This window comes from Pongo abelii, chromosome 1 (assembly GCF_028885655.2).
Source record: "Pongo abelii isolate AG06213 chromosome 1, NHGRI_mPonAbe1-v2.0_pri, whole genome shotgun sequence".
Lineage (NCBI taxonomy): Eukaryota > Metazoa > Chordata > Mammalia > Primates > Hominidae > Pongo > Pongo abelii.
Genome location: NC_071985.2, coordinates 27362522 through 27506700, shown reverse-complemented (window position 1 = coordinate 27506700; position 144179 = coordinate 27362522). Strand labels below are relative to the sequence as shown.

Genomic DNA, 144179 nt, shown 5'->3' with positions numbered 1-144179 from the left:
TACATAAAGTGTACACTATAAAACATACAGAGATTGAACTGTGTCAAAATCAAAATCTTTTGCTTTTTAAAAGACACGAAATGAAAAGGCAAGGTACAGATTGACAAAATATTTGCAAAACATGTATCTAATTAAAAGCCTATACCCAGAATGTAAAAGGATTCCTACAATTCAATAATAATATGGCAAACAACCCAAATAATATGGCAAACAACCCAATTTAAAAATTGGCAAAAGATTTGAAGACATACTACACCAAGGAAGATATACAAATGGCAAGCATGTGAAAAGAATCCTCATCACCATTATTTATTAAAGAAAGGCAAATTAAATCCACAAGGAGATACCATTTTATTCCCACTGGAAAGGCAAATATTAAGTATTGTTGAGGATGTAGAAGAACTGGAACATTCTTTGTTTGCCAGTGGTAACATAAAATGGTACAGCTACTTTAGAAAATAATTTGTTTTTTTTGTGACGTTAATAATACACATATGATCCACAGCTCTACTTCTAGACATTTACCCAAGAGTAATGAAAACATATGTCCACAAAAAGATTCTAATGTGAATGTACATAGTAGCTTTATTTTTAATTCCAAGAACTATAAAGATTCCAAATATGCATCAACTGGTGAATGTTTACATAAACTGGTATCTCCATAGAATGGAATACTTCTTAGCAATAAAAATGAAAATAAACTACTGATAGATACAACAACATGGATGATTCTCGAAAAAATTATGCTAAGTGAAAGAAGACAGCCACAAAATGTTACATACTATATGATTCCATTTATATGGGATTCTGTGCAAAAGTCAAACCTTAGTGATAGAAGGAAGATGTTTCAATGGTTGCCAGGGTATGGGGAATTGTATGATTCCAAAGGTCATAACAGATCTCTTTGGGGTGATGGAAATGTTTTGCACCATGATACTCATGGCACTGACATAACTGTATGTAGTTGTCAAATCTCATTGAATTGTACACTGAAAATTGGTGAATTTTATATAAATTATGCTCAGAGGTGATTTTACACACACATACATACATACACATACACATGCATAGATACACACATTATTTAAAAGGAAAGCATTTAATGTGGAAAAGATTACAGATTACACACAACTTTGTCCTTTCCATCACTGACAGAAGATAAAAAACTTTTGGCAAGAAATTTTGAATTTCAGTTTTTTCCTGTGTCCCTGATGTTATTCCTACTGCCTCTCTGGAATAAGAGAGCAAAAGACATAGTCTGTCTAAGGACCAAAATAGATCCTGTGTAAACACACACTGTGGTCATGATTGCACACATCTGCAGATGGATCTAAACCCCATAGCCTTAAGCAACGACTCTGGAATCACTGGTGTCAACACAAATCATTTATCAAAATATATTTCCCTTGCAAAATCAAGCAGCAAATCTTCAGGACTCTTGGCCGAGGAGGGAATCGTTTTGGCTAAAGCACTCTAATGCTTCTGCTAACGCAAAAGCCCATGGGAATACTAATAAATATGATGCAACAACACTTGTACTGCAGGGCAGAAGGGCAAGGAGAGGGAGCACCTCTGTCATGGATCTGTTTACTGTGTGTTTATCAATTCATATAATTATTGAGAATGTACGTGTGCCTGTTACCATGACAGGCACTGCAGAAGATGCTAAGGAGAAAAGGGTCAGGGGACAGAAGTTTGGTGTAACATGCTATGCCTTCAAAGTGAGTACATTTTTTATCCTTAAATCGTATAAAATGTAATGTATACCCTTAAATTATAAAATGTTACCTTTAAATATATAAGAAAGCAAGAAAGAATGAAAATAAATGTCACCTTCAATGTAAGAAGTTAGAAAAAGAACAAACAAAATACCCTGAAGGGAAACAGAAGGGAGGAATTAATAAAGATAAAAGTAGAAATTAATGAGATAGAAAGCAGAAAAACAGCAGGACCAATAAATAAATCCAAAAGCTGGATCTTAGAAAAAAATAAACATACCAAAAAAGCAAAAATCAAAAACTAGTTATCAATAGATTGCTTAATCAAGAAAAAAAATAAAAACAGAATACAAAATTAGTATGTGGGAAATAATTGCAGAAACTGATGAAAATGAAGGAATCACAAAAGAGTTATCTGTTCAATTCTATGTAAATAAATTTGACATAAATTTTAAACTTTCCAAATTTATTAAAAGAATTGAGCATAACATTGACAACAAAAACCAACAGTACACAAAAAATGATAACTATTAATTTGATACAAAAATCATAAATATTAACAATATCAACAACTGAAATAAGTGCCACATTAAAGGATCATATACTATGACCCAGTGGAATTTGTTCTAAGATAGTTTAAAATTAGGAAATATTTTAATAAAAGTTACCATAAGCATAGATTTAAAGAGAATAGCCAAATGATCATCTCAAATGTAGAAAAGATATTTAACACTACACAAAAAATTGAACTGATAAAAGTCATCAAGATAGGAACATAAAAAGACATATACATATACACATGTATCAGAAAAATGTGTGTGTGTGTATACATGTATGTACATGAATGTGTGTGTGTGTATTTATATAGAGCAGGAGGCGGAGCGAGAGCCCAATGGCCAGCATCATGCTTAGTGGAAAATACTAGAATATTTCCTCTAAGACAGGAATAAAAATAAATTACTAGTCAATGAAAGTACACAAGACAAGGGTAAAATATAGAAAGATGAAAGTAAAATTATCACTATTTTCAGGCATAACTCTGTATCTAAAAATTCTAAGAGATTCAACTGAAAAAGCATACACATGAGAGAAGTCAGTGAGGTTACAGAGGACAAAATTAATATGTAGAAATCAATGGCTTTCGTATATGCAAACACCAACAAATTAGAGAAAATAATGGAAGATTCCATTTACATTAGCAACAAAAAGTCACAAAGTTTCTAGGAATAAATATAAGGAACATGTAAGCACTTTGTATATGTAAAGCATATGTAAAGTATATGTAAGGCATTTAAAACATTCCCTAGTGACAGAAAAACAGATGAAAATGAGTATTCAACCATGTTTTTAAGAAAACTCACCATTCAAGATATGTTTTCCTAATTTAATTTAAAATTTTAATATACATAATTGTCCCTGTGTTGATGAAGCTATGGGGGACAGTCACTCTTGTACTTCTATTCATTGTGGGCAGGAGTATAAATTAATATAATCTTATGGAAGGCAATTTGGTTAATGGTTTCTATCAAAATTAGAAGCAAACATAGCCATTGAATAAAATGACACTTAATTTGTCTTACAGATATACTCATGCAACATGACACATGTGCAAATTCATTAATTACATCACAGTATGTTATAGTAAAAGATTTGGCATAGTGTACCTGTCCATTAGGAAGGCGCTGGTTAAATTATACTCCATTCATACAATGGAACACAATGTAGTTGTAAAATTAAACTTAAAAGAATGAGAAAGTTCTATATATATGGCTATGTAAACAACTTCAAGATTAGTATTAATAAAGAAAATAAAGACAAAAAACAACATGTAGAGTATGCTACAGTTCATGTAAAAGTTTGTGTCCGGAGAATAAGAATTCTTATTTCCCTGTGTATATACAAAGAAAATACCTGGGTGGACACACAAAAAGAAATTAGTAACAGTTGCTGCTGCTTTGAGGCTAGGAGGGGAAAAAACAGGAGTAAAAGAGGAAATTTGCAGAGTATACATTTTGATCATTTGGATTTTCAATCCATATGAATCCATTACAATTTAGAAAATCAAAATCAAAACTTTAATAGATATAAATGAAATAAAATAAAAAATTTAATTTAAAAGTAAAGACATTTAAATGGGAGAAAAGATTGAGAAAACATTGAAATACTAATAATTGCTACATGCTTTAAATGTGTTCTATCCTGTTTTAGGCATTTTACATGTTGTATCCTGTTTTAGACTATTATTATTCTCACTTACAGGTGAGGAAACTGAGGCCGAGAGCTTGATTACATGCGCTAAGTCACAACTAGGCCATCTCCAGATTCCTGCAGTTTTAACTTCTTAGCTGTGCCGCCTCCTGATATCATGTGGTGCGGTCAAAATACACACTGCAAGGGCCACAATGACTACCAAATCATAACACCTGGAGTTCAGTGCCCCACTTTGCTTACAAGCTGTGTAACTTGGAAAAGTTCATTCAACACTTAGAGACTCAATTCCCTCATGTGTCCAGTGGTTATGACTATACCTGTCCTGTCTCTAAAACTTGCCAAGAGATCATACATGTTTGTGTGTGACAGGAAAGCAGAGGGAGAGATTTAGATTTTAAATATGTGCCACAGGACAGAGATTAGAAAAGAAGCAAGAATCCATCTTCAGGGGGATTTGGACAGTACTGAAACAAATCTTGTTTATCCACTGATTTCCTTTGTGACTCTCAGGGAGAGGTTACCCTGGGGAAAGTTCTGGACCCTGAGTGTAATTAAATGGCACTTATTTAAGGAAAGAAATTATGCCGCCAAACTCTTTCACCTGAAACATTCAGATAATTGCATTATTAGCATTATTACTTGGTAGTGGAGTGAGGAAGGGGGAGGTGGTTTTGTGGACAGTATGTACCCCTAGTGTGAGTACTGTATTTCCTTATTTACGGAAAGAAAAAAAAATGGTAACTTTTCTAAGAAAATATCAACAGTCTTATCCAAAATAGTAACAACTTTAAAAATAGTGTGACACAGGAGGAGTGGGGAACTCCAGCTTATAGCCACAGTAGAACAGCTGGGAGCAGAGACATGCCCAACCTCTTGTGTGAGGAGGGCAAGTTGATGATCATTCATAAATTGATCACTGTGGGCCTCTATTAAGTGGATTTCTATTAAGCAGGAGCTCCATAGCCCCTTGGGAGTCTCGCTGCACAGTAAGGAGAAAAGCTCTCTCTGGGGAATCTACCAGAGTAACTTCAGGGTGTAAGTTTTGCTTTAAAAAATAAAGTGTTGGGCCAGGCACGGTGGTTCACACCTGTAATCCCAGCACTTTGGGAGGCCAAGGCAGGTGGATCACCTGAGGTCAGGAGTTTGAGACTAGCCTGACCAACATGGAGAAACCCCGTCTCTACTAAAAATACAAAATTAGCTGGGTATGGTGGTGCACGCCTGTAATCCCAGCTACTCGGGAGGCTGAGGCAGGAGAATCGCTTGAACCGAGGAGATGGAGGTTGCGGTGAGCCTAGATCGCGCCACTGCACTCTAGCCTGGGCAACAAGAGCGAAACTCCATCTCAAATAAATAAATAAATAATAAAGTGCTGGGCTAGGCACAGTGGCTCATACCCAATCCCAGCACTTTGGGAGGCTGAGGCAGGAGGATGAGTTGAGACCAGAAGTTTAAGACCCACCTGGGCAACACAGTGAGACCTCATCTCCACAAAAAAGTTAAAAACTAGCCAGGTATGGTGGCACTCATTGGTAGGCCAAGGCAGGCCAGGAGGCCAAGAGAGGAGGATGGCTTGAATCTGGGAGGCTGAGGCTGCAGTGAGCCATGATTGTACCACTGTACTCCAGCCTGGCTGACACAGCAAGACCCTGTCTCAAAACTAAAAAGAAAGTCATAAAGTGCCTTTAATAGTAAATAGAAATAACAATTACTGATATTGTGAAGGTGACAGTCACTGTTATTCTTACTTTAAGAGATGGCCAGGAACAATTCCCCGATCTCCCTCAGGAATCCATGACACTGCCTCAGAATACAGTACTCACACTGGGGCTACATACGGTCCAGGAAACCGCCTCCCCCTTCCTCACCCAACTACCAAGTAATAATGCCAATAATGCAATTATCTGAATGTTTCAGGTGAAAGAGTTTGGGGGTTTACTTCATCTACATCACATGCATACACAGTCCCAACACTAAAGCCAGAAAAATATTGATTTAAATACATTTGCTGCTGATTAATTCAACTTGGGATGTATAAGTATTGATAATCCTTCACAATCCCATAAGAATTCCACAGGAGTTGTCCCCTCTGATCCTCACAACAAACTGTAAGAGAAACTAGTTATCCCCACTCTAAAGACAACAAAATGGAGGACTGGCAAGTTTAGCTGATCTCTCCCAGGGTAGATTAGGAATAAGAGTCAGGACAGGGTCTAGGTCCAGGGTTCCTGCAACCACCCTCCTCTTAAGTGTCTGCTAAGGTCTTTTTGAGTCTTAAGATTTTGGAAGCTAGAAAGTTAATTAACTTAGCCCCAAAGCTGTCCCTATGAGTACCCTTCACCCACTCTTAAAGAGGAGACAGACAAAATGGAACTGGGTACGTCACATTCATCTCCTGGTCTACTTAGATTATCCAGAGTGGGAATGTACCAGGCTATAGTTACATCTCTCTCTTCTCTCTCCTGGTTATTGACATTAAGCTACCATGTTACTCACTGATCAAAACTGGAAGCAAACTAAAATGAAAACTTTTTGGCCCTAAATTACTCCTTTGACCTCTAACCTGAATTTTGGCTGCTTTTGCTTAGCAGTTACTGATTCAAAGGCCTGTATGTAAGCCACAGTGACCATGCATCAACCCTCCATCTGGTCAATGATACTGATTTAATGAAGGGTAATGCCATGGCTGAAAATGTTGTGTGAATGACCCCGACATGGCGTGCCAGCCACTGAAGGACCCTGCACCACAGAGGCCCATTGTTCTTCATGAAAACACTCAGACGTCCCCCTACCACATACCACATACCCATGCCCAGCTCCCAGAAAAATCTGGATTCAGCTATTCAACAAATATTTATAGAGGACCTCCTAGGTGCCAGACACATTCCATGTATTGGTATTATGGGATCTTTGAGGTGTTGCTTTTCTGGCCAGAAACCTGTGGTCAATGGTACCTTTGCCCAAGTTTTGCTCGGGCCCACTGGGCTCATTCCACCTACTTGGCCTGGCAGGCTGCGCTCAGCTCATGCTACCAGCCTGGATCCCACGCCTCCAAGGAAGACTGTAAGTCAGGCGTGGAGCAGCGAGGGGTGTGTGAGCAACTGTGGAGTCTGGCCACTGCACAGCCAGACATGCTGGCTGCTGCTGGGGGCAGGCAGCTTCAGGTGCTGGCATGGGCACCGGCTCTCTGTGAGGCTGTGGCTAGACCAGGTGCACTGCAAGCAGCTTCCTTGGCTGACACTGGGGAATGCAGTGACACCTGGAAGCTTGGAGATGCCAGGAACCACAGGGCCCCAATGAGGGAGTCACAGCCCTGGCTCGGGGAGCTCCCAGGTCTGGGCTCCCTGAAGGGCCACAGCTCATCTCCCCTTCTCTTCACCTTCAATGTGGTGAGCAAGGAGCATGTTTCAGCCCTGTTTGGGTTACAGCTCTTTTAGCCTCACCATTCTGCAGGTCCCAAATTCTTGTCTTACGACCAGGAAGAATGAGGTATGCAGACAGTGGAGGGTGATTAAGATGAAAAGGAGCTTTATTGAGTGATAGAACAGCTCAGAGAAGACCCACAGGGGGCAGCTCCTTTCTTCAGCCAGGGTGTCCCATCAGGTGTTCAGCTCCTAGCAAAGAAGGTAGCTCCTCTCTGCAGCTGGTCTTCCTGTCCTCTGTCTAGCTCTGGCTCAACCTGGTGCTTTTATGGGCCTCAGTGGGGAGGAAGTGAGTGCCGATTGGTCAATAGGCAGCATGGGTGGGCCCAGAAAAAGTACCACAAGTTCCCACTCTGGTCTGTGGGACTGGCAGCCTGGTCCCCAACCTTCAGACCCTCCCTGGCCTGAAGGTGGGGACTCACTGAGGACCCTCCCCCTTCTGCCCAGGAGCCTCTCTGCCTCCTGCCACCACCCATGGTGCCCAGGCTGTTTGAACCAAGGGGCACCTGCAGGCCAGTGCTGAGCTGCCCTCAGCACCCCCTCAGCTTCCCCACTGAGCTCGTCGGCACCCAAAGTCTGGAGGGGACCAAGGCGACAGGGGGCTGGTGTGTCAGTGCTGCCCCATGTGCGTGCACATCTGGCCAGGCTGTGACAACACCCAGGCTCAACTCCAACCCTGCTCCAAGATCAGAGCAGGTGCTGGGAGCTGGGAGAGGCCAAGAAGAGGAAGCAGACACCCCTGAGACTGTTGGGCAAGTGAGGGGGCCTTCCTCAGTCCCTGAGGGTGCAGAGTGCAGTGAACGCCTGGGTCCCACACCTGAGAGGGGAGGGGTCCCACCTGCTCTGTGTAGTGTGCACTCCAGCCACACCTCCTCACAGCCTGGAGTTGGGGCTCTCGGTCCTTGCTGGGCCCTTTTCTGCCCACCCTTTCATGCCCAATCACATTGCTCCCCTGCTAGCGGGTGGCACAGTTGGCTGCCTCAGGGATGCAGGGCACAGGGGACCCACTGCTGCCATTGCTGCTCCTGCAGTCACTCCTGCCACCACCGCCCACACCTCCCTGCTGCAGCTGATGCAATGGCAGTGGCCGCTCCAAGCGGCCCACCACTGCTGTCATTGGGAATATAGCAATTAACAACACAAACAAAACCCCTACCTTTGTGGCACTTATATTCTAGTGGGGAGATTTAGATGATAAACACAATAATAATAATACTAAAATATTTAAATAAACTCACCTACTATATTTCTCCAAATCACACCTTCAAGCCTCTCTGGGGCTCTAGTTTCTAGACTACATTTCTGCCCAGGTCTTGGTTTCTAATATTCACCACTCACCTTCAAACACTGAGCCTGCCTTGGTGTTTTGGCCACCATCACCCTCAGCCACTTCTGACAGCTGGAGCCCTACCCTGAATCTCGTTATGTGAAATCCCTCACCCATGCACTCAATGAGACATGTTGGGAATTGTGCTGGGATGTCCATCATCCTCTCCCATTAGCTGTTCCCTGCACTGTGAGTGGAGACGGCTACTATCAAGTCCAGGGGGTCTGACTAGCTCTAATCACAGCTCCCTGCTCCACTCCCTCTTTGGTCTGGTTCTGGAGCCTATCAGCCTTTAGGGATCTGAGATGGGAGCATCTCCAATACAATAGTCATTCAGAAGGAGATTGATAACCCAAGGGAAGGATGTACAATTCCATGGTAGGACCAACAATTCCATTTTGAAATCTACTACACATATTGGGCAGTGTTCTTTCATCACTCAGCATTGCTTAGCTTCAGTTTCCACCCTTGTCAGGGTCCACCCTCATTCTTCTTTTCTCCTGTGTCTCCCCTAGCCCCACTCTGTGCTTGCCGATGTGCTCCCTCTCACCTCCCAAGCTTCCACTTCCCTGCTAAGCACACTTCTGAAGGTATTCTTTCTCCCTAAGCCAGCTTTTCCCTGTTACTACCCAGCACATCCATATATAACAACAAAAATCCTCTCTTTATTCCCATGGACAGGTAAAAAAGAGGTAAAGGAAAATCCTGACAGTTATATGCAATGGAAACAGAAAAGAACTAAAATTCAAATCTCCAGGCTCTGAGGTCTTTCTAGTAGTCTACATGGCTTATGGCTTGTAAGAATTTACTAGTGACCTAACTTCCTTGTTTTGGAGCTCTCAGGCAAAAACGTCATTCACTCTTTTTGTCTTTATGATCTCTCTCTCAATACACACCCACACAGAGTGAGAGAGAGAGAGACAGAGAGAGAGAGATACACAGTCTCTTGACTTGGTTTAGGATGGGGAGGGCGGGCGTATGGAAGTTGATGCATCAAAGGCCTCCATATCTTGGTGAGGCTACTGGAGGGAAGAGCAAGCACACTTTTGCTTAACAGAAAGATATTTGGCTTTTTTGCCCCTCTCCAGTATCTAGGTGAGCATTAATCTACATAACATCTACAAAGACTGCTGAGCTATTCAAAGACCAGCATTACACTGCACAGTGTTACTTAACAAGGAGACTAGCAACAGCTTACACCCTTACAGCCAAGGAATTTCTAGTCTTGGCCTTTAGTCAGGAAAGGAAGAGAGTGGAAATTGAAAATCATTCTGATATCTGCCTCACTCTAAGGATCCATATTAATGTCAAATGAATAAGATTGGTTTCAATAGCAGTGTTGTGAGGCTGAGGCAGGAGGCTGAGGCAGGAGGGTCCCCAGAGCCCAGGAGTTTGAGTCTAGTGTGGGCAATATAGTGAGACCCTGTCTCCTAAAAAAATACATAATTTAATGGACAGCTACTTTGTGCTGTGTTCTGTGCAAGGCACTAGTATTGGAGAGTCCATTGACAATCAGAAAGAGATCTTGTTCACAGAGGAGTGTAATAAATTAACAAAGGAAATGAATGTGTGTGGATTGTTCTAATACCAGATACAGGGCGGCAGCGATGATGGCAGAGGTTGACCTAGAATGCTATGGTTTCAAGAGAGGGAGAGTTTCCTTTGGCTTGATGATCCAAGGAAGACTTGTTGAAGAAAATGTTATTTTATCTGGGTCTTGAAGCATTAGTAGAATTGCACACAGGGAACGTGCTAAGAGGAAGAAAAGAAATTTTCAGGCAGAAGGAATAGCAAGCATACACAAAGGCCAAGTTAGAGAGCGTGGGGACTGTGTTAGGAACCCAGTGTATAGTTTCAGGGAAGGAAAGGAGCCTGAAATAAAGTAGCAGATGAACTGGATGTCAAGGAGTTCCCAAGTACCTGACAATTTCATCAATTCTCTTTGATGGTAAACAAAACAAGACAAAACCCTAGAGGCAGTTCTTTGCACGGAAGTCCTTCAGTTTTGTGTCATGTGGCCCTGTTACCCTGCCTGAAGGCGGCCTCTTTGTTTGTGCACCATCTCTTGTCTGCATAACCTGCTCTTCTGCTTACCTGTGCTTTCTGTTCAGCTTGCATATGGCATTGTCTGGCCCTGGTGTGACTGCAGCCTTGAAAGAGTTAACACACTTTTCACCTTGCGTCTCCTTACCTCAGTGTCTTTGTACCTCAAATCTGAATTCTCAAAAAAAAAAAAAAATTTGTTGGATTGGACTGATTCAGGTACACATTTCTAGTTCCACCAGTTGTGACTGGAGAGGATGGTACCCCAGGGCAAATATGGCAGTCCATGTCCACCCCTGAAGCAGCTGCTATACGTAAAAGTGATATCAATAGGCATTTACCCCAAACAAGAATCATAAGTTTCTAAAATGTCACTAATGTCTGCAAACACTGAAAAAGATAAGGAGGTCTGCAATGCATACCTTTAGAAATTATTTCAGAAAGGTAAGAAATTTGAAAGTTTTGGCATTTACGGAAACGACCTTCAGTTACGTGAACAATCGCGATATCGAGATGTTTGTAACTCTGCACTGCTGAATAAATGAGATGATTCACTCCCTTGAGTCCCCATGACCTCTCTGAGATTCGTGGGTGTAATAATTTGCTTCATTTCTCTCCACTCCAAGATTCCCAATAGTATGTTAAGTAGGAAAACGAAGCCTTTCTTTGCCTCATCCCGTATGCATTCAAATCACTTGTAGTGTGCAGAACATAGTTTATGTATCCACTTATGTAAACTTACCAGGATTATGAACAGAATATATTCTCACCAGGCAAAGGCAGTGTTTTACTTTTATAGGATACATAATCTGATAAACAGTGTCAGCAGAAAAGGGATTTTACCAGGTAATGGCTAAGAAAGTGGAGGGGGACTGCAAATAGATACTTTAAAAACCTTTTTAGTGCTGGTTGCCTTTCCTTTATAAGGTTACCACAAAGCCACCTACTGTTACAGTGTCTGATGATTTTAATGCATCAATATTGGCTGTGAATTCCTTTCCTTGGGCGAGGGTGCACAGGTCAAAATGCAGCTGCCACTATGCTGCTTCCAGCATACCACTAAATTTGACTAGCTTGCCCCAATAGTTAATTGATTAAGTGATAACTGATTATGTGGGTGTGAGCATGTTGTGCATCTATAACACACACACACACACACACACTACCAACAGCAGAAAATTAAGCTCATCATTCCTATGAACATATGTGACTGCTGAAGCCATAGATCTACCACTGCAGTTGACTCCTCTGACAGCCCCAAACTTAAATATGATCCATGTTTTCCCATCAATAAGGTGGTGTACTATTAACTTGGTTTTTGTGATTCTTGAGGTAATCTAGAAATGTTCTGTCTCCTTCTATGTTTATAATCTTAGCATACCAATTTCACTAAAAATGTCCTAGTTACATCCTGCAGGCATCCAGGGCTCAGCTAAGATTTTCTGCTTCCAATTAAAGAGAAGAATTGTAACATTTAGGGAAAATATTAGGCTGTCCAATGAGTGTCAGTAGCTGAAATTTTCTACTAGTACAGATGATAAGAATTCTTTTGCTATGTGAGCCTGATCTGCTTCCACAGTACTTGAAACATCCGCAATGTATGTAAGTCCAAGGAGTTAGTTGTAAGTTAGAGCTGAAACCAAAAGGAAACAGAAGCAAAGAAAGCCCCTGTAACTGAGAGAGGCTAATTTCCACAAATGGTCACTGAATTTGATTCTGAGTTTCTCAGTGGTCAAAGCCAAAGGAGCTCATGCTTTGTTACTGAAACAGTGTTTTAAGGCTGCAAACCAATGATTTTTAAAACATATTGGTCCAAAAGTCAATTGCTTGGGGCTAAGAACCAAGAGAATATGTCCACTATTTAGAATATATGGACTTCACAGTGAATATCCTGATAGCCTTGAAATTTGTAATAAGAGAAGCGAACTGTTACATATTTTTTCCTTTGGTATAAGTGCTATGGATTCCGGAATGTGAGCAATTCCACCTTCAGTTGGCCACAAAAGCATGTACCTCACCCTAAAATAAATGAATAAACCTGGAAAGGGATGCAATGTGCATATGTACCAACTTGCCGAGTGTTATCAACCCATGACGGAAAATAAGGGCACTTTTCCAGGGCTACACAAGTTATTCCCAGAGGCCCCCAGGGGCCTCAGGATTCTTCTGCATTGGCCCCTTCATCAAGGTCAAGCACCACATTACCCCTCCATCACCAAGGTCCCTGTGGGACTGCCACTGCTCTGGTCTCCATCTCTGCTCATTTGGAGGCTGTTGTCTCCCTGCAAGTGCTTTCCTTAATGCTCTCCACAGCAAACCTGGGATAAGGTCCACTTTGTTAAAAAGATTTTGTTTTGAATGTCAAAGATAAAGAAATGAAAATAGCCCGGCAAACTGAGACTTACAAATATTCGCCTACTTTACTTTTCCTAAAGCCCACAGACACGGGTCCTAAGGAGTCTTAACCTTCCTCCTGATCCATCCACACATAGAATTCCTCGAGGTTCTGAGTCGTGTGCTCTTTTAGGTCTCTGGCTTGCTCCTGCAGAAACCTAGAAGGCTCTTGCTTCTTCCCCTTCCCCTGGTTCACACGACACCAACCTTGGCCTTGTCTCAAGTGTCATTTCCTCCAGGAATGCACCCCAATAAGCCTCTCACTGCCTAATCAGGTCAAGGCACCCTGTGTTACTGTCACTGCTCAGTGATCTTTCATTTTACATTTCATAGCTGTGTTTTTATTTTTCATGTTTAAAAAGCGATTTGTCACCCAAAAGAAGTAGAATCAGGGACTCAAATACCTTTGAACACCTGTATGTTCATAGCAGCATGATTCACAATAGCCAGAAGGTGGAAGCAACCCAAGTGTCCATCAACAAATAAATGAATAAATAACATGTGGTGGATTCATACAACAGAATATTACTCAGCCTTAAAAAGGAAGGGAATTTTGACACATGCACAGCCTGGATTAACTTTGAAGACATTATGCTAAGTGAAATAAGCTCATGACAAAAGGACAAATATAAGATTCTACTTGTATGAGATATGTAGAGTAGTCAAATTCATACAGATAGGAAGTAGAATGGTGGCTGTCAGGTGCTGTGAAGAGGGGAAGACGGGGGTTCTTGTTTGACAGGTATGGAGTTTCAGTTCTGCAAGATGAAAAGAGCTCTGAAGACGGATGGTGGTGATGATTGCACCACCAGGGAATGTACTTAATGCCACTATGGATGTGTAAAAATGGTTAAGATGGTAAATACTTATGTGTATTTGACCACAATTAGAAATAATAAATAGACAAATAAAATTGATTTTTAAAAAGCCATTTAATACTTGTCTCCCCCTCCTAGATGATAAGCTTTCCAAGGATAGAAGCTGTGTCTACTTTTTCAGTGTTATTTTCCTGTACCTGGCATGTAGTAATCACTCCATATGTACCTCTTGAAAATAAGATAAATGAGTGCATGGCAGGACTAGATCATCCTCTTTTTACAGGGCCACTGAATATATCTGTGTCTCAGCTTCACATTACCTCTTGAGACCCCCCCCCCGTACACCAGGCAGGAAAAATGTCCACTTCACTGTGTAGTTTTCATCATTCAAGTTCTTATTTCCTTGATATCTTCCTCCACCCAGGATGAGTGATGATGAGTCTCCCACCCCCACACACCCTTCTAGGGAATCCTCCAAGAAGCATGGCCTCATTCTTTGGCCTCAGAAGAACAATCTTATCAGAATATGATATCACAACATCAGTACACTTTCCAAAAGCTTGGTCATTCTATCTGATATAACCCTACCATTAGGACAAAAGCCGTTCCATTGCGAATAGCTATGATGAACTCAGGACAGTTCTCTACACCAGTGAATGGAGAACAGCATGTTGGTGAATCCTTTCTAAAGTCTTCTGTGTCAATACTCAGTTCCTGTAAGTAACTACTCGAGCCAAAATACCTGTAAGAACTGACTCTGTAAGAGCACACCATAGTTTTCAGCACAGGGTACTCTAAACTCACATAGAGTTCCCCAAAACTGTATGCTCCCCATTTCCTTTCCTCTTAAAAATTCTAGAACATGAAAGAAAATCAGTACAGTTTTGACCCAGCCATGCACAACAATTTACACTACCTGTGTTACCAAGCAGGACATTTATTTTTCAATCTTAAATATTTTGATTTAGATTAATGACACTTGAACTTTGCCTCAAAACTTGTGGAACAATTGGTAACCAACTGGTGTATTTCAACTGGTCCTAGAACAAAGGGACCATCTTCCCTAAATAAATATTAACATTTTTAATTTTAATTATATATCAAATAAATTTTAAGTTTAAATGGTAGGTTTTACAGTTCTTACCCATTATGGTTACAGAAATCTCTGGCTTTGATTTTTAACCAAGACACACATTATTTCTACACATGCCCAGTACTTAGGTGCTCACCTTCTTGTTAAATCTGTACTTTTAAAAAATATCCCTTCAATTCTTGCAGAAAGTATCAACTGTGTATCAGTTACTTTATTAAAGATATTATATCTTTATTAAAGATATTATATCTTTATTAAAGATATCTTTAATAAAGATATTTCTTTAATATCACTCTCCAATATTTAGTAAAACCTTTTCCAATCCTGAACTTTAATGACAGAAGAAGCCAACAACAGAGAACAGGAAATTGTCAACCTCATGTCAGAGCTTACAGTGAATTTTTGAAAACTCACAGCTTAAATCTACAAATCCAGAAGTTTTCTTGTTTTATTTCTCTCCCCAACAAAATATACTTATTGCCTCATTGTAGCCATAAAACCTGGGGAGACAAATCCATCTCCTACTCTAAGATCCTTCCCAGATTCCAATCATCTCTGAATCATACTGAAACCACTTTCTACAAGGGTGACCTAAGCAAACCTTGCCACGTATACCATCGTCCCATATCACACACTAAGATAAGACGACGACTGCAGACATTTAGTCTTGTGCAAACAATGATCTCTGTTAGAAGCCACTGAAATAGAAAACTAAATATTCTGCTGCTTTTGAAAAAATTCAGGCAGATGGTATTACCTATCTTGTGACCTGAAGATGCTTCTTGCTGTGTGTTTCCCACATGATGGTTTGTACCAGGAAAGGACGTAGTCAGCATGCCTGTGTGATTCAGGGACTGCAACGAAAATTGAGCCATCAGGAACTGTTCTTTTTTGGCAGGCATCCCAAAAACATAGCAAATCATTCAGCAAAGAGGTACTACACAGAGGTGAGGTACAGGAGCCACGGAACCAGCTAGGTTCCTCCCCAGCTGCTCTGCTTGCTAAGCACATGACTGTGTGCAAGTTATTTAATCTCTTGCTGTCTCCATTTCTTCATCTATAAACTGGGGGTAACAGTTGTCTTTGCTTCAGAGAATTGTGACAAGGGCAAATTGAACAGTGCACGCAAAATGTTCACAGTATCCTGTGAATGGTTCACGGTTTACATTCACTATTTTGTATTTAAAATGTAGTATCCTTACTGCATACCCAGCATGCAGTAAGGACCCAACGAATATTAGCTAATGTCACTATTTGCTTCTTTCTCTAATTGATTTCTAGCTCCCACTGTTTTCAAGGACCTTAGCTTAAACCCGATCCTTTACATTACACAACACCTCTTCTCCTCTCCTCTCCTCAGTTGCAACAGGAAAATGAAATGTCCCCTCCCTCCTCAGCTGAACAATCATTTATATTCACCTGCTCTATCGGAGCCTAAGAGGAAACCAGCTATGGAGAGAATTCAAAAGTAGAAAGCCTGGTGAAAGGTCTCTCAGGAGTACGAAGGCCATTTTCTCACTGGTTTGCTCTGCAGAGGAAAATAAAATGGACCTGAAACAATTGCTCTGAAAAATGAGTTGGGGGTGGGCAAAAGAATCTCATTCAATATTTGTGTGTGTGTGTATGGTTTTTTTTTTTACCTATGGGAGACCAAGATGCCTTAAGTCTGTGGCTTCTCTTCAATGCAGGTAAATTGTGTGTCCCAAGCCCACTAGTGGCTAAACTAATAAATTGATCAAGTACTAGTTTAGTCAAAGAGTTGTTAAAATGAATGAAAGACTCTGGGCTGTTTCTTTCTACCTAACATGGCCCTATCTTGCTCAGTTTTATTTGGGGTTCTTAGTGTGGGGGCACACAGAGGAAGCAGATGGGGAACCTGTCAAAGCTTAACTCTCTGCCATTGAACTACTGAGGAATTAAAAGGTAACTATATCTAGTAGCCTCACCAAATGAAATGCTATGCTAAGATCACCATGAACATTATGAATGGCAGTGAAGCTCCATATAGGTTAATGAGAAGGAGTAGTGAAAAGTCAATGATAAAAAGTTCCATTCACTTTACCATCCTTCTCTGAAAAACTCCTTAGGGGTGGGACATGGTCTGAAAGGTAAGTATGAGGACACATGAGTCACTTAGTGATTTTCCTGAAGTAGACAGCACCCCGAGTAGGTGGGCTTAGCTGAGAAGGGTTGAGGGGACAGACAGCCCACTATACCCATTTGCCCCATGAAGCACGTTGCAAATCTTCTCTGCGGTCTTCTGTGTCAATATTTATCTCCTATAAACAACTGCTCAAATGTTCTTCATGGTGGGGAAGGGAGAATGTTTACAAGAAGGGGTTGTTCTGTGTGAAGCCACCTCCTTCCCCTGGTCCCAGCAGGCTGTGATGTGAGTTTGGGCTACTCCTGGTTACCAGTCATTCTCCTTTCTGTGCAAGACAAGGAACAAAGAAAGAGCAGGTGTGCAGTGGAGTTGGGGATGTTGAAGAGTGTTGAGCATAACCGATGGACTTTTCTGTCATTCTGAGAGCTTTCCTGAGAAAAAGAATGTCCATGTATATCATAAGCTTGAAATAATAGACTGACAGGGGAGAGATGTGTGGCATGAGTAGCAGGGCATATGGTTGGGAACTCTATACGACTAGTGGGGTAGATTTCCAAGTAGTGCTCATTTCCTTCAGGTCTCTGCTCAAAGGTCACCTTATCTGTTTTACATGAAATAGCCTCCATCCACTTCTCCACTGACACTCCCCACCCACTTTACCTTGGGTATAGTACTCTGACATTCTCATCACCACCTGACATAACCATGCATTCACTTGTCCATCTGCTTTCTCCAGCCAGGGCATAAGCCTCAAGAGAATCAAGACTGCTGTGTTCATTGCTTTATAAAGAGCACCCAAGACAATGCCTGGAACATAGTGGTGCTCAGTAAATATTGCTGACAGATGAGTAAATCTGTTCTATCTGTTTAGTTTTTACACAAGACTCCTGGGAAGAGAAAAGGATGCTGAGCATCAACTTTAGAATAGTCTAATCTTCTCGTTTTACAGACGAGAAAACTGAGGCTGAAACAGGTCATGGCTTATGCCAAGTCTGGCTGATGCAGAGAATGAGGCTGAGGCTCCATGGTCCACTGAGCAGCCTGTCCTCAAGAGCATAGACAATTTTGCTGAGCACATCTGACATATGACAGGGTGATGGAGAGGAGCTGGAAGGAAATTTCCTGGGCACGCCTAAGACATTCCCCAAATGAAAAGGAGAAAATTGAATCCAGAGACACTAAACAAATGGAAAAAGAAGGAACGACCATGCCCCTGTCTGACAGGCTGCCTGCCTGGGGATGGCAACGGGAGAAAGCAGATGGCTGTGCTGGCACACAGCAGCTGGCTGGAGCAGTACAAATTGAGCACCCTTGGTGAATATCATTAGGGTAAGTGGTGCGCTAAAACACCTAGAGGAAGAACAAGCAAGCAGAACACACACACACAACACACATGCATTTTTAAATTTTTAGTTTATTCTTTCAATTTCCCTTCACTACAAGGTAGGGTCCATGAAGACAGGGCCTTTGTCTGTCTTAATAATTATTAGTTGGATACATGAAAAGATGAATGAATTAATTATTAAGCATCTCCCATAATAGACATAGTGCTAAGCATAGAGGATGGTTTCTGCATCAGGAGGAATCACACGGGGAAATAAATAAGACCTTCAACTACCAAGTGCTGTGTTTAGTGTTATGAAGGAGCTGAAAGGGTCCCAGAAGAAGGTAGGCTTTGGGGGTCAGGAGGTCTCAAGAAACGCACCAGGTGGTGGTTGAAGATTAGCTCAGGTATTACAAGAAAAGCCTAAATGGATCAGAAGTAGAAGATGGAGAACTGAGAGAATATCATGTGCTAAAGCCAGAAACAAGAGGGGGCTAGAGGAACTCCAAGCAGCACCACATCATGTGGAAGGGACATAGCCTTTTGAATTAAACAGACCCAAGTTCAAATCCTAACGCTGCTCCTTACTACCTGAGTATTTTTGAACAATTTACTCTGCTAGACTGATCTTTGGTTTTAAAAATCGGTAACATAGGAAAAATATTGCCAGCATTTCAGGTTCTTCCAAGGATTACATGAGATCATGTTTTCTATAGAGGATGACATGGTTGAGATCAGGAATTGCTGGCTGCTACTCTAGTGTGGAATTGGGGAAAGGTGGCCTGAACCAGCAGGCAGGGGTCAATTCATCTGTGGCTTGAGGGTCCCAGGAGAATTTTGTACTTTGACCAGGAGGCATGAGGACGAGTTGCAGGGTTTTAAATAAAGGGATTATGAGAGTGCAGGCAATGAGACTTTTTAGCAGTCACTCACAATAATCCTGGAAGGAAATAAAGGTCTCTCTAAGGAAGATGCAGTGGGAATGAAGAGGAGAGGATGCACATAGGATACACAGGAGGAAGAATTGATAGGACTTTATTACTTATGGGTCCTATGAAAGGAAGAGACATCTAGAACTATTTCTACTCATACTTCTTAGTAAGCTCTTCAGATGAGAGCCAGAACCAAACTCTTTTTTAACAGCGGGAAATCAAATAAGTACAGGATCCAGAGTAAAGGTTTACGATATTTTATAGAAAGATATTTTAATTTGAATTTTATGAAAGTATCAATCTGCAATAGATTCCTCATTGTAGTTAAAGAACCATTGGTTTACAACAGTGCTGTCCAATGCAAGCCACGTATGTAATAGGTGACATTTATGTTAATATTATTTTTTATTTAACCTTATATATCCAAAGTATTTTCATTTTGTGATGGTTAATATTGAGTGTCAACTTGATTGGATTGAAGGATGCAAAGTATTGTTCCTGGGTGTGTCTGTGAGGGTGTTGCCAAAGGAGATGAACATTTGAGTCAGTGGGCTGGGAGAGGCAGACCCACCTTAAACTCGGTGGGCACAATATAATCAGCTGCCAGTGCAGTAGGATAAAAGCAGGCAGAAGAACGTGGAAAGACCAGACTAACTGAGTCTTCCAGCCTTCATCTATCTCACATGCTGGATGCTTCCTGCCCTTGAACATCAGACTCCAAGTTCTCCAGTTTTTGGACTCTTGGACTTACACAAGTGGTTTGCCAGAGGCTCTCAGGCCTTCGGCTGCAGACTGAAGGCTGCACTGTTGGCTTCCCTACTTTCGAGGTTTTGGGACTCAGACTGGCTTCCTTGCTCCTCAGCTTGCAGACAGCCTATTGTGGGACTTCACCCTGTGACCATGTGAGTCAATAACCCTTAATAAACTCCCTTTCATATGTACATGTATCCTATCTGTTCTGTTCCTCTAGAGAACCCTGGCTAATACACATTTCAACATGCAATCAATATAAAAATATTAATGAGGCCAGGCACGGTGACTCACGCCTGTAATCCCAACACTTTGGGAGGCCAAGGCAGCCAGATCATGAGGTCAGGAGTTCGAGACCAGCCTAGCCAACAGAGTGAAACCCAGTCTCTACTAAAAATACAAAAAATTAGCCGAGCGTGGTGGTGGGTACCTGTAATTCCAGCAAATCAGGAGGCTGAAGCAGGAGAATCACTTGAACCCGAGAGGCAGAGGTTGCAGTGAGTCGGATTGCACCACTGCATTCTAGCCCGGGCAATAGTGCGAGACTCCATCTAAAAAATATATATATATAAAAATATATAATATATAATATATAATATATTAATATAATATATTATATATAAATATGTATATATGAGATATATTGCATTTTTGTAATAAAAATCCAGGGTATGTTTTACAATTATAACATAGCTAAATTTGTAGTAGCCACATTTTAAGACCTCAGTAGCCACATGTACCTAATGGCTATAGTGCTTAATGACACAGCTTATGGCTTATAGTGCTTAATGGCACAGCTATAGTGCTGAGGTGGATGGTCATAGGTGATTGAGTGGATGGTCATACTTTAACCACGTCTTAGAAGAAGCACAGTGTTAGAGGGAAATGCTTGTTCCCCACTCTCCTAATTTTGCTTCAGAGAGATTTATTCTAAACATACCAAGTCTCTTGCTTTACCCCTTACTCCTCGCCTAGAAAAGTAGAGTGAATTTCCTATGGATAGTTTTGGGAAAAAAAGCCAGGCATGTCCATCTCAGCAACTCCATCCTTCTCCTTTAAAAAGCCAGCCTGACGTGGTAAACAAGGGACCTGTGCTTCTCCTCTTGGGTACCCCCTCCATGTGGGAAGGCCTGCCGTGGCCTGGCACTGTCTTGATCCACAAGGTAAGTTCTCCTAGTTCTGAGGTTGTGCCTGCAAGCTCCTTTGACACAACAAGTCATATTATCCAAATTATTCTTTATCATTCATAAAGACAATTCTCAGCCTCCAGCTCTGTCTGCATTAGCAAACACTGCTCCTAGGGACAGGTGTAGAAGAACAGGGTCTCTGCAAAGGCATGGGCATCTCAGGAGAGGATTTTTGAGGTGCTGGTGGCTATAGCTTGACATTAAATTAGCAAATGGCCTAAGTACACATGTGTGACCCATGCAGAGACTGAGCAGATGCTGGCAGGCCACAGAGTCCTTAGTAAGCACAGCTGTGGTAAGGATTCTATTATAGAAAAAACAAAATTTTCTTTCTGCCATTGTTTTAGACTTCAGGGAAGGTACAATATTTGCCATTTTTAAACTTCAAAAGAGTTGAGTTCCACGTGTATCTCAGAAAACTAGGGAAGTAAATTGTTAATGTCAAAATTGTCAACAGTGTATTAGCTGCCCCAAACTCCATTGTATATCCTTAAGAAGAGAATGATGGCATAACTAATCTTGGGGTTTAGTTGTTTTGCTCTCAAACTCAAGAATGAGCCACCACCAAATGTTCTCAAGCTGGTTCATGATTACTTAAGAACATATGGTAGAGACAGCTTCTTAACCTTCAGCAACTCCACAGTCATATTGGTGTAGGATTGTATAACACCTGTAAAAAAGAGAATGTGGTTTATTTGTAACTAAATATATTCCATGCTGTACTTATTCTGTTCAGAACTGAAGAAGTAGGTCTGTATAATTCTGGGGCTCATCTGTCACTCACACAAAATAGTGCCCTCCGATTTAGCATTTCTAAGCAATTATGGTGATATTTTGGCTTCCAACTAATTATTTTTCATTTCACATTTTCTACATAAAGCTCTGAAAAAATAAAAGTTTCATTTTGGAGATACACACACACACATATATATATATATATATATATTTTTTTTTTTTTTGAGTCGGAGTTTTGCTCTTGTTGCCCAGGCTGGAGTACAATGGCATGATCTCGGCTCACCACAACCTCTGCCTCCCGGGTTCAAGCGATTCTCCTGCCTCAGCCTCCTGAGCAGCTGGGACTACAGGCATGCACCACCATGCCCAGCTAATTTTGTATTTTTAGTAGAGATGGGGTTTCTCCATGTTGGTCAGGCTGGTCTCGAACTCCCGACCTCAGGTGGTCTACCTGCTTTGGCTTCCCAAAGTGCTGGGATTACAGGCGTGAGCCACCGCTCCCGGCCCTGGATATATATTTTTAAATGCCAGAGAAATATCAAATCATTCTACAGGTAATTGACTACATTGTCTAAAGATATTAAAATTAATTCGAGTAGAGATGAAGATGTGGAAGTAATCAGAATACACACACACACACACACACACACACACACACACACACATATATATATGATGTTTGAAGACATAGATATATAAGAAGTCCCCCAAGAAGCTTTTAAGAGAAGAGAGGGGGGCAAGAGCTGAACTCTGAAGAATACTAACATTTGAGGGATATACAAAGAAAGGAAGGAAACTAAGGAATTTCCAGAAGAAAGTAAGAATATGGTGTTTCTATGGATAAAGACAGAAAGAATGTTTTAAGAATGGAATGGCTGACCGAGTGTAAATAATATTTATAATTTTATTCATTCAACAAATATTTATTGAGTATCTATTATAGGCAGAGACTATTCTAAGCACTGGCAATTCAACAGTGAATAAGACAATATCTTTTCCTTCATGGAGTTTGTGATCTAGTGTAAATTCACACAGACAAAGTAAGATAAGAAAGGACTGAAAGTGATCCATTGGGTTTGACCATTTATTGATTATTAGGGACTTCAGTAAAAGGAAATTCAATGGTGTAGAGGGATAACAGCAGACAGGAGTGGGTTTATGAGTCCACGGAGCTGGGCAGTAATGAGACAGGGTGGTAGCTGGACAATGTGCAGTCTATAGTGGGTGATGGCAATGGAGAATATTCAAGGGAGGAAGGTAGGAAGAGCCAGCAGAGACAGAAACTAAAGATCAAAGGAAGAAGATACAAAGTGATCTGTCACTGATAAACAATGCATGGGTAAATACAATAAGTCCTCAACTAATGTCATAGATAGGCTCCTGGAAACTGCTACTTTAAATAGAACAACATAAAATAAAACCAATTTTACCATAGGAGAATTAATATAAACAAGAGTTCAGTTCTTAAGGCATATTTCTTGTCACAAAAAATCACCAGACTTCTAAATAAAGGCCAAAACACTTCTAATATTAAACATTGAAATAAATGTGAGCCATACACGCATTAAAGAGAGATTAATGAAAACAAGAGAATGATTTACGCACTTATTTCAGCTCAGGGTTGCAGATGGTTGGAGCCGATCCCAGCACTCAGGATGCAAGGCAAAAACCCACCCTGGCCAGGCCACCATTCCATCACAGAACACAAGCACACATGCAACCACGCTCACTCACACTGGGACCATTGAGACACCCCAGGGAACTTAGCGGGCACAGCGCTGAGATGTGGGAGGAAATCGGAGTACCCAAAGAAACTCACAAAGCCACAGGAAAACGTGCATACTCCACACAAACAGTGGCCCTGGCTAGGAACCAATTTTGTTTTCTCACCAACCAAATTGGCATTGATGAGACGCAGGAGAATACTCCTTGATCATAAGGATCTCCCAGGCTAGCATAACAACTGAATGAGTGACTCAAATGATGATCATCGTGTATGGAATGAGACATGGTTCTAAGCATATACAGGGAATATCCCGTGTAATCTTCCCAGCACACCATGCAGGAAGAACGATTATTGTCCCCGTTTGACAAGTGAAGCCACTGAGGGATAGAAAGGTAAAGCACCTGGCCCAGGACAAGCTGGTAAATGACAGAGCCAGAAATCACAACAAGACAGGCCACAAGTCCAGAGCCTGACCTCTTACCCACAGAGCTTAACCTCATTTGCTTTTGTTTATCCCCATGCCGTATTTTCACTGAAATGTCTCTTTTCTGGTGAGGTGTCAACATCATTTATGTCCCCCAGAGTCAAGCCTTTGGTGCATCTGAAAAGTGAATTCATTTTCTTTTTTTTTTTTTTTTTTTTTTTTTTTGACAGTCTTGCTCTAGAGCCCAGGCTGGAGTGCAGTGGCACGATCTCAGCTCACTGCAACCTCCATCTCCCAGGTTCAAGAGATTCTCCTGCCTCAGCCTCCTGAGTAGCTTTGATTATAGGTGCATACCACCAGGTCCAGCTAATTTTTGCTTTTTATTTTTTGTATTTTTAGTAGAGAAATGTTGGCCAGGCTGCTCTTGAATTCCTGACCTCAAGTGATCTACCTGCCTCTGCCTCCCAAAGTGCTGGGATTACGGGCATGAGCCACCGCACCCTGGCCTGAAAGGTGAGTTCAAAATGAATGTTTTTCTTATGTTAGCAAACTCAAGAGTGACAAAGAAATCACCTGCTTCAAGAAAACTAACATAAGCTTGTAATCCCAATGCTTTGGGAGGCCAAGGTGGATCACTTGATGCCAGGAGTTTAAGATCAGCCTAGGCAACATAGCAAGACCCTGTCTCTATAAAAAAAAAAAAATTAAAAATAAAAAAGAGAGGGGATGATAAACACTTGACCTTCTGTGGATTATTGTTGACCTGAGGGCTGGATCACGGCAAGCTCATCTTTGCTTTCCACAACCTTGACAATCATGGAAGACTCGTAATTTTTTTCAAACAGGAAGTCTCTCAACACCTTCAGAACATTTTCTGTGACTCTCACTTCACCTGACTCCAAAAGAAAATGGGTAGGTTAGAAAGAGAGACACACTTTAAAGCAAACCACGGAAAACATATGGAACTAGGACTGAGTGGAAAATTTTAAATGTGTTTTATTCTCCAGAGATCATCAAATATAAGAAGAAAATAAAAACAAAGTAATGAACACACAAAAGATTTGAAAAAAAATTAAGAAACATGCCAAATTCTTAGATGAGCAAGTCTAAAAATAATAATATATAATAATACATTCCATTAAGGCAATCCCAATAAGTCTCACTAACACTTTGTTTTAAATGGACAAAATAATTCTAAAGTTAATCTCAGGAAACATATATAAAAAGACAATAATGGTGGAGATTAGAAGAAGAGACACTTATTCTATCACGTAAGAAGCTGGGCTATAATGAAGCCACAATAATTGAAATCTGGTTCTGGGGCAGAACGAGAATGGCAGATCCATGAGACAGACACAGATAGAAGAATTTAGCATATGGTTAAGTTGTGGTTTTAAAACAGTAGGAAAATGCTAAATTATACGATAAATCATGTTGGGTCAACTGGCTAGCAGTTTGAATAAAATGTAATTTAGATTCTTACCATGTATCTTATTCTAAAATAAATTCAGATGGATTAAATATTTAAATATAAATCAAGCACAGGAAAACACTAGAAGAAAATTTAAGTGGATATTTTTATAATTCTGAAATGGAAATATTTTCTCATCATGCCACCAAAACAGGAAACCATGAAGGATAAATTTGAATACATAAGAATTCAAAATGTTTATGTGGCAAACTCACTATAACCCAAATTAAAAGAGAAATAAATTAATAAAGCATATAACATGGCCTCTTTTGACAGAGTGCTGAGAAGAATAAGATGTCCATGCTTCTGAGGAATAAAGTGTGGTTTCAATAATTCACGCAAGAAACATTTATTGAGCTGCTCTGGGTCAGGAGCTCTTCTACGTGGCAAGGATACAACTAAGCAGGGAGATGAGGTCCCTGATGTCACTGAGCTTAAAAACCATTTTTAATGTCATGGAGGAGTACTATGATGAAAATAAAGAGAGTGTTAGGGGCTGGTGAGGAGCTGGAGGTCAAAGAAGTTCGTTTTGAAGAGGCGATTGTTAACCTAAGGCCAGAAGGATAAGAAAGAGCAGCCTGGCAGAGATCTGGGGCGAGTGCTTTCCAAGTGGGTGAAACAGACAGTGTAAGGTCATGAGGTAGGAAGAACCTGGCCTGTTGGAGAGATGGGAAAAAGCCAGGCAGCCAGAGAATGCAAGGCAGAAGGGAGTGTCATACAGGAAGAGACCAAGGAATTGGTGCAGGCCGTGGATCATGCACACCTTCATAAGCCAGCGTTACCTTTTACTCTGAATATGAGAGTAGCCACTGTACCCTTTAAGCGGGTGACTGGCTTCTGGCTCCCTGAAGGAAGAAGCTGCTACTTCCACTTGCTTAGCAATTTCCAACCTTAGCCTACCTTAGCCATTTGCACACAGTGAGGCTCTAGGCATGTACCCCTCAAATCTAAATTACAGCAGAAGGTAAATCCATTCAAAACCTCAGAATGCAAATGCAAGTATTCAGAGGTATTAATGTCATATATAAAGAATCTCAGGGCTTGTCTACCAAATCCAATGTACACTCACCATTCTCAGTCCAGTTAGCTCTTTGCTACCACTTCTTTTTTATTCATGTTTTTGCCAGCCTGGCCAAGTTGAAGGTCAGTCTTATTTATGTTTTGTTTTAATTTTAACATCTGAGCCATTTTTGAATGGTCCGTGTTTTATAAGCAGATATATGGGCTTTCTTTTTTTAAAAAAATTTAAGTTGTCACACAAAAATTAACCAGAAGCTAAGATTGTTTGATTTCCAGGATTCACAAAGAAAATCATGTGCTTTTTGGAAGAGACTTACATGTGAATAGAGAAGGGACTGATATACATGGACATGAGTATATGTGTTTGTGTGTGCACACATGGGTATGGTGGGGGTGGGCAGAGAACCACAACACATACCATGGGCAACAGTCACCTACATGTGGCCCAAACCAAACACAACTCCCCACAAATTCTCTGTGACTTCATTCTTTCCTCTCCCATTCAAAAAAGCAGTTATGTGAATTAAGGGAAATTTAAAAGGGCAGTTAGGTATGTTGAAAATGCAACAGAAGAAATAAACCCACTCTACCATCTGTAAAACACCTAATCATATATCTCATGATAGAGTCCAGCTCAAAATTCAAAAGGCACAGGAAATTGTTATTCTCAGCAGGCATAGTCCCAAAGAACAGGAAAACCTAAAATATACTGTATGATGATAAAACAAAAAAACTACTGTGAACTATAAAGTAGTTAATAGAAACAACATAATCAGTAAGTCAATGAATAATAATCTTTATCTCTCATTTCCTCTCAAAGACCTAATTCAACAAATTAATCGCTCAATGAATTGAGTTGGGGTGAATAGATCTGCCCCACTCAAGAGTGCTTGTTATTGGCTGGGCAAGCGACTCACTCCTGTAATCCCAGCATTTTGAGAGGCTGAAGCAGAAGGATTGCTTGAGTTCAGGAGTCCAAGACCAACCTAAGCAACATAGCGAGACCTCATCTCTACAAAAAGTTTAAAAAATTACCCAGGCATGGTGGCACATGTCTATAGTCTAGCTACTCAGGAGGCTGAGGTGGGAGAATCGCTTGAGCCCAGAAGTTGGCGGTAGCAGTGAGCTCTGATTGCGCCATTGTATTCCATCCTGGGTGACAAGATGTCACCTTGTCTCAAAAAAAAAAAGAGTGCTTGTTGCTACTATTTCAAATCTCATTGACTGTCCTTTCTCTAGCACCGAGAGTTGATGGTTAGGCAAGCTGGTATAAGATCCAGTCCCAGTACCTGAAGGAGCACAGAGCACATCTCTTCCTGTTTCCAGAGCCCAGGAAGGAAGCTTTGTCAACAGTGTGAACCCTGAGCACCTCCCCCTCCTTCAGAGCCCAGGCCATTTGTTTTGCATAAAACATAAAAAAAAAAAGAAAAAAATGTCATTTAACCCAATCATGTTTTTATTTTTATGAGATGATGATATCATGACAAAGCTATTTTATAACTTCTTTGTTAAAGAAGTTTGGAATATATAAAGAAAATGGAGTTTTAGAAAAAATAATAATGACCATATTTTAGTTTTAATGTCTTCATTTTTGCTGAATGAAACAATGGTTCTTGAGCTTATTTTTTACATTATATATAAAACTGTTTCAAAGGAGCCCTCTCTCTTCCACTCCACTCCATTCAGCCAACATTTACTGAGTATTCACCGTGTATCAGCTAAACTTGGCCCAGTCAATGGTACAGAGTTCTTGTTTCCTTGGGGCTCATCAGCATTTAGACAAATAAGTACAACAGCATGCATTATTACTGCCAAGATGGATGCTCTCCATGATACAGGGAGGTACAGATGAAGATTAGTAAATCCGACCCTCACTCTCAAGGGATCTTTATCTCTCTTTTCCTCTCAAAGTACAAGGGGAAATGAATTTGCAGTTAAACTTGACTACCGTGATTATATCTCTGCTCATTCCAGTAAAGTGAGCTAAAAATGCAGGAATGGTGCAAATGACTAGAACGAAGAAAGAACTCTGAACCCATGGGGGCTGAAACATAATTGAATACATTTATAAGAATCAAAGTAAAATCATTTAATCTATTAAATAACCCATCATGCCTGAAGCAAGTAAGTGGAAGGTGAAGGAAGAGACACTTTGTTACGAGGCATGAATGTTTAACTAAATCCACAAACACATACACACACAGGACATAGACACACACACCCAATCATGCACATGGTCACATCACACACACTCACACACCAATTCATATATACACACCAATACACACAGCCTCACACACTCCCTACCTGACAAAAAAATATCGAAGACATCTAAATGAGGGGAAAGAGTTTCAGTGCTGGAACGGCAAATCCTGAAAGCCTTTTTCTTTCTACTGCAAATCTTCTCAACCATCCTAAAGATTCATAGAAGCAAAAATGGAAAAGATCCCCAAGGAGGCTGCAGCAGTGGGTGGGTGGGCAGCAGGTTTGCATTCACTTGCTCCAGGATGATCACTTTCTTTGCCTGCACAACTAAATCTTGTTCCGACAGAGATATTAACGTCATCTTTGATTTCTATAACCCATGTCTTAGGAAAAATCAGGGATTTCACACTGGTTGGTTTTTTAATACAATATAGCATGATTGTTTGACTTTTATAGGTACAGATGCTATGACAGTGAACACTAAAATGGTCCCCGCCAAGTGCCACATGCAGATGATAGAGAAGAGCAGTGGCCTCTGGTCTCCCAGGCGCTGGGGCTCTTTTTGCCAAATGGTACTGTGAATATAGCCAAGGGCCACTCAATAAAAAAAGAGAATGCGATAGAGGAGGTGGAGCAAGATGGGCAAATAGAATCCTCCAGTGATTGATCATCCCCCACTGCAGGAACACCAAATTGAACAACTATCCACACAAGGAAGCACCTTCATAAGAACCAAAAATCAGGTGAGTGATCACAGTACATGGTTTTAACTTTATATGCCTGAAAGAGGCACTGAAGGATATAGGAAAGAAAGTCTTGAATTGCTGACACCCCTTCTTTCCCATCCCCCAGCAGCTGCTGCACAGTGCAGCGAGAGAATCTGTGCACTTAGGGGAGACAGAATGCAGTGATTATGGAATTTTGCTTTGGAACTTCGTGCTTCGCTGTCACAGCAGAAAGCAACACGGAAAAATTTAGCCAGTGCTCAGAGAGGGAGCATTTAGACCAGCCCTAGCCAGAGAGGAATCATCCATCCCAGGGATAAGAACCTGTGTTCTGGCTAGCCACACCGCTATGTGTTAAAGCACTCTGGGGTCCTAAATAAACTTAAAAAGCAGTCTAGGCCACAAGGACTGCAATTTCTGGGCAAGTCCTGGTGCTGTGCTGGACTGGAAGCAGTGGACTTGGGGTGCACATGACCTAGTGAAACACAAGCTGGAGTAGCCAAGCGAGTGCTTTTGTCACCCCTTCCCCAAGCCCAGGCAGCAGAGCTTGCTGCCCCAGAGAGACTCCTTCCTTCTGCTGAGGAGAGGAGAGGGTAAAGAAGACTTTGTCTTGCTACTTGAATGCCAGCTCAGCCACAGCAGAATAGGGTACCAGGGAGAGTCCTGAGGTCCTTATTCCAGGCACGAGACAACACCTGTAGACACACCCTGGGCCAGAAAGGAACCCACTGCATTGAAGGGAAGAACCCAGTTTTGGCAGGATTTATCACCTGCTAACTAAAGAATAAGTGGGTACCTTGAATAAGTGGTACCCAGGCAGTACTTGCGTCAGGCCTTGGGTGAGACCCAGGGGCGTGCTGGCTTCAGGTGTGATCCAGTGCATTTTACACTGTGGTGGCCATAGGGAGAGACTCCTTCTGCTTGAGAAAAGGAGAGGGAAGAGTAAAGGGGACTTTGCCTTGCAGCTTGGGCGCCAGTGCAGCCACAGTGGGGTAGTGCACCAAGCGGGCTCCTGGAGTCTGTGATTCCAAGCCTTGCATTTTAGATGGCATTTATGGACCTTCTCTGGGACAGAAGGGAGCCCATTGCCCTGACAGAAAAGACCCAAGACTGACAGCATTCACCACAAGCTCAGTGAAGAGCCCACGGGTGTTGAGTGAATATTGGCAGTGCCAAACAGTCCTTGCCATGGGCCTGAGGTGGTGGTGGCCTGGAGGAAAGACTCCTTCTGCATGAGGAGAGGTGAGGAAATAGTGGGAACAACTTTGTCTTGTGTCTTGGGTGCCAGCTAAGTCACAGTAAAATAGAACACCAGATAGACTCCCATGTTTCCTGACTCCAGGACCAGGGTCCTGGACAGCATTTCTGGACCTGCCCTGGGCCACAGGGGAGCATACTGCCCTGAAGTGAAGGACACAACATTGGATGCATTTGCCACCTGCTGACTGAAGAGCACTTGGACCTTGCATGAACACTGGCAGTAGCCAGGCAGTGGTTGCCACAGGCCTTGGGTGAGACTCAGTGTTGTGCTGACTTGAGGTTTGACACAGCACAATCCCAGTGGTGGTGCCCATACAAGTGGTTGGTTATCCTCCCTGCCAGCTCCAGGCAGCTCAGTATGGAGACAGAGACTCTGTTGATTTGGGGGAAAGTAAAAGAGGAGAACAAGAGTCTTTGCCTAGTAATCCAGAGAATTATCCCAGATCTTACTCAAGACCACCAAAGTGGTACCTCTACAAGTGTGCAAGAGTCACAGCATTGCCAGGCTTGGGGTGCCTCATAATGCAGATAGGGCAGCAATGACCAAAGATTTAGATCACAACACTCAATTCCCTTTGAATACCTAGGAAGCTTTACCAAAAAGGACAGGTACAAACAAGTCTGAAGTGTAAAGACTACAATAAATACCCAACTCTTCAATGCCTAGACATGGAAAAACATCCACAGGCATCAAGACCATCCAGGAAAACATGACCTTACAAAATGTAGTAAATAAGGCACTAGCAACCAATCCCAGAATGACAGAAATATGTGACCTTTCAGACAGGGAATTCAAAAGAGCTGTTTTGACGAAGCTCAAAGAAATTCAAGATACAACAGAGAAGGATTTCAGAATCCTATGAGGTAAATTTAACAAAGAGGTTGAAGCAATTTTTAAAAATTAATCAGAAATTGTGGAGCTGAAAAATTCAATTGACATGTGGAAGAATGCATCAGAGTCTCTCAACAGCAGAATTAATGAAAGAAAAGAAATAATGAGCATGAAGACACACTATTAAAAAATACAGTCAGAGAAGACAAAAGCAAAACAAATAAAAAGAATGAAGCATGCTTACATGATCTAGAAAACAGTCTCAGAAAGGCAAATCTAAGAGTTATTGGCAATAAAGAGGAAGTAAAGTGAGAAGTAAGGGTAGAAATTTTATTTGAAGGGATAATAACAGATAACTTCCCAAACCCAGAGCAAGATATCAATATCCAGCTACACGAAGGCTATGGAAAACCAAGCAGACTTAATCCAAGTAGGACTACCTCAAGACATCCAATAATCAAACTCTCAAAGGTCAAGAATAAAAAAAGGATCCGAAAAAGCAGCAAGAGACAAAAAGCAACACAAAATGGAGCTCCAATACATCTCACAGCAGACTTCTCAGTGGAAATTTTACAGGCCAGAAGAGAGTGGCATGACACATTTAAAGTGCTGAAAGAATAAAACTTTTATCCTAGAATAGTATATCAAGCAAAAATATTCTTCAAACATGAAGGAGAAATACTTTCCCAGACAAACAAAAACTGAGGAATTTCATCAATACCAGACCTGTCCTACAGGGAATGCTAAAGGGAGTTCTTCAATCTGAAAGGAAAGGACATTAATGATCAATAAGAAATTACCTGAAGGTACAAAACTCATTGGTAATAGTAAGTACAGAGACAAATACAGACTATTATGACACCAGAATTGTGGTGTATAAACTACTTACATCTTGAGTAGAAAAACTAAAAGATGAACCTATTGAAAATAATAACTACAACAAATTTTCAAGGAATAGATAGTATAGCAAGATATAAATGGAAACAACAAAAAAAGTTGAAAAGCAGGGAGAAAAAATTCAAGTGTAGAGTTTGTATTAGTTTTCCCTTTGCTTGTTTATTATTTCACTTTTGCAATCAGAGTTAACTTGTCATCAATTTGAAATAATGTTGTTATTTGTGAGATAAGATGTTATTTGCCATCCTCATGGAAAACTCAAATTTAAAAAAACCTGTTACAAATATATAAAAAATAAAAAGCAAAAAATTAAAACTTAGCACCAGATAAAATTACCTTCACTAAAAAAAGACAAGAAGAAAGAAAAGAAGGAAGAGAAAGACAAGGAGAAAACAAATAACAAAGCGCAGGAGTAAATCCCTACTTATCAATAATAACATTGAATGTAAAGGGACTAAACTCTCCAATAAAAAGACAGAATGGATTGATGATCTGTTAATTACAAGAAACACGCTTCAACTATAAAGGCACACATAGAGTGAAAATAAAAAGATAGAAAAAGATATTCCATGGAAAACCAAAAAAGAGCAAGACTAGCTCTGCTTATGTCAGACAAAATAGATTTCAAGACAAAAACCATAAAAAGAGACAAAGGTCATTTTATAATGGTGAAAGGGTCAATTCAGCAATAGAATATGATAATTGTAAATATATATGCACTCAACACTGGAGCACTCAGATATATAAAACAAATATTATTAGAGCTAAAGAGAGAGATAGACCCCAATACAATAATAGCTGGAGACTTCAACACTCTACTTCCAATATTGGACAGATCATTCTGAAAGAAAATCAACAAAGAAACACCAGACTTAATCTGTACTATAGACCAAATGGACCTATCAGATATTTACAGGACATTTCATTCAAGAGCTGCAGAATACACATTCTTCTCCTCAGCACATGAATCACTGCGAAGGATAAACCATATGTTAGGCCACAAAACTAGCCTTAAAACAAACAAAAAAATTATATTAAATACTTTATGTGACTACAATGAAGTAAAACCAGAAATCAATAACAAGAGAAACTTTGGAAACTATAGCAATACATGGAAATTACACAATATGCTCCTGAATGACCAGCGGGTCAAGAAGTCATTAAGAAAGAAATTGAAAATTTTATTGAAACAATGCCCATCAATGATAGACTGGATAAAGAAAATGTGGTAGATATACACCATGGAATACTATGCAGACATAAAAAGGAATGAGGTCATGTCCTTTGAGGGACATGGATGAAGCTGGAAGCCATCATCCTCAGCAAACTTACTCAGGAACATAAAACCCAACACTGCATGTTCTCATCCATAACTGGGAGTTGAACAATAAGAACACATAGACACAGGGAGGGGAACAACACACACCAAGGCCTGTTTGGGGGTGGAGTCGAGGGGATGGAACTTAGAGGACAGGTCAATAGGTACAGCAAACCACCACGGCGCATGTGTACCTACGTAACAAACCTGCACATTTGGCTTATGTATCCTGGAACTTAAAATAAAATATATTTTTTTAAATCCCCAATTGTACCTTACCTTCTAGTCACAATTTTCAAAAACAGATTTTCATAATTAAAAAAAAGAAAATTTTATTGAATCAAATGGAAATGGAAACACAATATATAATATATATAATACCAAAATCTATAGGATGCAGGAAAAACAGTACTAAGAGGAAAGTTTATAACAATAAGTGCCTACAATAAAAAAAGTAAAAACAATATTTTACAATAAAAAAGTAAACAACCTAATGATGCATCTTAAAAAACTAGAAAAGCAACAGCAAGCCAAATCCAAAATTAATAGATGAAAGGGAATAATAAAAATCAGAGCAGAAATGAGACTGAAACAAAAAATACAAAAGATCAATAAAATGAAAAGTTGGTTTTTGAGAAGATAAGCAAAATTGGCAAATCTTTAGCAAGACTAAGGAAAAAAGAGAGAAGACCCAAATAAATCAGAGATGAAAAAGAAGACATGACAACTGATACTGCAGAAATTCAAAGGCTCATTAGAGGCTACTGTGAACAACTATATGCCATGACTCTGGAAAACCTATAGAAGAAATGAATAAATTCCTAGACACATAAAACTACCAAGATTGAACCATGAAGAAATCTAAAACTTGAATAGGCCAATTATAAGTAAAAGAAAAGCCGGGGACCTGATGAATTTTACCAAATATTTAAAGAAAAACTAATACCAATCCTACTTCAACTATTCTGAAAATAAGAGAAGGAGGGAATACTTCCAAACTCATTCTACAAATTCAGTATTACCCTGACACAAAAACCAGATAAAGACATAAAAAATAAAAAAAGAAAACTATAGGTCAATATCTCTGATAAATATTGATGCAAAAATTCTCAACAAAATACTATCAAACTGAATACAGCAATACATGAAAAAGATTATTCCATCATGACCAAGTAAGGTTTATCCTAGGAATGCAAGGATGATTCAATATATGCAAGTGAATCAAGGTGAGGCATTATACCAACAGAATGAAAGACAAAAACCATATGATCATTTCAATTGATGCTGAAAAAGTATTTGATAAAATTCTACATCCCTTCATGATAAAAACCCTAAAACAAAAACTGAGTATAGAAGAAACATGCCTTAACGCAATAAAAGTCATATACCACAGACCCACAGCTAGTAGCACACGGAATAGGTAAAACTAAAATCCTTTCTTCTAAGATCTGGAACACAACAAGGATGCCCACTTTCACACTGTTATTCAACATAGTACTGGAAGTCCTAGCTGGAGCTATCAGACAAGAGAAAGAAATAGAGGGCATCCAAATGTAAAAGGAAGAAGTCAAATTATCTTTGTTTGCAGATGATATGCTCATTTATTTGGACTCCACCCAAAAAATATTAGAACTGTTAAAGAAATTTAGTAGTATTGCAGGATACAAAATCAACATACAAAAATCAGGTATATTTCTATGTGGCAACAGCAAGCAGTCTGAAAAAGAAATCAACAAAGTAATCCCATTTATAGTAGCTACAAATGAAATAAAATGAAATACCTAGAAATAAACTTAACCAAAGAAGTGAAAGATCTCTACATAAAACCTATGAAACATTGAGGCAAGAAATTGAGAGGACACACAAAAAAAGGAAAGGTATTCCATAGTTATGGATGGAAAGAATCAATATTGTTAAAATATCTATACCACCCAAAGCAACCTACAGAATCAATGCAATTCCTGTCAAAATACCAATGACATTCTCCACAGAAACAGAAAATAATCCTAAAATTTATATAAAACCATAACAGACCCAAAATAGCCAAAGCCATTCTGAGCATAAATAAATAAATAAATAAATACTGGAGAAATCACATTACCTGGCTTTAAATTATACTACAGAGCTATACTAACCAAAACAGCATGGTACTGGCATAAAAACAGATACATAGAACACTGGAACAGAATAGAGAACCGAGAAACAAATCCACATACCCACAGTGAACTCATTTTTGACAAAGGTGTCAAGAACATACACTGGGGAAAAAGCCTCTTTAATAAATGGTGTTGGGAAAACTGGATATCCATATGCAGAAAAATGAAACTAGATTCCTATCTCTTGTCATATACAAAAATCAAATCAAAATGAATCAAATACTTAGATCTAAGATCTAGAACTATAAAATTACTAAAAGAAAACTTAGGGAAATTCTCCAGGACATTAGTCTGGGCAAAGATTTCTTGAGTAATACCCCACAAGCACAGGCAGACAAAGCAAAAATGGACAAATGGATTCACCACAAGTTAAAAAGTTTCTGCACAGCAAAGGAAAACAATTAATAAAGTGAAGAGACAACCCACAAAATAGGAGAAAATATTTGCAAGCTATCTGTCTGACAAGAGACTAATAACCAGTGTATATGAGGAGCTTAAACAACTCAATAGGAAAAAATTTTTGAAATGGGCAAAATATCTGAATGGATATCTCTTAAAAGAAGACATAAATGGCAAACAGGTATATAAAGGTGTGCTCAACATTATTGACCACTGGAAAAATGCAAAGCAGAACTACAATAAGATATCACCTCACCCCAGTTAAAATGGCTTTTAACCAAAAGGCAATAAAGAATGCTGGCAAGGATGTATAGAAAAGAGAACTCTTGTACACTGCTGGTGGGAATGTAAACTAGTACAGCCACTATGGAGAATAGCATGGAGGTTCCGCAAAAAACTAAAACTAAAACTGCCATACGATCCACTGCTAGGTATATACCCAAAAGAAAGGAAAACAGTATTCCAAAGAGATATCTGCAGTCCCATGTTTATTGCAGCACTATTCACAATAGCCAAGATTTGGAAGCAACCCAAGTGTCCATCAACTGATGAATGGATTAAAAAATGTGGTACATATACAGAACAGAGTACTTACTATTTAGCCACGAAAAAGAATGAGATCCTGTCGTTTGCAACAACATAATTGGAATTGGAGGTCATTTTGTTAAGTGAAATATGCCAGGCACAGAAAGACAAACTTCACAAGTTCTCATTCATTTGTAGGAGTTAAAAATTAAAATGGTTGAACTCATGGAGCTGGAGAGTGGAATGATGGCTACCAGAGGCTAGGAAGGGTGAAAGGGTGGTAAAGTGGGGATGGTTAATGGGTACAAAAATATAGTTAGGTAGTATAAATATAATACAGTATATAGTTAGATAGTATAAATAGTATAGTATAAATAAATAGTATAGTATATAGTTAGATAGTATAAACATTGTCTATATTTGATAGCACAACAGGGTGACTACACCCAGCAATAATTTGTTGTACATTTTAAAATAACTAAAAGAGTATAACTGGTATGTTTGTAACATAAGGAAAGGATAAATGCTTAAGGTGATGGATACCCCATTTTCCTGATGAAATTCTTATGCATTGTATGCCTGTATCAAAATATTTCATGTACCCCATATATGCACCTACCAAAAAAGTAAAAAGCAAAACAGGTGAACAATGATCTAAACAAGAGTCCCAACCATGATCAGATGATGCTGAATTTTTTCCTTTAAAAAAGAATGGTGGAATATCTGTCATCCCAATGACATATTTCTGGCTGTCACCAGTTCTCCAAGTATGAAAATCTTTATGGTGCCAAACCTAAGTGTCATTCGCCCTAAATATTTAAGAGCAACAACTGGGGCACAGTGAGATATGATCATACCATAGCACTCCAGCCTAGTTTAGAGAGCAAGACCTCATCTCAAGAGAGAGAGAGAGAAAGAGAGAGAGAGAGACTGCAACAACTGAACACATACCTCAGTTGCAGGAGAGCTGAGGATGGAGACCCTGTTGGGCTAGGAAAAAGCCCAAGTGATGGTACCTGGGAAGGCCTATGGCAAAGTGGAACTCAGCAATAGTCTGTAATGTGTCCACAAATATTACTGTTCTTCCCAACCACACTTCCCTTTTCCAATCCCATAAGCCTACTTTACCTGCCCACCATGGCTAAATGTTGAGAAGACTCCCCACCATATGCTTATATATAAATTAATTTGCAAATATTTAGTGAGCGCCTACTATGTATTCGTCACTATTCCAGCCATCAAAGGAGGATATCAGAGAAAAATGAGACAGTCCCTTATCCCAAGGAAGGCCTAAGCTTGCTGTAAAGACAACATCACATAATTACCCAATATTATAAAACATATGAATCAGACCTAATTTGTAGATTCAAGATGAGAAGGCAGAAATCTAAGTTTCAGAGCAGTAATGGTATGCTTCATGGAGGAATGGGACTAAGCTGATCCTAATACCCCATTTCTATTCCTGAAACTGTGAAGTGAAGCCTGGGTCCCTGACCTGGAGGGTTAGCACACTATGACACAGTGGGTGATTATGGTCATACCCTTTTATTCCTGACAGGCCTGGTTCCAATCCCAATTCTTCCTATGTTTGTAGATTCAGAAAAGTCATTTAATCTCCTTGAGTCCCAGTTAACTCATCTATGAATTGGTACTAAGGGCCTAATGTGTTCAAAGTCTTACATTAAAGCCTGGCATACAACAGGTGCTCAATCCATGGTAATTATCATTATTTAAAGTCACTTCAATATATGGAAGGATGAAGCTTTTCCCATGATATTTTAGTCAAAGTTCAATTATATATCTGAAATCATTAAAAGTTGCCTCAGACCTTCAAATTTTATTTCAAGGCAGTGGTGCCCAAGCTTTGTTGAACATTTGAATCACCTGGGAATCTCTAAACTATACTGATGCCTGGGCCCCACCCCAGACATTCTGACTGCTTTGATCTGGGGTGTAATCTTGGCATTGAGATTTTTTAAACTCCCCAGGTGATGCTTATGTGCAACAAAGTTTAGGAACCACCGTTTATGGCAAAATTCCATCTCCTGTTCCACAGAAGATTCTGCGAGCAGCAGACCAAGAAGCAAGTAGGGGACACACTTCTTGACATGTTGCCTTATTTATTGTATTAATTAGGGTTCTCCAGAGGAATAGAACCAATAAAATACACATGTGCACATATAGACACATACACACACACACACGTACATGTGTGTATCTATATACACATAGAAAGAGAGAGGTGATTTACTATAACGAGTTGGCTCACATGATTTTGGAGGCTGAAAAGTCCCCAAATCTGCAGTTGGCAAGCTGGAGAAAAGCCATTGGTATAGTTTCAGTCTGAGTTTGAAGGTCTGAGAATTAGAATGTTCAATGGTGCAGTGCCAGTACGAATGCTGAAAAAAAAATAATGTCCCAGCCAGAAGGCAGTCAAGTAGGAGTTCCCTTTTACTCAAAAAGGGGTCAACTTTTATGTTCTCATCAGGCCTTTAAGTGATTGGATGTGGCCCACCCACACAGAGAGCCCATCTACTTCACTCAATCTACTGATTCCAGTGCTAATCTCATCCAGAAACACCCTCACAGACACACTTAGAATAATGTTTGACCAAGTATCTGCGCACTTGTCACCCAACCAAATTGGCACATAACATTAACTATCACATGTATATTGTATCTCAGGCATCCAGCACATTCTACACACAAAATTGTGCAAGGGACGTTCTATGAGCCAAGGAGGGACAGAGAGTCAATGATTCTTAGTTTTGATCCCTCAGAGAGAACACACATGCAAACACACAGACACACACACACACCCCAAAAGTATGCATCTACCAAAACAAGCCATAGAAAGAACATTTTTAGTTTATTCCTTTCATTTTAAAGGCAAGGAAACAGGCCCAGAGAGGTAAAGTGACTTTCTCAAAGTTACCCGTCAAATTAATGACTTCTCTAGAACTAACACTCAGGACTCTAGAATTTAAGTTCAATGCCAGTATGATGTTGTTTGTCATTTGCATGACCCTGCCTGTGATCCTGTAGGCCTCAGACATTCTAAAACCCCTTCTTCCTTTTGCCAAACCCTGTGTGATGAGGAGCTAACAGCCATGTGGCATGACTCTTCATGTGTTTCCAAATAGCAGAACCAGCCTTCCAGGGGGCAATGGTTCATTGTGGATCTAAAAGTACATATTTTGAGAAGGAAGGCAAAGTAGTTGGAAGGCAGATTCATAAGCGAATTGCTTTGGGCTTATTACAATCAATATCAGTTGCCCCAGGCCAAGGCTGCCTTTGCCTTGTCAGGCTGCTGACATTTTGTGCTTGGTCACCCAGCTCCTTGCTCCAAAGTGATACGTTATTGATTTTCCTCCTGTCCCATTAAGGCCACCCTTTCCTCTCCCCAGGGATAGATGATGCTTTTGCACACAGTTTGTATGTGCCCAGACTCCTTAGTGGGAAAGGCTATATAGGATGAGAAGGTTACCTTTGCAATTTCACACCCTCAGATGCTGTCTGCAGCTGAAGAAAATCCACTGTCACACAAATCATACTGCCTGAATTTCCTAAATGCCCTTTTTCATCTTCCCCCGTATGTCAACATTTTTTAAACTCAGAAAAAACATTTCTGCCTCTTCCCTGGGTTCCAATCGATGCTGGCCTTGAAGCATGTAAGGTGAGTTTTTTACCCAGCTCTCTCTCTCCTGAACAGTGGGGGATGTTGGGAAAATCCTGGAATTTGAGGGATGAAATACCTGGGCTCAAGACATGGCTTCCCCATTTACCCAAATGCTGACCTTGGAATCCTTCTTTGAGCCTTCATCACTTCATCCTTGAGAGAGGAAATAATAATACCTGCCCAATCACTTTATAAAATATTTAAATGAGATCACATGTGTGAAGCACCGAGTCTGGAACACAGTACGTGTCAATGCCTCATCCTTTTCTATTTCTCCTGCTCTCTCTTGGGAGACTGGAAGACTGTGGCCTCCCCAAGGTAGGGGCCGCTCATTTCTCATCTTTGTCTGTCCCTAGCATCACATTTGGCACAGATTAATGTTTGGGGAATTGAGGACAACAAGGCAGATACACTTTTATAGATAATGACACTGCCTCTTAGAGAGATTCAGTGCCTTTGTCCATGCCAAGACTGCTGATAGAAATGAGTCTGTTAAGTTCCAGCATTTTGACTCTTTGTTTCATCTTTCATTCACTAAATCTTGGTGCCTTATGTTCCCTCCAAAACAATCTGAACACAGCAACTATGCAGACTGAGTGTGGCGATTACTTCGACTTTTCATCAGAGTTAACTAGTTCCAGCCTCTGTTTAATGGTAAACATAGATTTCCACCATAATCCGTACTGGCCCCCTCTTGTCACCTGCAGCTGTCCTCTTCAACCTTTCCATAGCACAGCCTTCCTAGTTACCAGCAAATGGGAATTTGAAGCAGAAGGTGTTGAAACCATCTCAGCCCACCTCCACATTACAGAGACTTGAGACCCAGGGCGTTTGGGCTTCCATACCAAGTTTCCAGCTGCAGTTTAGCCTCTTTTCAAACAGCACTTCTTTTGCCAAATGCTTCCACATGCTTCAGTTTTAGGTGTTAATTCTGCCTTTTAAATTCTTGTTCTGAATATCAGCCCAGTGGCCAGGCTTCACTACCCAAGAGCTGCCAGCCTGTGGTCTGAATTTGCAAGTGTCTCCTGCATGCTTTCTCATTATTGGCTTCACCCACCTGCTGGGGTCCCTGGTATTGCACCAGCTGGCAGCCCCTGCTGGTGGTGACTGTTGTCATAAACAACTACGAGAGCTAGTTGCTTCCCCCCAGACTCTTCTCTGTTGTCAACCAGGATTGCCACTTAGCCTCGGTCCAGTTCCCAGCCCCCTCCCCATCTGTACAGTCTGCCTGCCAGCACACTGCTATGACTTTCTTTTCATAAAATACTGCTTTTATTTATGAATAGATCTCCTTTACCACATCGCCATCTATAAAATACACACTTGCCCTTTCATCTCAACAATGACATTTCCTCATAGTCTCTTCCTACAGTCTTTAACAAATAAGGACTGCATAATACAAGGGAAAATACAGGATTAAAGAAGATAACATGAAAAAATTATCCTTCAATCCTCACAAAATCCTACATGCCTTATTACAGATAACTGATGTCAATAAGTCATGTTAATATAATGGTTGAACAATATTTTTTTTCTCCAGGCTTCTGGAGTTGCTCCCCACTGTCCGTTGATAGACTAGGTGTATAAACACGTATTTAATTCCTTAATAAGGGCAAGGCCAAGGAAAGAGTGAAGTATGTCAAGCTTTCTACTTGGGCTACTTGTGGTTTATTTGGTTTGCTCCTCACAAGTCCTCAGTATCATGACATTTAGCCAGAAATCAAAATATGTTCTCAGTATTTCTGAAGTTGGCATTCCTACAGTTAGAAGCATGATGCTGGAAGATGTGGGGTTCTCCAGAGCAGGACCCACCCTAAATTAAAACATATTTTGAGCACAGGCCGGCCCTAAGCCCAGCCCAAAATGAATTTCAGCATGTGGTTCAATTCTGAGCAACATTCCCGGTGAAAATGCTATCCCTCTTTACTAAATAGGAATGGTAGCCAGGTGCAGTGGCTCATACTCATAGTCCCAATGCTTTGAGAGGCCGAGGCAGGAGAATTGCTTGAGTTCAGGAGTTCGAGACCAGCCTGGTCAACATGGCAATACCCCATCTCTGTGAAAAATGCAAAAATTAGCCAGGCATAGCACAGCTGCACACCCGTGGCCCCAGCTACTCAGGAGGCTGAGGTCAGGAGGTCAAGGCTGCAGTGAGCTGTGATTGTACCACTGCACTCCTAGGTGACAGAGCAAGACCATGTCTCAAAATTAATTAATTAATTTAATTTAATATAATATGAATGGCTTGATTAGAGAGGGAGTGGGACCCTCAGTCTTGTCAACCATGAGAGAAAACACCACCCAAGAGCAAATCAGGACCTCAGTAGCAGAGCACGGGCAAACTTACCCCTTGAGCTCTTAGTCATCTGCCTGGAGCCAAGGTACCACATACTACCAAGCAAGCTCGTGTGAGAACCCACAACCTCCATCCCTGTTTCACCTGCGACACTAACCTCAGGAGGCAATTCACTCCCTGTTTTACCTGCAACACTAATTTCAGGAAGCAAATCACTCCTGAGGCAAGTCACTCCTGTCTGATAGGTCCCAAACATCCCTATCTGCCACGTTTTCTTGAAACCCAGAGACTGTTCCAGTGGATGGAGGCAGCCAGCTAGTCTACAGCTGCATAGTGTCAAAAATTTCCCCCTTCTGGACAAGCTTTCACCTATGTGACGGTGTGAACAAAACTAAAGACATTACCACTACTCTCAGTTACTATCATTCAAGGTTTCTGGTCTCAACACATCATTCATAGGTTATGATGTACTCATGATCTTGTATTTCCTTGAGTTTTTGTCATTCCAATAGAAGAGAGGCCATTTGATGTTTGACTGATGGGCTGTGCAAACATTTAAAAATTTTTTAGAGGACACAATGCACCAGGGAGACTAGTATTACAACTATCTGGAGAATACTATCAAGATTTTGAGATATGCTTCTTAGCTAGGGCACCAGTAAACCAAACCAACTAAAATTGAATAGATCAAAGAATGAGCCAGATGAAGGGTGGACCCATTTTAACCAAATAACCTGTTTATTAATTTTTGTAACTGGGTCTCAAAATTACCCCATATATTTTTTTCCTGTACAACAAGAAATGTTAGCAACTGCACAGATTTCTCCCTATCTAGCCAGTAGGCATCAATTCTTTTATCTAGCATTGCATGACTTGGTTAAAGTAGGGATGGGCAATTTGCAGGTTACCTGTAGAAGCTAATGATTGTCAAAGTTTAACTACAGCATTACCCTGCCAACTGAAAGAGATAGGCATAAACAAGGGAAAATTAAGAGGGTTAAAAGTCTCATATCATGGAGTCCTGTTCTGACAGTCTTGGGAAAAGCTCTCTACTGCATGAAGTCAGCAACTTCTTGTCCTGGTTTGCAGTTTGTATGTTTCTGATTATTGCATCAGGCATTTTGGTGAATTCTCTGTGTGGCCCACACATCAGGCATGAGCTTTGCCTCTTGAAATTTATTAAGTTGGCTTTATGGACTTTATGAACAGAGTAGTTTTTGTTCTTAGTTGGAGAATCATAGTCAGATATTAGAGGAAATAGAAGAATTCAGAATCAAATTCTGAATTTGTCTACAGGTAGAAAATAAAAACTTGAAAGCAATGAACTGGGCTACAATTGAATAACAGATGTAATATAGTTTTCTTCTAAAATGATAGTCACTACCATTTCTATAAAAGATAATCAGAGTAAGACTAATTTGTTTGCAAATTAAGTTTAGTTTCATTAAACTTGGCATATTTATTCACCTAAGTGCAGCATGCATAATCACATAGTTTCCTTTTAAATTTTCTTTGCTGGAAATTTTGACAAGGAATCTCAAATTAGACTTTTAAAAATCTCCTGACACTAGGAAGCCAAACCAAAGCAGATCAGACCTTGCCTGAAGTATCTAATATCTTGAGGTTCCTGGGCCTGCCAGAAAGTGACAACTTTTTGTTCACTCACTGTAATGGTGTGAACACTTAAAGCTAGGCATTTTACGTACATTTTCAAATATGATATTCCAGTCAAAGCCTCTATGATGTAACCAATGTTTCCAATAGCATCCTTTTATGAAGAGAGGAAATTTTTGTGAACTTATATAAAGAGCCATATTGCCATCATAATAAGAACATTCACAAACAAAAAAATTTTGAGGGGGCCAGGCATGGTGGCTCATGCCTGTAATCCCAGCACTTTGGGATGCTGAAGTGGGCAGATCACGAGGTCAGAAGTTTGAGACCAGCCTGGCCAACATGGTGAAACCCCATCTTTACTAAAGATAACAAAAAATTAGTTGGGCGTGGTGGTGCATGCCTGTAATCCCAGCTACTTGGGAGGCTGAGTCAGGAGAATTGCTTTAACCCGGGAGGCAGAGGTCGAAATGAGCCAAGATCATGCCATTGCATATTGGAGGGATTGGGTAAGAAACAAAAGCAAATGTCTCATTTTTATTTGGAAAAGTATTATTTACCAAACTGCTGTAAGCCATTGATAGTTTAAAAGAAAAAAAACAATAGTTTCCTTAAGTCTGGAAAGCAAAACATTAACAGAGCTAGCAATGTTTTAAATTAAAAAGTTGTAAAAACCCATAATTCTTCCTCATCAGTTCATTCAGTCTCATGTAATTAATTCTTGCTGTGTTTGATCTTCGTTAACAGTTTCATGAATTCATTGGTTTCTTCATTAAAGTTCTCAAAACTGTTACTCAGTCCAGTGGTATCTCAAAGCAATCAGACACCTGTACTTGTTAGTGTTCTTTCCATTCTTTCTATAAACCTCCTTAAAGGCACACATCTGAGGATTAGAATTACTTGCAAAAAGCTTTCAGAAAGCCACTGGAATAAAGCAATTAATTAAGGACAACATAACTTTAACTGGCCATGGTTAACAGCCTGATGAGAGTTTGTTATAATAATAATGCAATTGACAAAGAAATTTGTTTAGTTCTGTGGCATACAACATGTTAACATAATAACCAAACAAGATTGATAACATAATTGATATCTACAAATATTATGCAAGTTAGGAAAACATATTAATAACAGCCATACAAATATAACTCAAATAAGCATAAATGTTATTTCTTCTTTGATAATGTTTTCTATATAATTTGACATAATTGAAGGAGCCTAATTGGCTTAAAGTCTCTCTTTTGGACATTTAGGGGTTTTTCTAGAATGTCTAATAGTTAATTTGAGGTCAAAAATTCTTAATTTTAGAATTTGATTTTGGGAAGTTTGTTAAAAATATCAAAGGTTAAAAATGCTTGATTGAAATAGAATCACTGGTCACTTTGCATCAGTGTATTTTGTCAAGACCTAATCAGTACAACAAGATATAAATAGAAACAATAAAAAGTTAAAAAGCAGGGGGACAAAAGTAAGGTGTAGAGTTTTTATTCGTTTTCTTTTTGCTTGTTTGCTTGTTTATGCAAATAATGTAAAGTTGTTATCATATAAAAATGATGGATTATAAGAGTATTTGTAAGCCTCGTGGCAACCTCAAACCAAAAACCATACAATGGACACACACAAAAAATAATAAGCAAGAAGTTAAATCATATCACCAGAGAACATCACCTTCTCTAGAGGAAGACAGGAAAGAAAGAAAGAAGGAAGAGAAGACCACAAAATAACCAGAAAACAAATAACAAAATCACAGGAATGAGTTCTTACTTATCAATAATAACATTGAATGTAAATGGACTAAACTCTCTAATCAAGACATAGACAGGCTGAATGGATGAAAAAACAAAATCCATTGATTTGTTGCCTGCAAGAAACATACTTCACCTGTAAAGACACACACAGACTGAAAATAAAGGGATGGAAAAAGATATTCCATGCCAGTGGAAACCAAAAAAGAGCAGAAGTCACTATATTTATATCAGAGAAAAATAGAACAGGTCTGGTGTTGATGAAATCCTTCAGCTTTTGTTTGTCTGGGAAAATATTTATCCTTCATGTTTGAAGGACATTTTCACTGGATATACTATTATTCTAGGGTAAACGTTTTTTTCTTTAGCACTTTAAATATGTCAGGCTACTCTCTCCTGGCCTGTATGGTTTCCACTGAAAAATCTGCTGTCAGACTTTTGGCAGCCAGACTATTGGAGCTCCGTTGTATATTATTTGGTTTTTTTCTCTTGCTGCTTTTAGGATCCTTTTCTTCTCCTTGATCAATTCTCCTACAAAAGGACTCTGATGTATTCTTCGGTATGCCAATTGCATTTTTCAGCTCCAGAATTTTGGCCTGATTCTAATTATTTCAATCTCTTTGTTAAATGTATCTGATAGAATTCTGAACTCCTTTGTGTGATCTTGAATTTCTTTGCATTACCTTGACACAGCTATTTTGAAATCTCTACCTGAAAGGTCACATATCTGTTTGTCCAGGATTGGTCCCTGGTGTCTTATTTAGTTCATTTGGTGAGGTCATGTTTTCATGGATGATGTTGATGCTAACAGAAGTTCTTTAGTGTCTGGTCATTCAGGAATTAGGTATTTATTGTAGTCTTACTATCTAGGCTTGTTTGTAGCCATCCTTCTTACAAAAGTTTTCCAGATATTTGAAAGGACTTTGGTATTGTGATCTAAGCTGTGTCTGCTTTATGGGGCACCCCAAGTCCAGTATCACTGTGGTTCTTCCAGGCTTGTAGAGGTACCATCTTGATGGTCTTAGACCAGATCTGGAAGAATTCTCTGGATTACCAGGTAGAGACTCTTGTTCTCTTCTCCTGCTTTCTCCCAAACAAATGGAGTCTTCTCTCTATTCTGAGCCACATAAAGCTGGGAGTGAAGTGTCACAAGCACCCCTGTGGCCACCACCACTGTGACTGCAATAGGTCAGACCTGAAACCCAAGGCCTGCTATAACCATTCCCTGGCTACTGCCTATGTTTGCTCAAAGCCCTGAGGCCCTACAATCAGCAGGTGACAATATCAGCCATGACTGTATCCTCCCCTTCAGGGCAGCAAGTTCCCCCAGGTCCAAGGTGGTTTCAGAGGTGCTGTCTGTGAGTCAGAGACAAGAGTCAAATACCTTAGAAATCTACCTGGTGCTCTATTTTATTATGGCTGACCCAGCACTCAAACCACAAGATGCAGTCCTTCCCATTCTTCCTGCTTCTTTCTGAAGGCAGAGGAGCTGCACCCTGTAACCAGTGCAAGATTTTTTTTAATAAGATTCATTCTTTACAAACCTTCTACAATTTGCTTAGACCTTCAGTTTTGTCCTCTATTTCTTTTTCCTATCCTATTGGGACAACAAATCATTCTACCTTAGGCCAAAAACTTACTTCTCTTTTTTTCTTATTATTTTGACCACACAAACTTCTCTCATACAAAAAAAATTACTCTCTTTCACTTTTCATTTTTTTCCTAAAATACAACCTCATACATAACTTTTTGCATCTGTTTCTTCTACTTACTGGTTTATTTGTGCCTTTTTATTTCCTTCTTATATTTATATTTTGAAATAACCTTTAAATAACCTCAAAATTAAGCAAAATTACTTTTTCCAACAAAAATATATCTCTAAGTTTTTTTTAATTTATCACCAAAACATATCTTACTTTTCGTGTACTTTGCATACAGAATTACATATATTAATTAAAATTTGTAACTCTTAGTAGCCTTTTTAGTGAAAATCTAAAAAGATTTTGAACTGTCATCTACAACATTTTGCAAAATACATTTTGTAGGTTTTAGTAATATATGCTTCCTCATAGAAAAATTAATTAACGTAAAACAGCAATATTTACTGTCAGGCCTCTAAGCCGGAGTTAAGCTATTGTAACCCCTGTGACCTGCACATATACATCCAGATGGCCTGCAGGAGCCAACAAGTCTGGAGCAGCCAAAAAACCACAAAAGAAGTGAAACAGCCAGTTTCTGCCTTAACTGATTAACCAAACCTACAACATTCCACCATTATGACTTGTTCCTGCTCTACCCTAACTGATCAATCAACGTTATGACATTCTTCTCCTGGACAATGGGTCTCATGATCTCCCCACCATGCCCCTTATGACCCCCTCCCCTGCTGACAATGAATAACCACCTTCAACTGTAACTTTCCACTGCCTACCCAAGTCCTGTAAAGCTGTCCCTCTCCTATCTCCCTTCACTGACTCTCTTTTCGGGCTCAGCCCATTTGTACCCAAGTGAATAAACAGCCTTGTTGCTCACAAAAAGCCTGTTTAGGTGGTCTTGTATATGGATATGCATGACACTTGGTGCCAAAACCCAGGACACAGGGACTCCTTCAGGAGACCGGTCCCATGTCCTTGCCCTCTCTCCATGAGGAGATCCACCTGCAACCCCGGGTCCTCAGACCAGCCCAGGGAACATCTCACCAACTTCAAATCAGGTAACTGGTCTTTTTTACTCTGTTCTCCAGCCTCTCTCACTACCCTTCCATTTCTCTCTCCTTTCAATTTCAGCTCCTTTTCCTCTCTAGTAGAGACAAGGGAGACACATTTTGTCTGTGGATTCAAAAACTCCAACGTCAGTCACGGACCCAGGAAGACAGTCTTCCCTTGGTGTCCGATCATTGCAGGGACAACTGCTTTGATCATTGACCCAGATTCCATTGTTGTCTGATCACTGCAGGGATGCCTGCCTTGATCATTCACCCACACTCCCCTGGTGGCAAGCCAATTGCAGGGACACCTGCTTTGGCTGCTCACCCACATTGCAACCCAGGACTCAGTCAGGGATGCCTACTGAAAGCCTGGTAGCTGCCCACCTCCCCTTCTCTGTCTTTACCTTTCTCTTCAAATTTACCTCCTTCACTATGGGCAACCTTCCACCCACCATTCCTCCCTCTTCCCCCTTAGCCTGTGTTCTTAAAGATTTAAAACCTCTTCAACTAACACCTAACCTAAAACCTAGACATCTTTTTTTCTTCTGCAATACTGCTTGGCCCCAATACAAACTCAACAATGGTTTCAAATGGCCAGAAAATGGCACTTTTGATTTCTCCATCCTGTAAGACCTGGATAATTTTTGTCGAAAATTGGGTAAATGGTCTGAGATGTCTTACGTCCAAGCATTTTTTACACTTTGTTCCCTCCTTAGCCTCTGCTCCCAATGCGACTCACCCCAAATCTTTCTTCTTTCTCTCCTGTCCATTTCTTCAGTCTCTACCTCAACCTCAGAGTCTTCTGAATCCTTCTTTTTTCAGACCACTCTGACCTTTCTCCCACTCCCCAGACTACTCCTCAGCATGCTAAATCAAGTCCCAATTCTTCCTTAGCCTCTGCTCCCCCACCTTATAATTCTTCTATCATCTCTCCTCCTCACACTCGGTTAAGCTTACAGTTTCATTCCATGACTAGCTCTCCCCCACCTGCCCAACAATTTCCTCTTAGAGAGGTGGCTGGAGCTGAGGGCATACTAAGGGTTCATGTACCTTTTTCTCTATCAGACCTTTCCCAAATCAGTCAGCATTTGGGCTCTTTCTCATCAGACCCCACTAAATATATACAGGAATTCTAATACTTAACTCAGTCCTACAATTTAATCTGGAGTGACTTAAACATCATTCTGACCTCTACCCTCTTCCCAGATGAGTGAGAAAGAGTTTATAACCTAGCCCAATCTCATGCTGACAACTGCCGGAGTCATGAGCCAGGCCTCCAAGAAGGCACCAGGGCAGTTCCCTGAGAGGATCCCCAATGGGAATACCAAACAGGCTCCAGAGGTACAGCTAGGTGAGATTACATGGTCTCTTGCCTAGTTGAAGGGCTCAAAAAGGCAGCATACAAAGCTGTTAATTATGACAAGCTTAAAGAAGCCACCCAAGGTAAGGATGAAAACCCAGCCCAGTTCATGGCCCACTTGGCAGCTACCCTTAGACATTTTACAGCCCTGGACCCAGAAGGGCCAGAAGGCTGTCTCATTCTCAATATGCATTTTATTACCCAGTCTGCTCCCGACATTAGGAAAAAACTCCAAAAACTAGATTCCAGCCCTCAAACCCCACAACAAGACTTAACTAACCTCGCCTTCTAGGTGTTCAACAATAGAGAAGAGTCAGCCAAGCAGCAATGTATTTCAGAGCTGCAACTGCTTGCCTCCACTGTAAGACAAACCCCAGCCACGCCTTCAGCACACAAAAACTTCAGAACAACCAAACCACAGCCTCCAGGCACTTCTTTAAAATCTCCTCGTGGACCTTGCTTCAAATGCCAAAAACTCAGCCACTGGGCCTCGGAATGCCTGCAGCACAGGATTCCTCCTAAGCCTTGTCCTGTCTGTGTGGGACCCCACTAGAAATCAGACTGTCCAACTAGGATTATAGCCACTCCTAGACATGCTGGAACAAAAACCTCAGGTTCTCTGGCTGACTGCTTCCCAGATCTCCTCAGCTTAGCGGCTGAAGACTGACACTGCCTGATCACCTCGGAAGCCCCCTGGACTATCACAGATGCTGAGCTTCAGGTAGCTCTTACAGTGGAGACTAACCCTTTTTAATTGATACAGGGGCTACCCACTTCACATTACCTTCTTTTCAAGGGCCTGTTTCCCTTGCCCCCATACTGTTGTGGATATTGACGGCCAGGCTTCTAAACCTCTTAAAGCTCCCCCACTCTGGTGTCAACTTGGACAACATTCTTTTATACACTCTTTTTTAATTATCCCCACCTGCCTACTTCCCTTATTAGGCTGAGACATTTTAACCAAATTATCTGCTTCCCTGACTATTCCTGGGCTACAGCCACACCTCATTGCTGCCCTTTTGCCCAATTTAAGGCCTCTTTTGCATCCTCCCCTTGTGTCTCCCCACCTTAATCCACAAGTATGGGATACCTCTACTCCTTCTTTGGCAACCGACTATGCACCCCTTACCATTCCATTAAAACCTAATCACCTTTACCCTGCTCAATACCAGTATCCCATCCCACAGCAGGCTCTAAGAGGACTGAAGCCTATTATCACTCACCTGTTACAACATGGCCTTTTAAAGCCTACAAATTCTCCTTACAACTCCTCTATCCTACCTGTACAAAAACCAGACAAGTCTTACAGGTTGTTTCAGGATCTTTGCCTTATTAGTCAAATCGTCATTCCCATCCATCCTATAGTGCCAAACCCTTACACTGTCCTGTCTTCAATACCCGCTGCCACAACTCATTATTCAGTTATTGACCTCTAAGACGCCTTCTTTACTATCCCTTTACATCTCTCCTCCCAACATTTTTTCATCTTTACTTGGACTGACCCTGACACCCACCAGTCCCAGCAACTCACCTGGACTGTCCTACCCCGAGGTTTTAGGGACAGCCCATACTACTTCGGTCAGGCTCTCTCTCATGACTTACTTTCTTTTTGCCCATCTACCTCCCACCTTATTCAATATGTTGATGACCTTCTTCTTTGCAGCCCCTCTTACCAATCTTCCCAGCAGGACACTATCTTACTTCTTCAGCATCTCTACTTGAAGGGGTACTGAGTATCCATCTCTAAGGCTCAAATTTCTTCCCCTAGTGTTACACATCTTGGCATAGTCCTCCATCAACATACATGTGCTCTTCCTGCAGACCACGTTCAGTTAATCTCCCAGACCCCAATCCCTACCACCAAGCAACAACTCCTTTCCTTCTTAGGCATTGTTGGATACTTCCAACTCTGGATACCAGGCTTTGCCATCCTAACCAAACCACTTTACAAGCTCACTAAAGACAATTTAGCTCATCCCAAAGACCCTAAGTCCTTTCCTCATTCTTTCATTCATTCTCTCAAAAAGGCCCTAGAAACAGCTCCCACACTAGCACTCCCTGACTCATCCCAAACTTTTTCCTTACACACAGCTGAAATACAAGGTTGTGCGGCTGGAGTTCTCACACAGGAGCCAGGCCCAAAACCTATAGCCTTTCTATCCAAACAACTTGACCTCACAGTTCTAGCTGGCCCTCATGTCTACAAGTGGTGGCAGCCACCACTTTAATACTTCTAGAGGCCTTCAAAATCACAAGCTATGCTCCACTTACCCTCTATAGTTCTCAAAACCTTCAAGTGTTAATATCCTCCTTGCACCTTTCACACTTATTGTCTGCCCATCGACTCCTCCAGCTCTATTCACTCTTTATTGAAACCCCAACAGTAACTATTGCCCATGGTGTCCTCAAGCCTACTCTTTTAGAAATAGACAACAGTATGGGTATACAGGGCCAGTTCCACATATTCAGCCACCAGACCGGCATCCAGGACAACAAAGAGTATGCCGTTGGTTGTTATAAGGCTTAGGACATTTCTCTCTTTGCCAGCTGCAGCTTAATCCAGGAGACAAAGAATATTTTACTTATTATCTCTCCTGCATAGGATCTGCAATCAGAGCTATTGAACTTCTCCATTCAGACCGCCACTCACACCTATGGGAAAAGGGTGATATAATAGATCATTGGCTTGACAACAGGAAATCCTATTCATATGATGGGAAATGGGGACAAAAAGCTTTGGTACATAAAACATTATTCCTAAGATGGCCAAACAGGAACAGCTCCAGTCTGCAGCTCCCAGCATAATCAACGCAGAACACAATGATGTCTGCATTTCCAACTGAGCCTCCACTGGTGATACCCAGGCAAACAGGGTCTGGAGTGGACCTCCAGCAAACTCCAACAGACCTGCAGCTGAGGGACCTGACTCTTAGAAGGAAAACTAACAAACAGAAAGGAACAGCACCAACATCAACAAAAAGGACATCTACACCAAAACCCCTTCTGTAGGTCACCAACATCAAAGACCAAAGATAGATAAAACCACAAAGATGGGTAGAAACCAGAGCAGAAATGCTGAAAATTCTAAAAATCAGAGTGCCTCTTCTCCTCCAAAGGATCGCAGCTCCTTGCCAGCAATGGAACAAAGCTGGATGGAGAATGACTTTGACAAGCTGACAGAAGTAGGCTTCAGAAGGTCGGTAATAACAAACTTCCTGTTTTTTTCGAACCCATCATAAGGAAGCTAAAAACCTTGAAAAAAGATTAGATGAATGGCTAACTAGAATAAACAGCATAGAGAAGACCTTAAATGACCTGATGGAGCTGAAAACCATGGCATGAGAACTATGTCATACATGCATAAGCTTCAATAGCTGATTCGATCAAGTGGAAGAAAGTGTATCGGTGATTGAAGATCAAATTAATGAAATAAAGCCAGAGGAGAAGTTTAGAGAAAAAAGAGTAAAAAGAAATGAACAAAGCCTCCAAGAAACTTGGGACTATGTGAAAAGACCAAATCTGCATTTGATTGGTGTACCTGAAAGTGACAGGGAGAATGGAACCAAGTTGGAAAACACTCTTTAGGATATTATCCAGGAGGACTTCCCCAGCCTAGCAAGGCAGGCCAACATTCAAATTCGGGAAATACAGAGAACACTACAAAGATACTCCTCGAGAAGAACAACTCCAAGACACATAATTGTCAGATTCACCAAAGTTGAAATGAAGGAAAAAATGTTAACAGCAGCCAGAGAGAAAGTTCGGGTTACCCACAAAGGGAAGCCCACCAGACTAACAGCTGATCTCTCGGCAGAAACTCTACAAGCCAGAAGAGAGAGGGGGCCAATATTCGACATTCTTAAAGAAAAGAATTTTCAACCCAGAATTTCATATCCAGTCAAACTGAGCTTTATAAGTGAAGGAAAAATAAAATCCTTTACAGACAAGCACCTGCTAAGAGATTTTGTCACCACCAGGCCTGCCTTACAGGAGCTCCTGAAGGAAACACTAAACATGGAAAGGAACAACCAGTACCAGCCACTGCAAACACATGCCAAATTGTAAAGACCATCAAGGCTAGGAAGAAACTGCATCAGCTAATGAGCAAAATAACCAGCTAACATCATAATGACAGGATAAAATTCACACATAACAATATTAAACTTAAATGTAAATGGGCTAAATGCTCCAATTAAAAGACACAAACTGGCAGATTGGATAAAGAGTCAAGACCCATCAGTGTGCTGCATTCAGGAGATCGATTTCACATGCAGAGACACACATAGGCTCAAAATAAAGGGATGGAGGAAGATCTACAAAGCAAATGGAAAGCATAAAAAAGTAGGAATTGCAATCCCAGTCTCTGATAAAACAGACTTTAAACCAACAAAGATCAAAAGAGACAAGGACATTACATAATGGTAAAAGGATCAATTCAACAAGACGAGCTAACTATCCTAAATATATATGCATCCAATACAGGAGCACCCAGATTCATAAAGCAAGTCCTCAGAGACCTACAAAGAGACTTAGACTCCCACACCATAATAATGGGAGACTTTAACACCCCACAGTCAATATTAGACAGATCAACAAGACAGAAGGTTAACAAGGTTATCCAGAATTTGAACTCAGCTCTGCACCAAGCAGACCTAATAGATATCTACAGAACTCTCCATCCCAAATCAACAGAATATACATTCTTCTCAGCACCACATCACACTTATTCCAAAATCAACCACACAGTTGGAAGTAAAGCACTCCTCGGCAAATGTAAAAGAACAGAAATCACAACAAACTGTGTCTCAGACCACAGTGCAATCAAACTGGAACTCAGGATTAAGAAACTCACTCAAAACCACACAACTGCATGGAAACTGAACAACCTGCTCCTGAATGACTACTGGGTAAATAATGAAGTGAAGGCAGTAATAAATAAGTTATTTGAAACCAATGAGAACAAAGACACAATGTACCAGAATCTCTGGGACACATTTAAAGCAATGTGTGGAAGGAAATTTATAGCACTAAATGCCCACAAGAGAAAGCAGGAAATATCTAAAACTGACACTTTAACATCACAACTAAAACAACTAGAGAAGCAAGAGCAAACAAATTCAAAAACTAGCAGAAGGCAAGAAATAACTAAGATCAGAGCAGAACTGAAGGAGATAGAGACACAAAAAAACCTTCAAAAAATCAATGAATCCAGGAGCTGTTTTTTTAAAAGATCAACAAAATTGATAGACCGCTACCCAGACTAATAAAGAAGAAAAGAGAGAAGAATCAAACAGATGCAATAAAAAATGATAAAGGGGATATCACCACCAATCCCACGGAAATACAAACTACCATCAGAGAATACTTTAAACACCTCTATGCAAATAAACCAGAAAACCTAGAAGAAATGAATAAATTCCTGGACACATACAACCTCCTAAGACTAAACCAGGAAGAAATTGAATCTCTGAATAGATCAATAACATGTTCTGAAATTGAGGCAATAATTAACAGCCTACCAACCAAAAAAAGTCCAAGGCCAGACGGATTCAGAGCCTAATTCTACCAGAAGTGAAAAGAGGAGCTGGTACCATTCCTTCTGAAACTATTCCAATCAACAGAATAAGAGGGAATCCTCCCTAACTCATTTTATGAGGCCAACATCATCCTGATACCAAAGCCTGGCAGAGACACAACAAAAAAAGAGGATTTTAAACCAATAGCCCTGACGAACATCGATGCAAAAATCCTCAATAAAATACTGGCAAACCGAATCCAGCAGCATATCAAAAAGCTTATCTACCATGATCAAGTCGGCTTCATCCCTGGGATGCAAGGCTGGTTCAACATATGCACATCAATAAACCTAATCCATCACATAAACAGAACCAACGACAAAAAACACATGATTATCTCAATAGATGCAGAAAAGGCCTTTGACAAAATTCAATAGCTCTTCATGCTAAACACTCTCAATAAACTAGGTATTGATGGAACATATCTCAAAATAATAAGAGCTATTTATGACAAACACACAGCCAATATCATACTGAATGGGCAAAAACTGGAAGCATTCCCTTTGAAAAGTGGCACAAGAGAGGGATGCCCTCTCTCACCACTTCTACAGTGTTGGAAGTTCTGGCCAGGGTGATCAGGCAAGAGAAAGAAATAAAGGGTATTCAGTTAGGAAAAGAGGAAGTCAAATTGTCCCTGCTTGCAGGTGACGTGATTGTATATTTAGAAAACCCCATTGTCTCAACTGGAAATCTCCTTAAGCTGATAAGCAACTTCAGCAAAGTCTCAGGATACAAAATCAATGTGCAAAAATCACAAGCATTCTTATACACCAATAACAGACAAACAGAGAGCCAAATCATGAGAGAACTCCCATTCCCAGTTGCTACAAAGAGAATAAAATACCTAGGAATCCAACTTACAAGGGATGTGAAGGACCTCTTCAAGGAGAACTACAAACCACTGCTCAACGAAATAAAAGAGAACAAAACTAAATGGAAAAACATTCCATGCTCATGGATAGGAAGAATCAATAGCATGAAAATGGCCATACTGCCCAAGGTAATTTATAGATTTAATGCCATCCCCATCAAGCTACCAATGACTTTCTTCACAGAATTGGAAAAAAACTACTTTAAAGTTCATATGGAACCAAAAAAGAGCCTGCCTTGCCAAGATAATCCTAAGCAAAAAGAACAAAGCTGGAGGCATCACCCTACCTGACTTCAAACTATACTACATAGCTACAGCAACCAAAACAGCATGGTACTTGTACCAAAACAAAGAGACAGACCAATGGAACAGAAGAGAGGCCTCAGAAATAACACTACACATCTACCACCATCTGATCTTTGACAAACCTGACAAAAACAAGAAATGAGGAAAGGATTCCCTATTTAATAAATGGTGCTGGGAAAACTGGCTAGCCATATGCAGGAAGCTGAAACTGGATCTCTTCCCCACACCTTATACAAAAATTAATTCAAGATGGATTAAAGACTTCAATGTTAGACCTAAAACCATAAAAACCCTAGAAGAAAACATAGGCAATACCATTCAGGACACAGACATGACAAGGACTTTGTGACTAAAACACCAAAAGCAATGGCAACAAAAGCCAAAATAGACAAATGAAATCTAATTAAACTAAAGAGCTTCTGCACAGCAAAAGAAACTACTATCAGAGGGAACAGGCAACCTACAGAATGGGAGAAAAAATTTGCAATCTACCTGACAAAGCCCTGACAAAGGGCTAATATCCACAATCTACAAATAACTTAAACAAATTTACCAGAAAAAAAACAACCCCATCAAAAAGTGGGCAAAGGGTATGAGCAGACACTTCTCAAAGTAGACATTTATGCAGCCAACAGACACGTGAAAAAATGCTCATCATCACTGGTCATCAGAGAAATGCAAATCAAAACCACAATGAGATATCATCTCACACTAGTTAGAATGGCGATCATTAAAAAATCAGGAAACTACAGTTGGTGGAGAGGATGTGAAGAAATAGGAACGGTTTTACACTGTTGGTGGGAGTGTAAACTAGTTCAACCATTTGGAAGACGATGTGGAAGACGATGTGGTGATTCCTCAAGGATCTAAAACTAGAAATACCATTTGACCCAGCAATCCCATTACTGGGGATATGCCCAGAGTATTATAAATCACGCTACTGTAAAGACACATACACACATATGTTTATTGTGGAACTATTCACAATAGCAAAAACTTGGAACCAACCCAAATGTCCGTCAGTGATAGACTGGATTAAGAAAATGTGGCACATATACACACCATGGAATACTATGCAGCCATAAAGAAGGATGAGTTTATGTCCTTTGCAGGGACATGGATGAAGCTGGAAACCATCATTCTCAGCAAACTATCACAAGGACAGAAAACCAAACACCACATGTTCTCACTCATAGGTGGGAATTGAACAATGAGAACACTTGGACCCGGGGTGCAGCAAACCAACATGGCACATGTATACCTATGTAACAAACATGTACATTGTGCACATGTACCCTAGAACTTAAAGTATAATATATTAAAAAAAAACAACAAAAAAACAAAACTTGTTCCTTCCCTGGCCTAAAAACTTATCACCACCTACATTAAAGCTAATATGCCTGATTACTGTTTTTAGTGAACTTATTTTATTAGGGCAGTTCCAATCTCAAAAATATGCTAACTGGCACCTTCGTGGCCACATAAAAATGTGCTCTAGACCCAAAACTTACTGGATTAACTCATTACAAAATTAAATTTTCTTTAAGGTGTCCACAAGCAGTCCTTGGTCATGCTTGAAGCAACCCTGAGAAACATTGCCTCTATCAGCCTCCAGAAAAACCCAGAAGGAACTTACATTATTTATCTTTCCTTATGAATTTTTGTTTTATAAATACAAGACAAAAATGTCAACCCTTTGAGCCAGAACTAAGCCACTGTAACCCCTGTGACCTGCACATATACATCCAGATGGCCTGCAGGAGCCAAGAAGTCTGGAGCAGCCAAAAAACCACAAAAGAAGTGAAACAGCCAGTTTCTGCCTTTACTGATTAACCAACCCTACAACATTCCACCATTATGACTTGTTCCTGCCCTACCCTAACTGATCAATTGATGTTATGACATTCTTCTCCTGGACAATGGGTCTCATGATCTCCCCACCATGCACCTTGTGACCCCCTCCCCTGCTGACTACAGATAACCACCTTCAACTGTAACTTTCCACTGCCTACCCAAGTCCTATAAAGCTATCCCTCTCCTATCTCCCTTCGCTGACTCTCTTTTCAGACTCAGCCCATTTGCACTCAAGTGGATAAACAGCCTTGTCGCTCACACAAAACCTGTTTTAGGTGGTCTTCTATACAGACATGCGTGACATTTACTATCAGGCTCAAATATAATTTGTCATTTTATAAATTTAAGCAACCAAAAATAAACTTATGTTAACAATTAATGTTTCAGTATTTAACCTTATTTTGGAAATGACTCAGACATTTAATAAATATTTACTACTTAATTCAATATAACATACATTTAAGATTTCATTTATCCAAAAAAGGGATTCTTAAGACGATTTTTAAAGAGAGAAGTTTTATAAAACATGACCTTTTTTTAATCTGAGATGGGGTCTTGCTATGTCACCCAGGCTGGAGCTCAGCGGGGTGATCACAGCTCACTGCAGCCTCAAACTCCCAGGCCTAAGTGATCCTCCCATCTCAGCCTCTCAAGTAACTAGGACCACAGATGTTCACCACCATGCCCAAATAATTTTTAATTTTTTTGTAGAGAAGGGTCTCACTATGTTGCCCAGGCTGGTCTCAAACTCCTGGGCTCAAGCAATCTTCCTTCCTTGGTCTCCCAAAATGCAACCACACCCAGTCCATAATCATTGAAAAAGCTTACATATGAACTTTTATCTCATTCACATTCATCTAATTTACTCATCTTTAAAACTTATGTTTGAACTGTTTATAAAAATTGTAGGAGGCATTGAAGAAAACTAGCCATCATCTCAAGTTATTTCCCTGTTAACTATTTTTACAGTGAGCAAATGTTAGGTAGTAGCCACCTAAGCAAGTACCCTAAAGTTAAATACATGGCTATTTTGTTGATCAGAAGACACAGCTGTTTTTGTTAAAGCAAAAATATTAAACTAGTCAGATTTACCCAAGTCACATGCACTAAAAGCCATCTGAGTTAATTTCTACTTTTCTGATAAAATATTTTAAAGTGTTTACTTTTTTCTTTAAGCTATTAATTACAGCTCGTTAATATATTTTCGGAGAGAAATATCACATACACGTAACGCATATGAACAAATGGACACACAGACAGAAGCAGGTCTTATAGCTTTTATAAGATTATTTATTTGTCAGTGTTAAAATACTTTCTCTCTCCATTTTATACTATAAATCTCCCAATCATCTGTTTCGTTGCCCTAAATAATAATTAGGCAACCCTAAATTTGCACTTTCGAAGACACGACTCTTAGGTAAAACAAAGTAGAAAATTTACATCTCAAAGGCACAGAACAGATCTCAACACCATTACTTGCCCAGACAAAGAACAGCATAGATAATAGGTCCAGTTGAGACAAAATGGCCAGGAAAAGCACCTTAAAGGTAGGGTTTATTATGTAAACTTTATACCCATGTCTTCACCATTGTAAAGTTTTTAGGGGTTTAGGTGAATAGAGGGAGAGGCCCTTACAAATGGAGGTTTTCATTATAGATATAAATCTCTTTTACACAAAGTTTCAAAATAGCCAGCCAAATGTCAAAAGTTGAATTTTTTGGACCATATAGTTGATAGGTAGTCTTTTCAATTTATCTTACTTGTTGGTTAGATTACTGACTTCAGGATGAAGCCTTTTAACTAACAATGGCAAAAAGGCATTTTCTATGCCTGGATTCAAGCATAGAACTTGATTTCATATTCCCTACAATATATATTTTCTTCTTTATCCAAAGGAGTGGTTGTCCCATAATAGTGGGGTTGAAAATGGAAATAGTGGCTCTGGTGTCTACCTAGATTGGATAACAACTGGTAGAAGGTTAGAGCAGCTCCCTCTAAGGCCCATCAATCCTGATAGTTAACATGGAAATTATCAGGGAGTGAAAAGCCTGTTTTTAGGGACTTTCCTTGAAATTTTGGGAGTAGCCTCTTTCCCAATGTCCTGGTTGTTTGCACCGATAGCAACTGCTGTTTTAGGGGTTGCTTATTGAAGAAGTGCTCTGGTGTAGACCCAAAGGCCATTCTAGGTTGTTGGTTGGCATGGAGCTGAAACACATTGGAAATGGCTTTCAAATGCTCAATTGTGATTTTTCAGGCTTTGCTAGGCCTATACATGGACCAGGTAGGAGCTTGTCCGGTAATACCATTCTGCCTCTTTTATCCATTTCTGGGCTTCCCCAGTTTTCACCAGTATGTGAATTAATTGGTAAAGATCAAATATCTTGAGGTCATAAATTTCAGTTAAGACCCTGAATTCTTCAGAAACCTTTTGAAGGCCTTCCCTAGATTTAGCAAAATTTTTAACTATGTCGCTGAGTTCTATTATCACCTAGGGAGTGTAAGTCACTCTGGGATTATTTCCTGAATTTTTGAGTGGCTTTAAGCAAACTGTTTAATTGTGGTTTTATTTTGTTTTGTTTTGTTTTGTTTTCAGAGAAGAAAGCCAAGTCAGACTGAGAGTTAGTAGACTAAATACTCAGGCAAAGTGGGATAGAGAGGAGCAGTAGGAATTCTGTCAGTATTACTGTCCTTGATGTGGATGATAACTTGCATTTTTAGCTTTTTTGTATGTGTGTGATGGAGTCTCGCTCTGTCGCCCAGGCAGGAGTGAAGTGGTGTGAACTTGGCTCACTGCAACCTCTGCCTCCCGGGTTTCAAGCAATTCACCTGCCTCAGCCTCCTGAGTAGCAGGGACTACAGGCGCAAGTCACTATGCCCAGCTAATTTTTGTATTTTTAGTAGAGACAGGGTTTCACCATATTGGCCAGGCTTGTCTCAAACTCCTGACCTCGTGATCTGCCCACCTCAGCCTCCCAAAGTGCTGGGATTACAGGCGTGAGCCACTGCACCCAGACTTTTTAGCTTTTTATTAGTTCTTCACAATTAATTTTTAAAAATGTTAGAATTCTGTCTCTTTGAGGCTTCTGAATGCTATTAATAATTAGAATGACATTCTCTCTGCTAAATTTGAGAGACTTGAGATTCAAGTATGCTTGTTAAATGAACCGCCTTATTCATCTGGAATGTTCCATATAATGGCCCTTTAATTCTGAATTATCTTTAGTAAGATTTTGCCACTTTTGTAAATATTTGCAGCTTCCAAGGTCATAGCTCCTAGACATGAAAAAGGCAAGTACACCAGAAGGCAAAGTACTCAGATATTTATAAATTAATGATCCCATTTTTATGTATGATCTTGGGTCTCTTAGAGCTGACATGGATTTGGCTATAAGACCTCAGCATATAAGAAGAGAAAAAAATAAAGAGCCCCCCTTCAGTAATAACTACTTATTGTAACTGCCATCAGTTACCTTAAAAACTGCAGCTTTTTTGCCAGTGACTCATCAGTCACCACAAACCAAAAGGTCATGTGCCCTGCCACAGCACAAAGCAACCCTTGGTAACACACAGTCAAGTGCTCTTTCACTATATAAACTAACCCTTTGTACCCCAAAGGCCAAAGATATCAGGGAGCTCAAATGCAAAAGACAACAGAGCTCCAACCTGAGAGGAACTTACTTATGACTCTTGAAGCTCCATGAGAAAGACAGAGGAACCCCTTCACCCCCACCCCTCCAAAAGGGATTACAGCATTTTTCCTATGTTTCTCAGAAGGTCTCAGGGTTTTCAGCAGTCTCCTTCAGTTCCCTTTGTGGTCACCAGATTTGCCAAAGGACAAAATTACATGTTTAGTTTGAAGATCTCGACTAGCTTTATTGCAATTCTAGGACTGGGCAATGTCTCATTCCATAAAATAGAATAAGGGTCCCAAGGAGTTGAGCAGAGGGGATTCATTTTACAGACAGAGGGGGTTGAAGAAACCAGAAGCAAAGAACAAAATGTGGACTGGTCCTTTGAAAGTTACCTCCCTTACAAGGTGAGAACAAGGAAACAGAACAATAGAGAAATAACAGATTTGTTAGCATCTGGTTACGTCAGGTTACTTTAGTTGTAAGGATTAAAACAGAGAAAACTTTGTTATCCTGCTCATTAAAGACTGAAACTGGTTGGCTTGGAACATTGGCTGTTATTGCTCTGTCCTGATTTTGGGGAAGATGAAATAACAACTTATTTTCAGTTTGGTGATATGGAACTTTGGCATGGGTGACTCCATTTTGATTTTTAGTCTGGTCTGTTGGGGCCTAATACAAAACAATAGCCTTTCATAATTTTTACTTAACATTAGGAAATAAGACACAAAGCTCATATCTTTATCAAATCTAAGGGTCTTTGGTCCATTGACCGTTCATGTGCACTCCTTTTGACATTTTTCCCAGGCTGACTGTGAATTTAGCATTGTTCTGATTCTTTACTTGCAATAACAGCAGTTACTCTGCGACAGGCACTGTTCTCAGCACTTTTCACCCAGTAACTCATTTAATCCATACAAGGTCCTGTAACAAAGGGACTATGGTCTACATCTTAAATGGGCAGTACCTGTGCAAGGTTGGTGAGATCATTCTCCCAAGCTTGCACAGCAAGAAGGATCAGGATTTGAACTCAGACCCAGCACCCAGATGCTTGACCAATTAAGCCAGAGCAGCCTCAGAGCCCAAGTTCCAGAAAGTGTAGGGGAGAAAACAATAAATTTTATCTTTCACCTTGATGAGTTTTTTCTGAACTTCTCTGTAAAAAAGACAAATTAACAAGAAAAAAACAAACAGAATTCTGATAAAATGTGTACCTATGGGAGACAACCCAGAGAAATGAGTAAATCTCTGCAGCGGATCTCAAAGAATTATCCTAGACCTCACCCTTAAGTACTATCCTTCTCTGAAACAAAGAGAGAAGGCTGAGGGGAATGATGCAATTAAGAAAAGTTGGCCATGGCCGGGCATGGTGGCTAACACCTGTAGTCCTGGCACTTTGAGAGGCCGAGGCAGGCAGATCACAAGGTCAGGAGTTTGAGACCAGTCTGGCCAACATGGTGAAACTCCATCTCTACTAAAAATACAAAAATTAGCCAGGCGTGGTGGTGGTTGCCTGTAATCCCAGCTATTCGGGAGGCTGAGGCAGGAGAATTGCTTGAACCTGGGAGGCAGAGGTTGCAGTGGGCCAAGATCACGCCACTGCATTCCGGCCTGGGTGAGAGAGTAAGACTCCATCTCAAAAAAAGAGAAAAAGAAAAAGAAAAGTCGGCCAGGAAAAGCACCGTTAAAGAAGCGTAATATTTAATAACTAGATTTAAGTTGATGCCTTCTCTAGGGAATTAGTTCTTCTTTTCTTTCTGATGCAGAAAGGAGACACCCTTACAATGGAGGTTTTCTTTACAGATGTAAATTTATCTTATGAAATGATAACTCTGTTTTCAAAGCTAATTTGTTTTCAAAGCTTCTCTGTGTTTGCTATTTCCCAAAATAACTCAAAATAATCCTTAGGCCAAAAAGGCATATTTTGGGGTAGTATGTCCTGAGCCCCATCATTAGTCATCTTTATTCCCCTGGCCAAAGGTCTCCTTGCTCGCGACAGTCAAAGACTAAAGGACAGAGGGAACTTTTTAATAATGAGAGTTTGCTGACATGCAAACACGTGTCATCCACTTTCTGATAAAAAAAAAAAAAAAACAGAGAATACATTCCTGTGGCCGAAACCTGACATTTTAAGCCATTTGAGATACCCAATAGTCTAGAAAGAATGCTCCTGAGAATTAAAATGAAAGAAATGTCTCCAACCAAATTAGAGACTACTAAATGAATCTTATTAAGAAACCAAGTGGAAACCCCATCTCAGAGAACAAATTAGGACATAGAAATCAAATTGCCATCATTAAACCAAAAATAAAATTCTAAGTCCCTCAACCACTGAATGGACCCCCTCCTCTCAGCCAAGGGCCTTCTAAAACACTAAAACTGAAACACTAGTTCAGGCCATGATGGGAATAGGTGGTCAGGCATGTCTCATTACACTCTCCTCCCTATGGAATTCAGGCACATCTGACCAGCATTTACATTCAAACAGCAACCTTAAGATTGACAAAACAGACTCTTTGTAGCAGTAAGATATCAACATGATAGATAGCAGGCCTTGAAATAAATAGAAGTATTTTACCCCAAAATATATTTCTTTGACATATTTTGAAATGGCCCTGCAAAGTTGTCTCTTGTGGGAAAAATCTACATTCTATAGAGAATCCCCTTCCCTTTCCAGGTCTTTTTCCTGATCCAGGAGAGAATTAAGAGTCTTGCACCTTTTTAAGCCTTATAAGAAACATTTACTATCTATTATCTCTGAAGCCTGCTACCTAGAGGTTTCATCTGCATAATAAAAACCTTGGTCTCCTCAACCCCTTAACTCAGTCATTCCCCTCTATTGATTCCAGGTCTTTTGATAAACTCAACCAATTGCCAATCAGAAAATCTTTGAATCCACCTAAAACCTGGAAGTCCCCCCACACCTTCGATTTGTCCACCTTTCCAGACCAAACCCATGTCATCTTAAAAGTACTGATCAACATCTTGTGTCTCCCTAAAATGTATAAAACCAAGCCGTAGCCTGACTACCTTTGGCACGTGTTCTCAAGATCTCTTACGGCTGTTTCATGGGCCATGGAAACTCATATTTGGCTCAGAATAAAACCCTTCAAATATTTTACAGAGTTTGACTCATTTTGTCAATACCATGATTTAAGCAGGCAGCTCAAAGGGTAAATCCAATGAGGAAATAAGGATAAAATAATGTGTTCTGAGCACCTATTCTTTGTCAGGCTCTTTGCCTATGTTATCTTTTAAAATCTGCACAACACTGAGAAATAGGCAATATTCCTATTGGGGCACAGAAAACAAAACCCCAACAGTCCAGGAACGCAGAGGAAACATCTTCATATTTTACACAAGTCAAGGAGATATCACAAGCATGAATGCCATGCAAATGTTTCCCCAGTTTTCTGTTTAGTTCTGTTAGTTTCAGAGTAACAATATTATTAATCATATCTACCACTAATTGAGTATTAGCCACATGCACCTGGCCGGCACTGTGCTAAGTGCTTTATATGCACCATTTCATTGAATGCTTGTAATTACAATGTGAATAATTATTATTATTTATTATTAACCTTATTTTACAATGAGACAACTTATAAAGAAGGAAATTTATAAATAAAAACTTGTAATTTATAAATGAAACTTGTAAATGAGGTCATTTGTAAATGAGAAAAGGCTTACAATGGTAGTATCAGGGCTCTGTGCCTCCATTAAACATCTGAATCTAAAGTAAAATTTATCTTCTTAAGCGAAAAATAAATTAATAACACAAATTAACATGGATGACGGGGTAGAAATGTTTATGATCAGGCAAGAAAAGAGCTAAAATGTTCAGGGTGCTGTGGAAGAATTAAGTAAATGTTTCTGGAAAATCACATGGGTAACTGGAAATCACTGATCTAAACCAGGATGGTGAGAGTAAGGTAAGTGGTCTCTAGCCCTTGAGGACTAAACTCTGATTTTTTTTTTATCTTGCCCAAATTCCTATCTAAGGGGTCTGGGGAGTCATGCCCTACAAATCATAAATTCTCATTAGATGAGTTTTATTTAACCCTATATATAATGATTTACTTTCCAATCTGACTCTGGCATAACATTAGGAGACAAAGATAAAATCAAAATATTTTACCCCAAAACATGTTTCTTTGCCATATTTTGAAATGGCCCTGCAAAGCTTTTCTTGGTAGGGGAAAATTTGCATGTGTAAAGAATCTCTATTAACATAGCTAGATCTTTTTCTTCCAGACTCTCCCAATCCTAAAGAGATTAACTAAAATCTGAATAGGAAACATTTGTCACCTATTGTCTCTAAGGGCAGCCACTATAACACTTCAAAAAGACTTTGGTCTCCACAGTCTTTATCTTAACCGGAACATTCCCTTTCTGTCTATCCCAGGTCTTTAGACAAACTCAATCAATTGTCAACCAGAAAATATTTAAATTCACCTATAGCCTGGAGGCCCCCCACCTTTGAGATGTTCTGCCTTTATGGACCAAACCAATACATTTCTTAAATGTATTTGATTGATGTCTCATGCCTCTCTAAAATGTATATAACTAAGCTGCGCCCAGACTACCTTGGGCACATGTTCTCAGGACCTCCTGAGGGCTGTGTCACGGTCCATGGTCACTCATATTTGGCTCAGAATAAACCTCTTCAAATACTTTTACAGAGTTCTACTCTTTTCGTCAACACCCTGTAGATCCTCTCCCACCTAGAGCTGGCCTCTCCCACTCTTTGTGGAGGGCCAGGAAGCATTGGTTGGAGAGGAGAGGAGAGCAGAGTGGGGGTGGTTTGTGGCATAGAGCAAAACTGGAGCTCCTCTCTTCCATGTGCGTCCGTGTGAAGATACCACCAAACAGGCTTTGTGTGAGCAACGTGGCTATTTATTTCACCTGGGTGCAGGCGGGCTGAGTCCGAAAAGAGAGTCAGCGAAGGGAGATAGGGGTGGGGCCGTTTTATAGGATTTGGGAAGGTAATGGAAAATTACAGTCAAAGGGGGTTGTTCTCTGGTGGGCAGGGGCGGGGGGTCACAAGGTGCTCAGTGGGGGAGCTTCTGAGCCAGGAGAAGGAAATTCACAGGGTTAATCACTCAGTTAAGGTGGGGCAGGAACAAATCACAATGGTGGAATGTCATCAGTTAAGGTGGGGCAGGGCCTTTTTACTTCTTTTGTGATTCTTCAGTTACTCCAGGCCATCTGGCCATATACGGGCAAGTCACAGGGGATGCGATGGCTTGGCTTGGGCTCAGAGGCCTGACATTCCTGCCTTCTTATATTAATAAGAAAAATAAAACAAAATAGTGTTGAAGTCTTGGGGTGGCGAAAATTTTTGGGGGGTGGTATGGAGAGAGAATGGGCGATGTTTCTCAGGGCTGCTTCAGGTGGGATTAGGGGCGGTGTGGGAACCTGAAGTGGGAGAAATTAAGCTGAAGGAAGATTTTGTGGTAAGGGGAGATATTGTGGGGTTGTTAGAAAAAACATTTGTCGTGTAGAATTATTGGTGATGGCCTGGATACGGTTTTGTATGAATTGAAAAACTAAATGGAAAAGGTCCAAGAATTGGGAGGACCTAGGACATCTGATTAGAGTGCCTAAGGAGATTCAGCATAGTCCTGCCAGCAAAGATTATTTATTTACTTCAAGAGTTAAGAGTGGCAGTTTGGGGATAGCACGAGGAGATATCAGCTGTGATGGCTTGGAGAAACGGTGTAAACTGGCAGTGTAAACAAGAGCAGGGCATGTATGAGTAGTTGAGAATGGAGAATAGGGGTATGACTAGACAGAAAATAGTAGGGATGACAAGTTTTTTGGGGGGGCATAGTCTAAGTTGGTCCGGTGTCTGGAATGAGACTGGGGCCTAATAAAAAGGAGCATCTATACAGGAGCTTAAATGGGCTGTACCCTGTAGCATTCTGAGGACAGGTCTGACTTCTGAGAAGGGAAAGTGGTAAAAGTATTGTCCAGTTCTTTTTAAGTTGGTGGCTGAGCTTGGTGAGGTGTGTTTTTAAAAGACCTTTAGTCCGTTCTACTTTTCTTGAAAACAGAGGACTATAAAGCATATAAAGTTTTCACTGAATACTAAGAGCCTGAAAAACTGCTTGGCTGATTTGACTAATAAACGCTGGTCTGTTATCAGACTGTATAGAGGTGGGAAGGCTAAACTGAGGAATTATGTCTGACAGAAGGGAAGAAATGACTGCGGTGGCCTTCTCAGACCCTGTAGGAAAGGCCTCTACCTATCTAGTGAAAGTGTCTACTTAGACTAAGAGGTATTTTAGTTTTTGTGACTCTGGGCATGTTGAGTAAAGCTAATTTGCCAGTCCTGGGCGGGGGCAAATCCTCCAGCTTGATGTGTAGGGAAGAGAAGGGGCCTGAATAATCCTTGAGGAGTAGTAGAATAGCAGATAGAATAGCAGATGGAACACTGAGAAGTTATTTCCTTGAGGATAGATTTCTACAATGGAAAGGAAATGAAAGGTTTTAAGAGGCGGGCTAGTGGCTTGTACTATAGCATAGCCTGCCTTTGCTGGTGTGTGGCGATTAGGCCTGGTGGAACTGCCATCAATAAATCAAGCGTGATCAGGGTGAGGAACAGGAAAGAAGGAAATATGGGGAAATGGGATGAACATCAGGTGGATCAGAGAGATGCAGTCATGAGGGTCAGGTGTGGTATCTGGAATAATGTGGGAGGCTGGATTGAAGTCCGGGCCAGGAACAAAGGTAATTGTGGGACTTAACAAAGAGTGAGTACAGCTGAAGGAGCCAGGAAGCAGAAAGTATATGCATCAGGTATGAGGAAGAAAATAGATTTTGGAAGTTATGAGAAATGTAGAGAGTGAGTTGGGCATAGTTTGTGATTTTTAGGGCCTCTAAAAGTATTAAAGCAGCGGCAGCCACTGCACGCAGACATGAGGGCTAGGCTAAAACAGTAAGGTCAAGTTGTTTGGACAGAAAGGCTACAGGGTGTGGTCCTGGCTCTTGTGTAAGAATTCTGACCGCACTAACCATGCCTAGGAAGGAAAGGAGTTGTTGTTTTGTAAGGGATTGAGGTTTGGGAGATTAATCGGACATGATCAGCAGGGAGAGCACGTGTGTTTTTACGAGAATTATGCTGAGATAGGTAACAGATGAGGATGAAATTTGGGCTTGACTGAAGTAAAGGGGGCTGTCTGTGAAGGCTTGCGGCAGTACAGCCCAGGTAATTTGCTGAGCCTAATGGGTGTCAGGGTCAGTCTAAGTGAAAGCAAAGAGAAGCTGGGATGAAGGGTGCAAAGGAATAGTAAAGAAAGCATGTTTGAGATCTAGAACAGAATAATGGGTTGTAGAGGGAGGTGATGAGGATAGGAGAGTATATGGGTTTGGCACCACGGGGTGGATAGGCAAAACAATATGGTTGATAAGGCACAGATTCTGAACTAACTTGTAAGACTTGTCTGGTTTTAGGACAGGTAAAATGGGGGAATGGTAATGAGAGTTTATAGGCTTTAAAAGCCCATGCTGTAGCAGGCGAGTGATAACAGGCTTTAATCCTTTTAAAGCATGCTGTGGGATGGGATCTTGACATTGAGCGGGGTAAGGGTGATTAGGTTTTAATGAGATGGTAAGGGGTGCATGATCAGTCGCCAAGGAGGGAGTAGAGTTATCTTGTACTTGTGGGTTAAGGTGGGGGGATATAAGAGGAGGATGCAAAGGAGGCTTTGGATTGGGAAGAAGGGCAGCAATGAGATGTAGCTGTAATCCAGGAATAGTCAGGTAAGCAGATAATTTAAAGTGTCTCGGCCTAATAAGGGAACTGGGCAGGTGGGGATAACTAAAAGGAGTGCTTAAAAGAGTATTGTCTAAGTTGGCACTGGAGTTGGGGAGTTTTAAGAGGTTTAGAAGCCTGGCCGTCAATACCTACAACAGTTACAGAGGCAAGGGAAACAGGCCCTTGAAAAGAAGGTAATGTGGAGTGGGTAGCCTCCATATTGATTAAGGGGACGGACTTACCTTCCACTGTGAGAGTTACTCGAAGCTCAGCGTCTGTGATGGTCTACAGGGCTTTCAAGGTGATTGGGCAGTGTCAGTCTTCAGCCACTAAACCGAGAAGGAGTCAGTCAGAGAGCCTTGAGCCAGAGTTCCAGGGGCTCTGGGAGTGGCTGCCAGGTGAGTTGAACAGTCTGATTTCCAGTGAGGTCCCGCGCAGATGGCTCACGGCTTAGGAGGAATCCTGGGCTGCAGGCATTCCTTGGCCTGGTGGTCAGATTTCTGGCACTTATAGCAAGCTCCTGGGGGCAGAGGTTCTGGAGGAACGTCTGGCTGCTGCGGTTCAGGCGTTTGGAAGTTCTTGTGTGCTGGAGATGTGGCTGGGGTTTGTCTCACAGTGGAGGCAAGGAATTGCAACTTTTTTTTATTATTGTACACCTTGAAGGTGAGGTTAATTAAGTCCTGTTGTGGGGTCTGAGGGCCAGATTCCAATTTTTGGAGTTTTATTTAATGTCAGGAGCAGATTGGGTAATAAAATGTATATTGAGAATAAGATGGCCTTTTGACCTTTTAGGGTCTAGGGCTGTAAAGCATCTCAGGGTTGCTGCCGAATGAGCCATGAACTGCACTGGGTTTTTATATTTGATTAAAAAAAAGCCTAAATGCTTCTGATTTGGGATAAAGAAAAAGGAGCATTAACCTTGACTATGCCTTTGGCTCCAGCCACCTTTTTAAGAGTAAATTGCTGGGCAGGTGGGGGAGGGTTAGTCATGGAACAAAACTGTAAGCTGGACCAGGTGTGAGGAGGGGAGGTGATAAAAAGATTATAGGGTGGAGGAGCGGAGGCTGAGGAAGAATTGGAACCTAGCTTGGCCTGGGGAGGAGGGGAGAGGTCAGATGGGTCTGTAGAAAAGGAAGATTAGAAAGACTCAGCGATGCTTGGGGTTGGGACAGAGGGGACAGGCGGGAGGGAAAGAAGGAAGATTTGGGATGAGTTGCACTGGGCACAGAGACTAGGAAGGGACTGATGTGTAAAAGAATGCCTGGACGTCAGACATCTCAGACCATTTGCCCATTTTATGACAAGAATTATTTAGATATTGTAGGATGGAAAAATTGAAAGTGCCATTTTCTGGCTATTTGGAACTACTGTCGAGTTTGTATTGGGGTCAAGCGGCATTGCAGAAGAAAATAAGACACTTAGATTTTAGGTCAGGTGAGAGTTGAAGAGGTTTTAAGTTCTTAAGAATACAGGCTAAGGGAGAAGAAGGAGGAATGGAAGGTGGAAGCTTGCCCATAGTAAAGGAGGCAAGCCCAGAGAAAAGAGTAGAGACACAGAGAAGGGGTGGGGGTTTCTTGCCCTCCAGAAAAGCAGAGAAAGGGTTGGGGCACGGAAATAAGGGATTGGGGGTTCTTGCCCCCTAGAAAAGCAGGACTTGCTGCTAAGGGTGAAGGAGAAGGGTTTGAGGGGTACTTGCCCCTCCCCCAGAAAAGCAGAGAAGTGGTAGAGACAAGGAGAGAAGGGGTTGGGGTACTTGCCCCTTCCCCAGAAAAGCGGGACTTACCGCTAAGGGTGAAGGACCAAGGCAGGCGTCCCTGCATGGTCTGACACCTTTGAAACATGGGTGAATAATCAGAGAGGCACCCCTGCAATGATTAAACACCAAGGGAATGCTGCCTTCCCAGTCCGTGACCGGCGCCAGAGTTTTGGGTCCACAGATAAAACGTGTCTCCTTTGTCTCTACCAGAAAATGAAAGGAATTGAAATTAAGAGAAGGGAGAGATTGAAGTGTGGCACCAAGATTGAAAGGAGAAAGAAGTTGAGGGATAGTGAGGGAGGTGGGAGAAGAGAGTAAAAAGAGGCCGCTTACCGGATTTGAAATTGGTGAGATGTTTCTTGGGCTGGTCGGTCTGAGGACCTGAGGTCGTAGGTGGATCTTTCTCACAGAGCAAAGAGCAGGAGGACGGGGGATTGATCTCCCAAGGGAGGTCCCCCGATCCGAGTCACGGCACCAAATTTCATGCTCGTCCATGTGAAGAGACCACCAAACAGGTTTTGTGTGAGCAACATAGCTGTTTATTTCACCTGGGTGCAGGCGGGCTGAGTCCGAAAAGAGAGTCAGCGAAGGGAGATGGGGTGGGGCCGTTTTATAGGATTTGGGAAGGTAATGGAAAATTACAGTCAAAGGGGGTTGTTCTCTGGTGGGCAGGGGCGGGAGGTCACAAGGTGCTCAGTGGGGGAGCTTCTGAGCCAGGAGAAGGAAATTCACAGGGTTAATCACTCAGTTAAGGTGGGGCAGGAACAAATCACAATGGTGGAATGTCATCAGTTAAGGTGGGGCAGGGCCTTTTTACTTCTTTTGTGATTCTTCAGTTACTTCAGGCCATCTGGCCATATACGTGCATGTCACAGGGGATGCGATGACTTGGCTTGGGCTCAGAGGCCTGACACTCTCTTTGAATGCAAAATACAATGTTGGATCCTTTAGTCCATCTGTGAATCTATATTAAGCACTTGGTGAATGTATTTTAATATATTTTTTATTACAGTAAAGTTTTATACAAGCATATTTCACTGACTTTACATACGAAGTTCTTATATTTTAACATCTCTTGATGATGTCATAATTATAATTGGCAGCATCTTTTCATTTTTACTAGTACCTATGATGATGATGGCATCTTATTCAATATCTACTATATAACAATTGAAATCTCTAAATGAAAGCCAAGGGTTGGAAGAATTGATGTCCTTTAGTACTAAGGAGTAATAGACATGGAGATATCTAATACATCATGGTGCGCATGTGTGTGTGTGTGTGTGAGTGGTTGGGAGTGTGGGTGGTTAAGTATATGCACATACGCTTATTGGGTAATGGAAGGGGCAGGTCATGGGAAAGGGAGGTGCAGAATCCAACTTGGGTAAATTTGTTTTTTTCTAAGGTAGTCCAGCAGGTAATTCAGTGAGAACATGTTTTGAGTGACACCTACAGTGAGTATTTGCAGTGGGATCAAACAATTAAATGAAGAATTAAATAGAAAGCAGCACAGAGTGATTTTTTAAAACATGCCTTCAAAACAGTCAACAACATAGTAAAGCAGAATTAAAGCAAATGAGGCTCATCTAGCTTGCTTTTCTCAACAAAATTGGAGTAATTAAGTACAAAGGTAGTATGATAAGAAATTACACAAAAATAGGCAGATACAGACCAAAATTGCTTCCCCAGAATTCTTTCTCAGACTCCTACTACCTTGCACTTTTCTGCTCCATAGCCTCTCTCTCTCCCTAACCTAAATTTTCTGCTAAATATTTTCTGACTTTTGTCTCCCTCCTGTGCCTATACATTTTTGTAGCTTTTCTGAGTTCAGGCTTCAGCCCTTTTTTTCCTTCAGTAGAAATAACATGGTACCCTGAGACACCATATCCTATAGAGCCCAAAGCTTGGTGTTATCATTGGCCAACTGTGGGTTCTAGTCAAGTTATTTAGTCTCTCTGAGTGTCACCTGTCCCATCTTTTAAAATGAGTAAAATAATACCTACCTTAAAAGGTTTTAATTAAGTTTAGAGATATTCTTTCTAAAATTCCTGCCGCCAGGTGGCTGCTTCATAAAATAGAGCCCTAGGTATCAATAAGCCTTCAATCCCTTCATCTAAAACCCTTTGCTAACCTTAAGTATCATTTTTCCTTCCTTTCACAACACTACAGTATCGTATTTTTACTTTTTTAACTGTGATAAAATACACATAACATAAAATTTACTATCTTAACCTTTTTTTTTTTTTTTTTTTGAGATGGAGTCTCGTTCTGTCACCAGGCTAGAGTGCAGTGGTGTGATCTCAGCTCACTACAGCCTCTGCCTCCTGGGTTCAAGCAATTCTCCTGCCTCAGTCTCCCAAGTAGCTGGGACTATAGGCACACACCACCACGCCCAGCTAATTTTTGTATTTTTTAGTAGAGATGGGGTTTCACCATGTTGGCCAGGATGGTCTCAATCTCTTGACCTTGCGATCCTCCTGCCTCGGCCTCCCAAAGTGCTGGGATTACATGTGTGAGTCACCATGCCTGGCCCATCTTAACCATTTTTAAGTGTACAGTTCAGTAGTGTTAAGTATATTTACATTGGTGAGCAACCAAGCTCCAGAACTTTTTCATGTTGCAGATCTGAAACTCCATACCAAGAAAATAACAATTTCCTATTCTCCACCCCTACTCCAAGCCTTTGGCAACCACCATTCTACTTTCTGTTTCTATGAATTTGACTACTCTAGGTACCTCATGTAAGCCAATTTACATAAGTTTTGTCTTTTTGTAACTGACATATTTCACTAAGCATAATGTCCTTAAGGTTGATCCTTGTTGTAGCATGTGTCAGAATTTCCTTCCTTTTTAAGGCTGAATAATATTCTCTCTGTATGCATAGACCACATTTTATTTATCCATTCATCCTCATTGGATATTTGGGTTGCTTCCATCTTTTGACTGTTGCGAATAATGCTGCTATGAACACAGGTGTACAAACCTTTTGAGCCAGGTGCAGTGGCTCACACCTGCAATCCTAGCAATTTGGGAGGCAGAAGGATTCCTTGAGCACAGGAGTTTGAGACCAGCCTGGGCAACAAAGTGAGACCCTATCTCTACAAATAATAATAATAATAAAAAATAGCTTGGCATGTTGGCATATCGCAATTACTAGGAAGGCTGAGGTGGGAGGATAGTTTGACCGGAAGAGGTCACACTACTACACTCCAGCCTGGGTGACACAATGAGACCCTATCTCAAAAAATAAAAATAGAACTAATCTCTTTGAGACCCTACTTTGAATTGTTTTGGGTATATACCCAGAAGTGGAATTGCTGAATTATATGGTAATTCAACATTTAATATTTTGGGGAATGGTCATACTCTTTCCTGTAGAAGCTGTGCCATTTTGCATTTCCACCAACAGTGCACAAGGGTTCCTACTTTTCTACATCCCTGTCGGCACTTGTTTTCTTTTTCTTTCTTTTTTTTTTTTTTTTCTATAGTAGCAATCCTAATGAGTATGAAGCAGTCTCACTGTGGTTTTGATTTGCATTTCCCTAATGCTTAGTGATGTTGAGCATCTTTTTATGCAGTTGTTAAACATTACTGTATTTTTATAGTTTTATATTTAGTGTTAACACCATCACTTCAAATAAAAAGTATTTTTGAATGCATTCACTTTAATTCCTCAAATTTCCTCTCCCAAACTACTTATTTTTAGTTCATTTCTTGCTTACTCAGACTAGAAACTTGACCGTCATTTTCATCATCTATTATACTGAATGACTCTTCAAGTCCTCACATTTCTGTTTTTGTGATGATTCTTACACACATTTTCCTCTACTTGGGCTGTCACCTACCTCAACCAGAAGCTATTTCCTCACCCTTAGACACTGCGATGGCTTCCTATGCACCAGGACTTATTTTTCTCCACCAACTCCTATTCATCTTGAACACTGCTGCCAAATTAGTCTGTCTTTAATATACCACATTTATTCTGAAATTAGTGTAATGAAGAAATTGTGATAACTATTGCGTACTCCAGAGGTTCTTAGATTTGTCTCCCGTGGAATGTTTGTCTTCCCCAAAGCAGAAGTATTCTGTTGATAAAATTAAGTAATGGTAGCCTTTTTCTAAATCATATAAAAATTAAATTGATGGCTAATTTCTTTTCAATTTTAGGCTTTTCTCCTACTTTTATTTATTTAGCCTTCTACACTTGCCATTGTTTGATTGGTGGCAGGTCCTGGCAGATAACATTATAAGAAAATATATATATATATATATTTGAAATTAATTGAAAAGCTCGGAAGTCATTAATCGTATCTAGTTGGGCAGCTTGGGATTTTTGCCACTGTCATCAAGCTATTTATTTTGTTAATAAATATATGTGTATAGTTTCCTACTAGATAAATATATGAATACTATAGTCATATTTTTAGCTGAGAAAATTTTTACACTTCATAAGGAACTAAAAGTATCTACATTAGTAATCCCTAGTACTAACATGACTCTCAGGTTCTCTGTCATCTGACAAATTTGAAAACCGGTGATCCAATAATTGATTCTGGACTCCTCAACTTCTAAAGGCAGTCTCCCTAAAGGGATATCCTAAAGATGTTTATGATTTTCACATTTTGAGAGGGTGAGGAAAGGGGGGAAGCAGGTATTGCCAATGTTGGGAGATGATTTTCCACAGAATTTTCTTATGAGAATCTCCCCTTGGAAAATAAAAGGAAGTCACAGGCATTATGTTCAGGGTTAGATATTGAATATAATTTTACAAACAATGTATGAACCATTAGAGAAGGGTCTGTTATGGCCTGTAAGATCCTAGGAGACATCTGTTTCAATTTGTGTGTATCTCACATAAGATAAAGCAAATGAGACAATGTTATTACCTTCCATCCCTTAACCATCTGCTGATACTAGGGAATGAGCCAACTGAGGACCCCACCGTCCTGATGTCACAGCATAGGACAAGGTGGGTCAGTCTTGAGCCAGTTTTGCATGGGTGCGTGGAAAAAGGTGACCCAGTTGCTGGCTTGGATGGCTTTACAGTTATATTTTTCTCATACAATAAGCAAAAATTTTACAAATTTTGTTTGAAGACCACAACCAATATTCTTCTTGAACTGTCTCCCTGAATAAAGACCTTTGCAAGAGGGTCCAAGACATTTGCATCATCGTTCAGCGAGAGCTGTAAACACAGCATCTGCCTTTGACCACATCCATCTGGAAGAACCTGAGAGATAATCCATTTTATGAAATTTTCCCTACCCTGAAATGGGAGAAGGGTAGGTAAAGTAGTGGCAATCCCTTCTTCCTTTTCCTTCCGCGTGTGTGTGTGTGTGTGTGTGTCTGTGATGTAAAGAATGCACACTTCAGGTAAAATATGTGAGCAGCTAGGGAAGGTTTGGATTATTCGGCTCATAAAACATTCTGCATCATCCTCCAAGGTGTACACTTCCTCCATATCTAAACTTTCACTATCCCCAACATTCACTCCAGCTAAACCAGTCTCCTCCTTGTCCCTGGAACACATGACAACTCTATACCACACCACCTCCATGCCTTTGCTCATGCTGTGTCTACACCAGGGATCATATCACAGCCCTCCCTCCCCTCTGCCTCTCCAAATCCCATATATCCTTCTGCCAGAAAAACTTCTTGTATTATTCCAGTCCTCATATATCTTACTATTTCAAAAAAGTCCCTCTGTATTCAGAGCTACTCCTTTATTGTGCTAACACAGCAAGATTCCATATTAACTGATTCATTCATTAACCAATATTTAGTGGGTGCCAGCCATTTCCAAATAATTCTGCTAAATTCTCAGTTTTTACTGTGCTCAAGCAGATAAGTACACAAATAAGTATTACATAGACTAGAAAGTGAACATACATGAAAAAGCTGTGGCCATTCTGAAAAGAAGGCAATGAATTCTAACTGGAAGGATCAGGAAAGACTTTGTGGAGGTGACTTTTGTGGTGGGAATTAAAGGATAGGAATGTTTGGAGGTAAAGAGTAGGGAATTCCAAACTCAGGAAACTGTCTGCAGGATGCATCTTGCTGGCAATACTTTGCTACAAAGCTGTCTGAAGAGGTGTCAAGGAAAGCTTCTGGCTGCTAGGTGCTGCTGGCTGCTAGGTGCTGCTGGCTGCCATTTGCAGTGAAATCTGTATACTAGAAAAGCTACCTGTATTGTAGGAACCAAGTTCTGGAGAAGCTCCTGGGCTGCTAGAACTGGGTGCTGGAGAAACCAGGTGTGCTGAAGGAAGTTGATGAAACAAACACACCAGAATCAGAAAGAGAATCCCCTTCTTCCTGTAGTATTCCACCAGTGCCTTCTACTGACAAAGCTTCACATTATGTCAGCTGACTTAGGAGAAATATTTGCAGGGTCCAGCTGCATTATCCACGGAATAGGGAATGAAGGATGGAGTTGGAGCTGAAAGAAAATAAGCTGACAACTGGCACAGTAAAGTATTTGGCTCCACAGTCTCTACGTACACCCTTCTATACATATTTACGCTTCTGTGCAACAATGAAACAACTCTGTATTTCACCTAAAAAGATACAGCTGTCTTAAAATGTAAAGAAGTCCTCAGCTTTGCTTTACAATGAGGAGATGCACAGTCTCAGTTGTCATTATTTCCATCATTGGCTATATATTAAATATTTCTAAAATCCTGTCACAGTCTCTGTTACCTAAAAATAAATTTGTAAAATTAATCCCCAAGAACTTATATGTAAAATAAAAATGAGAAGAAGAAAATGGTTAGCTTACATGAGGAGTCTTCAAAAAGTTCACAGAAAATGTGTATTTTATATATATAGATAGATAGATGTGTGGATTTCAAACATTTTTGGCACAAAAGTGAACTCGTACTAACTTGTTATAACATGCCTGAACAGAATCTGATTTGAAGCACTAAGAAGGATAAGGCATCCATTTGAAAAGGACTCCTATATTGCAACATGAATTCTGCTAAAATTGAAGCAAGAACAAACATCAAATTTATGATGAAGTTTGGATAGAAGAATGATGAAATTATTGACACTTTATAAAAAGTTTATTGGGACAATACCCCAAATGAATCAGCAGTTTAAAAATGGATAACTTATTTTAAGAAGAAACAAGATGATGTTGAAGATGAAGCCTGCAACAGCAGACCATCTACTTCAATTTCAAAGGAAAAAATTAATCTTGTTCATGCGCTAACGGACGAAGACTGACAATTAACAGCACTAACAATAGCCAACACCGTAGACAGCTAGTTCACCTTACACAATTCTGAGTGAAAAATTAAAATTGAGCAAACTTTCCACTCAATGAGTGCGAAAACTATTGCACCAAGGTTAGCTGCAAATAAGAGCAGAACTTTCCATTGAAATTGTAAACAAGTGGGATCAAGATCCTGTAGCATTTCCTTGAAGAATTGTAACAGGAGATGAAACATGACTATGATCCTGAAGACAAAGCATAATCAAAGCAATGGCTACCAAGAGGTGGAAATGGTCAAGTCACAGCAAAAGCAGATGAGCAATGAGCAAAGGTCATGGCAAAGTTTTTGGTGATGTTCAAGGTGTTTTGCTTGTTGACTTTCTGGAGGGCCAAAAAACAACAACATCTACTAATTATGAGAGTATTTTGAGAAAGTCAGTCAAAGCTTTAGCAGAAAAGCACCCAGGATAGTTTCACCAGAGAGTCCTTCACCATGACAATGTTCCTACTCATTTTTCTCATCAAACAAGGGCAATTCTGTGAGATTTTCCATGGGAAATCATTAGGCATCCACCTTACAGCCCTGGTTTGGTTCCTTCTAACTTCTTTTTGTTTCCTAATCTTAAAAAACTTTTTACCTGAAGTTAAAGTACATAACTATTTAAGATTTCCTAATCTTAAAAAAATTTTTCTTCAGTTGATAATATGAACAAGATTACATTGACCTAGTTAAATTCCCAGGACCCTCAGTTCTCTATGAATGAACCAAATGGCTGGTGTCATTGTTTACAAAAGTGACTTGAACTTAACGGAACTCATATTGAAAAATAAAGTTTATATTTTATATTTTTACTTGTTAATTTTATTTTTCCACAAATTTGGAAGTCCCTCGTACATACAATAAGATAAATATGCAAAGTGACCATGGTCTTCATTTCTGTAATTGGTTAAAATGCTATTTACAACTGATATCTATGATTTTCTTTTTCCATAATCCATTTTATATTTTCACCTTTCTCAGAACTTCAGCTGTTTGGGGTTCTTTACCTGGTAGAGTGATCCAAACATTCATTCTTTAAGGGCTCACTTGTTGTTCTGCTTTTTCTGCCTTTTTTTTTTTTTTTTTTTTTTTTTGCTATAGCTTTTCATTAACCTTTACTACTGTGCATAATGGTACTAAAAGTTACCCAGGAGAATTCTCTTTGCCTCTGCTGTGAGCAGTGGCCTGTTTCCCTTGGTAAATTGGGACCAGTTCTTTCAGCCAGTAGGATGACCTCTTTTTCTGCCTGTTGGTTCAGTAGCACAAGGATCCTAAAGTGGCCACGTGGCAACCTCGTCTTCCAATTTATTGGAATTATTGTTGTATCCCCTGGTGGAAATGTTTTCTCTCCAGGTACTAAAACTTCCAAACAAGCAGATCTCACAAATAGCAGAAAAAGAAGCAAAAAATTCTGCAAGTGGGTTCTTAGGTATAATGGTGAATACAAAAAGTACTAACCAAATAGTTAAAACATTAAAAAAGATAAACAGGAGTTTATCAAAATTTAAAACTTGCTCTCTGTGAGACACTTATTTAAAAAATGAAGAGACAAGACACCAGCTGTGGGAAAATATTTGCATTTCCCTGATTATTAATGATGTAGAGCCCTTTTCATTACTTATTGGCCATGTTTTTTTCTTTTGTGAATGCCTGTTATTTTAATTGGGTTTTAATCTTTTTATTACTGAGTTATGAGTGATTTATATATTCTAAATGCACATCCTTTGTCAGACATATGTGTTACAAATATATTTCTCAATCTGTGGCTTGAGATTGTGGCCTATTTATTTTTTAAAGTCTGTTTTGACTAGCAAAAGTCTTGAATTAGAGTCTGGACTTACTAAGTTAAACATGTTTATTAGACATCCAATTGGAGATGTGGGCTAAGCAGTTGGATGTTAGAGTCTAGAGTTCAGGGTTGAGATCCAGGCTGTAGCTGCACTTGAGGGGTTCTCAGAATATAGATGGATTTTAAAGCCATCCAATTGGATGCTGTCATCTAGGGAATGGGTACAGATAATGAAGAGAAGAGGGACTGGCTCTGCGTTCTAGGACGCTCCAACATTAAGAGGTTGAGAGAAGAAGAAAATCCAGCAAAGGAAACTAAAGATGTTGACAAGTAAATAGGAAAATAATCAAGAAGGTGTGGTGTCTTAAAAGTGAAACCAAGAAAATATTTCTAAGAGGAGAGAGAGATCAGTAGTGACAAATGCTAGTAAAAAGTCAAGTATGGTCGCAACTAAAAACCACCCCTTGGGTTTGGATACATGGAGGTCATAGATGGCCTTGACAAGAGCAGTTTTGATTACTAATGGGGCATAGTATCTAACATGGAGGAAGAAACCAGAAAAGGGCTGGGTGATTTTGAGAGAGAAAATGGAGGCCTTGATTCAATCAAAGAATAATTTTAGGGAATAAGGGAATGCGAGAGCTGTATGAACAGAAAATTGTCAAAGACTTTAAGCTCTCAGAAGTTAAGTCATTCTGGTTCATGACAGCTTTGAGGGTGTAGCTATGGGTTTGCTTGTCTGGTACAAATGGAGCTGAAGAACTTCAGAGTTGAGGAGTTTAAATACCTGTGAAACCCAGTCTTAGATGGGTTATGCACACAGACATTGATGTTGCCCAAGGAAAAGGCAAGAGGTGATGAGGAACAAGCCCTGAACCTGGAAAAGCAAGATATGTTCTAAGAGTGGACGGAGGGCTAAAGGACTACGATGCGCTATTTAACCACCAGCCAAAATACACACTAGTCACTTTTTTTTTTCTTATTATTATCATGATTGAACATGTAAGGAATAAAGCAGCTGTTCAGAATTTTAGGGATTTACCAAAAAGAACAAATGGGCCCTGTCATGTGGGCTGTGTCATGCCATTCCTCAATGAGCTGAGATAAGTGATTCATGGGTATGAGTCACCATGACATCTGTCACATTGGATCTCTAAAGACGGTATGGATTTGCATTGAGATGACCTTGCTTTTTAGGGCCCTGGGTGTAGGGGTGTGTGTGTATGTACGTGTGTGTGAGACCATAGCATCATGAACTAAAGAATTTGAAACTTTCTGATTTAAAATATTTAGAGAAGAAGAAAACATTCCAGATGAGACTGAATGCTCAGATTTGACTTTCATTTTTGTCTTGATAAAAAAGAGATATTAATACAACCTGATTCCTGAGCCATCCTCTGAACTCTTACTGAAGCCCACAGCAGCGTTTCAAGTGGATATGTTGTGGTATCTTCACAGTTTAAAACAAAAATACAATACCCTCTGTTTACTTTGCCTTGGCATACATTTTAGTTCTCTAGGTCCAGGAATTGACATTCTATAGAATCCCCAAGAAGTGTCTGGGACCACAGGAAATGTCACATCAAAGAGATAAATGATCAATGTCAGGTGCTTACATAAAAACCTTTATCACATGAAAGTGAAACGTGGGCTGCTGGGCTTTGGATGAGGCAGATCAGGGTTTCAGGATCAACTCTGCCACAGATCTGCCTTGAAAACTTAAGCTAAGACTTTACCTCCCCTGAAATTCTGGATCATCTTTTGTAAAAATAGAAATAATATTACTCAATTTAAAGAATTGTCATGATAATTAAATGAACAGACTTAAATGAAATCCTCCAACCCAGGCTCAGCAAATATTGATTTCTTTCCCTTCCTCCTGTCTTCCCTTCTTCAGTAAGAGAGAAGCCTATTTGAGTGTCAAAAACTGCCTCAAACCCAAAAAGACAATGCATTAGAAAATGCCCTGGAAATTATAAACTATATCATTGTGTCATGCTAATTAAAAAGTGCCTAAGCTGCCAGTAGGCCCAGGTTGGGATCAAGTCTACACTTCACAATTTATTGGATGTGTGACTGTTGGCAATTAATGTACTTAGCCTCAGTTTTCTCCTCTGTACAATGGGATAACAGCCCCATCTCAGATGGTGGTCAATGAAAAGTTTCAATCAAATAATGTGTATAATGTGCTCAACAAGGTTTTTATCATGTAGTAGCATGTACTCAAAAGCTGTTAGCTAGAAGATCCACCTTTTAACAATTTTGGTTATGATCTAATTCTACTCTTTCTCCTGGAAGTAATAGCGAAAGTTAAAGGGAAGGTAGAGGAACAAAACAGTTTTAGAGGTCTTGCTCTTGTCTTGGTAACAGAGAAGCCCATTCTAAACACCTACCACCTGCCCTCCGCCTCATCTGGCAATACCACTCCTAGAGAGCACAGATTCCACCGTCACTGTGACAATGAACAGGTGGGTGTGGGGAGGGGCTCTCTGAGAGATGTTCACACATACACACACACACATGCACACACACCAGTTTGGAAACCCAGGACAAAACACCCAAAAGCCCCTCAAAAATGAAAAAAACAAAATTGGTCCAGCCAATTTTGGTGAAAAATTTCTGAGTTTCAGAACAATTGTAGAAAAAAGCCTGGGAGGCTACAAAGCACCAGGCAGCACCTGCAGACCAAAGGGCATGGCCAAGCGCTGGGTATGCTGTGGAGAATTGGGTCTGCAGGTGCTCAGCACCAGGGTGCATGGTGGTGCTTCTCTTCCCTCTTACCTCCACAGGTCTGGGATTCTACAGAAGTATAAATTGAAGGGTGAGAGGTCTTGGGTTTTTGGCAGGGAGCTTCTAGTTGTGGTTTGTTTAGTTTTTAAAGATAAAAATAGTAGTGATATATGTATACAGGGTGTGTATTTGTGTGTAATGGTAGTGAAAGATGGTGTTGAATCACTTTGAAAGCTTTGCTAAACTAAACATAGTTGACCTTTCCTCTACCCGTTCCTAAAACACGGAGGTTCTATTTCAATAATTCTGTTGAGAGGTCTGGACGTAAGTCTTTGGAAAAAGAGTTCAATTATTTGAGACTTTGATTCATGAGACTCCCCAGGCAGCAGAGAGAACCAGTAAAAGAATATCAGCAAAGCCATCTCTACCTACCCCCAGTTTGTTTAGAAGCAGAAAGTTAAAGTAATCCAGAACTCTTCCATGCAGGGCAGGAGCATTCGATCTACAAGAGGCTTCCAGGTTACCCATTATGTTACCCATTAATATTTTGCTACTCTTCATACCCTCTTTTCTTTCTTCTTTCCCTGCTTTGCTTTAATCCTCCCTCTGTTTTTTATTCTTTCCCCTTTCTCTGCTTCCTATTAGCCTCTGTGATATTTGTAGGGCTGGTCAGCATAATATTAAGGAAGTTGTTTTTGCCATTGCTCTATTTTCATGCCTTCCCACCAGGGCTCCCTCAGGGGCCGTCCATTGCACCTTCATTGTGATGCTCTTTAGTTGCTGGTGTTTCCCACAGTATAGCAGGGAAGGGGCTCATCTGCACCTGCCCTCTCTTTGCTGGTGACACGCTGTTCTGCCCAGGCTGATCCCTGCCCCTCTTCTTGCCACCCTCATCCATGCTAACCTCCATTCTGATGTTCCTGCTTCCCAAGACACCATGGTGGAGAGCAGTGCTTCTCCAACTTAAGCTTGCACCAGAATCCTTTGGAAGCCTTGTTGAAACTGATCGCTGGACCCCAATCCTCAAGGTTCTATTTCTAAATCTGAGTTAGAGCCCAACAATTTGCTTTTCTAACAAATTCCCAGGTGATATAAAGGCTGCTGGTCCAGACACCACACTTTGAGAACCACTGGTGGTGAGGAAAGAATGGACATGGGGGCCAACCTCTGCTAACTTTCATTTCTAGTTTAGCTGCTGATCAGCTGAGTGATCCAAGCAATTTATTTGCCCCCCTGAAAGGCTTGGTTTTCTCAGTTGTAAAAATATGTTGATAATAACCTTCCAGTACTGTTATTAAATAGGACATAGTCTTTCTGGTCTTCTCTGTGAGAATCAGAAGTTATTCAATAGGATCAGAAACACTGAGCTCACCTGATCAGCAATTGCTAGTTATGCAGGCATTACTGGCCACCAATACCAATGTCATATGGTGACTGCAAATGTGTGGCCTTGGCTCATATGGGAAACCACTTAAATATACAATCTCAGGATTCTCTCACCTTCGCCTGACACTCAGGCTTCCTATAAACATATAGTTTAAGTCAAGAAGGGAAAAAAGTCACTTTCATCTTACTGGTTCTCACTCCCATTCCTCCCTTATTCATGCCTTTCATTCTGGAATCATGTAGCTAATTCTAAAGGGCATATTTTGTCCTTAGAAGGTATGTGCAGGGCTTGCATTCCTGTGCTCAAAAGAGAGTGTGGTCTAATGGGTAGGAAGTGGGTGTGGAAGGAATGGTAGATTCTATTTAAAGCCTCCCTACTGACTCACGGAGGCATCTAGGGAAATGGCTTAACTTTTCTGAGACTTGGGTTTCCTCTTGTTAAAAAAAGGACAGATAACCCGTTCTTAGCAGGGTGCTTCTGAAGACAGAGAACTTAGTGTTTGAGAAGCACTTGGAGGTGGGGAGCTATCTGATCATATAAATATGGAATCTAGAGATGCACATTCTTTCTCCACCTTCTCACAAGCATTATACAATGATTCTGTCCAGCCAGTTAGGCAGGTCAATATCCCATCCTGACCCATCTGGAGGCTTACAGATTGGTAACATTTGGGAAAATAAAAAAATTTTAAGCAGTCCTGCCGGGCCTACATCTCATCTCCCCTGAGATGTGGGGTAAGGAGAAAGCAGGTGCAGGAGAGTCATGGCCCAGGAGTCTGAATATAAGCAGTCTCGGCCTGGCTGTTACCATCTTGAGGTCTTGGGCCAGAGCCTGCCCCACTCTGAGTTTAAAGCTCTGATTATCTCTGACTCTGCTGCCAGCTCTTTGACACCCCAAGGTTCTATAGTCCTGAGTAGTGAAGTCTTTTGGAAGTAAATAGAAAATAGCTCTTGTTTCCTACTACGAGATCACAATTCCACCTGCACTGTCTTTTCCACCTTCCCATGAAGAGGCTCCCATGCATCAGCTATTTACTATTTCAGTTTTTTAATGGAGTTCTTACTTGCCTTGGGCTAGAGACTGAGCTAGAACAGGGAATACAAAAGATAAGACAAGGTCCCAGCCTGTGAAGCATACCATCTAGCAAGAGAAACAGCTCCATGGAGAATGGCAGCACAGAGGAGAGCTAACCCCCACTGAGAGTTTGAAAAGGGCTTCAAAGAATAAAAAGGAAGAAAAAGGAAACTATGGCTTATTGGGATAAAAAATTAAATGGCTTATTCACCTATTTTGCCAAGTACAAAGCTAGTTGCTTTATACACATAAATGTATTTATCCTATGAAAATGCTTAATTGGGAGGCCAGTAGGCTGCAGAAACTCCAGCACCCTGGGTCTCTTCCTAAGCAAACCAAAACCCAACTCAGTGTAAACAGTGAAACAAAGCTTAAGCTTAATCTATCAGAAATCACCAAGTAGCTTCTAACTAGGGACTTTACCAATCAGAAACCACCAACTAATCTCTAACTAGGGACTTTCCATTTTAACCAATCAAATGCTTCCTCTGTCTTTCTTTCACAAACACCGTATAAAAGTATCCCCTTCGCACCCCTTCAGTGGAGTGCCAAACCACTTGTGGTCTAATGCTGCCCAGGTCATGAAATGCTGAATGCTCAAACTCATTAAAATGTTAATATGCCTAAGTTCATTTTTTAACAATCCTTACATTAATCTTAAGAGGTAGATATTATTTTCCACAATATAAAGCTAAGCAAAGTTGGGCACGAAGAGAGCAATACATTCCCTTGTGTCCACAGAGTTAGCACATGATGGGGCAGTGATCAGGCCGAGGTGTATTGGATTCTATAGCATTCCCTCTTCGACATGTGAAACTTTACCTGGACCCTAAACAATCAAGAAGATGTCTCCCATTAGAGAAGGGGAAGTTTCTCCGGGTAGAAGGAGCTATAAGAACAAAATCAGAAAGTTTGGATCACACTAGTGGTCACAACGTAAAGGCAGACACAGGCAGTCTCGCGAAATAAGGTGGGAAGACAGGTAACTCCAAATGTTCTAGATGCTGTTCTGGGCTGCTGTGCTCTAGGGACTGAGGAGCTATGGAAATGGAAACAACTCGACTTGATTTTTGCCCTTTAAAGCTGTTTCTTTAACAACAGTGTAAAGCAGTGGTCCCCAACATTTTCGGCATCAGGGACAGGTTTGTGGAAGACAATTTTTCCACAGACTGGGTTGGTGGGATGAATGAAGTGCATTACATTTATTGTGCACTTTATTTCTATTATTATTACATTGGAATATATAATGAAATAATTTTACAACTCATCATAACATATAATCAGTGGGAGCCCTGAGCCTGTTTTTCTGCACTGCACGGTCCCATCTAGGGGTGATGGGAGACAGCAACAGATCCTCAGTCATTAGATTCTCATAAGGAGCACACAACCTAGATCCCTTGCATGCACAGTTCACAACAGGGTTCACATTTCTATTAGAATCCAGTGCCAACACTGATCTCACAGGAGGTGGCGCTCAGGTGGTAATGCCAGTGATGAGGAGCAGCTGTAAATACAGATGAAACTTTGCTTGATTGCCCGCCTCTCACCTCCTACTGTGAGGCCTGGTTCCTAACAGGCCATGGACTGATACTGGTCCATGGCCCAGGGATTGGAGACCCCTGGTGGAAAGGATGAATTAGAAAAGAGTGAGATTGTGTTCATTCATTTACTCATTTGCAGGCACTCATGAAATGATACTGGGGAAAGGAGACCAGTGAAAAGATGACAGCAGTAGCCTAGAAGAGAGATGATGAGGACATGAGCCAAGCTCTTGCTTCCCTGTCTTTGACATTTCAGTACAAGGAGAAGACCTAGGAAAGCCCATAGGGCATATGCTTGGAATTCTAAGAGCTATTAGGAGGTCTAAAGTGACCCCTGAGCCAAGATCTTTGGTGCTACATAATAGAAATGAATTTAAACTAGACCAAGCCCTGAAGGTTTGTACATTTTTACGAGAATGCTTCAGAAACAGACCTGGTCCTCAAAGCTTCAAGGCCCAATGGGGATTCTAATCTCCTTTGGGAAGGAACTAGGGAATCTTGATTCAAATGTCTCTGGACCCTCCCGAATATATATCCTCTTAACAGAAGAAAGAGCTGTTCTTGCCTAACCAGACCTCTAATGCTAGTTAGAAAAAGAACAGGGTTCTAAGACATCAACTGCTTGCCTGAAAGGGGAAGAGAATCAGCTGACTCATATACTAGTCCTTTCAGACTGCATGGTTTGAGTCATGATGCTCAGGAGAGTTTCCAGCACAGCAGACCTCAGGGAACGCAGGGCTTAAATCCAGGTAGCCCACTGTGGAGTCAGGAAAGCTGTAGGGACAAACTGGAAGTTGATGGCAGAGAGGTGTTTTCACTGAGGTGCAGATCAACACAGCACCATCCTACAGCCCCATGGAGTCCAAATGGAGGCCAAGAGGATGTGGAAAGAGTGAGATGGTACACCCACTTGCTAGAGTTGCACTGACTTTTAGAGTTGCATTGACTCTAAAAGTGATCAGAAAATGGAAATGATGGTGTTTCCTGTTCATTTTGAGACCCAAGTAACTGGCCTCATCTTCACCTCTATCAAAGAACTCACTTCTCAACTTGACTCTCACCCAGTACCTATTCTTCCTCCCATTACTTAGACGGGCAACAGGGTTAATGCACAGCTCACTAAGAGTTAGATAAACTAGAAGAGTCAGAAGAGTTCTGGTTCCTTCTCTGCCACTTACTAGATCTCTGGCTTAGCCTCATTTGCTTTGTCTTTTTATTACAAAAACAAAGAAACTACAAAATGATGGGTTTAGAAGAACAGACTTCCCTTTAAGGTCTCTTCCAGTTATAACAATCTCTTATTTGTTTCATTCTCCAAGCCTCCCACTCTTTACTGCACTTATTTTAATCTTTTTTTTTCTCCTTTCTCTGTGTTTTCTTGCTTATGAAATGAGCGTGTGTGAGTAATGTTCATATGCTGATGAACACAGTTGGGTCTTTGTCGTCTGTGATAATGAGAAATGGATCATGTGGATAACCCAAACTGAAAACACTGTTCAAGTATGTGACGGAGGAACATTCCAGTCTGACTAACAGTCTAATGTTTAGTTAGGGCTGCACTCACTGAGTATCCATTATCTAGTTAGCAGGATGGGCAGAGAGAAGTTAACTGGGTTAACTGAGTAAGTTTGTGAAAAATAGGGACTGATGCTGGGATGTGCACATTGGCCGAGTCTCCTCCACTGAGCAATGGCTTGTTTGTAAATTAGATTTGCTTTGTTTGTGCGATTAATATTACAATGGCCAGTGTTTAGGGCATGCCCAGGGACACAGGTGGAGGCTGCAGTAAGAGAAGAAAAGATAATTGCCAGAGATTTTAGGAGACTGAGGGACTCAGAACCAAGAAGGGTCACAGTACCTTGGGTCAAGAGTGGCTCAGCCAGCAGTGACGAGGGCATGGCCCCTCCTCTGGACTCTGCTGTCACCTTGATTCACCCTACAGGTAGCTCTGCACTAAGGAAACCCCCTTGGACATTTACCAGATGGAATTAGACCTCACAGTTAGGGGAGCCACTGTGTGCCCATATGCATCTCTGATTCTGCAGCCTGGCCAGGCCAGCTCTTCTGGAATGAAAATGGGGAAGAGGATGCTTCAGGGCTATTTGTGACCGTTTCCCTAGGACTCATGTCCTGCTATGCTCCCTGTCCACTCCACTAGCAATCTGGTCTCTAAAAAGCCCCTCATGCTCAATTACCCCTTATCAGTTGGTGGAGACATGTGGCATGGGTGTCTCAGGTGAGTTTAAATGTAAATTTGAGCTGAGTCAAGATATTATACAAAGCTTGTGGGAGGCTGAGGTGGGCAGATCACTTGAGTTCAGGAGAGTTCCAGACCAGCCTGGCCAACATGGTAAAACCCCGTCTCTACTAAAAATACAAAAATTAGCCAGGTGTGGTGGGGGGGCACCTGTTTTCCCAGCTACTCCAGAGGCTGAAGCCAGAGAATCACTTGAACCCGGGAGGTGAAGGTTGCAGTGATCCTAGATTGTGCCATTGCACTCCAGCCTGGGTGACAGAAAGAGACTTCGTCTCAAAAAAAAAAAAAAAAAAAAAAAAAAAAAAAGATATTATACAAAGCTTGTTCTGTTCATAAAAGGTTAAACATTACTGGATAAGACTACAGATCACACAATTCTGCATGTTTTATTTTATAATATTTTATTTTTATTTTGGTAGCGGAAGGATCTCACTATTTTGCCCAAGCTGGGCTTGAACTCCTGGCCTCGAACTCCTGGCCTCAAGAGATCCTCCCACATCAGCCTCCCAAAATGCTGGGATTATAGGCATGAGCCACCACTCCTGGCCTAGATAAACTTTGATTTCTCTTTTATTATAAAGGTAACATGTTCACCATGTATTTGGAAAATACAGTAGAAGTATACAAAAGAAAATGTAGACTTGCTATACTGTAACACCCAGAAGTAAGCATTATTAATGCTTTGGCTTATTATTTTTATTGTCTTTCTGATAAACAGATAAATAGATGATAGATAGAGATAAGATAGATGTCATTGTATATAGTTTCATATCTTACATTTTCTAACAATTTTGTAAGCATGTTCTTGTCATTTAGTTTTATTAATGTTATGTGTTAATGTCTCCACAATAATTAAATTACATCTATGTACAGTATTTCTTTGTTATTGAGAGAGAGTTTCTAACCCTTTGCTTATCTTATATAAGGTAGCAATGAAAACCCTCTTGCATGAATAGTTATTTTAACTGCTGAGTTTTTCCTCAGCAGATTCCTTACAAAAAGAATTTCAGGATAAAGGTGTACAAAGATTTTTAAGTCTCTTAAATAAACTGTCAAATAGTTTTCTAGATAAGTGGCAACAATATATACTTCTACTAGCTGTCACAACAGTAAGAACTGTCATGTTTTATTTTATTTTATTTCATTTATTTATTTATTTATTTATTTATTTATTTATTTATTTTTGAGACAGTCTCACTGTGTCACCCAGGCTGGAGTACAGTGGAGCAATCATGACTCACTGCAGCCTCTACCTCTTGGGTTCAAGCCATACTCCCACGTCTGCCTCCCAAGTAGCTGGGACTACAGGCGCTTGCCAACACACCCAGCTAATTTTTGTATTTTTCATAGAGACAGAGTTTTCCCATGTTGCCCAGGCTGGCCTCCAACTCCTGAGTTCAAGTGATCCACCCACCCTGGCCTCTCAAAGTGCTGGCATTACAGGAGTGAGCCAATGCACCTGGCCAAAACCTGTCATGTTTTCTAATGTTTAGAACTTTATATATGCAAAAAAAAAAGTGATAACAAAGTTTTATTGAAATTTTCTTGAGTTTATTTTGTGTGGTTGAAAACTCTGTGTATGTTTATAGAATGCTTTATTTATAATCTTTGCCCATTTTTCTTTCCTAGTGAAATATTCTTATTTATTTATATGAGCTTTCATGAGATTTATGTGAGATATATGTATACATGCACATGTATATTGATCCTTTGCTATCTATGCTGCAAATTTTTTCTACACGTTTTCTGTCTTTTAATTTTGCGGATGATTTCAATATTAAAAAGTTTCAGGCTGGGCGCGGTGGCTCACGCCTGTAAGCCCAGCACTTTGGGAGGCCGAGGCAGGCACATCACTTGAGGTCAGGAGTTCAAGACCAGCCTGGCCAACAAAGCAAAACCCCGTCTGTACTAGAAGTACAAAAAAATTAACTAGGCATGGTGTGTGTGCCTGTAATACCAGATACTTGGGAGTCTGAGGCAGGAGAATTGCTTGAACCCGGAAAGCGGACGTTGCAGTGAGCCAAAATCTCACCACTGTACTCCAGCCTGGGCAACAGAGTGGGACTCCGTCTGAAAAAACAAAAACAAAAAAAAACAAAAAAGAACCCCTTAAATTTACTTGTATTCAAATCTTTGCTTTTACTTTGTAATTTCTTCCATGCCTTTTGTTTATAATTCCTTCTCCACTTTGAAGACAGGAGAATATTTATTTGTATTTTGGGATGTTTTATTTTTTGTAATTAACTTTATAATTCATCTTGTGTTTATTTTACATGTAGTACGAGGTGAAGATTTAACTGGAGATCTTTCCCCAAACTGTTTGCTGACTACTCCATTTGTGTGTGGTTTTCCTTATCACGTATTAGATCCCCACACACACCATGGGTGCCTTGGCCTATACCCCAGACTCCCTTTCAGGAATGAAGGACTTGTTTCTCCAGCAGCTACAAGACAGCTCTCAGCTGCCAGCTCTTTGGGGATTGACTCCACAGAAAAAAGAAAAAAAAAAAAATCAGCCCGAAAAAAAATCTAAATGACCTTCTAAGCCCCACAGCTCCCTATGTGCTGTGTGGCTGCAGCCTTTCTTGGGACTGAATCACAGCTCAATTTCTCCCTGTGCTCAATTTCACTTCTGTCCTCTCCTTCCATGCTCACCCCAAGCACACTCTCTAATGAATGTCTGATATGGTCTGGCTGTGTGTCCCAACTCAAATCTCATCTTGAATTGTAATCCAAATTATAATCCCTATATGTTGAGGGAGGGACCTCATGGGAAGTGATTAGATCATGGGGGCAGTTCCCTCATGCTGTTCTCATGATAGTAAGTTCTCATGCTATCCGATGGTTTTATGAAGGGCTTTTCCCCCACTTCACTCTTCACTCATTCTCTCTCCTGCCACCCTGTGAAGAGGTGCCTTCTGCCATGATTGTAAGTTTCCTGAGGCCTCCCCAGCCAGGCAGAACTGTGAGTCAATTCAACCTCTTTTCTTTATAAATTACCCAGTCTTGGATATTTCTTCATAGCCGCATGAGAACTGACGAATACAATGTCCTACAACCTAATCTCCATATCAGAGTCAGCTTCCAGGGAGTACAGCCTATGACATACATAAAGGCCCATGATCTGCAATCCAAAATTTCAAAATTAGTGAAGTTCTAAAAAGCAAAAGTTTTTTTTTTTTTCATGAGTTTTGTGCCAACATTCACTTGGGAAAAAAATATGACGTGAATCAGTTGGAGGCTGTTTGTAGTTTTTATGTATCCTACTGAGTTTCATTACAGAAATATCAATATGTTTGTTTATGTAGTACTGGTCCCGACCCCACTGGGTTCTGAGGTCTATGAAGTATTCAGTAATATTTAGGATATAACCAAATTACCTTTCTGAAATTCAAATTTTAAATTCACAAACATACGTAACCCCAAGAATGTAAGACAAAGGACAATGGGCCTATATGGGATGTATTTTGAAATTTACCTGGATTTATATGGTGTTTTGATGGCAAAATCATCATTAAGCATTTAAAAATCTCGTAAGTTAAGGCTTCTCCCTTAGCATTGCTATTCTTTTGCAAAAAACTTTTTGTTATTCCTACCTGTTTGCTCTTTGAGATGAACTTCAGAATCATTTTACCAAATTATCTCCCTAAATTGAGATTTCCCTTGAAATAATACTATGCCTAAAAGTTAATCCAGGGAACATTAATATCTTTAAAGTATTTATCTCATCTAAGAATATGGTAAGTCTATCTCTTTGTTGATGTTGACTTTTATAGCTCTAGGTGAGTTTTAAAACTTCTTCAGAAAAGCTCCACATGTATTTCATTAGAGTTATTGCAATGACCTAGATTTTTGTTGTTATTCTGAAAGAAACTATGAAAGTTTTTTCCTACTAATTATCCTAATTATTATTTGCTTATAGAAAAAAAATCCTTTCATAATTTTACTTTTTATTGCCTCACTTCTGAAATTACATTAATTCTAAGAGCTTTTCAGTTGAATTATCTTGATTTTTCTTTGTATTTAATTATGTCATCTGCAAATAATGATAATTTTGTCCTCTTTTAAAATATTCATGCATCCTCTTTCCATTTTATACCACGTTGTGCTGGACTGTATGTTCGTTGGTAAGAATGTGAAATAATGATGGCAGTGGCAGAAATTCTGGTCAGCTTCCCAGTTTTAATTGGGATTGTCCCTAGTGCTCCACTATTAAGCATTATGCTGGCTGGTGTTTTATGATGCTTATTTTTAATCATCTATAGAAATATCCTGTTCTTAGTTTTCCAAGGGTTTCTTTTTCATCTGTAAGAAATGTGTTGCATCGTATCCTACATTTTTTGACATTTGTTGAAATTACCATATGTTTGTCTCCTTTGAAATATTGCTATGATGCAATATATTAATAGATTCCCTAATATTAAAAACATTCTTAAACTTTATGATATCCCTTATTTCATTGTAGTGGGTAAGTTTCACTTATTCTTTATAAAAATATGGATTTTTACATACATATTTATAATTGAGACCAGCCTGTGGTGATTAACTGCTCTCAAATGTAAGAGCAGATGTTTTCATCTGGGGAGCAATTTTAAAATGAAGATTACATAATCCAGTAGCCATGACAGAAGAGAAAGATGAATTTGATTCTCATACAATTTTAATTTTCTAATAGAGAGTAATGCTCTATAGTTAAAAGAAAAATAGTCATGTGTTAACAAATTGACAGGAGATCAATTTCATATTCTACAAAGTGCTCAAGAAATCAATTATGAAAAGAGAAACAGTCTAATAGTAAAGTGAACAGTGGTTATGAAGAGGCATTTTACAGAAACAAAATTATAAATGAGCAATATAATTTGAAACAATGCCCAACCTCTTTGATAATTAAAGACCTACAATTCAAAACTCTAATAGGTATTGTTTTATGCCTATCAAAAATAGCAAAGTTCCCAACATTTGACGATGATACCCAGTCTTGGCAAGAGTATGGGGAAATGGGAATTCCTATTCCTTGTTTCCAGAGAAGGGTTTGGCAATAGTTATCAAATTAAAATCTATGTCCATTAGATCCAGCAATTCCACAGCTTATAGTTTACAATATGGATTTACTCACCAAATATACATAGAAAGTACAAAACTAAGTCAAAACAACTGTTATGTCCACTAATAGAAAACCGATTGAATAAATTAAGGCATATTTATTTGATGGATAGTATATTGCTATGAAAAAGAATAGATATATCTGTGTGTACTGATATGAAAAATTTCAAATATAAATTATTAAGTGAAGGAAAGCAAACTGCAGAAGAGTAAGCATATTCTGACCCTTTTTGTAGATATGTTGAATGTTGGACAAATATAGATGCTAGTATGTGCATCTTTTTTATTCTTCATACTACTCTGTTACCTAGGAAATAGGTATAAGAATAAAATAATAAGGCAGGGCACGGTGGCTCACGCCACTGTGTAATCCCAGCACTTTGGGAGGCCAAGGCGGGCAGATCACCTAGGGTCAGGGGTTTGAGACCAGCTCGGCCAATATGGTGAAACCCCGCCTGTACTAAAAATACAAAAACATTAGCCAGGTGTGGTGGTGGGTGCCTCTAATCCCAGCTACTCAGGAGGCTGAGGCAGGAGAGAATTGTCTGAACTTGGGAGTCGGAGGTTGCAGTGAGCCAAGATCGCGCCATTGCACTCCATCCTGGGCAACAAGAGAGAGACTCTGTCTCAAAAATAAAATAATAATAAGATTGTGAGAAGGAAGGAGGTCAAGGACACGTTTTATTGTGTACCATCTGCACTGTCTGAATCTTCTATATTACCTCCACTAAAATGTAATATCAGCAAAGGTTTTCTGACATTTTAAAAGTTTGTTTGCTTCTAAGTACTTTTTAATATTAAATTGATAATAAGAATTTAATATCATATACCCAGGTTCCATCCTTAATGATTCAAAAGGTGAGATGTGGAACCCAGGAACCTGACATTTTTACAAATATTCCCAGAAAATTCAGCGTAGGTGGTTGGGAAACACACTGAAAATCTCAGTTCTGTAGCTATGCTATTTTGCTTTATCTCATTCAAATATGAATACCAAGATGAAGCCAGCATAATATCTGTCCATGATTTTCTATGATCTGGAAAAGTTACATAGCATATGAATTATCAATGTCTTGAAAATAATGCAAAAAAAAACAATAAAATAAGAACCTTTGTAGAAATAATGCATTGATATCTTACTTATTTTCCTCAAAAGCTAATTTTATAGTCTTCTACTTATTTTTTTGAATCACATTGAGTCAATTATGTTTTCATCCCAAAGTACCCAGATTTTCAAACTTATTGCCATAGTTAAACAAATAAATCTCTAAAATTTTCTTCTCTACCATATCTGTTATATAACCCCTTTCTGATTTCTCAATTTTATTTGTGAATATCCCTTTCATTTTTCCTTTATTTTCCTCTATTTTGTATTTCTAAAGAAGCTAGCCCTTAAACTTTTTGATTAGCACTAATTATTCTGTTCCTGTTCTCTATTTAATATCTGCTTTTATCTTTATTATTTCATTCCATTTCTATTTTAATTAAATGAGTTTCATTGTTTTTTGCAACTTAAAACAGTCATTTGCACCCTTTTCTACTTAATTATAAAATCATATAAAGTACTAAATGTTACTGTAAGTATAATCCTAGCCACATATCATAATTTTGTAAGTAAGTCTTTTAATATGGTTTCATGGTCTTTAGCAATAATTTTACTTTGTCTTTAGCAATAATTTTACTTTTCCTTTAGCAAGTGGTTAACACATTTTAAAGAATTGTCATGTAACCGTTCCATGTAACTGTGGCTCATACCTATAATGCCAGCACTTTGGGAGGCCAATGCAAGAAAATCACTTGAAGCCAGAAGCTCAAGACCAGCCTGGGCAACAAAGAGAGACTGTCATCTCTATAGAAAGAAAAACAAAAATTAGCCAGGTATAGTGGCATGTATGCCTGTGGCCCCAGCTACTCCAGAGGCTGATGTGAGAAGATCACTTGAGCCCCAACCCAGGGTTTGAGGCTGCAGTGAGCTTTGATCATGCTGCTATGCTCCATTCTAGGCCACAGAGCAAAACACTGCCTCTTAAAACAAAGAAGAAACTATCATGTGATTTAATGTTTTTGTTTAAATTTTAATTATTCATATCTGATGAAAATGTAAAGTTGTTAGAAAATATAATTATGCTACATCTCTGTTTTGAAATTTCTTGAGGTTTTCTTCATATACTTAATCTGTATGTAAGTATTTTAAATGTATATTCTATTTATTTATAGATATGTATTAACTCATTCTTGCCAAATAGTATTTATTAGTTTAATTCTGTTAAGTTATATTGTCAATCTATCTTTGTCTTTGATTTTTGGCTACCTAATATTTCAAAGTATGAGAGGGGTGTGGTAAATTTTCCAACAACAATTTTATTTCAATTCATTTCCATGTCCTCTCTATGTTCTCTAATCTTAGGTGTCTCTTGTTTTTCAGGTAAATTTTAAAGCCTTTAACTTATTAAAATATATGCTTGGGTTTACTTTAGGCACCTTGTTTTATTCATATAGTCATTTAGCAAATATTCAATATTCACTCTGTATCAGTATCAGCTGGCAGAGCCATGTGCTAGAGTTCTGGCCAGTAAGGTATAGGCAGAAGTCCACTGGAGTGACCGCTTCTTTATTTTTATTTATGTATTTATTTATTTATTTTTGAGAAAGAGTTTGGCTCTGTCGCCCAGGCTAGAGTGCAGTGGTGCGATCTCAGCTTACTGCAACCCCTGCCTCCAGAGTTCAAGCAATTCTCCTGCCTCAGCCTCCCTGGTAGCTGGGATTATGGGTGCCCACCACCATGCCCGGCTAATTTTTGTATTTTAGTAGAGATGGGGTTTCACCATGTTGGCCAGGCTGGTCTTGAACTCCTGGCCTCAAGTGATCTGCCCGCCTCAGCCTTCCAAAGTGCTGGGATTACTGGCGTGAGCTACCGTGCCGGCCCTTTCTCCTTTCTTCTTATTGGATGCAGTCAGCTTGCTGGAGCTATAGCAGTCACTTTGTAAGCATGAAGGAAGGACCAAGACTTGTAGTTATACCTTCCACCATTATTTACTTGCTGAAACAACATAAACAAGTATCTACCTCTGGAATTCCTCTTATCAGAGAAAAATAAATTTCTATTGGTTGAAGCGGCTATTGTGTACTTGCAACTGAAGACATTTTTAATTAATCTATGTCTTTACTTCTGTACCTCAGATTTTCAAAAATATATTTGAAACTACACATTTTTAATTATTAGGTTGGTGCAAAAGTAATTGCGGTTTTTGCTATAACTTTTAATGCAGTTTTGCCTTTGCCATTACTTTTTTTAAATATAAAAATCAAGTATCCTGCAATAACTCCGTAGGTAATAAAAGAAATTAGAGTGCTTTAAACTCTACTGCCTTCCTTCCCATTTTCCAATTTTTATAACATTTGTAAAATCAAAATTTTATTTTGATTGAATTTTTACATTAAGTATCTTTTTCATATCGTTACTTTCCATTCAAATTATAAACCATAATTACAACAATTATTTAGAATTAACATTTTCTGTCCAATATTATCAGTTTACGTTAAGTTTTTTAAGAGTTCAATTTGTTCACTCTTGGATAAAAGCTTTTCACCCATCTTTTGGGCAGCTGACAGATGTCTTCACGCATTTTTCCTAAAGGATACAAGAGTGCTATTTCTCTTTTAAATCCTTCCCTAATTAAAAACGCCTTTCTTTTGCCTTTAAACATGAATAACATGTAAGACAACAACATCTTGTTAAAACTGTAGAATTCTTGAGTTAACATATTCCATAAAAACTCCAGATTTCAAAAACTATCTTATGAAGTTTTTATGTAGTATTATGAAGAGAAGCCTATGAGCAGCATAGGTTTTTTTCCTTGCTAAAGTACATTTTTAAAATTCGTTCTGAAGAGGTGTAAGAATGTGATACTCTATCAGCAATTTATCCTGGAAGATGTTAAGCCCATTGGATCACAGCTCAGATGATCATAATGATGGATGGTGATGGTGATGATGACATTGGGAGTAACAATGGTAGTGATGGTGATGACGATGATGACGATTTTAGCTCAGGAAAATTTTCTTCTGTATATCTTTTCTTATTCCTTCTTTTCTCTTGGTCTATTTCTTCTGAATATTGCCTGTTTAAAATTGGTTTCTGTTCTCTGTATCAACTTTCTCCCTCTGTTTTTAAACCTATTACCTTAGCATTCATAGAAAGATGTAGTTTGCCTTCTACGTCATTGACTTGGTTTTCTGTAGTATCTATTCTCCTATTTATTACCTTCAAGGTACATTTGAATTCTGTTATTCTAAGTTACCAGAATTCCCTTATTGTGCCCATAAAATCCTTTTAATTGTCTACTGGCATTCCAGAGAGCCACTATTATCTCATCTCTCCACTCTTGTCCCATAAGTCCATGCTTCCTCATATTTACTGAAAAATACACAGAGAACATCATTTAGTTTATTTTTCTTCATTTGTTTTATTTTTTTCTGAAAATGTTATTTTAGTTTTTTTTTTCTTCTAACTTTTATTTTGGATTCAGGGAGTACCTGTGCAGGTTGAGTAATTTGCATGTCGCTGGGCTTTGATGTACAAATGATTTTGTCACCCAGGTATTGAGCCAATAGGCAGTTTTTCAGTCCTCACACTCCACCTACCCTCTACCTTCAAGCAGGCTACAGTGTCTGTTGTTGCCATCTTTATGTCCATGTGTACTCAACGTTTAGCTCCCACTTATAAGTGAGAACATGCAGTATTTGGTTTTCTGTTTCTGTGTTAATTCACTTAGATCATGGCCTCTAGCTTCTTCCATGTTGTTGCAAAGGACATAATTTTGTTATTGATTATGGCTGTGTAGTATTCCATGGTATATATGTACTACCTTTTCTTTATCCAGTCCATCATTGAAGAGTATCTAGGTTGATTCCATGTCTTTGCTGTTGTGAATTGTGCTACAGTGAACATATGCATGCATGTGTCTTTATAGTAGAACAATTTATATTCCTTTGGGTATATATCTGGAATGAGACTTCTGGGTCAAATGGTAGTTCTGTCTTAAGTTCTTTGAGAAATCTACAAACTGATTTCCGCAGTGGCTGAACTAATTTACATTCCCAGCAGGATGTGCATGTGTTCCCTTTTCTCCACAACCTTTCAAACATCTGTTTTTGTTTTGTTTTGTTTTGTTTTTCTGAGTCAGGGTCTCACTTTGTCACCCAGCCTGCCATGCAGTGGCCTGATCATGGCTGATTGCAGCCTCAACCTCTTGGGCTCCAGCAATCTTCCTGTCTCAGCCTCCCAAGTAGCTAGGACAATAGGCGCATGCCACCACACCCAGCTAATATTTTTTAATTTTTTTCTAACGATGTAGTGTCCCTGTGTTGTCCAGGCTGGTCTCAAACTTCTGAGCTCAAGTAATCCTCCTGCCTTGGCCTCCCAAAATGCTGGTATTACAGGGGTGAGCCACTGTGCCCAGCCAGTTTTTTTTTTTTTAACTTTTTAATCATAGCCATTCTGACTGGTGTGAGATAGTATCTTATTGTTTTGATTTCAATTTCTCTAGTGAGTATTGATGTTGAACATTTTTTCATGTGCTTCTTGACTGTGTATATGTCTTCTTTGGAGAAGTGTCTGTTCATATCTCTGCTATTTTTAGGTAATTTTTGTTGACTGTTGATTTATTTAAGTTCCTTATAGATTCTGGTGATTAGACCTTTGTCATATGCATAGTTTGCAAATATTTTCTCCCATTCTGTAGGTTGTCTGCTTGGCATTTCTCTTGGACATACAGACAGTTGAAATACCAGACTATTTTTATTGGTTTCATGTTGTTATCTTTCTGTTTGCTCATCCTTGAGTAATTTGAGTTGAGGACCTGTTTTACCATTGAGTATTTCTTAATGTGTTATTCTTTCCACAAATTAGCAAATAATTGACTGATAGCCTTAATTTCTGGCTGTTGTCACTTGGCATCTGAGTTACCGTGGCTGCTTCAGTGGAAAAGTAGAATGAAGTTAATCAGGTACAGATTTCTTACTGCCATCCTAACAAGAAATGCTGCCTTTTCTTTTACTAAAAGAGGGAGACTTCCTATTTCATGAACTGCATGGATTTCAGATGCACCTGATAGTGATTTTAAAAATAAATGAGGAAGTTTGATTACTGGTACATTATACTCAACATGCATGCAGTAGAGAAGCAATACAGTAGTATGGTTAAAAGTATAGGTTTGAAGATGAGTTGGGTGCCTTTCCACAGTGTGACCTCAGGAGACCCACATCTGTGAGTCTCAGTTTCCTCGTGCACAAAATGGCACTAATATCTACCTCACAGAGCTACAGGGAAAATTAAATAATATCCTATATATTATATGCAATATATCACTAACATGTTAGGTATTGTTAACACAGAATCTAATATATGACAGGTAATCAATAAATAGTAGCAACTATAAATATTTTCTTAGTTGCATAATATTTTGTAAAATCTGCTGTTTTCCATTCCTTTTTCTTTTCATTTTCTTTTCTCTCTTTTTTTTTTTTTTTTTTTAGACGAGGTCTCACTCTGTTGCTCAGGCTAGAGTGTAGTGGCATGATCTCAGCTCACTGCAGCCTCCATTTCCCAGGCTCAATTGATCCTCTCACCTCACCCTCCCAAGTTGCTGGGACTACAGGCACATACCACCGTGCCCACCTAATTTTTGTGTTTTTTGTAGAGAAAGGATTTCACCATGTTGCCCAGGCTTGTCTCAAGCTCCTGGGCTCAAGCAATCTGCCTGCCTTGGCTTTGCAAAGTGTTGGGATTAGCCCCTTTTTCTTTCTAAGCAAATCATCTGTAATAATTTATTTGAAGTGCCTAGTAATAAAATTTCTAAATAAATACCATTCCACTTTTTACAACATTTAATTGGCTTTATTCGCATTAAAATACATGATTACAGGTCCATTGCTAGCCATCGATCAATTTGATCAAGTAAACAAGAATCCTGAAGTATTTCAAGAACTGTGGGATGTACTCAGTCAAAACATCAGTTTGACTCAATTTTACATACGGATAAATAATTCAAGAGTTTCATGATAAAGTCTTTTCACAGACTAAGAAAGATGAAAATATTATCCGGAATTTGGTTTCATTTTCATCAGGTGAAAAATACCTTCACTGTGGACATATTTATCCAACTTAGGTTCACAGAAGGAATGTTTTCAGTTGGTTACAAATATAAAAATGAATTGTCATCTGCTGGCAGGGAAATAGAGAACCAGAGACAGGGGGGCTGAGAAAAATTCAGAAAACACCACTTGCTTTTATCTGGCTAGTTCACAACATAAACGACCCAAGCTACAACCAAAGTTTGAAATGTTTTTTCACATGGAAAAATTAGAAATAATTTTAATTATTGTTTGCTTCGTAATTAAATTGATTCCTTTACAACTTTGTGGAAAGTTTTTACATTGAAAATCTCTGCCGGGTGCGGTGACTCATGCCTATCTATAATCCCAGCATTTTGGGAGCCCGAGACGGGTGGATCACTCGAAGCCAGGAGTTCGAGACCAGTCTGGCCAACATGGCAAAACCCCATCTCTACTAAAACTACAAAAAAATAGTCAGGCTTGGTGTTGGGCACCTGTAGTCTCAGCTACTCAGAGGCTGAGGTATGAGAATGGCTTAAACCCGGGAGGGAGGCAGAGGTTGCAGTGAGCTGAGATTGCACCACTGCTCTACAGCCTGGGCAACACAGCAGGACTCCTTCTCAAAAAAAAAAAAAGAAAGAAAGAAAAAAAGAAAAGAAAAAGAAAGCTAGGTGCGGTGGCTCAGGCCTGTAATCCCAGCACTTTGGGAGGCCGAGGCAGGCAGATCACGAGGTCAGGAGTTCCAGACCAGCCTTGCCAACATGGTGAAACCCCATCTCTACTAAAAATACAAAAATTAGCTGGGCATGGTGGCGGGCCCTTGTAATCCCAGCTACTCGGGAGGCTGAGGCAGGAGAATTGCTTGAACCTGGGAGGCGGAGGTTGCAGTGACCCAAGATGGCGCCATTGCGCTCCAGCCTGGGCGACAGAGTAAGACTTCATCTCCAAAAAAGAAAAAAAGAAAAAGAAAGAAAGAAAGAGAGGACCTCTACAGATGAGTTTCCCATAGACAGGACTGGAGGGAATTTAATGCCTTATGCTGTTTACCTTTGATAAGCAGCCCCTGCAGGCCCCCTGAGTGATCTCCAATTCCTAAAGCCACAGGTGTTCTCATCTAGTCTAGAGGAGCTGCAGGAGCATAGTGAATTAAAATGGTTTCACTTTTGCTCAAGGGAGCCACCTACTGTGTCACTTTTACATTGTCCAGATCCAACCCAGGTAAAGATAGGCCTTTTGGGGGAGCTAGGGGTATGATGTTTTTAATAATTCAAAATTCTTAGAATATTAAATGTGTCCATGACTTTAAGAAACGGGTTCTTTCTATCTGCAGTATAATTTCTAAAAAAAATGATTTGACTAGGTATGTAAAATGCCAGAAGGCACTAGTAACTAAAAATCTAGCCAAGATAAAGTATCTTTTCAATGATTTTGTAAGTCAATGCACTGGGGAGAAGGAGGAGATGAAAGCCATCCAAAATGGACCATATCCTTCCATTTCACATTCAGAATCAGCTCTACTGCTGAGACCCCTGTTTGTAACATTTATCCTGTTATTTGGAAAATGGTATGGTGTGTTTGAAGACCCTCCAGGCAGTCTGAAACTCCAGACTGGAGGCTCAGCTCAAACCAACCATCACAAACTATATGACTGCACAAATCAACTTCTCTCTCTTAACTTCAGTTCGAACATCACAAATGTGAGTGCAACAGACTAAATCAGAGATCTCAGAACTTCTTGTTTAATATGGCTAGAACACAAGTATATGAAAAGAGATAAAACTGGATTGGCCCCAGAGCAATCCTGAGGAACCCCAGGGCTCTGTGGGACTCAGTTTCCAAACCGCTAGATCAAGGAATTCCAAAGACATTCTCCAGCTCTAATAGTCTATGATTCAACGTTGAAAATATTAAAAAAAAAAAAAACAGAACCCTATGTCTCCATCTATATAATATGTCCCTGAGGTTTAGCTCTGTGGAAGTTGGTCCAAGTTGCATCACTGGAAGAAGATGAGAAAAAGAAAATAATGAAAAAAGAAAAATTGACTTCACTCTAATGAACTCAAACAGGAGCTGGTTAGTATTTCTGAATCTTTGCCAGGGCTCCAGCCTCCCCTCTGAAAAAGTACATATGGGGAACACAGAGCCCCATCAAATGAAAAGAGATGGAGTGCACAAGAGGACTTTCCAAAAGAAAATCTCTTCTCCTTGAACTCTGCAGGATCCATTTGCACTACTGGACATTTCTGACATTGGAGAGAAAAAATGCTTAGCAGGAACCCTTTGTCCTCATAACAGGTTTCTCCTGTTTGTTGCTTTGTGAACTAACGTAAATCAAATAAAGCAATGTACTCAAACCACAGTGGACCTGAGTGTATAAATGAGGAACAGATGGTGACTAAGTGTATAGTATGATTTCTATTTTGTGATGGTAATGGATCACAAAAGCACTATAGTCCACATGGCAGGAGTGGTCACAGCTGCCCCACATACTCTTCTTCTAAACGTGATTTCCAAACCTCCTTCCCTTCTCATCTCCCACTCAGTTCTGGGAAATGCAGAAAAATGTGTAATAGTTAATGATAGAGCCACTGACCTAAATACGTGGTGGGTCATTTATTATGCATGGCTTCTGATCAAGGGATTAGAGAGTTTTCTTTCAATCTTTATTTTCAGCCACTCAAGTTCCATTTCCCTTGCTTTATTTAGTTTTGACAAAGACATTTTCTGTATTTACACTTAACATGCTTAGTTTCCCTAAATATTCAAGGATACCATCAACCCTCACTGGAGGCCCCTTTGATAATGGCAGGTATAACTTCTGTATTAGTTTTCTGTTGTTGCATAACAAATCACCCCTCCCCCCCACCAAAAGAACAACTTAGTGGCTTAAACAATAAGCATATATTATCTCACACAGTTTCTGCAGGGTCAGTGATTTGGAAGCGGAGTAATTTTGGCTTGAGGTCTCTGATGAGATTGCAGTCAAGATGTCAGCCAGAACTCCAGTCATCTGAAGGCTCATCTGGGGTGGGAGAATCTGCTTCCAAGATGGCTCACTCACATAGCTGTTGAAAAGAAACCTAGGTTTCTCACTAGAATTGACAGGAGGCCTTCGTACCTTACCACATGGACCTCTGAATAGGGCTGCTGGAGTGTCCTCACAACAGGGAAGCCAGTGTGTCCTAGAGTGAGTGATCTGAGAGAGAGAAAACAAGAAGGATGCCTTATGATGTTGATGACCTAGTCTCATAAATCACACATCATCACTCCTTGTATATTCTATTTATCAGAAGTGAGCCACTAAAGCTGAACCCATGCTTAAGGAGAAGGGAATTAGACTCCACATGTTTTAGGGCAGACACACCAAAGAATTTGCAGACACATTTTAAAACCAACAAATATTAGGATGGCCCAGAATCTGAAAATGGAAACTGAAAAAGTACTGCAAGGGTAACGATTCAAATGTCAAAAGGATTTTCTGCAGGATTTTGTTGCTTGGCAGTGTAGGGGAGCCAGAGGTCACCTCCAAACCCTTTTTAACTTTTAGTGGGCTCTTTGGCTTGACCTAGGAGACAAATTGACATCAGGTAGATTAACAAGAAAAAATCATGTAAACTTTACTAGTTTTACATGTACATGGGGATCTTCACAAGAGTGAAAATCGAAGAAGTGGCCAGAGCAAGATGCTTTTATACTTTTTAGACAAAAACCAATAAACTGGAGAGGACAAAGAGGATCTGGCTAAGGGCAGTAAATTTCTTCAGGGTTCACTAGGAGATACACGAGGGGTGGAGAAGTAATGAAAGATAAGGGCTACCTTGGTAAATATGTTTATTATGTTTATTATGGTTCATTGCAGCCCCCAGTTCCCAATCTCTGTGATAAGGGCTATTTTGTCACCTTAGTACAGGCCCCTTCCAGAGGAATCTCTGTGACTTGCTGTCTGCCGGAAGAGAAAGATCAGCCTGCCCTTTCTGAAACTACAATTTCTTCAATGTTTTTAACTCAAAATAATCAATATACCAATTCAGCATATTTTGGGATAGCGCATCCTTCACTCCTTCCGCAGTGGCACAACACACGAAGTATAGATTTACAGATCATTAATTACTTGATAATATGATTAGAATCAGAGGATCTTTAATCTAAATGTCAGAAAGGAGTACTTAACATTACAGATATCTCTTAACAAATTACAGCTATCTCTGTCATGATCTTGTAAAGTAATGTGGAAAATGGTTTAATTCATGGAGATTTTCAGGAACACATCTGAAGTAGACAAGAAACTGGCTTTGGAATTTCTCTGCTGTGAAGATGCAAGGAAGTCAAAGATTAAATAAACAAACATGATGATAAACATAGATGCTAATGAAAACGTTAATGCTTCTGACCCAGCTGATGATAAAGAAGATAAAGAAATTGAAGTGATTCTTAGGTGACTACAGTAATTTCTTTGGAAGTACTTCCATGATTTTTCCAAATTTTACAACAACTCTTGGAATAAAAGGAGTGGTAATGATTGTGCCATTTTTATTGTGTGTTGAGGGTAGAAGGGAGAGAGTGAAGCTTGATATTCATATACCAAAACCAAAAGTTAATTCTTCCTGAAAGTAAAAAAGAAAAAATCAGTCAGACTACTTTACTGGCATAGAGGCAAATAACCAACTTATTTGTGTAATTTTATTTTTTTCATTTCCAACAGCTTATTTCAGCATCACACAAATATAGCAACTTCCCCATTCCCCCCAAAATGTAAAAGGTTTTCTGACACAGTCGATAACATTTACACTTATGAAACAAACTATTTAGGTTGGTGCAAAAGTAATTGAGGTTTTTGCAATTAAATTTAGGTTGGTGCAAAAGTAATTGCGGTTTTTGTCATTACTTTTAATTGCAAAAACCTCAATTACTTTGGCACCAACCTAATATTGTTAAGTTCCACTGATAGAGAAGCAGAGGCTTGTATATAAACTTTCCAAATAAATATTTCTCATTCTAACAAGTGATTGGGTGTGCTTAATTAAATAAAGAATAAGAAAGCAGAATAAACCATGGCTGACATCTTTAAAGGTTGCATTCTGGCATTTGTTTCTTGATGGGACCATTTATCTATCCCTTCTTGAGCTGTCTAGCTAGAGAACTCTGTATTTCAGCAGTGAGTGACAGTTCTCCCATCTGTACTTCTTATTTGCCTCCTATTCAAATAAACAAAATGTATTGCAGATACTGGTATATATTTTGCTTTGGACAGGTTTCTACCCCTAAGTTACAAGCAGACTTAGCATCTACCAGGGAAGAAGAAGGCTGTGGTGTTTGGAGTTGTGTGGTTGTAGAAAATTTTGTGAATGGAAGAGGCTCTTTTAAAAAGCTTGTTGTCTAGATAGCCTTGTTCTTTCAAGTATGGTCATGGAGATTGTGAATCATGTAGACAGAAGTCTCAGGTGGCGTCACAGACCTATGGAATCAGAATCAATGCTTTTTATGGTGACCCCTGGATGATTCCTCTGTGTATTTAAGTTTGGTAAGCACTGCTCTGCAGAACTCAAGCCAAAACTATTTGCATTCTGGATAAACAAGAAAGCTTTACACAGAAGCTAGTCCCATCCACTGTTTTCCCCTCATCTGGTTACACTACAAATCTCACCCAGACTCAGACTGCAGAAGAAAATTGCTGGATGCCAAATGTTCACCTCCTTGTAGCTAATTTCCATGTGCACAGGAACTTGAGCTATCTCATCAGGCCATTAGAACCAGCAGGTCCAGTGTTCAGGTAAGCGTTCCTAGCAGAGGTTTGCAAATAAAATCATTCACACAGACTAATTCTGGTTGGAGGGAAATGCACAAGGCCTAAGGTAAATCAAGGTGCAGAAAGGGGGGGCCCAATTTACACATATTTAGCCCTGTTAGCTTTCCCAGGCTTACTCAGCTTTCTTTCTCTTCATTGATTTATACATGATCAGGATGACAACTTACAACTATATGCACAAACAGCCAGTGCTTCAATACTGAACAGGAGAAAACGACAATACTGCTGTTTCAAAACTGAAATACTCCATTTGGAACTGAATCGCTTTCAAAGTCATATGCTCACAATCAAAAATAGCAAACACTCTTAACACTCAAATATTTGAAAAAAAAAACACCATAATTACTAGCTCATGAGAAAAAAATACAAATTTCATATAGTTCTCAGTAGACCTGGAGACTCTTCCTTTCTTATACAATGTTCCATGACTGCCACAAAGCCTATGAGATACTTGGGGTATTATCACCCTCTCCATTTTACAGATAAGGAGAAAGGTCCTGTGCTGCTCACCTTTGTGACAAGCCTTCCATTGTGACAGCTATCAAGGGGCAGAACTATAACTACAGCCAGGCTCCATGATTCTAACACAACGTTGTTTTCTCCTCTACACATGGTTTGACTATAGGAAATTGTCACTTTGCACTTTGAAAGACTGCTGAAGGCTAATCATATGAGACTATGCCATGTGATAAAATTGCATAGTGATTTGGAAACTACAGTCAATATAGCCCCATCACTATGTTACTGCTCAAAAGATGCGTCCATCCGTTTTCTTTTTTTTTATTTTTGTGATAAGAACACTTAAAATGAGATCTACCCTCTTAACAAATTGTATACAATATACTGTGATTAATCATTGGTACAATGTTATAAAGCAGATCTATAGAGCTTATTTATCTTGCTTGACTGAAACTTCATGCCTGTCAATTAGTAATTCCCATTTTCCCTCCCCCCAGCCCCTGGCAACCACTATTTTACTTTTTGATTCTATGAATTTGACTATTTTAGACACCTCTTATAAGTGGAATCATGCACTATTCATTTTTCTGTGACTGGCTTATTTCACTTAACATCATGTCCTCAAGGTTCATCTGTGTTGTGGCATATTACAGAATTTCCTTCTTTTTTAAGGCTGAATATATATGCCATTTTATGTATATACAACACTGTATTTATCCATTCACCTATCAATGGACATTTAGGTTGTTTCCACATCTTAGGTATTGTGACTAGACTAGTGTTGCAATGAACATGAGTGCTAATATTTTTCTAGGATCCTGACTTTAATTCCTTTGGGTAAATACCCAGAAATGGGATTGCTGGATCATAGATCATATGGTAATTCTTTTTTTTTTTTTAAACAGACAGAGTCTTTCTGTGTTGCTCAGACTGGTCTTGACCTATTGGCCTCAAGCAATCCTCCCAATTCAGCCTTCCAAAGCGCTGAGATTACAGGTATGAGCCACCACGCTTGGCTGTATTTTTAGTTTTCAAGGCACCTCCATGCTGTCTTCCAAAGTGGCTGCACCTGCTGAGACATTATGACTCTTGCCAGTGAAAAAAACAACAAAAAATTCAGCAAATTGGCTGTACCATTTTGCGTTTCCACCAACAGTATACAAGGTTCTAGTTTCTCCATATCTTCTTGCTTCCTATTTAAGCTGGAACTTCCTCAGGTCTTCAGGGTTAGGTTAAACTATCCTGTTTTTATTTTTATTCAGTTTTGGAACTGTGGCTCATGGTATTCTGTGTATCACATCAAACTCTATGGACTGAACCCCCTCTAATCCTATTTTACCTGTGATTCTTCCCAGAAGAACCTACTTTGTTGCAGAAAAAACTGAAGCTATAGCTGTCTGCAAAATGCACCAGCCAAATGGAATTATGCAAAGCTTATGGAAGAAGGCCCGATTAAATTCAAAAAGCTGGTATTGTGTTCTCAATTGTGCCAGCATGGTGCTAGGCACTAGGGATACCAAACTAAGTAAGAATACAGCTTAAACAAATAATGACATAATGTAAGTAATGTGGCATAATAGACATGAAGTATATGGATACTGGGGGGAAAGGTATGAATGGTGATCCTGAAAAGTTAGATTGGAGGGTGGGCAAACAGTTGAGCTAAGCCTTGAAAAGTTAGTAGGCAAGTGTACCAGGCCAACACGGGGACGTATTCTATAATCTGTACCATGGCTGGTAAATATGGGTACACTTGGCATCATTCCCATTACTGCACCCAGGGCAGACATTGCTAAATGAATGTAACGTTTGACCAATATATGGTCTCAGAATCTTTATTAATGGTATTTCAAAGAGCACTACTAGTGCATCCTACATGGTGTGCAAGGTCTTTGCCATCTGCCCTTGATTTAGAGCACCTTCTTCAAGTTTCCTTGTTTTGAACAAGCTAATCATAGTGACATGATTCAGTAGTATTCCAAGACAGCTTCAATGAGCCAAAGTTTGAAAGAATTTGTCTCCCTTTTTAATGTTTTCTTCCAGGTGGTGGGAATGCAACTCATGTGAAACATCTGGTCCTCTCTGCCAGTGTTATTTATTCTTCTCTGGTAGAGAGGGACTAAACTATCTGATTGTTAAATTTGCAAAGAATAACTTGTATGTATATAGCTCATCTCCCCATATTTTCCTTCTGGGAAGAGGAGGTCTCAGTATCTCCATTCTGTATGTCTTTTCTGAGTAAGTGTTTGTCTTGGTGCAGCCTGCCCCACCCAGCCTGAATGCCATTCAGTGGGGCTCTTTGGTTTTTACTCAAATGTATATCCTCGGGGAAAATGAGACAGACAAAGTTATATTTCAGAAGATTGTGTGTAATAAAGAAATAAAAGAAATGTCACTCGGGGAAGAAGAAGGCAAAGCTTCTTTCTGCATTTGTGTCATGTACTTTCAAGCCAAAAAGGGATCATTAAGTTTGTTTACTCCGAAGAATCATGGGTAGGTCTAGAGGTAAGTCTGAAGGAATCGTGAATCTTAAGGAAAAGCTGTTCATTCAATCCAGAGCTTTGGTGTTTGGCAGAAGGAATGGGGTTACTACACTTCAAAAGGTCAGTTACTGCCAAGGCCAAGTCTGTCCTTCTTGGCTAGGGTCACGTGGCTAACCTTTTCCACTGTGGTAATGCCACAATATGTACACAATTTCCCCTGGCTTTATACACTGGAGTTAAGAGTGTGCAGATTGCTTTCATAATGGCCCCCAATATACCATGTCCTGTTGTGTCCATACCTCTTTGCATTGTGATTTTTGTCACTCCTCCCGTCAAGAGATGAAATTGATTTTCTGACCCTTTGAATGTGGGTTGACCGTATGACTTGCTTTGACCAATAGAAACTGGCAGATGTGATATTGTATGACATTTGAGGATAAGACACATGAGGCCTTGAAGCTTCCATTTTCTCCCCCTTGGAATTCCCATCACTATGTAAGGAAGCCTGAGAGAGACTACCACATGATGAAAACCATGTAGAGAGAGTCAAGCTGCCAACCAGTACCTAAGCTCCAAACATTCGAATGAGGCCATCTTAACTCCTTCAGGCCCAATTAGACTGCCAGATGATTACAGTCACACAGACAACCTCAGACAACAGCAGAAGAACCACCCACCTAACCCCAGCAACTCAAAGAATCAGGAGAAATAATAAACCATTGTCGTAAGCCATTATATTTTGTAAAGTTTGGTTATAATGCAAAGGCTATTTGGTATAAGGAGTGTATTTCTCTGCAGATATAAACTTTCCCCAGAACCTAACCCACATTGAACATGAAAGTCCTGTATCTTTAACTTCTTAAAAATGCCAGTCTTCCTTGTGTGTGTGTGTGTGTGTGTGTGTGTGTGTGTGTGTGTTTTGTTGTTGTTGTTGCTGTTGTTGTTTTTAAGGGCAATACCTTTTCCTTCCCTCACTGTCTTAGGCTCCTTTAGTGAGAATCTACCTAATTTTGCATCAATACTTTTTAGGAGAAGCTACAGTTGACTAAATTAATATCTCTCTTTTTTATTATCTTCTTAATGAAAGGCACGTCCCCTCTCTCAGATTCCTATTCCACCATTTAAAATATCTTCTCTTCCTCCCATATTCTCCAAAGTAACTGAACTGCAATGGAGGAAGACATACATTTCTTGCAAGAGAAAATTCATTTTTTTCCAGACAAATCCTTATCGTGCCAATGGCATGCTTCACTCTGGCTGTTTGTAGCTGGGCACAGGGACTAAATCGCTGCTAATTAGAGATATGCAAGCCTCAAAGGGATTTGACTCAGATTCCAATTTGCAAATAGGGTTTGTGTGTTTGGATTTGGATTTAGATTGGACTAAAACTTCCCTTTGCGCATTAACTTAAAGCTCTTGTTCTTAAACCCAGCCAAAACATTGCACTCCCATTTATGCATGGGAACGCACACTAAGCAGAAATGGCAAACTCTTTTCAAGTCAAGGTAAGGTTTTGCGTTGATATATCCCAGTTGTGGAAAATTGGAGATTCTTATTTGGAATTGTTCTGCTTTCCTAGACACTTATTAGCACCAAACCTTCATGGTTGTTTTGCCTTTTGTCTTTCAGATTTGCTGTTGTTGTTATTGTTGGCGGGGGGCGGGTAGTTTTTGTTTTCTGGACTTTTTTGGTGAGCCACACTGAATGGAAATTTGGAAAGGTATTCACAGAATTCTTCTTTGATCTACAAGATGTCTAACAGCCCAACTATATTTTCACAGATTCACTGGATAACTTTGGAAGTCTTACACACTAACATCAGTTGACCACTTACTGTGTGTTTGTGTTCATTTAATCCTTAAGAGAATCATAAGAAGTGGGGCTGCTATTTATTACTCCTGTTTTTCAGATAAGTTATATAGGGAGCTAGAGGTTACAAAACTAACCATGCCATGTTGCCACCCTATTCTTGGTCGCAGTCCATTAAAAAGCAAACCATGATAAGGCAAGAGTAATCTATAGGAAGTTCTTCTATCATAAATACTTAGATATTAATTGTGTTATTCTGGAATAAACTGTAAATAACTAGCACCTGCATTAAATAAATCACAACTTAGACCTGGAATTCAGAATATTAGAGTTCAGATATTATCTAGTCTCCAATTCCTTTATTTTGCATGTAACAAGATTTTAAAAACTCAAAAAACATGTTACTTGTTGAAGGTCAAAGGAAGGGCTGTTGGTAAACATGGTTTAGAACCAGCTGCGGTTTTTCACATTAAGGCACATGGTGCTCAGCAGTGAGTTGAAAGTAGGTCGTCCCTTGAAAAAAGTTGGCTGGATTCTCCAGGAGGTTAATTCTTGAATGGAATTGATCTTGCTGAATTCACAATTATCCAGGGCATGGCCTTCAACATTACAGACTCAGGAACTTCTATTTATTGTTCAGCTTGAGAAAGGGGATCCATCTCTAAAGGGTAGAACCACAATAACCAAATTCACAGGTTGAAAAAATATAAACCAGAGTGTAAATTTATTTACATCAAGTAATACCATTATTACTGCCTAACACACAGTATGACAGTTCAGATCTAAATCTGAAAGACATAGCATGCTCAATGGCAAGACAAGCATATCAACAGACCCAAAGCAGAAGGAAAAAGCCCAGAGATAAATGGACATAGAAGCCACCTACAGATCTCCAGGACCAGAAACAGGAAAAGGCAGGTGAGACTTTCTCAACTTCACACAACTGATATTTGAGAACAGATAATTATTTATTATAAGAGGTTGTTCTGTGCACTGTAGCATGTTTAGCAGCATCCCTGGTCTCTACCTTCTGTATGCCAGTGGCACCCTCTCTACCTTCTACCACTCATGATAATCAAACACATCCTCAGCCATTGCCAAAATATCTTCTAGTTGAGAACTACCAAGGAAATCTAAATGCATATTACAAATGGTGGGACTCCAGAGGCAGACTTAACTTTGTAAAACTGAAGGCTGGGGTAGGGTGTTGATTTATGAACAGATGCAGACAAACTGCCATCGCTATCCAGGTTTGGCCAGCTGTTGTCACACCAGGACTAAGGAACAGGAGGGATAGAAGCAACCACCCTTCAAGAGTCCTGGTCAAGTCTTCCACCGGCACAAATGACTAGATCAGTGATTCCCTGCTATCCCAGTGAGCTATCTCCATCTCCAAGTTTTGCAAGGTCACCTTTGTGCCACTTCCATCTCCTAGGGACTAATGTCCGTAACCTTGATTCCTGACCTCCAACACAGTGTTCTCTGCACTAGAACACACAGCCTGAAGCCCACTCAGACTATGATTTTAGGGCACAAACTATGTGTTATTCATTATTGCATTGTCAGTTTATATGAGAATCTGGCACAAAATAGGTGTTGAACAAAATTGAATGAACAAATGGACAAAAGGATGAATGGACTAGTCTGGAGTGAGCACCTATTTTGTACTGGGTTCTGTGCAAGGTTTGTTAAAGCTAGAGCTTTTCATCCTACAGAGCTGGGTTTGAATCCCAGCGAAGCCTCTTGTTAGCTGTGGAACTTTGGAAATGTCACTTAACTTCTCTGATCTTTCATTCCTTTAGTAGTAAATAGGAAAAACAATGAAGCTTTTAGCACATTGCCTTACAACAGTATGGTTTTGACTTTATTTTTCTTATCCAATAGTATAATGGTCATTGAATTCTGACAACCTGTAAAGTAAATCCTTTCAGTAGTCTCCTCATTTTACAGATGACAGAAAGAGGGTCAAAAGGGTTAAGTGATTTGCTCAGGGGCAAAGTCCTGTTAGTGGAAGAGGCAGGATTCATACCTATTCTGACCAGCTGAGTTCTGGGGCTTTTCATGACACCATCCTCCCTCAGTTCAACTCCTGGAGGCCTTGCCAAGGAGACTAGAGACTATTCTTGATTAGTAGAGTGGGTATATTACAGTTTGAGTCAGGGCATTTTTTTGTTTGTTGTCTAACAGACTTCACTTTCCTTATTCTATGTCTGGAGGATGCAGGAGACATAATCTCCTCCTTGAGCACAGATGATGTCTCTAAGCTCTACTGCCCAACTCACACAATCAGTCCAGGCCCCCTTTAACCTCCTATAGCCAGGATTAGGAATTTTGGTTTTGTTAATCAAGATCATTGAAGTTATATTTTTTGTTTTTACTTCAAAACAATGCAAATAAATTTCTTAGTTTGGTTTCTTTTTCAGTCTATTTTTTTAGATAAAATTTTTGGATTAGTTTGTACTTCGGGTTCACAGCATTCGGTCATTAAAGGGTTGACTGGACATGACCAGAGTTGGCTCCATCCGTCTCCTAAACTCATGACATCAGCTCCATCACGATGTCAGGAAGCTGGGTGGTTTTCACTGTAGCGGTAGATTCCAGGACCACCAAAATGAATTTGAATGCCTGGGAAGAGACGGGATTGAGTAATTGTGGGATCTTGACTCAGTACTCAAACTTCCAACACTCTAAATGGGAAAATGTCACTTTACCAAATCAAAAAAAGTAGCCTAATAATGTTTAAATCAAATACAACTCTCCTATGATACTGGCAAGCTTTTTCATCAGTAGGAGACAGACTAATGACATAGAACCACTTTGAGGGGAAAGGGCAGGAGTTTTCAGCTCAAAATCCACAACAATAACAAACACTTATGGAGAAAGTCACACCCACAAAGAGGCCCATGATGCTGTCACAGGTTCCCATGTGAGGGACAATGATTGAATGGAGGCCTCAGCTCTCCTCTGCTTTCTGGTAGTTTACTTAGCACAGTATTTCTTCCCTAAGAACAGCTATTTCTTCTTTTTTCTTCTTTCTTCCTTTTTTTTTTTTTTTTTTTTTTATTGAGACAGCATCTCACTCTGTTGCTCAGGCTGGAGTGCAGTGGTTCGATCTTGGCTCCCTGCAACCTCCACCTCCCAGGTTCAAGCGATTCTCGTGCCTCAGCCTCCCGAGTAGCTGGAACTACAGGTGTGGGCCACCACGCCCGGCTAATTTTTGTATTTTTAGTAGAGACCAGGTTTCACCATGTTGGCCAGGCTGGTCTCAAACTCCTGACCTCAGGTGATCGGCCCACCTCAGCCTCCTAAAGTGCTGGGATTACAGGCATGAGCCACCGCACCCAGCCAGAACAGCTATATCTTCTGATTCCAAGTAAACATATAAACCAAAGACTCTCCTGCTTTCTCTTCCTGGGAAAAAGTTTCTCTTGAACTTCTCTAAGTGTGAATGTCTGTTGTGTTTTTTCTAAGAGTTGCTGTCCTTCTCCTCGCCTGTCCTGGAAGATCAGCAGTGAGGCTGCCCACTATTCACAGTGGCAAACATATGGAATCAACTTAATAGTCCGTCAATGGATGAAATGTGCCAATTGAGAAAAATGTTGAGACAAGTCTCAATCATTTTAGGAGGTATATTTGCCAAAGTTAAGGATGTGTGCCTGGGAGGCAAAGTTAAGGACTTGCACCTGTGCCTTTCTCGGAAGATGATTTTGAGGGCTCCAAATTTAAAGGGGAAAGAGCGGGATATTGAGAAGTACACAATTTTTATGTAAGAGGCAGGGTAGGGAAAAATAGTCATTCTTGCCTTTGTCTGCCTCAGTGAATCTGCATTTCTTTACATAAGGTGACATAGACAAATGGGGCAGAGGAAAAATGCAGGGAATCTGAATTTTGCATAAGATAACATGGACAAAATGGGGCAAGGGAACAATCAGATACGCATTCGTGTCTGGTGGGCCAGGAGGTGACTGCACCTGTGAAGATAAGCTATCAATTTACATCGCCATGGTGAAATTTTAACAGAAACACCTTCAAAGATCTTGCATCCCAGCTACTCTGGAGGTTGAGGCAGGAGAATCACTTGAACCCAGGAGGCGGAGGTTGCAGTGAGCTGAGATCGCGCCATTGCACTCCAGCCTGTGCAACAAGAGTGAAAATCCTTCTCAAAAAAAAAAAAAAAAAAAAAAAGATAATGATGAAGGTAAGATGCCCCTTGTGAGGACCCTATGTGCAGAAGAGCCAAACACACCTGGCTTCTCAGCCCACTGGGCATCCGCAGAGTGGCCATGTCATCAGGGATGGGAGAAGAATGATAATGATAGAGGGATACTACAGCTGCTATTGTAAAATAGCAACCTTAGCATAACCGCCTGGAAGTGGTTTCCATGATTCGATTATGTTCATAAATGAAGCAAACCCAAACTTTTTCCTGATTTGAGTTTTCATGAGTTACTTTGCATTCTTCATGCATTCAAGAGGTTGTTCTTCACATGCTAAGCAATTGCAGGATGTGTTTAGAAGCCAGTATACTACAACAGTGTCTGTCCTTGACTTCCCTGGGTGTGTGTTTGTATCTTCCAAGCAGATGGGTGATGGACTTTTCCCTTTATCAAAACCTCTTGATCTTTTTTTCACCACTGCTGCCTGTATCTGGGTTGGAATGGCCAAGTTCTTGGAGGGAGGTGGCAGATGAAAGAGATGAAAGAAGCCCCTTAGATACCTTTAGACCCCAAACAGGAAAGTTCAACATCCTTCCTCATAGTCGTGTCTCTAACAAAATAAAATTTAAGAGCTTAAAATGTTTCTGATGAAAGCACAAAGAAAACATCACTGCATCCTAATGTAGCCTCGATTTCCTAATTATACAATCCCTCAGAAAAAAGAGGAGGGAAGGAAGATAAGAAAGAAGTCCGAGCACACTGAAAAAAATATTTTTTTTTTTTTTTTGAGACGGAGTCTTGCTCTGTCGCCCAGGCTGGAGTGCAGTGGCGCAATCTTGGCTCACTGCAAGTTCCGCCTCCTGGGTTCACGCCATTCTCCTGCCTCAGCCTCCCAAGTAGCTGGGACTACAGGCGCCCGCTACCATGCCCCGCTAATTTTTTTTGTATTTTCAGTAGAGACGGGGTTTCACCGTGTTAGCCAGGATAGTCTCGATCTCCTGACCTCGTGATCCGCCCGCCTCGGTCTCCCAAAGTGCTGAGATTACAGGCGTGAGCCCCACGCCCGGCCCGAGTACACTGAATTCTTTTGGGCCAACTGTTGGACTCCAGCATGCCCTGGGCCCAGTCTCACATCCAGTAAACATTGCCAATCTGAAGACCCACACTGGGGGTGGATTCAATGAATCTGATTAAGAAGATAGCACTTCAATTTCTTGCCTCATCTCTGGAGAAGGTTTATATATATATATATATATATAGAGAGAGAGAGAGAGAGAGAGAGAGAGAGAAGGTTTTTATAAATTTTTTTAAACATCAAACAAATCATAAAATCTAGCATATCGAAGTCCTTGCTATCTCACACTCTTCAGGAAGGACTTGTATTTGTCCCTGGGAAATTGTTTTCCAACTGTGGAGGGTTTGCTCCCTCCAGAACTAAAACTGGTTTTGTTTCATCCTTAGGCATCCATGAGTCTCTTTTGTTGTAAGAAATAGACAGTAACCCACCTGCCTCAAGCAAAGGGTTTACATTAGGGCATAGAGATATTAAGGCAGGCAAGAAACTTAGTGATTACAGAGAACAGAACCCATTCCCTCACTCCCTTGACAGGAGGTCCTTCATAACCTCCTTTCACTGAGAGTACTCAGCCTTTTGAGGCTGTTTCTTCTGTCCCTGCCTCTATTCATCATCTATTTTATGCTTTTCCCTGGTACTCAGCATTCTTTCTCTACCTCAATAAATTTTTGAGTGAATGCATAAGGAAATGAATAAATGCTCATAGTTTCTAGTCCATCATCACGTTGCCTTGTTCATAGTTTTGACTTATTCAGAGCCCATTGTGACTTGCTGCTTTGTGACCTGTGTGTGTGTGCGTGTGTGTGTGTGTGTACGTGTGTGTGTGTTTGCTGCTTCTTACCTCCTTCCAATTTCTGATTCCCAAGTCAAATTTCAGGGACCTAACAAATCACTATTGTCACTGCTTAAGTGTTTTTCATACCAGGTCACTTTTTATATCAAGTCACTGTAGTCCAGTCAGCTTTTTCATTGTTCTGTTTTGTTTTGCTTTGTTTCCTGGTGGTGTTTTGCCTCCTGATGGAAAGGGGCAAGATCCTGTGGTTCAGAAAATACTTACATTAGGCTGCTGTCTCTCAGGATTGCCAGATTCAACAAATAAAAATGCAGGATGCAATATTTGGGACATCTTTTTATTTAAAAATTACTTGTTTATCTGAAATTCAAATGAACTGGCTATCCTATATTTTATCTGGCAACCCTACTTTCCACCCAAGCAGTTGAATGAAGCAGCTTCACATAGATAGGATTATTGGGTGCCATGATAGATAGGTGTGTCCAGCCCCCAGTTTTTAATGAAAATCTGTCTTAAGTAAAGATGGAATCACTGTCTTAACAGGAAAAGGATGTGAAACACAATTTGCCATGTCTTCATAATACAGGGTCATCACTATGTCCATTTTGGTTCTGTGTTCAAGGCTTACTGTGGCCTCCAGCTGTTAGCCCCTGCCCTGGAATACCCATTTCTTGGTTGCTTTTTCTAGATTTAAACTGTTCCCTTTCTTTTAGTTGTCATTTCTCACTGCTGGGCATGTGCTTGCATCTTTTTCTTTCAAATTTATACTTTTTTGTGGTTTTGTTTCTATGTTTTCTTTTTTCCTATTAGGCTAAAGTAAAGGTGAATAGAGACACTGAGTGAGGGAATTTTATGAGCACTTCATAATTTCCAAACCTATGAGTTCTAATACTTGGATTTTATGGCGTTGCTGTTCAGAAGTATTTTGTTATGCCCAGGCTAGGGAAAAAAAATGCATTTATTGTTACTGAGTAGTGTTCCAGGTCCTCTGCTAGATATGGCACATAACTTAGTGTGTTTTAGGTACATGGCATTGGGATGTATGGCTAAGTTCCTAAAAGGGAGATCTATTACTCCTTTAAAATATATTATAACATTGTGTAATCCTTGCTTTAGCAGGCCTTTCCTGAATGAGCAAAAATGAATAAGGTTAAAAATAATATTTAAAATTGTATCTTTTTAAAAAATTTCTGAGCTTCCACCAGTGTAATTGCTGACACAAAACTACACTTTGCCAAGCTTCTCCAAGACTACTCCTCCTCCTGTATCTCCAACCTCAAAGAATGGCACCACAATCCACACAATTGCCCAGTTCAGAAACCCGAGTCTCACCGGACTTCCCCCTTTCCTATAAATTGAATCCATTATGAGTCTGGCCAGCTTGACCTTCTGATTCTGTTTTTAATCTTTTTCTTCTTTCTACCCATACTAACTTGTCCCTGTTTGGGTCTTTTTAAATCTTGCTGGGACAGAAAAATAGGTTGCTTATTTGTCTCTCTCTTTCAGTTTTGCCTACTCTGCACCCACAAATCAATGCACGTTATCATCAGAATGTTTTCTCTAAAATACAAATCCATCCATGTTACTGATCTACCTGCAACGAACTCCCTACTGGTCCTGGGAGCCAAATGCTCCCAGAATCACAGTCTCCTCTCCCACTGTGCTTCTTCCACTCACCTTGAACTTTACACTCTGAAGACAGTTTGTATTCCATCTCCCATGCGGCACTATTTCATACCTCAGTAGCTTTGCTAATACTGTGTTCTCTGCCAGAAACACTCCTAGCGACTCTATTGCTTAGCCAGCTCCTACTAATGTCTTTCGAAATTCATTCTTCCATCCTCTCCTGACCGAAACCCCAAGCTGGGTTACGTGTTTCTCCTTCGTGTCCCTGTAGCTTCCAGAATATTTCTTTCTCACAATATTTACTGTGCAACATCAAAATAATGCACGTGACCTTTCCTTAAACGAAACTATCAACCTCTTGAGGGTAACAGTATTGCTCATTTATGCTATATCTTAGATACTGAGGACAGCAGCTTTCACATAGGAGATGATACAGGTCTGTGAAAGTGGTCTTGGAAATCAGAGCATCTAACGTTCTCGGAAGGCTTTGAGTTCCCCTCTCCACCAACAGCACAGTCTCTGCTCACCTCCAGGCAGCCCTCTTCTGCAGCTGCTGCTGTCCCTGCTGATGTAGATAACATGGCAGTAGATCCTGGCAGGTGACTGACTGAGCGTTGCTTTTGCTTTTTAAAGTATTCTTTCCACTGCTGCTACATCTCTCCCAAGGCTCCCTACCAGAGGGACTTTGCATTTCTCTTCCTTATAGTCCTAATTACATTTTTAAAATATCTTGTTACACTCATAATCTCAGCTCTCTACAGTCCAGACTTGGGAAGAGTTCCCTGAAAATTAATGTGAAAGACAGTGTAAATGGCATCCTCCAGTGCCTATAGAAAACACTTCTTACCACTGATCAACTCTTGTCCCTCAGTGAGTCCAGGAGTTGGCTACTTCATTTCCCAGGTGAGTGCCCATCCTGCCCATCTGGAACAGTACTGAGATGATAGAGCTGGATTTTTATCATTGTAGTTTATGCCAATGCTTAAACACCATGTATAAAGTCTTAACCTCATTCTTCTGGGCCTCTTAATACTGGTACCTTAAAATGCCAACCATTGTTTTTCTCAGAGCTCCACTGATTTTTACACAAACAAGATTCCTCCAGACCTCTATCTTGGGCATCCTATTCTTCTTTCTGGGGGATTTCTCCATTTTCTAACCTCTCACGTTCTTTTTCTAGAAATGGCCTCTTCTATTTGAATAAAGCATCTGACCCTTTCCAGGGGGACTAGAGCCTATCCTGAACTGTGATGCCCCTAAAGCATTATTCCCAGCTCTGCCGCCAGGTACATCCATATTCTTGATGGATGACAGTCAGGTTATATAGTGACTTTAGACCTATTGCACAAAATCTGGATTTTCCTCACTCACAGACCATGCATGTGTCTGAAGACCTTATAGTCCACAGCCAAGTGTTTTCATTCAAACAAGCTCCCTGGTTATTCTAGAGAGGATAAATTTTAAAAAGTAATTAAATAACCTCATAGTTTCTTAAATATGTTCTTCATGGTCAAATTATTAACACAGCAATCCTATATAAGGTTTGGGCTTTGGTTTCTCAATTCAGCCTCAAACATCGTACCCTTTGGCGACAGTTTTTTTCTTCCACATTTATCCAGATCGCTTTTTCCTGCAGATAATGCATATGGAATTTATAAGACGTCTTCTGTTTCCTTCTTCAAAGCAAACCATAATGAAGTTCATTAGCTGATAGTGATTCATGGTTAGATAAATTAGAAGCTAAATGAAGAAGTTTAGAGTATTTAGTTATCCATGAATGCATAACAAACTCCTTCAACACTCATTTAATACAACAAATGGTTTAATATACCTCACAATTGTGTGAGTCAGGAATTCACACAGAGCTCAGCTGGGCAATTCTTTTGTTCCTCAAGGCAGGAAGTGCATACGGCAGTCCTCAGCTGGCAGATGGGCTGTTCTGGATAGTCGAAGGCAGCATCAATCATATGTCTGGCACTTGGCAGAGGTGGCTGGGAGGCTGAGCTAAGCTGAGGTTACCAGTTAGAGCACCTGCACCTGGTCTTTCCAGGAAGGCATTGTCAGGGAAGTTGGACTTTTCACAGAGCTAGTTCCCCTCACAACAAGTATTCTAAAAGACAGGAAGTGGAGGCTTCCATTCTCTTTAGGTAGCACAGTGTCACTTCCGCCACAGTCCATTGGTCAAGCAGTCAGGGCTTACCCAGTACAAGGGAGAGGACATAGGCCCTCTCTACGGAAAGAACAAAAAAGAATTTGCAGCCATTTTTTAATGAATTTCCCAGACTGTCTCCTCAGATATTGGCAGAGAGATTTAGAAGACATCATTCATTGTCTCAGCAAAGACTTATGAGGTGTCCACGATGAAGTGCAGGGTGCCAAACTGGGCCCTACAGTGCGACTGCAAATGCACAGGCCACAGGCCTCAGCAGCTTGCAGACATGGGTCAGCAGATCTGCAGTGTTTACATTTAAATATTTGCATTCATTGCCAGTGTTTCAAAACCATGCGGTTTCACATAAAATCTGAGTTTTAACTTTTCTGGGAAGAGATTCATCTGGTTGGCACCAGTCTTGAATTGTCCAAGGGTCACTCCCAGCTTGAGATGAATAGCTCTACCTCGTGCAGAGAGGGCACAGGCTGGGCAGGTTGTCCAGTCCTTCCCCCCACCACTTCACTTCCCAAAGTGATTTGTCTGCTCCCTTTGGGCATTTGAATTTGCCACTCTTGCTCTAGAGATGGAAACATGGATAAAACTTTGTCCCCATCTTTAGCTATCTCCTCAAAGCCACAGCTTTTGAAACAATGGCAAAATTTCCTAAGATTTTTAAAGAAATTTATATCATTATTGTGAATCAGTAGTTTGATATGCTAGTAATATTTTTTTCTAACATATATTGAAGTAAAACAAGACTAGTAAAATAAAAATTCATTTTCACATCATTGCAAACTAACTCTTACAATCTCTTATACCATTTGTGATATGCAGGCATCACTTACACCTCACTCTTCCTAGGGAAGGGTGTAAGGAAGTATAAATGGCCCTGGAAGCTGATGTGAACACTGTAGCCAGTTCTGTCTTCTCCTGCCCCATATCCAGAAAGAAGGAATGCTGCAACGAGAGACCAAGAAGAATCAGTACAGACAGGCTTTGCTGGGTCCCCACCCCCAGTTTATTAAGATTAGATCATACTTTTTTGTTCAGATGTCTACATAGCTGTCCATTCTTCATTCAACCTAAGCATAAAATCAGTTTTCCCTAAGTCTTTGGGTCTTCAATTCTGAAGGCTCTTGTGTCACATAAAACTTTGATTAAATAATTTTGTTATGTTTTTCTCTTATTAACCTGTCTTTCACCTTTTCTGCCTCTATACCTCTAAATATTTAAGCATCTTACACTTAAGTCTTAGTCATCGTGGAACTTTTTTTATGTATGGTGTGAGGTAGGCATCTAATTTCATTTCTTTGATAGGGATAATCAATTGTCCCATCACCATGGTCCATTTCTCCTCGAATGTGCAGACTCTATCTTATACCATGTTTTATATGTGCAGGGGTAGGTTTCCCAGTTCTTTAGCGTAGCAGTCTATTTTTCTCTCTGTACAGCTGGTACACTGACTTAATTAGCATGGCTTTAAAAATATCACATAGGGCATGTTTCTCCACCCTGTTCTTTTCAAGAGTGTTTTTTGGCTATTCTTGGTTATTTGCTTTTCAATGTGAATGGTATCTTTTTTTTTTATCATTGCATTTTCTAAATGCTTATTGATGGCATTTACAAATTCGATTTTTAAAATACTAAGTTTAAATTCAGCAACTCTGCTATACTCCTTTATTAATTCTAATAATTTATCTTTAGATCATCTGAGGCTATTTTTTGTAGGACAAAAATATTATTATCAGCTAATGACAGTTTTGTTCCATAAGCATCCTTATCTTGTTTCTGATTTTAAGGGAAATGCTTCTAATATTTAACCCACAAGTATGTGTTTGCAGAAGGTTTTTGCTTGGCTATCTTTCATGAGATAAAATAATTGTCCTTTTCTTTTTAGTTTGCTAAGAGTTTCTTTTCATGAATGGATGTTAAATTTTATTGAATGCATTTTCTTCATCTAATAAGATAAGCATACAGTCCTAATATTAGAGCAAACTTGCTTTCTTTGGAATAATTCAATAAGATAATAAATTATGCTATTTGTTACATTATCTTTTTATATTATACATCATTTGCTAAAATACTTTGTCAAGAATTTCTACATCTATTTCTACATCTACATGATTTAGATTGTATGGTAACTTCTCTTTTTTGTATGATCATTGTCTGGTTCAGGAATTATAAAATGAGTTGAGTGTGTCCTGTTTTGTTATTATCTGAAAGAATTTGAATAATATTTAAATTACCTTGAATGTTAGTAAAACAGGAAAATCAACCTGTTAAGCACAATGTAAAATAAATGTTATATCTGTTCTAATGATAACTCAATAATATGGATGAAAAGCAGGGTGATATAGTGGGAAAAGATTGAATTTTATACAGAGAAAACATACTTACTATTCTCTTTATAAATATTCTTATTCTGAGAATTCATACTCTCTTATAAAGATTTCAGATACTTAGTATTGCCTCTTTTTAGCTGTGATCTTGGTCAAGGTAGTCCTTCTGATTCTGTTTTCTTACGTTAAAATGAAGGGGCTTTCTTCTTTTTTGTTTTGAAATATATGCTTTGAGAAATTAGTTTGATAGTATGCATAATACCCTGGCAGAGAGGAGTAGGCCCTTATTAAATGTTATTCTGTCCCCACTACCACCACCACCTCTCCGAATCTGGTCAAAGAAAAAAAAACTTATTTTTAATGTTTCACTTATTCTATATTACTAATTTCAAATTGATGTACTTGTGAAAAACCTCAGCCTGATGGAAGGAAAAGGACACATGTCTCTGCAGTTCTAAGAATGTATGGGTGAGAAAGTTGACCTCTTTGGATTAACACTTGAACTCTACATGTTGGGTCTTTGCTCTGTCTCTGAGCCAGATCTCTTAGCAATTGAGATAAATATATCTTGCTCAAGATTAGACACATGCAGGGGGTCCGAAAGCTGAGCAGACAAGCTCTGCAGCTGGGCTTGGAGATAGCCCAGCTCAGAGTGATGCTAAGAGCTGTGTGACAGGTCTTATGTCTCATCAAGTCCTTCTTTCATTAGCTGTCTGGATGCATCTGAGGCCACATACTGGGAGTGGCATTTAGGAAGCCATTATGGAAACCGTCTCCATAAACTAAAACCAAAATATCCTCTACTGTCATTTTTCAAGTTCACTAATGGGGTTGCTAGAAGTAGGTTAACCCCTTCAACCCCTCTCTTGCTATTAGCCATCCACATTAAAGAAAAATACTGTGCATCAGAAGCTTGGTGCTGAGGTGTCAAAATTAGAAACTAGTATTTAAGCAATTCAAGTCAGTAATTTGGAGATGATGGTTCACTGGAGAAATCTTAACACTTTCTAACATTTTTGTTAAATCTACTGTGGAGAACATGTGGAGTTTCAAGTTTATTAGCAAAAGTGTGCTTAACTACCCACACCATATTATCAGCAATTTAAGGAAAGGAATCAGGTCTCCTGATTTATTTTAAAGCCCTGGGATGGTGTTGACAGACAGAGTCCCTACTTAATAAACATTTTTGGAATGTTATTCTTCTCTCTGAGTTCAATTTGCATTGTGTGTACTTTGGTAGCTGCCCCTCATCTAACCTCCCACCCTTCTTCTCCCACTTACCTCCTTCTCTCACTCAATGATTTCTAAGGCATCCTTCCAATAACTGGCTAGAAACCCATCTGAAATTGACCACACTGTCTGTGGCCTCCCCCTCCACATTTGTCATTTCTTCATCCTCTCAGTGTTTAGACTACTGATGGGCTGCTTTACACACGTTCTCAAATTGCCTTATAGATAATAACTGTTCATTTCCTATTAAAGAAGGACAAATGCCTAGAACTATGCTACGTATATAATCATTTGCTCAATAAATATGCATTAAAAATGGAATGTAGATAGGCAAGAAGAAAGAGCAAAGAAAGTAAGAAAGGTAATTTAGGGAGTATTTCATGCGTAATACACACTGCTGGTAGATACAGGGTTATGGCCAGATTAGATGAATAACATGATTCCCTTTGGACCATTATCCTCCAATGGGATACAAACAGAAATCTGGGAAACAGAGAAGCCATGAACCACAGAGAAAGAAATAGGTGTTTGTCTGTTTTTCCACCCAGCCCTTAGGTGGATATAGGGATTTCACAAAGGTGATGCCTTCTTGTTTTTTTTATATTTAACAAGCCACCACTTGTTCTTGTAAATAAGATCTACTTTTTATCCTCCTCTTATGCATCTGGGAGTATGGACTGAGTCAAAAAAATAAGGGAGCTGGGATAAAATTCAGTGTAACAGTTGTCAGAAATCCTTGGTAAGTCCAGAAGCCACACAAGGCTCTGGTGGTGATGTCTGCCGTCAGGGTGATATCCATTCTGATGATGATGGCTGGCTGGAAGCAGGTTCCTTTGTCACTATACTGGATCCTTCTTGAAGCTGGGTACTGCACAGAAGAGACAATCTTCCCATTCATTTTTTCTTCCATTGAACAATTATTTATTGAATACTTACTATGTGCCAAAGATTCTTCTAGGTACTGAGGGTATAGTAATGAATGACACAGATATGGCCCATCCCTCTAGGATTTTACATTCTAGTGGAGAAAGACAGGCAATAAGGAAGTAACAAATGGACAAGATAATTTTAGAATATAGACTATGACATGTAGTGAAAGACAGTGTGATAGACAGATTATTATTCAACCCAACACGTATGACTATCTTTGCTCTCTTTGCTAAAATCTCCAAATAGGGTCTCCCGGTTTATCTGTTTTCAAATAATTGCATTTTTCAATGTCAGAGTTATCTAACTTTTTATCTTTCTCTACCTCTCCTTTTCTTTCCATCTCACATTTATTAAAGAACTAGGTTAAAGTGCTTTGCAATGCATCATCTCACTTAATGCTCACAATGGCACCATGATTTTAGTTAGTATCATGAGTAGAACCATTTTGCAGATGAAAAATCTGAGGCAGAGAGAATGGTTTAGCATCTTGTCTAAGATCACACAACAAGTAGTGAAGCCAGGATATGAATGCCTGTCCTCTGTTAGCAAACTTTATGCTAATCTTTCATCCTTTTTCTTATGGCAGAGTTAGTCCTTCCAACGAAAGGATGCCCCAAACAGATGTTCTCCATCTCCCCAGGGTATAGTAGAAGGATCTGTATTATACAAAAGGATATGCAAAGGGATATGTATTAGACATAGTGAAGAATGTCCAGCCACAAAAGCTGAACACTTCCTAGAGAAGCTTAGGCAATTTCTCTTCTAGAGATTTAGAACATGAGTTGGCAAACCACTGCCTGTAAGTGAAATTCAGCCCTACTACCTGTTTTTGTAAATAAAGTTTTACTGGAAAACTGTCATGCCCATTCATTTGCCTAATGTCTATGCCTGCTTTCTTCTACAAGAATAGAATTGAGTAGTTATGACAGAGACCCTATGGCTCAGAAAGCCTAAAATACTTACTATCTGGTGCTTTACAGAAAATATTTGTTGATCTTTGATCTAGAATATCAGGATGGATTTTGCTTGGGCTGGCTTGAGTATGGTTCTCTCTGAAGTCGCAGAATGGTCTAATTGAAACTTTAATATTCTTTTCAACTCTAGGACCAAAGAGGTATATTTCTGTGGTGGTCAAAACAGGCCTATTCCTAATGGAAGAGCCCCTCCTTCATACTTCTTTCAGCTGACTTCAAGCTCTGCTTTGGCTATGTCTATGCATTGCCTGAATTGTATTTAAAATGTATGTAGCTGACAGAAGTTTCCCAAATTGCATTGCAGACTACCAGTAAACACAACTTAACTGTGGTGGAGGTTGCAGGGGAGAGTAATTTCCACCTACCAGGGAATTTATGGTGGTGCTAGTACTCATGTTAACTCTATTCCAGCTGCCATTTGGATTGGGCATAAAAAATGACCGGTTTCTGCTGTCACACCGTAACAGTGATTAATATTATTGCTATGATTTCTATTATTAATAAAACAGTTTTTTTTTGAAGTTTTACTTTGGATAAAATAAAAACTAGTTGTTAGGAGAATTAAGCATTAATTGCTTTAAAATTCTTATTGATTAAACCAGAGAAGCAGAACTAAGCTGAGGCATTTATGAGTTCCTTTGGAAAAGTATGATATGTGTGTGGGCACTCACACACACACACACATATACACACACAATGTAGGAAAAATAGGTACTAACTGCAAAATGCTTTCCATCCCTAAGAAGTTCATGAGTATTTTCTCAATTCAGTTCAATGTAAAATGACATTTTCTTTTGCTTTTTTACACCACCCCTGCAAAACTGGATGAGGATCCTGCCTCTCACAAGCTGTGTGATCTTGAACAAGTGGCTTCCTCTCCCTGAGCCATATTTCCTTCTTCTGTGAAATGTAGCTGTCAGCATGGATGCTCTTTTCCTGTTCTGACAGGAGCCAACAAGCCTGTGATCTCTGAAAGTCCTACAGCCTACCCCGGCTGCCTCCTTCCATTTGGCCTCAAAACCACTTCTCAGCATGGTGTAGTGAAAAGACATGGACTTGGGAGTCAGCCAGACTTAGGTTCAACCTTGAAAAGCACATTTTTATTTAGCAGTTCAAGCCTCACACCACTCTCTGAGATGGCAGACGCTTGTACTGTTGCACATACGGTTCTCTCTGGCTTTCTCTCTGTCTTGTGCACCACACACCTGATCTTCTATTTCCCCTTACAGATTCAGGTCAGGAAATTAAAATCTCAGAATGAAAAGAGAAATCATAGATTAGGAGAAAATATTTGCAAATGACATATCTGATAAAGGACTGTTTTCCAAAATACACAAAGAAATCAACAATAAGAAAACAAAAAAAACTGATTAAAAAATGAATCAAAGACCTGAACAGACACCTCACCAAAGATGATATTAAGATGACAAACAAGGATATGAAAAGATGCTCAACATCATCAGTCATTGGAGAAATGAAAACTAAAACATCACTGAGACACCATTACATACCTATTAGAATGGCCAGAATCCAGAACACTGACAACACCAAATGCTGACAAGGATGTGGAGCAACAGGAACTCTAATTTATTGCTGGTGGGAATGCAAAATGCTACAGCTACTTTGGAAGACAATTTGTCAGTTTCTTACAAAACTACATACTCTTACTATACGATCCAGCAATAATGCTCCTTAGTATTTACCCCAAGGAGGTGAAAACTTATATTCACCCATAAGTTGGACCTGCACATGGATGCTTATAACAGTTTTATTCATAACTGAAAAAACTTGGAAGCAACTAAGATGCCATTTCTGCAGGTGAATAAGTAAATAAATTGTGGTATAGGAGAAAAATGGAATATTATTCAGTGCTAAAAGGAAATGAGCTCTCAAGCCATGAAAAGACATGGAGAAAATTTAAGTGCATATTACTAAATGAAAGAAGTCAATCTAAATGGATTATATATTATGTGATTCCACCTATATGACAATCTCAAAAAGGGAAAACTATGGGGACAGTAAAAGATAAGTGGCAGCCAATAGGGGAGGGAGGGATGAATAGGCAGAGCACAGAGGACTTTTAGGACAGTGAAACTACTCTGTATGATACTATAAAGGTAGACACATGCCATTATACATTTGTCTAAACCCACCAAATGGTACGACACCAAGCGTGAACCCCAATGTAAGCTATGGACTTTGGGTAATAATGATGAATCAATGTAGGTTCATCAGTTGTAACAAATGCACCATTCTGGTGGAGGATGTTGATAATAGGGGAACTGTGCATGTGTAGGCGAAGCAGGTATATGAGAATTCTCTGAACCACCTTCACAATTTTGCAATGAGCCTAAAACTGTTTTCTTAAATAATGTCTTTAAAAATATTAAAATCTCTAGAAAATATTTCTGATTCCTCTCCTCGCCCTCAAGGAAGAGGGATATATTCCCAGGTCACCCAGGCACTTCATGCTGTTAACTGTGTGTTTGTGTGGGTTCCCCTCATAGACACTGATTTTCTTGAGGTCAAGAACTGTGACGTTGCACCTATGGGAACCTCCACATTAATAGGACTCCCTGCTTAAAGCCTGTCTATAGCCTTCCTTCTCACCCAGGCTCAAACCCAAAGTCCCCGTCATGGCTCCAAGATTCCGCACAAGCCGGTCTCTGCCAACTTCTGCTTCCTTTCAGGCCATTGTCTCCTTTTTTAGGTTCTCAGGGCCCCGCTTTATCCCTAATTTTCTTTATACCTATAGTAATTTCTGCTGGGGCGGTTCTCTACAGACAGCTCCCACTAGCCTTTTAACTGAGACTTTTCAGATCTCAGCTTCAGTTCATTCATTCATTTAACAAATATTTACTGAGCACTGTTCTAGGCATAAGGAGAAGGAATCAGACAAAAATCCCTGCGTACCTGGAGTCTACATTCTGGCTGGGAGTAAGGCAGACAAGGAAGAAACAAATAAACCAATAAATACAGTCAATGTTACATGATGAAATGTGCTAAAGAGAAAAATAAAGCAAATAAAGCGAGGCGAGATGGGCATTCCTGGGTGGAATGTCATTTCACAGGAGGACTCAAAAGGCCCCAATGAGAGCATAATGGATGAGCAGAGACCTGCAGGGAGAGCAGGAACAAGCTCTGTAGGCATTTGTGGAAGAAGCAGCGATCGAGAAGACCCTGAGCCTAAGTGGACTCCACAGGGTTGAGGAAAAGCAGGAAGACCAGTGAGGGAGGGAGGGAGTGATGGGAGTTGGAAACAGACGGCAGGGATCTGGATCTTGTAGGGTCTTGCCAGCCACTGTCAGGACTTGAGCTTCTATTCTGAGTGAGATGAGTGTTTTCAGCAAAATAATCCAACTAACATTTGGAAGCGGCCACTCAGGCTGGTGCAAATAGAGGAAGATTAGGTCAGGTTTTTCCAATACTCCTGGTGAGAAGTGATGGTATCTTGGACCAGAGTGATAGAGGTTATAAAGTGGTTGACAAATGGTTGTGTTCTGGATCTATTTTGAAGGTAAGAGCTACAGGACTTATAGATATGTACTGGAAATGGAGTATCAGAGAAAGAAAATAATCAAAGATGACTCCAAGGTTTTGAGATGAGTCACTGGAAGAGTACATTTATATTTCCTAAGATGAACAGGCTGGGGGAGGAGAAGGTTGGAGATGAGAATGGGAAAAGAGGAGTGTGATTTTGAATGTGTTATGTAACATGTATCTATTAGACAGCCTAGTAGATAAGTCAAGTATACAGCTTGATATACAAATTAGGAGTTCACAGGAGAAGGCTGGGGTGGCTTCTGGGGCATTCCAATATTTAGAAGCTAAGGATATGAGAATGAACCAGCTAAAAAGCAGGACAAGGAGAAGCCTGCTCTGTGGGAGGAAAATCAAGAGAGTGGTGTCGCAGGCTAAATAAAGCATCTCAAGAGGGAGGGACTAATCAACTGTGTCAAATGTTGGTGATAAGTTCAGCAAGACAGGGACTTATCACAATTTGTAATTATCTATTTCTGGTGAGTGTGTCTTTCTTCCTCTATGTCACCACCCCATTGATTATAAGCCCCAACAGGGCAGGACCAGTGTCTCTTTGTTCATCATTTAATACCAAACCCTGCTGGACATAGAGGAGGCATACAAAAATATATTTCTTAAAAGAATGAATAAATGAACAGCCAAATGGTAAATCATTTTGTTAAGCCCACTTTTTAAACGTAAATCCTAGAGACCCATCTCTGCCCTGCCCTTAACTAACCAGCTGCTTGCCCATGGGAAAACTTTCAGTTTCCTTCCCCTGGATTTCAGTTTCCTCATCTATTAGCAAACTGCATGAGTTAATGGCCTCTACCAGATCTTGCATCCCACAAGTCTTCAACAAGTCTAAGTCAGACCTTCTAATTTCCAAGCCATAGTGTAATTTTAGTCACCGCCTCCCCAAAATGCCTACCATTGGCCTGAGGCTGCCTTGAATTCTGTCACTAGATTTTAACACTCTTCAGTACAATCTAATCCCCATGAGATGCACAAATGAGGAAGCAGCTATGATCAGTCATTTGTGCCAGAATGTGAGTACATTTGTCTGGTCCTTTCCTAATAACTGTTTTAGGTAAGGGCCCATTGAGAAAGAAAGAGAGTAGAGTATACTCAGTGAGCTGTCTAGGGAGGAAAGGGGTATAAAAAAAAAAAAAACCCACTAGAGATAAACTACAGAAAGTCTATATAGAGCAGGTTTTATTTGATGGAATTGAATGGAAAGGTTCAAGAAATGTTAACTTGTGTCTTTAAGTATCTCCAAACTGGAACTGAATCTCAGGAGATGTTGAGTAAGTCATTTCTCCAACCAGGGTTTTGATCTCAATTATAAAATTGGTGAGAATGTACTTGATCATCTAAAAATGCTCTGCTGCCTTTAAAGTCAAGGATTCAGTGACTAGGGAATGACTTCTCTAATTAGGTAGGGAAGGGAAGACAGTCTATTTTAGCCTAGGAATGAAAGATGAAGCAAATAGTCACACATTTCCAAATATGTGGTCGGTCACTTCAGTCCCAAGAAGGACCATCCAATTCTCTTAGCACAGCAAAATAATAATGATAACAATAATTTTTTACATTTACACAAGTTACAACAAAAATTTAAAATGGCTCTTGCCTGCCTCTGGACAAGGCACTGTAAGTGTGGTCACGTACCCTGTGCATGCCAAAGGTCAGAGAGTCTGTCCTCAGTATTGTCCTTTGGCCTGAGACTGCATACACAGAATTAGGATTAGTTCAGTCTCTGCTGCTAGCCTCCCCAAAATAACCCTGCTAGCATCAACAACAAAGACTTGGGTCTGGGCACTTCTCCCTGTAGTGGACTAGCTTGTACTGGACCATGTTTACACTTAAAGAAAGATGATAGTTGTGACCAGGCACAGTGGCTCACGCCTGTAAGGTCAGCACTGTGGGAGGCCAAGGTAGGTGGATTGCTTGAGCCCAGGAGTTCGAGACCAGCCTGGGCAACATGGCAAAACAACAACAACAACAAAGACAAAAATTAGCAAGGCATAGTGGCATGTACCTGTAGTCCTAGCTACTCAGGAGACTGAGATAGGAGGATTGCTTGAGCCCAGGAGGTAGAAGCTGCAGTGAGCCATGTTTGCACCACTGCACTCCAGCCTGGGTGACAGAGTGAGACCCTGTATCAGAAACAAGCTAACAAACACAAACACACATGAAAGAAAGAAGAAAGAAAGAAAGGAAGGAAGGAAGGAAGGAAGAAAGAGAGAGAGAGAAAGAAAGAAAGAAAGAAAGAAAGAAAAATATATTTATAAATCAGCAAATAGAATGGAATCTCTGACCTCACCCCAAATCTGTATTTGGTGGAAGTTGAATGTAAATAAACAGATGAACCAGAAGAATAAGGAAGCAAACAACATTTATGATCAGGAAAGAGAGTGAAATCAACTAGAGTATCCACAGAATCCAGCCTGTAACATCAGCCTCACTAGCACAGCCCCAAGGGCAGGGGAAATTATGTTTTTGGGCAACAAGGATGAGATAAGAAACTTGATAATGACCATCTGCTGCTGATGTCAGGTCTACCTTAAGCAAGGGAGCAGACTGGCAATGGGCGCACACGTGGATGTGTTCCGTGTGGTGCGAGAGTGTGTGTGTGTATGTGTGTTTAAAGTACTGTGGGTGGTGCACTTAATACGGCACTTTTCTGTCCAAGAAAATCACATCCCCTCCAAAGCCCTGAATTATTGAAATCCTGAAGTTTCTCACATCTGTTACGAGCCTTGTATCACCATTTCCGCACGCTATTGGGTGCCACATTCTGTGTCTGAGGTTACAGGCATGCCAAAACCCTCCCACTGCCAAGCTGGGAGATCATTTGTTATTTCTGTAGCCATAGGCTTGCCAAAACCTGGGGAGCTTGATTCTGAAAGCAGCCATCATGCCAGAGGGCAGCAAGCTGGCGAGCTGTGGGGTGGTCTCAACACTCGATATCCAAGCCTTTCAGCCTGAGTGTAACCAGAGCCCCTTGGAGATAAAGTGGCCCTGAGCTGCCTCAGCTGCTGTAAAATTCCTCTAATGGCCTAGTCTAAGTCTCTCTCACTCAGACCACCGCCATTTCAATGGAAAGTGAGTTGGGTCCAAATAGGATGAACCAAACTTCTGTCCGAGCAAAAAAGTTGGCCCAGGGCTCAAGAGCTTTAAATGGACCATGAATAATGTTTTATAGCCTCAGCACTGGGGTGAACTCAACCCCTACACTTAGCCTCACCTTTCACGGTGTTATTTTTAGAGATCTCATTACACCCCAGCTTAAACTAAAAATATGTTTCCCAGGAATAGCAGAACACAGTTTTAATTGTGCAAAGTGACATGAATGTTCATGGACTCTAATTACATGTGATGTTTCATGTGTTTGAGATCAGCTGTAAGGAGGAAGGAGGAATGGCTAAATTGCATTTTTCAAGAGCAGTGACTAGACTTACTCTGAGACTACGGGGCTCAATTAGCTTTCTGGGGGCTGGTGTGGTTTTCCTCAATTGATGCTTTGATTTCCAATAATTTAGTGTGACTCATGTAAGACAGGATCACAGGTCCCAAGAAGCGCTGTTCATGAGAAGCTCACCTCCAAGTTCTACCAAGCCATTCTCACCTAACACTGACACATAATTCCCTCCCCACTCTCCTACACTTGGAAGGAGAGATGGTGCAGTAGAAGAGCTTTGGAATCTGACAAATTGGCAACTGAATCTTCATGCTGCCTCTCTACCTCTGTGACTTCAGGCAAGTTATTAATCTTCCTAAGTCTGGTTCCTCATTGAAAAATAAGAATCATAAATGCTGTATGGATAAAATGCAATAATTTATGCATACAGCAGAAGCCTAATAAATTATTACATTATTTATTTATTTATTTATTTGAGATGGAGTCTCGCTCTGTCACCCAGGCTGGAGTGCAGTGGCACGATCTCGGCTCACTGCAAGCTCCGCCTCCCGGGTTCAGGCCCTTCTCCTGCCTCAGCCTCCCAAGTAGCTGGGACTACAGGCACCCGCCAACATGCCCAGCTAATTTTTTGTATTTTTAGTAGAGACGGGGTTTCACCGTGTTAGCCAGGATGGTCTCAATCTCCTGACCTTGTGATCCACCTGCCTCGGCCTCCCAAAGTGCTGGGATTACAGGCTTGAGCTACCGCGCCCGGCCACATTATTTTTTTATTTGACTTGCTCATATACTTGAATCAGTAGGGGCATTTGTTGAGCACTGACCGTGACAACACAGGTGATATACGATGCAACGGTGTCAGACCCTGACAAAGAGTGCACACATGGGCATGAGTGGCTCTGATGCAGGACAGCATCAGCACCAGCCTGGACTGTAGGGACACCAGCAACAGAGTGCTTTATCCTGGGGGAAGAAAGTCTCATGAATTCTAGCTGGTCCTTTAAGGATTCTTAGAACAGTAGCATTCTCTCTACTGGTGCACATAGATGTTAAAGATGTACCATCTAGGAATAGGCTGCCTAAGATGGAACCCCAGCTCTGCCTCTTATTACCAACCTAACCTTGGGCAAGTTACCTAAGCTTTTACGTCATAATTTCTGCAGCTGCAAGACAGAGCTCATGTCAACACCTACTCATAATGTGGTTACGAGGATTAAATGAGATAGTTGATGTGATGCACAAGCCTTCAGTACATTGTCACAAAGAAATTCCTCAAGAAATGTTGGAGGTTAATGGTACTGTGGGAATTTTATTCCTGGAAAAGGGAACATTTGAGCAAAGAGAGGAATGCACAGGATAATTGAAGGAATATCTTGTGGCTTAGTTTGACTGAATCATAGTGCATATTATGGGAGAAAAGGCAGGTCCTCAAGTAACCTCTCTGGGTTAGTCTTTGCATTCACTTGTGACATTTTCTCGATTCCATCAGTGTACATTCTGTGTCTCTCTCTAGTTCCTGGACTCTCTAAGACTGGAGCTCGCATTGTAACCACTCAGACCACTCAGCCTTCTCTTTTCCATGAGAATCATCTTCCATCCCTATTTTCAGACTGTTCTGGTTTCATCAGCTCTTTAAGACAATTATTAATATTTTGATGAAGTTGGTAATTTAGTAATGACAATGTGATCACTCAACCTGGTTATAGAGAAAAACATGTTTGCAAATTTTCTATCTGGTGAAAAATCTAAAGGTCCCAAGCTCATTTCTGTAATCTCTCAAATTCCAGTGCCTATTCTAGTAGGGGGCTTGGTCAGACTGGACCAGACAGCCACCCTGAACCTGGAGGGAACAAGCTCAACAGCACGGGGACAGGGATGGAGGTCAGGACACCAAGTTGTGGGTAGGCTGCAGGGTCTACAGAAGAGTCAGTTCATTTTTAAAATGAGATGCCTGTGAGTCCCCCGTGTGAATCAGCTGTCACTGCAGGGTACTCACGCTGTTCCTACCATATCATTGGGATACTTTTCAGAGCATGGTTCCCAATACTCAGAACCTTTTATTTTATTTATTTTTCCCAGAGAGGTATTGACGTATTTGCATAAAGAAATAGAAGTCGCTATCTCATGGACTTTTGGACGCAGAATAATTATTTTGCAAACCAATGTGAATAAAGAGCAGAAAAAAAGTAGGAAAATAGAAAGAGAAGCAGATGCCCCATCTCCAGGGTGTGAGAACCCCACCTCTGGGGTTTATGTCATCACCTCATGTTTATGTCAGAGTTCCTGAGTATCACTCTCAGATCATAGTTATTTTACTCTTTTCCCCAATATCTACAAGTACAGTCTGACACTGTGCAAAGCTACCAGTGTCCCCTGAGGGTTGTTTGCCCCTAATGGGTCTTCTCTCTGCCCTTCCCACTTCAGCTTCCAGTCTCAGGGCTCTGGCCCCAGCAGAAGCCCTGCCCCTCACTGTGTGGGGACAGGAAAGGTCCCTTCCCAAGCACCACATTATCAACTACTATTGGACCCACCTGGGCAATTTGGCAGCCTATGTGCCCTGGCATTCTGGGACAGCTTAGGAGTGTCTGAGAATAGACAGAGATGGCCCAGAGCTGCAGCTGCACAGCTGAGGCAGAGAGTGCCCCAGCGTCCCAGCCTCAGGCAGGAGGAGGCCTCCCTCCCAGGAGCAGCCTGGCTGCACAGCTGATCCTCACTAATCCCGCTCCGTAGAGCCAAACTGCTTGATTTTCATATATCTATGACTTGCGTGTTCTTTACATCGCCTGCTTTATTTTCAAACCTGTCAACAGGCCTCTGAAAAGGTTGCACACATGAGCAAAGGTCTGGGCAGCTCCAGGAAGGACAGAAGCAGCCGCAGGCTGGGTAGGAGGGGGAAGGCCTGGGGTGGCAGCCCAGCTACAGCAGGGCAGGCACTCAGACCTGGGAGACTGAGTCGGGAGACCATGGACTTCCCATTTTGGGGGTTTTGTCTCATCAAAACCAAAACAAGGCATGTGTTTTTCTGCCCTGAGATCCCATCTGGTTAGATTAGAAAGCTGGCTATAAATCTGAGATGGACCACATACTTACTGAACTATATTTATCAAGTTTCTTAATAAAGCAAAGGCCCAGAAGCCTTTGAGAGTGAACACTGTTTTTTTCTGACAGAGACATAAGCCAGCAACAAGCAGTTTATTGTTGTTGTTCAGTTGCCAAGTGGGTGATTCAATTAAAATAGGAGCTACATCAGATCTGTTTGTATGAACCCACAGCGTTGCTATTTGTAAAGGGGCCCTACTTCTTGGACTTACATCATTGCTATTTTTTTTTTCAAGATTGTTTTAAGGTCTCTAAAAGAAGACTCATTGGTTGATATTTGCCTACCACATTGTCCCGACAAAGGCCAGACAGTCAGACTGAGGCTGTCTCTGAATATGGATGTTGTGCCAATCATTGTTTCTAAGCTGACAGGTCAATTCAATCTAACAATAGAATTCAAGATAATGAAAGCCAGAATATCAGAATAGAAGAGGATCTTGGGAGTTACAAGGTATGACTCCTTCATTTGAAGCTGAGGAAAGTGAGGACCAATGACTTTGCTAGACTGGGACTTCAAGGCAGAATTATTAGGGCTCTTTCCAGTGGACTACACATACCGGCAAGCTCCCTGGCATCTTGAAATAGAGCCTGGTTCAGGAGCTTCATGTTGAACCAGATAAATGTGTAACACAGTGGGAGAGAGGAAAACCCAGGTGCCATAGATGGGAAGAACAGTACTGTGGGCTCTCATGTCTACAGGTGTCCTCTCAAATTAGAGAAGTAGCCTTCAGATTTTCTTTCACCCATAGACCATGAGGAGAATTCAGTCTCTGATGGGCCCCACAAAAAAACTATAGAGGAGATGGGGCCCGGTGGCTCACGCCTGTAATCCCAGCACTTTGGGAGGCTGAGGCGGGCAGATCACAAGGTCAAGAGATAGAGAGCATCCTGGCCAACATGGTGAAACCCCATCTCTACTAAAAATACAAAAATTAGCTCAGCATGGTGGTGGGCGCCTGTACTCCTAGCTACTCGGGAGGCTGAGGCAGGAGAATCACTTGAACCTGGGAGGTGGAGGTTTCAGTAAGCCGAGATCACACCACTGCACTCCAGCCTGGCAACAGAGCAAGACTCCGTCTCAAAAAAGAAAAAAAAAAAAAAAAAAAACTAGAGGCAAAATAGCAAGATAATCCAGGGACTAATGAGTAATGCAGAGGAAATATACCTTTTCTGGTGGACACTAATGCATTCTTCAAATATTTCAATGTAACAGGATTCTAAGTTGGAAGTTTTAATTGAAGTATCATGATTTAATAAATATCAGATACAGAAATATCCAAAAAGCCACCCAATAATGATTTCACATTTCAATGATCCTCTCTTTGGAGAAGCCTGCACTACGAATACCTCACAACCCTCAAAGAGTGTGGCATGGGAGGGTATCTGTTCCTCCCCTCAAGTCCCTTAGGAGAAGGCTCAGGGGATGACTCAGGAGTCTATGATATGTCCCCTTGCAGGTAGAGGAGTGATGCGGACTGGTGCCCTTCTCTCACCCTTACAATGTGGGGGATGGCCTGCTAAGGGGGAGATGATGGTGTTAGGCAGCTTACTCCCCTGGAGTTTGTTAAGATGATGTACTCAGAGTGTTCAAGGACCAGATGTAGGCCACATTGGGGAGCTGGCGTTGGGGTGGTCGGCAGAGGTTTCCAGGGGCTAACGAGAAGATATGTGACCACTAGAGCAGAAAGCATCACAGCATCTGAGGGTCTGAAGGTAAAAGACCACCAGGGAGCAGAGAAGCCTTATAAGAAAACCAGGAGAAAGCACCAGACTGTAACTGTTCCCAAGCTTGTTGAGGTCTGAGCCAGCTGTCTTTGGTTGGGCTTCCTGGGAGCATTGTCTGAAATAGGGATTCTTGTGAAGTGGTTTACTGGGGGAGTGCTCTCGGCAAAGCAGAATAAAAAGGAGAGATGCAAAATAAGGATGTGGTCTCTGTTTGAGGCTAGCCCCTGACTCGTCCCACAGCAAGCTCTGGTCTGTCCTGGAGAAATGGGGCCAGGCTTTTACCTCCCTGTCAGTTGGTCATTGGCTGCTGAGTGCAATGTGGGGGAAGGCGAGGAAGCAGTTGGGGAGAAAGTTGGGGGGTTAAATAGGGAGGGGAAGGGCCATGACTCGGAAAAGGTGGCTTCCATTTGGTCAAAGGCAAATTCTCCCAAGAGGGGGACAACTATGAGCCATTAGCAGCCAATAGTCACAGCACTCAATGGGTGGAGACCTAGGAGGAACATCAACACATTCGCTGTAACAGCTTCATGCCTGTCAGTGAATAACTTTTTATTACTAGTTCTCCTGGCCGGGCGCAGTGGCTCATGCCTGTAATCCCAGCACTTGGGGAGGCCAAAGCAGGCAGATCACGAGGTCAGGAGATCAAGACCATCCTGACTAACACGGTGAAACCCCGTCTCTACTAAAAATACAAAAAATTAGCCAGGCGTGTTGATGGGCACCTGTAGTCCCAGCTACTCGGGAGGCTGAGGCAGGAGAATGGCATGAACCCGGGAGGCAGAGCTTGCAGTGAGCCGAGATTGCGCCACTGCACTCCAGCCTGGGCGACAGAGCAAGACTCCATTTCAAAAAAAAGATAGTTCTCCTAACATTTCCTTGCTCCCAACTCTTCCCAACTCCCTGAGGGTCAGAAACAGTGCCCATACGCTATAATAGGCCTAGCTAGAGTTAGGGTATAAGTCTTAACTTTGAATGAAATTGAATGCTTTGACTATTACATAGGAATGAACATTTTTTAATGTTTTACTTTAATATTATATACATATAGAAAAGGACACATATCACAAGCATACAGCACAAGTGCTCGCAGACCACACCCATGTGACAATCCCCACCATCAATAAAGAGAAACTCACCAGCAATCGAGATGCCTTCATACTCCCTTCCTGTCACTCTCCTCTCACCTCTGCCACGTGATAACTACTAGAGTAATTGTCTAACAGCACAGATTCATTTTGCCTGTTTTTAGTTTTTATGTAAATGGAATCTTATAATATGTACACTTCCGTGTCTGGCTTCTTTCAACATTATGTTTATGAGAGTCATCCATATTTTTGCATGTTCTTGTAGATTACACTTTCTCTGTATAGTATTCATTTGAATGACTGTACATAAGTTTATTTATCCATTCCACTGTTGATAGAAATTTTAGTAGTTTGCAGTTTAGAGTTATCACATATAGTGTGAAAATTTTAGTGCATGGCATGTGGTAAATCTGTGTACACATTTCTGTACATAGGCCCTGGGATTAATAGACTCATAGGCACCTTGGAGTTAATAGGATCATAGACAATTATTTATATGTGTGTGTGTGCATGTGTGTGTATCTTAGTAAATACTGCCCAACAATTTTCAAACGTGTCTGTAACATTTATAACCCCACCAGCAGTGATGAGAGTTCTAGTTGCTTTAGACCCTTGTTAATGCTTGGTATTTTCTGTCTTGTTCATTTTAGCTAGCACTGGATATTGTTAATTACTGAACTGAGCTTGTGTATGACATAAGTGCTGGAGGGCTTGCAATTGCCTAAGAGTGATCAGAACAGTCTGAAAGTCTTTCTGCATTTTCATATGAGGACAAAGGAAGGCCTGTCTGCAAACAAGCAAGTTTAAAGGGACTAGGAGAAACAAAAGCAAAGTTATTTTTATAATTATATGCTTGTGAGTCCTCCCATTCAACCTACTGGTAACACTGAGATAATATTATCATCCTCTTTCTCATCATCATTATTTATATTATTTTAATTTTATTTTTATTACTATTGATTTTTACCAAAGCACGGAGACTTTCTATGAAAGATGATGAAATTTTTGTATTCTTGAGCTTCCTTGTCTTGATGAAACCTAGGATTTTGATATATCTGAAGCTCAAGTTTATAACTAATGCTTTCACTCTCAAACTGATATCAAAAATCCCGCTTCATTTCTTACTACCACGGGGGCTAGGAAGATAGTTTTCATAACAGAAGAAGACAAGAAGTAGATCATTATCTCCTTGCTTGTCATGGGGAAAGAGAAGAGATAAAAGAAAAAAAGATTTTTTTCAAGCTCCTTCACACCCATCTCACCTCCCCTTTCCCATTTCCCAAAGGAACACATACAAATAGCTCATTCCCTGAGCTCCACTTAGGAGACCAGCCTGGACAAAGTGTTTCCCTCCAGGATGCACATAGGTCCTCCTTTGTAAGAAGTGGGGCACACATACCACTGCTGAGCAACGTGGGCCTTCAAGATAATTGGTCCCTGGATGGGCTTCTGGAAAGCAAACCAAGCCTTTTGTTATTTTTTCCCACATTTTTGTCTAGCCAGTTGGTTTTTGAAAGAGTAAGGGGTATAAGGAAGTTGGGTCACTGAGGAAGGCTCTTGTTTGGGGAATTTTCACCAAACATGTCATTTTCTAACTGGGGCTATTTGCTGTGGTCTTTCTGCCTGACTGTCTGCATTGAGTGAAGGTTATAATTAACAAATAGCAGCAGCGTTTCCATCGCAAACTCGTACTGTGGTTTCTCTGACTCATCCTAATGAACTACGGGCCCCTCGAAGTGAAGGTTATTTTTTTTTCCTTCCTGAAAAATATATTGCAGTGGTGGCCTTAATTGAAACTGCTGAATGGTAAAATGCAATTTGTTGTTCATTTATTTTTAAATGTTATATTGAAAAGCAGGAGAAGAGGTGAAGTCAAATGCTGTTTATCTGTATGTTGTGTGTATACTCATGTATTTTATTTGAGACCTTTATTTTTAAAATTGTAACAATATTGGTGGCCATATGGCCCCAGCAAAATTACCCAAATGTTTAATTGAAACGAGACTAATTGTCATGCAAATATATTACTACCAGACAAGCTAACAAGAATAATGAAAAATGAAGTACATTAGAGGATACTTGGAAATGTTGATTTTGTGATTTTCAGCCAGGAAAGTGGCTGAAAGAGTTCTTACTGGGGAGGCAGTGATTTATCCTGTTTAGCTTAAGTGAAAGTGAGGAATCCCAAAGGTTTGTAATAGCCTTTATGGTTCTCTTTACTAGTATAACTCCTGCTCAGAGGGGCTTATCTGTGACAGGATGAGTTTTTACTTAAAGGGACGGTGGCTGGCTACTTGCCATTCACTAAAGATTCCACCACACCTGGGAGGAGAAGAGAAATACACCTCCTACTACTCATACCTTGGGGAAATTCTCTGCTTCTCAGAGGAGCAGAAATCAGATTGGAAAGGGACCTTGAGGAAAATGAACCCGGAAGCATTTCAGAAGGAAAAGGGGCTTTCTTCGGAGATAGCACCAGGACAACAGGCATAGAATAGACTTGGATGCTGAGCAAATCACCCGGGATCTCCTAAAAATATTTACTACTGTGTCTGACCACAGGCCTACTGAAGCAGAACCTGCAGGGTAAGGCCAAGGCCCTGTGATTCTAATGTGCACCCACATTTGAGCATCAGTGATTCTAGTTAAACTCCTTCTTTCAGAGTCCAGGTCAGTAAGATTTAAGAAAATAAATTCCTCACCAGGGATCAGCAAGTGGTTAGTGACAAGGGAGTGTCTACGACTGCCTTCTGGGTGCTTTTGAGAGGTGACAGAATGCTGGCAGTCCTCACAGCCCTCGCTCACTCTCGGCGCCTCCTCTGCCTGGGCTCCCACTTTGGCGGCACTTGAGGAGCCCTTCAGCCCACCGCTGCACTGTGGGAGCCCCTTTCTGGACTGGCCAAGGCCGGAGCCGGCTCCCTCAGCTTGCAGGGAGGTATGGAGGGAGAGGTGCAAGCGGGAACCGAGGCTGTGCGTGGCGCTTGCAGGCCAGCTGGAGTTCCGGGTGGGCATGGGCTTGGCGGGCCCCGCCCTTGGAGCAGCCCTCCAGCCCTGCCGGCCCGGGCAATGAGGGGCTTAG

At 40.3% G+C, this 144179-nt stretch overlaps 3 long non-coding RNA genes across 3 annotated transcripts; 1 reads left to right on the top strand and 2 right to left on the bottom strand.

Annotated features, from left to right (window-relative positions):
- Positions 1-15666: 15666 nt before the first annotated feature.
- Positions 15667-20696, bottom strand: LOC112130062 (uncharacterized). The gene is made up of 3 exons (XR_002912378.2): positions 20567-20696; positions 16446-16554; positions 15667-15880 (listed from the first exon to the last, which is right to left on the bottom strand). It is a non-coding gene; the product is annotated as an uncharacterized LOC112130062 (long non-coding RNA).
- Positions 20697-45127: 24431 nt separating this feature from the next.
- On the bottom strand, positions 45128-50875 carry LOC134760769 (uncharacterized). The gene is made up of 2 exons (XR_010138727.1): positions 50698-50875; positions 45128-47846 (listed from the first exon to the last, which is right to left on the bottom strand). It is a non-coding gene; the product is annotated as an uncharacterized LOC134760769 (long non-coding RNA).
- LOC129060150 (uncharacterized) lies at positions 48982-79309 on the top strand. The gene is made up of 3 exons (XR_008526600.2): positions 48982-49063; positions 77307-77450; positions 79072-79309. It is a non-coding gene; the product is annotated as an uncharacterized LOC129060150 (long non-coding RNA).
- Positions 79310-144179: the final 64870 nt, after the last annotated feature.